Below are 110,703 nucleotides of genomic sequence, written 5' to 3' on the forward strand. Positions count from 1 at the left end.
AACCCCCTTTCCCCATCTTTCTCTGCTTCCTTTCTTCCCTATTTCTATATACCCCTCTCTTTCCTCCCACTGTCTCCCCTCATCCCTTTCTCCTTCCACATCTTCCCTTCTCTCTACCCCATGTCTCTCCTCCCTCCTTATCTCCTCTTTTATCCCTCCTATGTCTGTCTGTCCCCCTGTATCTCCTGATTTCACCCATCTCATTCTCTGTACCCTATGTTCTCCCCCAATGTCATTTTCTCCCTCTCTCTGTTTCTTTGCCCTACTGCCCCATCCTTTCTACCCCTGTTGGAGACCTGGCCCACATCTGCCACTGCAGGAAGTCGAGGGGCTGCTGAGTGAAAATGAGATGCTGCAGGCAAAGCTGCACAGCCAGGAGGAGGACTTCCGTTTGCAGAACAGCACGCTTATGGCCGAGTTCAGCAAGGTGCTGGTGCCCTGGATAGTTGAGGGGGGTCCAAGGGGTAGGGGCCACCTGGGCTGAAGCCGGAGGGCAGCTGAGGGTGGTTGGACAGAGGCTGGCCCTGGGTCACTGTCCATGGTGCTGAAACAGGGCCTCGATCTCTGCTGGGGGGCCGTGATTTGACAGATGGGACCGCCCACTGTGCTGGGATTAGAAGGCTGCAAGCCATGAGGTCAGCTGGTTCCTGACCAAGTCACTCCTTTCCTTTGAGCTTCAGGTCTCCTTGTGTATATTTTGGGGCTGATGCTGTGGAGCCCCAGGTTGTTGGGAGGTCTTAGGTAAAATTCTTATGCTTAGTATGGGATGGAAAGATGTTCGAGCTGCTTCCCTTTTCTAAGTTTTTCATGTGTTGTAAGGGAAAAAGTCTCACAGCAACAAAAAAGGTATTTCCAAGGCTCTACCTGAGAATGTAGGGCTCAAAACCTTAAAAAAGAAAACAAACCAAAAACACAACCTTTGTGTAGGTACAATACCAGAGGCAATTTAGTAAGTAGTAGTTAAGAGCCAGAGGCCTAGATTAAACTCTTGGCTCTGCCTTTTACTAACTGTAACCTTGAGCAAGTCACTTAAGCTTCCTGTTTCTTGGTTCCCAAATATTTAAAGTGGAAAAGATGATAATGACAGTACCTGCCTGGCAGGGCTTTTGTGAGGATTGAATGGGTTAATGTCTATAAACCACTTAGAACAGAGCCTTGCACATAGTATCAGCTATGTAGGTGTTAGCTACTGATAGTATCCTTTTATTAATTCATTTTCCCTCTAAAATATTTCTTGACTATTTAAAAGTTTTATATCCATCCTGTGACCTTGCCCTGCCTCAGTCCTTACCACCTCTATTCCCACAGTCTCCTCGCTGGTCTCCTCACTTCTAGCTTCTTTTACCAGACCAAGCCATAACGGTTGTCCTGACCCGCAGGTCTTACCACATTGCTTCTTTAGACAACACCTCCCAGTGGGTCCTCATCCCCGAAATTTCAGAACCCCTGGTGCTCACATAACAGCTGACCTCATCGCCTCACTTCTCACTGCTTCCTGCCTCTGGCCTCAGTGGTATCATGGTTCTTGCTGGGCGAGGCAGGGACAGTTATTCCTCTATAAACCCAGCTCGTGTTTCTCAGCACCTGCCCTGGGCTAGGCACTGAGCCAGGTATAAAACCTCCTTCGCACTACCCCTCCTCCTCCTGGAAGCTAGAAATGCTCACAGGGAGACCTGAGTTCCAGGCCCGCCTCCACCACTTATTTGCCAACATATTTCAGCTCAATTGTTCCTTCAACAAATAGTTATTGAGCCCGCACTATGTGCTCTGTGTTCTGGAAATAGTTGTGAGCAGTACAAAATAGTCCTCCCTCTTGGGTAGCTTCTATTCTGGGGGTGGGATGGGGAAAAAGATGATAACATAGTAAACAAATAATAATAATAGCACTGATAGCTGACAGTTACATAGTGTTTACTGTGTGCCAGGTCCTGTTTGATGTGCTTTACATTATTCACTTATTTAATTCTCACAGCAAACCGATGAGATATCATTACTATCCCTATTCGACAGATGGGGAAAACTGAGCCCCGTAGAGATGAAGTAATTTGTGCCAAGGTGAAATGGCAGAGTAGAAATTCACATCCAAGCAGTCTGGCTTATGACCTACGTTACAAAATAAAATTTAATTGTGAATCACAATTTATGATCCAAACATTTTCAGAGATTTAAAAAACTAAGAACATGTTAGGTAAATTTAATTGCAATTCGTGCTAGGTAAGAAAGAAGCAAACAGAATGCTGTGCTAGAGAGTATTGGAATTTCTGTGTTGGGGGATACTACTTGAAAGGTAACATTTGAGCAGAGCACTGAAGGATGCAAAAAAGTCAGTCATGTGAAGAACTGGATGAAAGGAATAGTGTTCTGGGTAGAAAATATCCCAGGCAATAAAATAAAAATTCTCTGTGGGCCTCAGTCTTCTCATCTGAAAATGGGGACAAAGGATCTTGTCAGGTCTGCCGTGTGAACTGTGTTTTTCTTCAGGAGTTGAGCAGGGGGCTGGCTTAGTTTTATTTGCGTTGTACTCCTCTCCACGGGCTCTCCAAGGGCTAACGAGAGGGAGCCATGGGCAGTGCTAACCCTGGAAATGCTCTGAAAGCTGTCTGTGGTGCCTCGGCTCCCAGACGCAGACCCCTCCACAGAAGAAGGCTGGCAGTGGGGCTATCCATGATGCTGACATCTTGGACCAGCAACTTCCAGAGGAGCCTGCGGTCTTGGATTGCAACTGTGAGGTTGAAAGCGGGCAAGCAGAAAATTGTTCTCAGTATTCTCCATCTTCCATGTCTCTGTCACTTAACAGGTGTTTGAGTTTGAGGTTGTTTAACATCTGTGCCTCAGTGTCCTTATCTGTGAAGTGGGGATAATGAGTAATGAGAGCCTCTACATCACAGGGGCATTATGGGAATTAAATGAATTGTAAAGTACATGGGCCAAATGCTATGTATATTTCAGCAAATGTTGTTCTGATTCTTTGCTCTTCTGCTACCTCACTTGTCCCCTGCTCAGCTCTGTAGCCAGATGGAACAGCTGGAGCGGGAGAACCAGCAACTGAAGGATGGGGCTGCCAGGGCAGGGGCTGCCCAAGCCGGGAGCCTTGTGGATGGGGAGCTGCTGAGACTGCAGGCAGAGAACACAGCCTTGCAGAAGAACGTGGCAGGTGCATGGAGACCCTCCTGGGGATGTGGGGACCTTGGGGCTTGAGTAAGGTGTTGTCTTCCCTGGGGGAAGAAAAAGGCTTCAGAATCAGGCTTGGCCCTGCCATGAACCAGTGTATGATTTTGGACAAGGCATTTCACCTCTCTGAGCCAAAGCTTTGTCATCTACGAAGTGCATGTAGTGATGTCTACCACCTGGAAAATTGTAGTAGAGATAAGAGGTGATATATTTCTGAGCTTAGTTCAGCACCTGGTACCTAGCAAATGTTACTGATAAGCAGATTGAACATCAGAAAGGAGGTGTTTGCTAAATGGAGAAAGTGAATGAAGGAGTGTTAGGAAGATTCTGAGCCCAAGTTGTCAGTGGGGTCTGGGATGAAAGCTGAAAGAAAGTTTGATAAAGTGTGGGAGTGAGTGTCATGATGTGTGGACTTGTGGAGAGCAGCTGGGCTTGTGGGATGGTGGGTGGTAGTTTGGTGATCAGGAAGGAGACTTCGTAGAATGTGGCTGGGGATTAGAGGTTATAGGAGGATTCAGCTGTAAATGGAGGATGGTGGGCATCACCTTGGAGGGCTGTGGGTGGGGCTTGGGGATGGGGGTGGGGCTTGGGAAATTATCTTGGGCTGATTTGATGGTAGACAGGATTTCCGTGGTTGGTGGGGCTTAAAAGATTTGTGAGAGGTGGGGGTGAACCTTTGTTTTGTAGGCTTATGGCCACTGAGGCAGGGTTTCTGCTACCTAAGGGGTTGAAGGCCAGTTCTCCTTCTATTTGAGGTGTGTCAGGGGTCTTCTGAGACAACCTCATCCATCATATGTCTCTGTTCTACCCACCAGCCCTGCAGGAGCGCTACGGGAAAGAGGCTGGGAGGTCCCCAGCTGCCAGTGAGGATCAAGGGGATCCCTTGGGGGGCCCAGCTTCCCCTGTCCTGGCCCCCATGCCATTGGCAGAAGTGGAGCTGAAATGGGAAATGGAGAAGGAGGAAAAGAGACTGCTCTGGGAGCAACTGCAAGGCTTGGAGGTGAATCTGGGTCTGTTGGGGCTGGGGTGCCAGGAGGCAGGCAGATGCCCTAGCTCTGCCTGTGGTCCCACGGAGATATCTGTGACATCACCATCTTGTGGGCTGATGGATTAGGAAGGCAGGAGGGCAGGGAAAGGCACAGGCCTTACCTCCCTGCTTGCTGATAACAACTCCCTCCCTCATCCTTCCCAGCAGACCTTGAAGCAGGCTGAAACATCCAGGCTGCAGGAAGAACTTGCTAAGGTGGGGCTGCCGAGCTTTCCCTGGACTTTGCCCCACCCACTCCCCACCTGCCATGCTTCCCCTGGTAGGGTAGAGGGGCAGAGTATCTCTTCAAAGCCTCAGTTTTGTCATCTGTGAAATGGAGAGACTCTCATTTATGTCTCAGATTTGCTTTCAATATGAAATGGGCTAATGTGGTCCTTCTATGTCTTGTGCATGGCAGGCCCCATCCCATCCTTCTGGGTCCTCCGATCTCTGCTTTTTCATTCATCTATCCATCCATCCATCCGTCCATCCATCCAAGCATTTATAGACTGCTGGCTCTTATCTTAGGAACTTGAGACCCAGTGGTGAGGCAGCCAATCATGATCCTGTTTTCCAGGCCTCCCAGCCTAGCTATTCTATGACATGGCCATCGGTCGATAGGTCGGAGGCATAAATGTTGGGCTTTGGAGCCTAAGGAGCTGGGTAGAGGTCATGTTTTTGCTGCTGACCAGCTGTGCAACCAAATTATTTAACCCTTCTGAGACTCAGTTTCTCATTTGTAAAGCCAGTGGTGCTCACTTCTCAGGACTGTTTTGAGGATTCCATGAGGTAACAAAAGTAAATTCCAGTTTCTATAAAGGACTTAGTAGGAAGTGTCTGTAAACATGAAGTAAATTTTTGTCTTTATTAATATTATTCTCATTCTTATCACTTGTCTGTACCCTCCTCCCCCACTCCAGCTTGCCGAGAAACTGAAAAAGAAACAAGAAAGGTAAATTTCTTTCTTCCAGAGCTGGGGGGAAGGGGTTTGCGGGGACTAAGGAGGGGATTGACTTGTGGAATGGACCCATATATGTCTGTCTTTCTGTGCCCAGTTTTTGCCGTCTGCAGACAGAAAAGGAGACGCTATTCAATGACAGCCGGTAACTACCAGGGTTGGGGATATTGGTGGACAATGGGGCAGTGCCCAGCAGGATTAACCGAAGATCACAGGGGCAGAGCTGGGAGACTGGGCCTCAGTCTGTGGTCACTGTGCCCCTCCCTCCCACCAATCACCCCCAGGAACAAGATTGAGGAGTTACAACAGCGGAAGGAAGCTGATCTCAAAGCCCAGTTGGCTCGAACTCAGAAGCTGCAGCAGGAACTTGAGGCTGCCAATCAGGTAAGGGGTTGGGTTCTGAGATCACTGGGATAGGGACAGGGCTGGGAGTCCGGGGAGCTCTGAGGTCTACGGAGGCTAGTTGGGGAGTCTGATATTTCCTGTGTTGGAAATATAGGGACTGGATGGGTCCTGGGCCCCCTAGGAGCTAGGAAAATGGGAACTAGGGAACCCCGAGAGCCCTAGGAGTTGGGCTAGGAATCTGCATGAATTAAAGATCTCAGCGGGGCTGAGGACTAGGGGCCTATGTGCCACAGGTTTGGATGAATCTGAAACTCCAGGGGATTAGAGACAGGAATCTGGAGAAACCTGTGGTCACTGGATTGGGACCAGGAGTTTGGAGTGAGTCTGAACTCCCTGGAGGTTGGGTAACTTTGAGACCTATGGGGGCTGTGTGGATATAAGACTTTCAAGAGTAAGACAGTTGGGCCTGGAGTCTGAGTGCATTTGAGACCCTCAGAGCTTGGGGGCTGGTTTGGGTCTTAAGACACCTAGGAAGTTGGATCATGTGAGTTGGTGGTCCCTGGGGGCTGTGAATAAAAAACTGGTGAGTCTGAGACATCAAGCGACTGGAGCAAAAGTCTAGGTAGGTCTGAGGCTCCTAAGGGTTGGCGGCTGGGTGACTTTAAAGCCTCCAGCCTTCCCCTTAGAGTGAGTGAGTCTCAGGTCCCTTGGATTGGGGGCTATGATGGCTTGTGGGTCTAACTAAAGCCCCTAGGAGCTGGGGACAGAAGTCTGGGTAAAGCCGGGTGTGAAGATCCCCAGAGACTGGGGACAGGAGTGGCAGGTGTGGTATCAGTCTGAGACCTCACCAGGAGCTGGAAACTACACACTTGTATCAGTTTGAAATCTATAGGATCTGGGGTGGTGAGTTTGGGTGGGTCTGAGACTCTTGGGAACTAGAGACATGGGGGTTGCCTGTGTCTAAAACCCCTGGGGGTTGGGGTCAGGAATCTGGGTGAAGCTGTAGTCCCTGGGGGTTGCGTGTGTCTGAGAATCCTGGGGCCTCTGAGCTGGAATCTGGCTGAGTGTGAGACCATCTTATGGATGGGGGCTGAGTGAATTTGAAATCCCCAGGAGCCTAGGTGGTTTCTGAGGTGCTTAGAACTGGGATACAGGGGTGTGTGAGGCCCCTGGGGATGATGACCAAGAGTCTGGGTGAGCCTGAGATCTCTGATGGCTGGGTAGTCCAAGGCCCTCAAGTACTTAGGCAGCATGCTGCCAGGTGGTCAGAGAGGGAGTCTGTGTGGTCATATGTAACCCAGGGGAGGCTGAGGTCTGGAATGGGCTCCCCTGACGTGGTCCCCACAGAGCTTGGCAGAGCTGAGAGATCAGCGGCAGGGGGAGCTCCTGGAGCATGCGGCAGCTCTGCGAGCCCTACAAGATCAGGTACATTGTACTGAGCGGGCTCAGGGAGGTGGGGGTGAGGGTGGGGGCAGCCTCAGTGGGTATTGTACAGGCAGGCAAGGCCCCAGGGTCCTGCTTCCCCTGGTCGTCGTTCTCGTGGGTGTGTGTATGTGTGTCCTTTCTTTCTTGGCTGCGGGTAGGTCCTGTCCTCCTGTTCTGGACCCACTCTCACTCGTTGTGGGGGTGGGGCCAGGTGTCCATCCAGAGTGCGGATGCGCAGGAACAAGTGAAAGGACTTTTGGCTGAGAACAATGCCTTGAGGACTAGCCTGGCTGCCCTGGAGCAGGTACAGGACACGTGGGAGCCTGTGCCGATCCCTCCGCAGCTCCCCATCTCCCTCTGCTTTTGATCCACATTGGGGCAACGTCGTCTGGACCTCATGCTGTTCTCCTGCCTCTGTTTCTGTTTCATTCTCAGCTTCTCCTTTCTGTTGGCTTCCACCCCTCTTCTCTCTGGACATCCATCCCTGCTTTTTTTTTGCATTCTAGTTTCTCTCCAGTAAACTGCAAGAAGTGTACTAATCTTAAGTGTACACTCAGTGAATTATCCCTGTCTGTATATTTATCTGTCTCCATGTAGCCACCACCCAGATGAAGATATAGAGCATTTTCAGCACCCCAGAAGGTCCCTTTTACCCCTTCTCAATCAATGCTTCCCCAGAAGTAACCACTCCTCTGACCTTTAGCAACATAGATTAGTTTTGCTTGCTTTTCAACTTCATGTAAATGGAATCAGACACCCAATCTATGTCTGGCTTCTTTCCTGAAGCGTTATATCTGTGAGGTTTATCCATATGTAGCACTGACCTGTTCTACTTTCTCTGTGTACTATTTCATTGTATGAATATACCACACTTACCAATCCCCTGTTGATCTCTTTCTCTCACTGCTTTTCTCTTTGAAATACTCTCTCTCTACTCCTGGCTCTCCTTCCACCTCTCTCCCTGTCTCCCTGGAACACCCCGTGACTGGCCCCTGGGGCCCCTTTCACTCCACTTTCCATCACCACCACTCTCTCCAGATCCAAACAGCAAAGACCCAAGAACTGAATACGCTCCGGGAACAGACTGCTGGGCTGACAGCTGAGTTGCAGCAGCGGCAGACTGAGTATGAGGACCTCATGGGACAGAAAGATGACCTCAACTCCCAGCTCCAGGTGACGCCTCTGGCTTTGACCTGTCTCCTCCTAGTTCCCTAGTCCTGGCTCAGTGGAGTTTCCCATGAGGTGCTGTGGGAAGACCATGGAGTCAGGTGGACCTGGGTTCCAGTGTGACTCCCGAACTTATTAGCACCTGTGTGTCCTAGACCAAGTCATTTCACTTGAGACTGAGCCTCTTCAGTTAGTTAGGATAGCCATTCAGATTCCACAATAGAAACCGGAATAATAGCAGGAGAATGAATGCTGGGGAGCAGCTAGCAGCCTCTGCCATGTTTCTCATCTAGAAATAGAACATCACCCACTTTACCAGGGTTAAGGGAGATGTTCTACCAGAAATGTCCTGGGTGCGCAGCACCTCCTGGGGGCTGTTTATCAAACTCACCCTTTTTGTCCCCACATTAGGAGTCATTGCGAGCCAATAGTCGGCTGCTGGAACAACTTCAGGAGCTCGGGCAGGAGAAGGAGCAATTGACCCAGGAACTACAGGAGGCTCGTAAGGTGGGCAACACCACAGGGGGAGGCCCAGTCTGCAGGGGGCCAGGTGATGTGGGCAAGCCCACGGGAATGGGAGGGCACAGAAAGTGACCAGTTCCATGAGGACGGGTGAGTGACTTAGCCGTTCAGTCGGGATGGGGAGGAGGTGGACTTCGGCTTGTTCCTTGGGCCTTGTTTGGTGTGGGGGGAGGAGGTTGACTGACCTCCTCCTGCCCCCCTCTCCTGGGTGCCAGAGTGCTGAGAAGCGGAAGGCCATGCTGGATGAGCTAGCCATGGAGACGCTGCAGGAGAAGTCCCAGCACAAGGAGGAGCTGGGAGCAGTCCGACTACGGCACGAGAAGGAGGTGCTGGGGGTGCGCGCCCGCTACGAGCGTGAGCTCCGTGAGCTACATGAAGACAAGAAGCGGCAGGAGGAGGAGCTGCGCGGGCAGATCCGCGAGGAGAAGGTGGGTGGGCAGATGATAATGCCTCTCTGTGTCTAAAACCTGGGGAGCGTAGCCTTGATGATGGGCCAGGGGATGGCGTGAGTGAGGCGCCCGCTCCTCCACCTGGCCCTTGCTGCTCTGCCCTCTTGCAGGCCCGAACGCGGGAGCTGGAGACTCTCCAGCAGACAGTGGAAGAACTTCAAGCTCAGGTACACTCCATGGATGGAGCCAAGGGCTGGTTTGAACGGCGCTTGAAGGAGGCTGAGGTGAGTTGGTGCAGAGGCTGGTTGGGGGGTATGCATGTCAAAGCAGGGGACTGGAAGTGGTCAGGCCCTGGAACTTTCTGAGGCTCTGGACTTGGGCATCCCCACAGCGCCCCCTGGCTCAACAGCAGCCCTCTGGAGGGGATCAGGCCATGGCCATCAATCAGTAGGGCAGAATGTCAGATGTGCAAATTTGAAAAGGCACCTCTTCCTTCTGAAATTGTACTTCTGTCGGAAGATTATTAGAATATAATAATTCTAATTTTGATGCAACCAGAACTTTTACTACCATTTTCTGGAAAACTCATGGTAATACATAAGAGGCAGTGTCACGTAGCAGTGAAGAGCACACATGCTGGAGCCAGTTGTTTGCCTGGGTTTGAATCCTGTCTGGGCTGCTTTCTAGCCCAGACAGGGCAAGTAAATAACTTGCCTTGGGCAAGTTATTTACTTCTCTGTGGCCCGTTTTCGACATCCGTAGAAAAAGGGATAACAATAATACCGGCTGTCTAGGTGTTACGGGAGGGTTATATAAACTGAGTTAATATATATAAAATCCCTACAACATTCCTGGTGTGCAGTAAGCGCTACGTTATGTTTTATTAAGTAAAGTAAGATGTAAATGCAGATGTTGGGCTTCGATGTGAATGGCGCAGCCCTCAACGTGACACTCTGTTTCTTCTCTGCATACGCAGGGGCCCTGCTGCAATCCTTCACACCGCTCACTGGGTGTGATGTCCTCTGGGGGGTGTGACGTCCTCTGGGGGGGCCGTGGCCAGACCTGGGACTTGTCTTGTAGGAATCTCTGCAGCAGCAGCAGCAGGAACAAGAGGAAGCCCTCAAGCAGTGTCGGGAGCAGCACGCCGGCGAGCTGAAGGTGCCCATTGCATGATGGCATTCCTCTCTGGTGGGAGGACTGAGGTTTCCCAAGCTGCGGCCTGAGCTGCCCTCTGCTTTGCAGAGCAAGGAAGAGGAGCTGCAGGGTGTGCAGGATCAGCTCCAACAGGCCCAGGAGGAGCGGGACTGCCACCTGAAGACCATCAGCAGCCTGAAGCAGGTCACCCACTGGTCTCTCCTAGTCCCTCGACACATCCTGGGCCTCAGCATGCAGTAATGGGGCAGGGAGGGAGCACGCTGCATGCAGCCATTCTGGCACCCACCAGCTGTGCTTTCTCTATCCCACAGGAGGTGAAGGACACGGTGGATGGGCAGCGAATCCTGGAGAAGAAGGGCAGTGCTGCGGTACGATGGGGAAAGGTGTCCAAGCATGGCCCACTCCTGCCCTGCGGCCACCCCCACCTGTGGGCCCACCGGGCCTCAGCCCCTATCTTTCCCCCGTTCCCCACAGCTCAAGGACCTCAAACGGCAGCTGCACCTGGAGCGGAAACGGGCGGATAAACTGCAGGAGCGGTTGCAGGACATCCTCACCAATAGCAAGAGCCGCTCAGGTGAGGGGCCTGGATGGCAGGGGAGGCTGAAGTGTGGGGAGGCAGAGCTTGGGTCTGAAGGCTGGGGCTGCTTCCTATACTTCACTCTGCAGGGCTCTCCTGTGTCTTCTGTCCCTCTTGCACTTTGTCTGTCTTTTACCCTTTCTCTGCATCTGTCCCACCTCTGTTTCTTTCTTTTTAATATATTTATTTATTTATTTATTTTTGGCTGTGTTGGGTCTTCGTTGCTGCACGTGGGCTTTCTCTAGTTGTGGCGAGCGGCGGCTACTCTTCGTTGCGGTCCACGGGCTTCTCATTGCAGTGGCTTCTCTTGTAGCGGAGCATGGGCTCTAGGCACACAGGCTTCAGTAGTTTTGGCATGTGGGCTCAGTAGTTGTGGTGCATGGGCTTAGTTGCCCCGCGGCCTGTGGGATCTTCCAGGACCAGGGCTCGAACTCGTGTCCCCTGCATTGGCAGGCGGATTCTTAACCACTGCGCCGCCAGGGAAGTCCCTCCTTCCTCTATCTCTCTCTGTGTTATCTCTCTGTGTGTCTCTCTCCCCTTTCTGCTGTGTCTCTTCTCTGTTTCTGTCTCTCTCTGCCTCCTCATGTCATCTCTGTATCTGCCTTCCTCTCCTGGCTTTCTCTTTCTAGTTCTCTCCTTTTCTCCTCCTGCCTTTTTCTTCTCCCTGTTCCTTTATCTCTGTCTCTCTTCTCTCTCGTCTGTGTCTCTGTTTGTCTCCCCACTATCCCTCATACACTCCCACACCTCACCCAGAGTCTCTAAGTCTCTTGTATCCATTCTCTCATTCTATAAATATGGACTGAGCCCTCTCGCTCACATCCAGGGTCCCTGGTAGGAGGCCCGCCCAAGTCTCAGTCCCCTAGGAGCTCCCTGTTGAGCTAGGGAGACAGACTTACAATCAGGCAGCAACACTACCGTGTGATCATTATGCAGCTAAAATCCATGTTATTTTTGCCACTTAAGGCAGAAGACACAACAGAAAAATTTGAGTTGCCTTGGACTTTTTTTTAGAAAGAAATGGCCTTTAAATATGTTTAAATAAATAAGATGCAATGATGGCTCTGGTGCATCTCCCATATCACAAACGAGAGAAAACGTGCTCCCTGTCCCTCCACAGCCATCCTGCTCTTGCTGGAGATCCTTGGCTTGTGGTGTCAGCCCCCCTCCCTGACACCCAGAAGCAGCTGCAAGAACAGAGACACAAGCTTAGTGGCTGTGTTTCAAGTGACATGGCAAAATCGGGTGTATCTCTTACCAAATCAATGTCTCGCTGAGGCACTCAGTCTCCTGAAGTTACCTCTCTTTATAAGGGAGGACTTTTATTTCTGTTCTGTTACAGATTGGTGTACAGATCAACAAACAGATTCAAATTGTGTGCCATACATTCTATCCGTCCATTAGGTGAAATTCAGATTTAGGTGCATGGCTACGAGTCTGCCGCCATCTTTTCTCTCTCTGTCTTTGCTCTGACTAGTGTCCTTAGCCAGGGTCTCTGTTTGCCTCTATCATCAGCTCTGGCTTGCTGTCTCTCTGGGGTCTTCTCTCTGCACATAGGGGTGCCCCTCTGCCCTCTTCAGCTGTCTTTACCCTGAGTCTGAGTGCATTCACCACTTTATGCCCATGTGTGTCCACATCACCATCTTTCTCCCCATCTTCACCTTTGTTTCACTTCTGGTGTGTGTTTGCATAGAGAGGCAGCTCCTTTTTCGGTTTCTGCCTTTCCCTACCCTACTGTCGGCTTCCACTGTTACCCATGCCTGAGTGTCTCTTTGCCTCTCTCCACCTCTGTCAAATCTATTTCTGCCTCTTCTTGCCAGTTGGTGCCCTGGGACACTGGGGGATTGGGGCTCAGATTTCTCTTCCCTCTCTGCCCAGGGCTCGAGGAGCTGGTTCTATCAGAGATGAATTCACCAAGCCGGACCCAGACTGGGGACAGCAGTAGCATCTCCTCCTTCAGCTACCGCGAGATCTTGCGGGAGAAGGAGAGCTCGACTGTTCCAGCCAGGGTAAGGGGCAGGGAAGAACCTACAGCCCCAGCTTCTACCCAAATTCTGGGCCCTCCTTTTTCCCTCCCCTGCAGCCATCTTCTACTCTGGGCCCAGCACACACATTTTCTTGTCAACTTTTCCTCAAGCTCACCAACTTGGATTCAGATTGCTAAATGGGGGATGGACAAATTATTCTCTCTGACCCTCTGTTTCATCATCTTTGGGCTAATTCCACCTTTCCTGGTGCTATAAAATATGTGGCTCATAGTAGGTGCATTATCCATGTGGGAGATCCTTTTTTCCAACTCATAATTATCACTTATTATTATTGTTGTCTGTGTCAGCTTCCTTGCCAGACACTTTTATTTGGAAATAACCTTTTTATCATTCTGTAAGTAGTATGTATACATTGTAGAAAAGTTTAAAAAACACAAGCAAAGATTTTTTTAAAAAATCCAAAGAAATCACATCTTCACCATACAGAGATCACCACTATAAATCCTTAGTTCATACTGTTCTAGACCTCTCTCTCTCTTTTTTTTAAACCTAAATAAGACTACAAGTAACCTGTTGATCTCTACCCTCCCAATTTGGTAAATTTTCATCTTTTTGAATACTTTGACCTTAGTCAGATTTCTCTAGTGCTTTATTGCTGGTTTTATGGAAACCAGCATTCAATTTCAGAGCACATTTGCTGCATCTGGTTGCTTTATGTGCCTTAAGTCTCTTGAATCTAGTGTGATCCATTTTTTTCATGACATCAACCTGTAGAAGAGACCAGCCCAGTTGACCTGAAGAAAATGTCCCACCTTTGGGATTTTCCTGCTGGCTTCCTAGTGGTATCATTCAGCTCATTTCTCTCTCCCCTAGTTTTCCTGTCAACTGGAAGTGAGAGCTCATTTGTTATAGGCTCTCTCTTCATGGTCTCAATAAGGCTATGGTGTGGTGGTTCCTGTCTCCCCCTTTAAAAGGCAAAGGGGGATCCAGAGTCTCTGAAGGTGCCGAGGCTTGTCTGCAGTTTGTCTGCAGCCCCAGTTGCAAAGCCCACCCCGGCTTGGTTCTCCTTCTCAGCCCCTGATCCTATCTGGGGTGTCGGCACTGAGCCTGGGCTGGCCTCTCTGCCTTCTTCCCCGCAGTCCTTATCCAGCAGCCCTCAGGCCCAGCCCCCGCGGCCAGCAGAGCTGTCAGATGAGGAAGTGGCTGAGCTCTTTCAGCGCCTGGCAGAGACGCAGCAGGAAAAGTGGATGCTGGAGGAGAAGGTGCTGTCTGCCTGCTCGTCCCCTCTTGGCCTGCCCTTGGGGAGGAGGCTGGGGTGGCAGGAGTGGGGGGTGGGGGTGGGGCAATATCTGGCCAGGCCCCTCCTCATGGGTGAACATGCACAGTTGAGGGCCTGAGGTGGGCTGGGCCACCCTGCAGGTGAAGCACCTGGAGGTGAGCAGTGCATCCATGGCAGAGGACCTCTGCCGGAAGAGCGCCATCATCGAGACCTATGTCATGGACAGCCGGATTGGTCAGTGCCCCTCCCCAGCCCTCACCCCTCGTCCAGCCCCTCACCTACCCCCTCCTTCCCCAGTGTCCAGAGCTGCGGCTTCTCTCCTCTCCTTACGGAACTCACCAAAGTTACTGCCGAGACCACAGGTGCTAGAGGGAAGAGCCAGGCAGGCCAGGACCTGTGTGTCTTGCTCTGTATTCCATCTCTTGTCTCGGCTCCTCCCTCCTGTCTGAGTCTCTGTCGTCTCTCCACTCTCCTTTCTCTAGTGTCTCTCCGTCATTCCCATTGTCCTTTCTCCTCCCTGTGTCTCTTCCTCTGCTTTCTCTCCCTTCTCTTCTTTCTGCCCCATCCCCCCTTCATCTTGTCTCACTGTTCCTACTGCCTGTCTAAATGGTTCCACCTCTGGAAATTTACATTCTCTGGATGCATATCCCTTTTAGGGTCCTTCTCTCCGCTCTTCCTCCCCTTTCCTCCTTTCTCCTCTTCCTTCCTCCATCCCCCATTTTTATTTCTTTTGTTCCCTTCTTTCAGATCTTCTCCTCTCCCTGTTTTTTCCTCATTAATCAGAATAATACCAGTTGACGCTTGCTGAGAGTTGACTGTGTGCTCTGTGCTTTGCATACAGATATGTGTTTTTCCAGCTCCATGAGTTAGTTCCTAACCCCATTTCTCAGGGCCGCACAGCTAGTAAGTGAAGCCAGGTCTCACATGGCAAAGCCTCTGCTTCCTCCATTAGATGGCTTCTCCCCCCATTTTTCTCCCCCACTCTCTGTTTCCCTCTTTCCTGCTCTGTCTCTGTCTCTCCTTCGGCTCGACCGAGGGGGTGATTCTCAGCCTGGGCCCTTGCAGATGTGTCTGTGGCAGCAGGCCACACAGACCGTAGTGGGCTGGGCAGCGTCCTGAGAGACCTAGTGAAGCCAGGCGACGAGAACCTTCGGGAGATGAACAAGAAGTTACAGAACATGCTGGAGGAACAGCTCACCAAGAATATGCACTTGCACAAGGCAAGTGTGGCCTACCAGTCTACCCCTTTGTCTCTCCAGCCACATAGCCCCTGGGTCATCTGTCAGTCCCCTCTCCACACACCCCATTCACCAAGCACTCCTTCCCCCTCATCTTCCCATCCTCCAGTCAACCTACTCACTATCAGTTTAGTCTTTCACTCTTCCCTCTGTCCTTGCACCCACCCACTCATCCATTCATACACACATTCAGCCACTCTCCCATCAACCCACCTACTATTTGTCCATCTGCCCTGCTACCCGTCTAATCATCTGCCCATGCCTTTGCACCCATCTCCTTTTTTTTTTTTTAAATATTTGGCTGCACCGGGTCTTTGTGGCACGTGGGATCTTTAGTTGCAGCATGCGGGATCTAGTTCCCTGACCAGGGATCGAACCCGGGCCCCATGCATTGGGAGCGTGGAGTCTTAACCACTGGACCACCAGGGAAGTCCCCTGCACCCATTTCCTGATGCATCACTCTCTCTTACCTACTCATCAGTCACCCCTTGTCTTACCTTTTACCCACCCACCCAGCGACCTGCTTGCCTACCTGTTGTCCTCCATCTGTCCTCTGAACAGTTCATTTTTCCACCTATTTGCCTACCATGGATCTCCCATGCATCCATCCACGTGTCCACTCACCCATCCTGCCACCCAAGTATTTCCCCATCTCTGGGGGAAGTCAGAAAGGATGCAAGTCCGGCCCCTGCCTCTGAGAAGCAAGCTCACCATTTAGAGACAAGAAGGTGACAGGGGTAGGGGTCATGTCCTCCAGCCTCACCACACAGAGCAGATGATCCACTTCCATGTCCATATCCCTAGCTCCGGGCACTCCTCACCCCCTCACACACACCACACACACCTTTTCCGAGCCCAGCCCACTGCTGGGAGCTCTGGGAGCTGCTCCAAATACCTTCCTGTCTCAGGCTAGACATAGCTGGGCATTGATGGGATGAGAAGGATGACACAAAGGCTTGATGAGGGTGCCATCGCCTGCCACCTTCTCTGACTCCTGATGGCTCATTTGTTTCTTAGGACATGGAAGTTCTGTCCCAGGAAATTGTGCGGCTCAGCAAGGAGTGCGTGGGGTCCCCCGACCCAGACCTAGAGCCGGGAGAAGCCAGCTAAAGACCTGCAGGCTGCACCCACTCCCTCCCTTCCCCACCCGCCATTCCCTTGGGCTGTGGTGGGAAAATGGGGGCCAGCGCCAAAATCAGATAGGTTGGGAGACTGGACATTAAAGGGGTTGGAGGCCTGGTGGCTGGCATTAGTGACCCTGTCTTAAGGCCGAGGCCCCTGGGGAGTGGGGAATCCTGAGGGGAGGGGCAGGGATTCTCCTCCTTCTTGGCCCTGGCTCCCAGGGGCCTTTGCCTTCATCTCTGCATGAGCTCTCCCTCCCAGAGACCAACTCTTTTTTAATTTTATTTTATTTTTTAATTTATGTCTGGAAGCCTGGCTACTCTGCATTTGGGATTGGGGATGCTGGGTGGGGCACGGTCCATGTTCAGCGTTCTAGCAACATGTGTGTGTGTGTGTAAAAGCTGTGCAGCCAAAATACCATCTGGCCAGACTGGCCCACCCACTGACTGTCTGCTCTGATTCTTTCCAACCATGAGGGATGTGCTGGGGGTGGGGAGGTTATACCACTGGAACTGGGAGGGTGGTCTCTGGCTGCAACTTTACTCTCCTTCCCCCACCCTCACCCAGCCTGTCTCCAGTCACTGTTGACCAGCCTCTCAAACTGAATGGAGCAGAAATATCTGCAGATATGTATGTGGGTGAATGTGTATGGGATGTGGGTGTGGATGAGTAGATGGATGGGAGGATGGATAAGTGGTTGGATGGACTGATTGATAAATAAGTAGAAGGTTGCATGGATTGGTGATGGATAGGTTGGGAAATAAATGGATGGATAGGTGACTGGATGAATAAATGGACAAATGGATTGCTAGGTAGATAGGTAGAGGATGGATAGGTGGGGGTATAAATGGATAGATGGATGGCTAGGGGAATGTGTGGATGGATGAGTGGGCAGATAGATGGATGAGCTAATGGGAAGAGTAAAGAGTAGGTGAATAAATGATAGAGCAATGGATAGATGGACAGATAGTTGGGTGGTGGGGGATCCATATGGGTAGGGGTAGATGGGGTGAATATACAAATGGATGAGTGAATAGGTAGGTGGATTAATGACTAAATGGACAGATGGGTGGCTAGAGGGAAGGACAGAGTAATTGGCTGTGTGAGGGGGAGAATAGATGGATAAGTGGGTGGTGGGTGGGAGGAGGGATGGGCAAATGGACAAATCAGGAGTGTGATGAGCAAATGGAGGATTACATGGATGGATAAGTCCATTGAAAGGCAAAAATTGGCCCTGCATTACTGCTCCCCCATCACCACACACCTTTAATTGTTAAAGGTAAGGCGTCCTCTGTGTGCCATGCCCCTTTCACATCACTCCATTTATTGCTCCCAAAGACACTATCAAGCTGGGGTAACTCTCCATCCGACAAAGAGAAAAACAATGCAAGTCACTTGCTCAAGGACATAAGTCAGTGGCACAGCTGGGGCTTGAACCCACCCATGCCTGAGGCACTTGGTACCCAGTGCTCTTGCTACCCAGGAGCAGAGCCCTCTAGCGGAGGAGGCATGATTTGAGGCTCCTGGATGTGGACAGATGATGGAGACTGCACCTCAGAGTGGGGCCTGCCTGGGGGAGAACGTGCTATGGAGGTGGGACCTGGCTTGTCCCCATCTGTACTCCCCTTACCGCCCCCCCCCCACGACGTTTCACATCCGCAAACAGGACAGTGCTCCAGTCCCACGGCAGCAATCTTGGTTAGAGCAGGACTCTAACCCCTCCAGCACCACTGGGGAGCAGCTTTGGGGGCCTGGCCTCTAGAAAAAAAAAACCCCACCAGTTTTCCCCCACCCCCCCTTCTTCAGCCTAGGGGGCAGGGAGGGGACACAGCGCTGCATCATTCCCCGTGGCACTCCCCGCTCTGGGGCCATTAACAGACGCCTCCCCATCGATCGGATCTGCTAAGTGCTGCTGATTCAGACGGGTGGGGGTGGGGGCCCCTGGGGGCAGAGGGGGTAGGATCTGGGCAGGAAGAGGGGGGAGTCCAGGAAGGAGGTGGGGAGAACTGGCAAAGCTCCCTGCCACCCCCATTTTCCAGATGACGCGACTGAGGCCCAACCAGCTTTGTAGGAGGCGGAGTCTCCCCAGGGTCCCTCTCAGGCAGTCCTAGGGGAGGGGGCTCTGGGAGCCACGAGGCCCCTCCCTGCCTCTCCATCTCCCGGCAAGCTCAGAGGGGCGGGGAGAGAGAGCCAGAGGAGGTGGAGAACTTGGGCAGCTCTGCAGAGTGGGGCAGGAGCTCCGGTGTTTGGTACCCCCAGCCCCACCGCTGTTGCTGCTGCTGCAGCGGGGACACAGGTGAGGACGGCCCAATGGGGAGGGGGAGGGGACCACCAACAGTGCTGTCCTTGTCCTTCCCTGGTCCAGCCCCCAGGCCCTAGCCCATCCTGGGACAGTCCTACTGGACCTTGTCCTTCCAAGCCTCCTTCCAGGGACCCAGCCCCCTCCTCCTGCCTGTGCTGCCTTCTCTCCCAGGCCTGGCTTCTCCTCTTCCTCCTCACGTCCTGCTGCCGCTGCTGCTTCTGCCGCTGCCCAGCACATACCACCAGCCCCTCGGGGTGTGGTTTCCCCAGACCAGCCCCCAACAGTGGGACGCAGCCTGATCCCGGCCTTCCTGAGCTCCTGTAAGGTCCAGGAGCCCCCCTCCCTGCAGACACACCCAACTCCCTTTCAACACCCCACCCTGCCCTCCAACCCATTCTGAGGGGGACCCCGTCTTCCTCTTATCTTAGTCTTTTTTGATTCTCTGGATGCTCTGGGGCTATGCCCAACTTCCTTCCAGTTGAGTCCCAGCCCTGAGGGGTTCTCCAGGTCCCTTCCCTACCCCCTGAACTCTTGAGAGGGTGGACCAGGCTTTCTCAGCCCCCCTGGATACCCTTCTCTACCAGACACCTCTCAGCCTCTGAAAAATAACCTGGCCCCATATCTAACCCTTTAGATACCCCACCCCCTTCTCCAGCCCCGCTAGGGGGCCCCACCTCTCCTTCCTTCCCCAGAACTCCTGTAGAGTGTGGACACCCCACCCCCAGGCTATTCTTGGCAGCTCTAGGCACTCCCAAGACACCTCTCAGCCTCTTTACAAACTCCTGGCTCTGTAGCCACCCCTTAGATGCACCACCCCCTTTCCTAGATCCACGAAGGGGCTCCAACCCCCTTATCTTCTCCCCAGAAGTCTTGAGAGTTTGGACAACCCTCCTCACCTCTCTCAGTTCCTTCAGAATCCCCCTCCAGACACTCTCAGCCTCTTGCAAACACCTCTGGTTCCATTTCTACCCCTCCGGATGCCCCGATCCCCTCTCCAACCCCACTAAGCGGTTCCAGTCCCTTCTTCCTTCCCTCAGAACTCTTGAGAGTGTGGACAACTCCCCAGTGTTTCTTGCTTCATTCTAGACACCCCCAGATACCTCTCAGGCAGTGCTGACCCCTCTAGAATCATCTCAGTCTCTAAACACTCCCTCGGATCCTTTTTGGCACCTCTAGACGCTCCTCTTCTGCTCCTCTCCATGTCCCCTAGCCCCTTCTCACTCCCTCAAGACATCGCCCTGGTCCCTCTTAGACCCTCTACATGTCCCCCAAGCCCTTGCCCATCTCTCTAGGTCCTCCTCCCGGTTCCTCTTGGCCTCTCTAGACACCCCCAGTTTCCTTGTGCGAGTGGCCCAGGGCCTCTCCAAGCCTCCACCATCCTGGAGACAGCCACATTCTCCTAAAGGCCAACCCCTCCCCCACAAGTCTCCGTGGGCCTGGGGCGCGGCAGGATGGCAGCAGGCGTGGCCACATGGCTGCCTTTTGCACGGGCGGCCGCGGTGGGCTGGCTGCCCCTGGCCCAGCAGCCCCTGCCCCCCGCGCCGGGGGTGAAGGCAACTCGAGGGGATGAGGTTCTGGTGGTGAACGTGAGCGGACGGCGCTTTGAGACCTGGAAGAACACGCTCGACCGCTACCCAGACACTCTGCTGGGCAGTTCAGAAAAGGAATTCTTCTATGACGCCGACTCAGGCGAGTACTTCTTTGATCGCGACCCAGACATGTTCCGGCACGTGCTCAACTTCTACCGCACGGGCCGACTGCACTGCCCACGGCAGGAGTGCATCCAGGCCTTTGACGAAGAGCTGGCCTTCTATGGCCTGGTGCCTGAGCTCGTGGGCGACTGCTGCCTCGAAGAGTACCGGGACCGCAAGAAGGAGAACGCCGAGCGCCTGGCGGAGGACGAGGAGGCCGAGCAGGCTGGGGACGGCCCATCCCTGCCGGCTGGCAGCTCCCTGCGGCAGCAGCTCTGGCGGGCCTTCGAGAACCCACACACGAGCACCGCAGCCCTCGTTTTCTACTACGTTACCGGCTTTTTCATCGCTGTGTCGGTTATCGCCAACGTGGTTGAGACCATTCCGTGCCGCGGCCCTGCACGGCGGCCCCCGAGGGAGCAGCCCTGTGGCGAGCGCTTCCCGCTGGCCTTTTTCTGCATGGACACGGCCTGTGTACTCATATTCACAGGTGAATACCTTCTGCGGCTGTTCGCGGCCCCTAGCCGTTGCCGCTTCCTGCGGAGTGTAATGAGCCTCATCGACGTGGTGGCCATCCTGCCCTACTACATCGGGCTCCTCGTGCCCAAGAACGAAGATGTCTCGGGCGCCTTTGTCACCCTGCGGGTGTTCCGGGTGTTCCGTATCTTCAAGTTCTCCAGGCACTCACAGGGCTTGCGGATTCTGGGCTACACACTCAAGAGCTGTGCCTCTGAGCTGGGCTTTCTCCTCTTTTCCCTTACCATGGCCATCATCATCTTCGCCACTGTTATGTTTTATGCCGAGAAGGGCACAAACAAGACCAACTTTACTAGCATACCCGCGGCCTTCTGGTATACCATTGTCACCATGACCACACTTGGGTGAGTGCAGACCCTGTGTGGGGAGCTGCCCGATCAGTCAATTACACTCACCTTTTCTGTAAAATTAAAAAGGTTAGATAAATGATCTCTCTCTCTCTCTCTATTTGAACTTCAATTTGGTCATCTTTAAAAAGTGAGGGAGTTGGATTAATCTCCAAATCCCTCCCAGCTCTGACAATGCCTTAATTTTCAGGTCAGGAGACTTGGGTTCAACGATGGTCTTAGCTGCACTCTTTCTGTTGACCTTGTTTTCTCTGGGCTAGTTTTCCCCTCTGCAAAATGAGAAATGATGATCACTTCAACATCCAGAGGGGATTCAGTGACATCATGGTTATGAAAGTTATCTGAATGTTTCTGGTGCAGGATAAATAGATATTCGCTTTCTATCACCCCTTTTTCCATCTTGAGGACCCATGTCTCCCAACCCTTTAGATTCATCTGCTGTGTGGGGCACTACCTCTGTGGCTCCGTGATTCCTTGATGTTTCCCCAAAACAAGATATTTTCGGCATCATTTTTTTTTTTTACTGCCAGTCCTTGAGAGGAAATGGGATAAACGCATCAAATGAAATCACCAAACTCATGTTGTTCTTAAAGACACTGTCTAGGGCAGATAACTGTGGTCCTTTTCTAAATTCCTATCACTGGGATTAGGTATGCACTTGCTGCTCAGTATCTGTTGAACGGATACATTGGGATTACTCAGGACCTTAGTAGTAGAACAGAAAAATTGATTTGAGGTTTCTAAGAAGTAGAAATTAACTCTGGTTGGAGTTTCAGGATTGTATTGACAAATACTGAGCACTGAGAACAGGTTGGAACTGGGTACTTTGATGTCCTTTTATCCTATTCAGTCCTCACAACAACCCAGGGAGGATGTCTCATAGTTGAGGACACAGTCAGAGATGATACATCACAGAGCCAGAAATGGCCAAGTTGGAGAGACTTTTAAATGAGTCAAAGTAAAGAAATAAGGAAGAGGCATCCTGGGGGAGGGGGTGGGGGCAAAGGCCTAGAAGCTGAAGACTGCAGAGGCTGCGTTTCTTTGGAGGGGATCTGATTGGTCCTGTGGTTAGAACAAGAGTATGCTGTGTGATTCTGAGCAAATCAGTTATGGAACCTTGCTGAGCTTCACTCCCCCCACCCCCAACCAAACAAGTTGGTAAGATTGGCTCTGCTCCATCTCCATGGGAGGGGGGGTGGTATGGAGGAAGGGAGGGAGGAGTTTCAAGGCTCCCCCCCTATTTTTTAATATGAGGACAGTTTCAAGGCTTCCCCTGGGGGAATAAGATGGGGTGCTACCTAGAGAAGGTAAGACAGACACAAGCAAAACCAACAGAGCACTGCTCCCAGGACTCAGAGCCCCTTAGCTGGTTTGTGGTGGTGGGACTCTCTCTCCGGGAGGCTATATTTACTGCCTCTGACTTCCTCCTTCCCCCCTATGCTTGGTATTAATAGATTTCCAGCTGACTCAGATGCCCGGTGCATGGCTTGGATGGGGGCAGCAGACAGTAGGGGCTGAGGGCCCATTTCTCATTTGACCCCCACTGGTGGCCAGAGAGGTCATTCCCCAATTTTTGCAGAGCAAGAAACTGAGACCAGAGAGTTTGAGTGCCTGGCCAGGGTCGCAGAGTGAGTCAAGTTGGATGGGATGCAGTGGGGGACTGAGGGGTGGGTGGGTATTTTTCTTGACCTTGGCTTACCTCCCCCGGCCCCAGCTACGGAGACATGGTGCCCAGCACCATTGCTGGCAAGATTTTCGGATCCATCTGTTCACTCAGTGGCGTCTTGGTCATTGCTCTGCCTGTGCCAGTCATTGTGTCCAACTTTAGCCGCATCTACCACCAGAACCAGCGTGCTGACAAGCGCCGAGCACAGCAGGTAACTGCACCTTCCATCTGAGTACCTCCTATTCCCCACACCCCAAGCCAGTCTACTCTTATGTTTGCCTACCTGACCTTCTATCTCCTCCTCTCTCTGTAGAAGGTGCGCTTGGCAAGGATCCGGTTGGCAAAGAGTGGTACCACCAACGCCTTCCTGCAGTACAAGCAGAACGGGGGTCTTGAGGTGGAGAGGGGCCTGGATTGGGGTGGGAGGTGAGCAGTGACGGGAGGAGGAAGGTGCTGACCTCATCCCTCTGCTCTATCCACTCCAGGACAGCAGCAGTGGGGAAGAACAGGCGCTGTGTGTCAGGAACCGTTCTGCTTTTGAGCAGCAACATCACCACTTGCTGCATTGTCTAGAGAAGACAACGGTGAGGCCTAATGAGAGGTGGTGTGGCAGAATGAAGGGGGTCCCTTTGCCAGCAAGCCAGCTCCCTCCTGGGATGGGAGGCTCACTACTAATTGTGGAAATCACACAGGGCTTCCCGGAAGAGGCCCCAGTAGAGCTGAGCCTTGAAGGATGGGCAAGGGAAGGGAAGAGAGAGCGACTTACAGAAAGGAAGGAATGGCCTAAGCAAAAGCCTGGGGGTGAGGTCAGCTTCCTTGTGGTGTCCTGTGACCATGCCTCCCTTCTGCCCACAGTGCCATGAGTTCACGGATGAGCTAACCTTCAGTGAGGCCCTGGGCGCTGTCTCGCTGGGTGGCCGCACCAGCCGCAGCACTTCCGTGTCCTCCCAGCCAGTGGGGCCTGGCAGCCTGCTATCCTCTTGCTGCCCCCGCAGAGCCAAGCGCCGTGCCATCCGCCTTGCCAACTCCACTGCCTCGGTCAGCCATGGCAGCATGCAGGAGCTGGACACGCTGGCAGGGCTGCAGAGGAGCCCTGCCCCTCGGAGGTAAGCATGCTGACCTGCTGTGCAACCCCTCTCCCGGGGAAGCTCAGAGCTTGGACCAAGGGGTCTGAGATTTCATGACTCCAGGCCTCCTAGCAAGTCAAGCTCAAACCCAAACTCCTCCATGCTGGAAGCTTGGGCTTATCTTGTCTGGAACTCCTCATTTTTCATTTGTACTTTCAATAAACATTTATTGAGCATCTCCTGTATGCTAGGCACAATTTGGGGCATTTTGGAATTCACTTTAGTTTAGGAGTTTAGTTCAGTTTTGGCAGTGAATAGAACAGACAGAAATCCTGACCTTATGGAACTTCTATTCTAGTGAGATGAGACAGTTAAAAAACAAATACACAGATGATGCAGTGTGTTAAGTGCCAAGGAGAAAAATAAATCAGGGATGGGGGATAGAGAGTGTAGAACAGGGTGTGATGCAGTTTTAACAGTGTGGTCGGGGAAGGTTTTGCTGAGGTGACATCTGAGCTGAGATCTGAAGAAGGAGAGGGAATGAGCCACGTGGATACCTAGAGGGAGAGCTTTCCAGGCAGAGCAAACAGCCTGTGCAGAGGCCCTGAGGCAGGAATGGGTCTGCATGTTAGAGACACAGCCAGGAAGCTTCTGTAAGTAGAGTGGAGTGAGTGAGGGGGAGAGTGGTAGGAGGTAAAATCAGAAAGGAACAGAAAGGACCAGATTGTGCAGATCTTACAGTAGACTGTTGTGAGGACTCTGGCACTGCAAGGAGTAAGCACAATAGATAACACTTTTATGTGTGTGCTCATTATGTTGCAGACACTACTCTGAGCATTTTGTATCATTTATTATCTTATTTAATCTCCACAACATCTCTGTGAGGTAGAAAACATTGTTATTCCCATGCTACAGATGAGAGAAGAGAGGTTTAGAGTGGTTGAGGTGGGATCAGGACTATTTGACTCCAGAGCCCTCACTCTGCACCACCATAATTAAGGGTGCAGGGGAAGCATTTAGCACAGTGCCAGGGACCTAGTAGGCACTCAGTAAATGTCATGATCGCCGTGGCAAGTATTAAAATAACTTTTTAAGAACCTTCCGTCTTCCCACCCTTATCCACAGCCGCTCAAGCCTCAATGCCAAGCCCCATGACAGCCTTGACTTGAACTGCGACAGCCGGGACTTCGTGGCTGCCATCATCAGTATCCCCACCCCTCCTGCCAACACCCCAGATGAGAGCCAACCTTCCTCCCCTGGCGGTGGTGGCAGTGGGGCCAGCAGCACCCTCAGGAACTCCAGCCTGGGTACCCCTTGCCTCCTTCCCGAGACTGTCAAGATCTCTTCCCTATGAGGGACGGGCCTGCCCATCCAGAGCGCTCTCCCAATTCCTGGGGGCTCCCTTCCAAAGCCATATTTTGGGGACGCAGAGAAGGGCAGCCTGGGGACCCCTTCTGCCCCCCACTGAGAACTATGCAATGGAGTTTCATGGAATGGCCCACCTGGTGGGGAAATAGCCAGGGAAAGGGAAACTTCCCCCACCCCAGACAGTTTTCCCTGTGGGAGGTGAAGCACTGGGCTTCCTCAGGCCCCCAGCCTCCTTGCCCCAGCACACTGGGACTGGCCCCTCTACCCAAGCGGGCCTCCTGCATGCTCCTCCCCTCAGGAGTTCTGGCCCAAGAAGAAGAGGTGAAACTTCCTCTTCTCTCTGGCTGAGCTGTGGAGGTTTGGGGGTTCATAGAAGAGAACTCTCACTTCTGATCTGGCCTCTAGAAGAAGTCCCCACCCTCCACCGGGCCCAACAACTCTCAAATTCCGAAGCTTGGAATGCAACCACAGGCTTTATGGGCTGTGGCCTCAGCAGTGACCTTGGTTCAGGGGTCAGGCTGCCTTTCCCAACACACACAGATAGCACAAACACCACCCCCCTTCCCTGGCTGCTGGAAATGGGTCCCCCGCAACCCCGTCCTCCACTGGGCCCCCAGCAAACTCTAGCAATAGCAGCTGCTGCTGTGACATTATGCAAAGCCTCTGCCCAGTTTGCTGCAATATTTACATCTGCCCTAATCATAGGGGCCACCTCTAACTACTCCTCCTTCTCTCTTCTCTGGCTTGCTTCCTTCCTGGGTTGGGCTGGAGTCTGGACTGGCTGAGATAAAAGCCTGGCAGCTGGCGAGAGCTGGGCTGTGTTTGGAGATCATGGGCTGATTCCATGTTCTTGGGCAGGAGTCCAGAAGTGGCAGGGGCTGAGGCCTGGGTTGTTCCTGAGCTCTGGGAGCTGGAGGAGGCAGGAGGAACTTCTTGATCTCCTCCTCCTCCCCCACAATGCCTTTTCACATATCCCTCTCTCTTCTCCCTCTTCGGTCACCTTCAGGAACTCTGTCTGCTCTCAGGCTGAAATCTGGCATCATCTCAGGTTCCCTGTCCCCAGCACTGTCCCTGTGGAGCTGGTGGCTGACAAAGATGTAGTTTCCATCAGTCAATAAAACCTGAGAGGAGAGACAAGGATGAGCACCTCCTGGCTCTGTGGGTTTGGGGGCTGGGTTGGGCTGGAGGGGTTGAAAATACTCCAATTTCAATTCCTTTTAACTAGTAGAAGGGCTGTTAGGGGAAAGGTATGGGAGGTGGATGGTTGCTGGTGTGTTCTGGAAGATGGGGATCTAGGAGAAATGAAAGAGGGTGGTCGAAGAGGTGAATCTGCAGCCAGTGACGTAGGCTAGGAGGTCCTGAGACATGCCCCATGGACATAATCTGCTCTAGCCCCCTCACTCACAGATGGGGAAACTGAGACCCAAAGCAGCACACGCTTGGTTAGAGGAGACTTGAACCCAGGCTTCCTGACAGCAAACAGCTCTGAACTGAACCCTGATGAAAAGCATCTCTCAGTTTGGCGAATTCCCCTTCCCTGTGGATGTCCCCTACCTGTATTCTCTCTTCTGGACTACTGGATATACTAGACTAGTGTAACTGAGCTCTGTGGAGCACAGAGAAGACAGACCTTGGATTCAGGTTGACCTGGATTCCAGTCCCTGGGTGAGAGAATCACTTATCTTCTCTTGCCTCAGGTTGCTAATCTGTGAAATAATCATTCATCCATTCACCAAATATTTATTAACTGCATATCATGTGCTAGCCCTAGGGGTACAAAAATGGGCAAAGTAGACATCATCTCTGATCTACAGAGGTGAGCATGGAAGGCAATTAAGCAATTACAATATAGTGTAGTAGAACCAAGATTAGTGGATTACAGAAGCATATAGATGGCAAGAGAACCTAACCTGGCCGAACAATGAGCTGAAGTTAGCCAGGCAAAAGACAAAAGAGTGAAAATGTTTTAGGCAGAGGGAACAGCATGTGCAATGGCCTGGAGGTTAGAGCGCCAGCTCAGGGCCTTGGGAAACTGAAGGGGTTCAGCACAGCTAGTGAGGAGAGTGTGAGACTGTGACGAGGGTGAGGATGTAGAAGTAGGCCAGATCACAAAAGGCCTTTGAAGCTATGATACAGATGTGGACTTCATCCTAAGGATAATGGGGACCTCTGAAGGCTTATAAACAGGAAAGTCATCGCTAGTTTTGTATTTCAGAAGGATTATTCTGGCTGTGGGGAGTGGGTTATAACCAGTCCTGGAGGGAGGAAGAACAGTGAGGAGGCTTTTGCAGTTGCCGAGTTGGCAGGTGATAGTGGCTTAGACGGGATAGTAGCAGTAAGAGTTGGAAAGTCAAGAGATTTCAGAGATAGGACTGGCAAGATTTAGGATTGACAGGTATGTGGGAGTTGAGGAAGAGGGAGCAGTCAGGGTTGACTCCCAGGTTTCTGCCTTGGGCAAAGGCTGGAGGGGGTGCCATTCATTCACTGTCAAAGGGAACATCAAAGCTGTTGAGCACACAGTAACAGGCACATAGTAAGTACTTGGTGAAGGTTAACTACAATTATTATCATAAGTTCAGTTTTAGATGTGTAGTGCTGGACAAATATTGAGTAGGGAGTGGGATACATGGATCAAGTGAGATGGTCCTGAGAAGATTCAATGTGATAATGTACACAGGCATTTGGCACAGTGTCCTAAACACAGTAAGCCCAGTAAACGTGAGTCTTCTCCTCCCATTAAATCTCAAGAGCAGAAAACACCACCATAGTCTGTTTATTACCAACACCCTTCAGGAAAGAACTTCAACTAGGGTTGGCATCTGAAGGGAGACGTTTAGGTGGCACTCAGAAGAGCTTTCTGATGGCCTGTATATGGCTTGGCTCTTAAGACTGGCAGGGAGCCCTCACCTCTCACAACAACTTCTCGGTTCATGAGCTCATCTCAACTCCATAACTACTCCCTGAGGTAGTCTGGGCAGGCATTATCATTCCCGTTTTACACATGGGTAACCTCAAATTTGAGACACAATGACCTCCTCAAGGTCATACAGTTGGTAATGGTCCACCGTGCCTGGGACTGAGGTCTTCCTGACTCCAAAGCCTGGGATTCTTTCCACTGCACTGCAGTGCAGACTAATTTATTGAGCACTTACTAGATGCCAGGCACAGCACCAGACGCTTTGCAAGCATTAACTTCTGATCCTTAAATTGGGATTATCATTGCCATTTTACAGAGAAGTAGAAATTGAGGATGGGGTGGGTGTTAAATGACTTGCCAGATATCACTCAGAAGGGGCACAGCTAGGATTAGCTTGTAGCTCTCCATCCGTTCAGTAGCAGGAATTTTACCAACCTTATTGCGAGACACCGGTTGCTGACAGAGCTGGTTTACAAACTTTGCTCGATTCAGGTAAACACCATTGGGGGGACTTGTGGGGGTGGGGAAAGGCTGTGCCGCGCCTGCGCGCTAGCCACAGGGGCGGGGAGGTCAACATGAGGGCAGCGGTGCGCCGGTGCCAGAGTGGGCGTGTCTGCTTCCCAAACACCCACTGTCCCAATGGTGCATGTCTGTCCCAAGGTTGGCCCGTTCGACTTGAGTGGTGGCATGTCTTAACCAATCACTGCAGAACCCGGCCTGTTGCCAGGGTGAAGCTGTGCCCGCCTCTCTACCGGAGGCGGATTTCTGGTGGGTGGAAACGGAAGTGATGCTTCAGGGGCTAGCTAACCTCTGGGAGTGTTGATATTTTCCAGTCAGTCCGGCTGACTGGGGCCAAGTTGGAAGCCCAGAAGGGAGGCGATTTAAAAACTCGTGCACGGGGCAGGCCACGCTGTCCTGTTGCAGTGCCCCCGCCTGCGAGTCAGAGCCTCGGGGAGACAAGAGCACGACGGGACGAAGAGGAAAGGCAAGGAACAAGGGTGCCGACTTTGACTGAAATCTGAGACAGAGGGCAGGGGAGGGCGATCGTTCGCTTCTGATTGGCTCGTGGGCATCATCGAGGACCCACGCAACCGCTTCGATTGGTTGGTGCCCTCAATTGTTGTGGCGGCGGCGAAGATTTTGCCCACGTACTTCCGAGCGAGAGGCGGGGCTGCGCCCCGGCGCGCCTGCGCAACGCCCCGGGCCCCACCCGGTAGTTCAAGAACCTGCGAGGGGGCGGGGCGAAGAGGTGCTTGTTTTGGTTCTGTTTCCTTTGAAGCCGAAGGCCGGAACGAGCATAGCAATAAACTTGCTGGGCTTGGAGAGAAGGCTACGACAAGCTCGCCGCGGTGCCTTCATCTTGGACTTCACATCCGGGTTCTCCGGCCGCGTGACCCGCGCGCCGCCGACGTTCGAAAACCGGTGCCTCGATCTCTTTATCCGGGGCCCGGCGATCCCGTCGTGCTTCGCGCACCACTGTAGCCCCCCCTCATCCGGGTCCTCTCCCGGCGTGCCCCGCGCCGAGTTTGGTGGGGGGTACTCGGCGGTGCCGCCATGACTATTCTCCCCAAAAAGAAACCACCGCCTCCCGACGCCGACCCCGCCAACGAGCCGCCGCCGCCCGGGCCGCTGCCCCCGGCGCCTCGCCGCGGCGGGGGTGTAGGCGTGGGCGGCGGCGGCACGGGTGTGGGTGGCAGCGATCGTGACCGTGACTCGGGAGTCGGCACCCGTCCTCGAGCCTCGCCACCGCCTCAGGGCCCGCTCCCGGGGCCACCGGGTGCCCTCCATCGCTGGGCGCTGGCCGTGCAGCCTGGCGCCGTGGCGGGACCCCGGCCACAGCAGGCCTCTCCTCCTCCTTGCGGGGGCCCCGGCGGTCCCGGCGGCGGTCCCGGTGACGCGTTGGGTGCTACAGCAACGGGCGTGGGCGCGGCGGGCGTGGTGGTGGGCGTGGGCAGTGCCGTGGGCGTGGGCGGCTGCTGCTCTGGGCCGGGTCACAGCAAGCGGCGGCGTCAAGCCCCTGGGGTTGGCGCGGTTGGCGGGGCCAGTCCTGAGCGGGAGGAGGTCGGCGCAGGTTACAACAGTGAGGATGAGTATGAAGCGGCTGCAGCGCGCATCGAGGCCATGGACCCCGCCACCGTCGAGCAGGTATGGGCGGGGGGTGACGGGTGACTGGGTGTGGTGGACGGGATGCCCAGACTGCGTAGGGACCCAAGGAAGGCTATTTGAGATCGCTCCAAGGGGCCTTTGTCTTCTCTCTGAGACTGGCACTCTTTTCTCTGGTAGTGGGGGTGTGAGAGACCCTATTTCCCCCGCCAAGGACTTGGGGTTAGAGGCCCCAGATAAGATGGAGGACTTAAAAGTGGGGTCTGTGATGTCTCCTAGGGCCGTAGTTGTCATTCTGGGCCCAGGGACCTCTTCGTGTAGGGCCAATAGGTAGGAACTCCCCAGGAGAGACAGGCAAGATGGAATGCCTCCTGAGAGGGGAGTTTCACGACTCTCCAGAGGACCTTGGTCTGTGTTCAGTGACTTGAGATTTCTTCTCCTCTGGGATAAGAGTTTAAGGCTTCTTCTCCAGGGAATACAAGTAAGGTGGAGATCTCAGAGATATGAGTGTCCCCAAGATACCAAAACCGTTTCAGGGGTCTGAGACACTCTATATGGGACAACCCTCTTCTCTTTCTCAGGGGGATACAGCACAGGACCATGCAGCAGTGGGGTCTGAGACTCCCTCTTCTAGAAGTCAAGGGCCTGACACACACACATACATACCCCCCTAAGATCCCCTTCCCTATGGGAACAAGGGTCAAAACCAACACCCTGGGACCAGAAAGTCTACTAGGGTACATGAGATTCATCCCCTTCTAAGTGACAAGGGTCTGTGCTTTCTCAAAGAGGTCTGAGACCTCTTTGGAGACAAGAGTCTGAATTTCTCTCTAGGAGCTTAAGCTATTTTTAAGGTCTAGACACTCGCCCCCCCAGCACCAGGCCTGAACCTTTCTTCAAGAAAATAGGACTCACTGTTTCGGATACTGGAACCTAGGATTGCCCCTGCTTATGGACTGGGGCTTTCAGAGACTGGGTCTGAAGCCTCTTCAGGAGACTGATACCCCTCCACAGAGGTCTTTAGGGGACTTTTCTCCTCAGGGAGTGGTCTGAGAATTTTCTTTGGGCATCTGAGACACTGTGCCAAGGACTCTTGAGCTTTCCCTCAAGGACAAGAGATGCATACATACCCCAGTGGCCAGTGTGTCTCTAGAGGTGAGGTCCAAGCTTCCCCCTCAAGGAACTTAAGGTACTCCTCAGGAGCAGGAGGTCTCCCCTGACCAGATTTGAGCCCTGAGACCCTTCCCTTGGGGCATGGGTAGAGTCCCTGGGGAATAGGGTTCCGCATCTCCCCTCATGAGTTTGAACTTTCTCTCAGCATACGTGTACCCCAGTTTTAGAGGCCTTTTGGGGGCATAAGATTTCATGCCTTGGGGACTTGAGCCTAAGCCCCCCTTCCACTTTGAACTAAGTCCTGCGGGCTGCTCATTACTCTTGGGGACATGGGTAAGGTGGGATTCTGGGGGAAAGAGTCTGAGCCTCCTCGCAGGGGCCTGAGCTTCCCCTCTGGGACAAGAGATCCTTCACCTTAGGGAGGGGCTTGAGCTCCCCCCTTGGGTATGAGGCTCCTCCTCCCCTCCCTTCTCCCCCAACCAGGCAATCCTTTCTCACCAGGGAGAGGGACGGGAAGTCCTCCCCAATGTGGCCTGAGGCCTCCCCCATTGGACAGAAGGACCTGGATGCTTTTCACAGTCATAAGAACTCCCTACCTGAGCCTGCTCAGGCTAGGAAGTTCTCCTTACTTTCTGTGAGAAAGGTGTCAGGTACTGGGGACATGAGGACTGAGGCCTACCCTCAAGAGCTAGGAGATGTGTTGAGTCTCTCCCTGACCCAGCTATGCTTCTAATTTCCTGGATCAGGGAAATACTCTGAGCTTTCTGAATTTCTTTCAATAAGCTTTTTTCTTCCCAGAGACAGGGAAGGGGTTTGGGACATCCCCACTGCAGGAAATTCTCCACCCACATTCCTCTCCCTCTTGGTTCAGGTAAATCTTTGTGTACTTCACGGGGGCCAGGGCCAGGGCCTGGTTTTGAGCTCCTGTTCTTGTTCCCTTTCCATGCATTACTACTTCTCCAGGCAGGATAAATCATCTGCCAGGGTGAGGACCAGGAGTTATTTCTTCTCACTGGTTGCAGTAAAGTATGCCTTTCCTTCTTCACAGAAACGAGGAGTCCCAGGAACAGAGAGAAAGTCATGTGCTGCCATGGTGACTAGAAAGACACCTCCTTACATCCCCTTTGCATCTCCTGGGCTAGGAGTCCCTCCCTTGTAATTGTTCCCATAAGAACATGGAAGTAAAGCTCTGTGGTTGCATGATACCTTCCCTTCCCAATGACGGAGGAGAGGCTTCATGTCCTCCCACTTCTTGGGACAAAGGGAGGAAGAAGATGCTTCTTTTTGCTTCACCTGGTTGAACTTGGGGATGAAAAGAGGGGAGATTCTTCCTGCAGCCCTAGGCTTAGTCCTGAACCGTCACTGGGGGCATTTGTAACCCGGAGGCCAATTAGATCCTTGGGAAAGAGGGGAGTTGTTGAGAGGGAGCCCAGATGGTGAATCTGGTCCTTGTGACTACTCAGACTTATTGTCTGTCCTGGTGCTGTTACTGTATCTACTGCCTTTAGGAGCCCTTTTGACACCCTGGGGGTCCCAGTGCTAGGAAGGTGGTGTTGTCAGGGGTTTCCTTTCCCAGGTATGGCTGCCTTGCCGAGAGTCTCCCCTCTGAAAAGAATGGCTTGAGAGCGTCCTGAGCTTGAGGACGCCACAGAGCATTTTGTGAAGGGGGCCCGTGTGCTGAAGTGGTGGGAGAGGGTGGACCTGACACTGAAGCCAGGATGCCTGGGTTCCCACCCTGGCTCTGATGGGGCTTTTCTGGATGAAGCAGAATAGTTCTGCCTGTGCTCTCTGGGCCACAGTTTTCTCTTTGGTCAGGTAAGGAGCTGGTGAGGTATTGTTTAGCTTTGGGATTTTAGGGAGCTCACACCAAAGCCCTTTGGGCCTGGAGGTGACAGGGAACAGTAGGTGTCTTTCGAGGCAGAACTGGGTTCCTCTCCTCTCTCCCCTGCCTCTGTGTTCCCTCTCAACCATCCAAGCTTGGTGGTCAGGACAAGTCGCCTGGTCAGTGTGAGGCTCAGGGTTGGCAGACAGTGATTTTTGTGGCCAGCTATGCTGTGGTGAATAAGCTCGGGGGTTGCCTGTTGGGAGACCTCTTGGATGGTTTGGAGGTAGGGTTATGTGTAGAAAAAGTTTAGGCTTTGGAGCTGGCAGGCCTGAGTTCAAATCCCAGGATCTCCTGCTTAGCTGCCAAAAGTCCACCCATGCCCAAGGTTATTGAGTGTCTGAATACCTGACCTGGCCCACCTTGGACCTTGGCTGATTCTTCTCTTGAAGTTTCCCCAGGATCATCTGGGTTCTTCCTAGGAGCCTTTGCAACAACTGATCTTTTTTGGCAAAAACCCTTCATTTGGCTTCTAGGAACCTGCTGATTCCTCTGGTGAGGAGGCAGAGTGGTATAGCAGGAAGTGGTCTCTGCCTGGGTGGTCTGGGTTTGAGTCCTGTATCTTTTGGTAGTTCCTTTTTCTGGGCCTCAGTTTCTCCATCCATAAAATGGGTAGTGGTGGGGAGGGAAGTTGTACTCATTGCTTTGAAGCTAGTTGTAATCTCTTTAATTCTCTGCTCTCTACTCCCCCCATCCATTGTGAAAGTTTTGAGTGGGACCCCTTGGCTTTGGGAGTATGCTATGAAGTTTCAAGCAGTTACCAGCTTCCCTCTCACCAGCCAGTGCTGTAGGCCTTTGTGTGTGTGTGTTTTGTTTTCTCTTGTTGTTGTTTTTATTTTTTGGCTTCACCACTCAGGATATGGGATCTTAGTTCCCTGACCAGGGATTGAACCTGCACCCCTTGCAGTGTAAGCATGGAGTCTTAACCGCTGGACCGCCAGGGAAGTCCCTATGTGTGTGTTTGTGGTTTTTTTGTTTGTTTGTTTTTTTAATTTATTTTTGGCTGTGTTGGGTCTTTGTTGCTGCGTGTGGGCTTTCTCTAGTTGCAGTGAGTGGGGGTACTCTTCGTTGCAGTGCACGGGCTTCTCATTGCAGTGGCTTCTCTTGTTGCGGAGCACAGGCTCTAGGCACGCAGGCTTCAGTAGTTGTGGCACACGGGCTCAGTAGTTGTGGCCGCACAGGCTTAGTTGCTCCGTGGCGTGTGGGATCTTCCTGGACCAGGGCTCGAACCCATGTTCCCTGCATTGGCAGGCGTATTCTTAACCACTGCGCCACCAGGGAAACCCCCTGTGTGTGTGTTTTTAACAGCTTTCTTGAGATATAATTCACACATCATGCATTTCACCAGTTCAAAGTGTACAATTCAGTGACTTTTAGTGTAGTCACAGAGTTGTACATCCATCACCACAGTCAATCAATTTTAGAACATTTTTTTCACCTCAGAAGGAAACCCTGCATCATCATCATCTCCCATCCCCTTATCCCCTCTCGGCCTCTGACAACCACTAATCTACTTTTTGTTTTGATTGATTTGTCTTTTCTGGATATTTCATATAAATGGAATCATACAACATGCAGTCCTTTGTGACTTCGTTCTTTCACTTAGCATAATGTTTTCAAGGTTCATCCATGTTGTAGCATGCATCAGGACTTTGTTTCTTTTTGTTGCAGAATAATAGAATCTTCATTTTTTAATCCCCCTCACCCCCCTACCCCAGTGGCCTGGCAGTAGGTTTGGGGCCTTTTGCTCTTTTCCGATTCCTCTGCCCTGGAGAGCTTGTGTTAGTCCTTAGCGGTGTGTCTGTCTTTTTCTCATTGGATGGGTTGCCTATGTTTAGCCCGTGGAGCAGAGCCAGTGTTCCTGGGTATTTTGGGGGAGAGAGGGGTGGTCTTGGCACCAGGCTTGCTGGGACAGAGCTGTGTAGCCCAGAATACTAAAAACCTCTTGGCCGTGGGTTCTGGGAAGACATCTGTCCATGAGCTGCCACTGCTGCTGCCATCTCCCCCTGCCTCCTCCCCGTTTCAGTGGCAACTCATTCATCAATAGACAGAGTCAGCAGCTTCCCAGGCTGGGAGGGGGGATTCCAGGCCCCTGCAGCCTTAATTCTAACCCTTTCCCTGGGGGGATGCAAACAGGGTGGATCTTGTGGGATGTGAGCATTGCCACGTTGCCTCACAGCTCACACAAGGGAGTGCTACAAGGAGGTTGTATTTGTTTCCTGTGGTTGCTGTGACAAATTACCACAAACTGGGTGGTTTAAAACAACAGAAATTTATTCTCTCACAGTTCCGGAGGCCAGAAGTCCGAAATCAGTTTCACTGGGCCCAAATCAAGGTGTTGGCAGGGCCACACTCACTCCACAGGCTCTATGGGAGAATCCAGTCCTCTTCCAGCTTCTGATGGCTACTCCCATTCCTTGGTTTTTGACCGCATCACTCTGACCTCTGCCTGCTTCTCCTCTGTGTATGGGTGGTCTTCTCCTCTGTCTGTATCAGGTCTTCCTCTGCTGTTCTAAGGACACTCGTGATTGCATTTAGATCCTACCCTGATACTCCAGGATAATCTCCCCATCGCAAGATTCTTAACCACATTTGCAAAGATCCTCTTCCTGTAGCATTTACAGGTTCCAGGGATTAGGGCCTGATGTCTTTGGGTGGTCATTATTCAGCCTTCTACAGGGGTGTTCTTGTTTCCCTTCCAGGGCGAGGAAGGGAACTCATTAAGTGCTCTCATACTGGGCAAAGTCCTATAATATTTGAGTCTTCCCAGTATCCCTATTATTGGGAGGCTTGTTATCCCATTTCACAGATTGGAAAACTGTGGCTCAGAGCAGTTCATCACATGGCTAATAATTAGTGGAGTTGGATTGAAACCTCAGTCAGTTGGGTCCCACAGCCTGCTTCAACTTCTGTTGTGCCTTTGGACCAGTAGGTTGCAGTCTTGTACCTTGGATCTCCTGGTGTCAGAGAGCTTTGCCCAACCCCTTTGTGGAGGCTCAGAGATGTGGAGGGAGTCAGCCACAGGTTCAGCAGTGGGCTTGGAAGATTCAGGGTCTGGACTTTTTGTATTTTTATTTTATTTTATTTATTTTTAATTTAATTTTTGGACTGCGCTGCACGGCATGTGGGATCTTAGTTCCCCAACCAGGGATCGAACCCTGCAGTGGAAGCACAAAATCTTAATCACTGGACCGCCAGGGAAGTCCCAGGGTCTGGATTTGACTTTCTTAGGCCTGGACATTGATGTAGCTTATGCCTGGGCCAGCTCCCACCTTTCACTTCCGCCAGACCTTCCTTCCTGGGCCATTTTCCTAAACGACTCTCAAGTTGGCACTTTCCTTGGAGGCTCCTATCCAGCTGGGGAAAGGAAAAGACTGTGCTCTGAGCTCTTGGGACTCTAAGCTCTTTTTGGAGCCCAGGACCATGACCTCCCTGTTTTCTCCCCGCAGAGGGAGAGAGAGAAGGGGTTTCAGCCAGAGCCTGCTTTAAAGGCTGCTGGTGCCAAAGGCAGTGGGTGGCTAGTGGTCTGGCCTCCAGTTCCAGGCCCAGATGCTAGTCTGGCTGCCCCAGTACCAAAGCCTTGCTTGTGCAAGGGGAATGCTCAGGCCTTCTTCGTTTTTAAGGACAAATCAGGATTTTCCCAAATGGGCTGCCAGGTACATCTCCATGCTGTGACTCATGAGGCTTCTCTTGTTGCCTTTACGCTAGGCTTTGCTGGTGCCCGAACCACAGTTCCTTTCTGCCTTTGTAAAATGAAGATAATGCTTCCTGCCACCTGAGCTGTGGTAAGGACAGTTAAATGAGGTCACCTTTTGCATCTGGCACCTGGCATGGGCAGGCATTCGGCTAATATGAATTCATCTTTTTTCTTGGCCCTGCCCTGCTTACTTGCCTAGTCCTATCCAGGACTTTAGCTCTGCTGAACTCATTGCTGGGCCTCTGGCATCCCTGGAGTGACAGAAGTGATCTCTTATCCAATTAACAAGCATTTCTGGAGGTCTTGGTGTTTTACTCCTTTACCCAGGTGGCACCTCCTCTCAAGTGCCAGCCTTAATGACTGGCCAGGTCCCTTCCTCTGTTTCACAGCACACCTGTGTTCACCTCTTTCAAAGCCCTTGCTCACACTTCAGTGTGGACATTGCCTGTTTCCCCACCCCTCTAGCAGTTCATGAATTTATCGAGGTTGAGACCAAATTTGATTCATTTTTCTGTCCTCATTGCCAGCCCAGGGTCTGACTTAGTAGCTGGTTGGTAAACCTTTGTTGGATGAGTAAGTAGGAGCCACTCTCGTCCTCTTTGATCCCCTGTCCCCTCTCGATCTCTTTTCCCCCCATCCTTGAGGGCAGGAGGTTGCTGTGTGCCCACCTTTTTTAGAACTACTTCTTCTGTCCAGTCTGGGGTTGTAGTCATAGTTGCAGCTTCCCTGCTGAAGACCCCTGGCTAGGGCAGGCGCCATGGTGCTGGGAGATGGCTGACCCTGCAGGTCAGGGATAGGGGAACTGGCTGGAGTAGGCCAGTCCAATGTGACAGCCTCAGGGCAGGAGGGACACCTGGACTGCTGGAATGTTGTACCCAAACAAGAGTTTGTGCTGTGGAAGCCCATTAAGAGCTTCCAGGTGCCTTTGTCATCTCTGGAAAGCCAGCCACACCTTCCTGGCGTGCGGGCCCTGATGATGGGGCTACTGGCTATTCCCTTGTCACCCTCTCTTCATCCCCTCCTGTCTAGCCACTCACCTGGGACTTTCTGAGGGCCTCTCAGTTGTATGTCATCTCTGTCTGTGCTGGTCTTGCCCCTTCTTCTGTTACTGATGACCACCTCACCAGTGCATGGTATGTTGTTTAGAAAGCCTTTTCAGGTCCTGAAGCCCCTCTGAACCTCTTGACAGCTGTCGGACAGATCACATATCCCCCGTTTGATAGGCTGAGGCTTGGAGAGTTCAGGTAGCTTACCTGAACTCATGCAACAAGTGAGTGACAGAGCTGGGGTTGGAACCCAGAGCTTTTTAGCCTCTAAACCCTGTGTTTCCTACTTTGCCAGGAATTTCTCTCACCTGAGCTGGCTAAAAATGGCCTGCAGAGAGGTGACCTCCTCTGTCTCATTGGCATTAGCCCAGATCCTGTAAATCCCTAGGCTGGGTCGTGTCCCCAAGGAGCAGCAGCCTTGGGATTTCTGGTCCCTAGACCTGATGCGGGCTCAGGCTGGCTTCTTCTGGTGGCCAGCAGATGGCGCGAGGAGGCTGGGAAAGATCTGCTGCTTCTGGTTCGTTTTGTTTTGAGATGGAAAACGTGTTTTAAGTGACACGGACATTATTTTTTAATAGATTTATTTTTTAGAGCAGTTTTAGGTTCACAGCAAAATTGAGCAGGAGGTACAGGGAGTTCCCATATACCCCCTGCCCCCCCACATTCAGAGCCACCCCCATAATCAGTGTCCCCCACCAAAGTGATACATTTGTTATAATCATTGGACCTACATGGACACATCATAATCACCCAAAGCCCATAGTTTACATTAGGGTTTGCTCTTAGTGTTCTACATTCTATGGGTTTGGATAAATGTATAATGATGTAACCACTGTTACAGTATGTAACAGTATGTAACAGTATGTTTCACTGCCCTAAACAGTATGTAACAGTATGTTTCACTGCCCTAAACATCCTATATGTTCCGCCTATTCATCTCTCCTTTATTTATTTATTTATTTATTTATTCATTCATTCATTCATTTATTTTTAGCCACGCCAGGCGGCATGCCGGATCTTAGTTCCCTGGCCAGGGATTGAACCCGTGCCCCCTGCAGTGGAAGCGTGGAATCTCAACCGCTGGATCACCAGGAAGTCCCTCTCCATTATTTTTTTTAAAAACATCTGAAAATACACACTTGTACAGATTCACTTAACCCCACACCTTTAGAGCCAGCTGTACTTTGGAATTCAGAAAAATTTCAGAATTTAGGAAAGTCACCTGGTATGTGTACTGTGTATTATGTAACACCTCCCGTCATAGTCAAACACCTGAATGTTTCTGCATAGAAATGTTTGAATATTCGCCTCTAGGTGGAATAAATGGGTTCTTGTCGACTCAGGTCGGATTGTGATGCTAAATGAGTTAGATAAAGACTTGATTTTAAAAGCTTTTAGAAGTTTGGAATTTTGGGTAAGGTATTGTATACCTCTTTTTACAAAGGAGGTGGTGAAGTAAAATCATCTGTAATACCAACATTTAGGGATAATATTTTGTTGTGTAAAGTCTTCCCAACTTTGTGTGCATGTGTGTTTGTATACATATGCATATATATATGTTAAATGTGTTCTATCACAAGTGACATCATACTTTGCATATGTTTTGCCTTATACAGTATATCTTGGAATTCCCTAGCTGTATGTGGAGCTCAGGAACTAGACTCTTGCCAGTCACTCCCTCCTAAACATCTCCCCTACCCTAAGTGACTAGAGGGGGTCCCCAGGTGAAACTTCTCGAGGTAGAGCCAGGTTTTCCCCCCCAGGCACTTGCTGGGTCTGGGCCTCTGGCTGCCTAGGGGAAGGCCCAACACTGGATTCTCAGCATGGTCAGCAGTGGTCAGAATACAGATGGGGCTTCTGCCCTTAGGGCAGCTGAGACCCCTCTGGGAGCAAGTCTGCTCACACAGTGACTGATTCCCTAAAAGAAAGGGTCTCCTCCTGCTTCACATGCACATAGAGTTGTCAAGCAGGGCAGAGAACTGGACCCTGCCCATTGTCCTCTCAGCCAATCATCTGGGCCCCTTGAGAGCTCAGGGGCAGGGCCCTGGGGCGAGGGTACAGGCCTTTCCTGTTGCTGACCCCCACCTCTTCCCTCCAGCAGGAGCACTGGTTTGAAAAGGCCCTGCGAGACAAGAAGGGCTTCATCATCAAGCAGATGAAGGAGGACGGCGCCTGTCTCTTCCGGGCTGTAGGTGAGTCTCTGCCTCAGCCTTCAAGGGCCTAGGGCTGCCCCTGAGCTGTGTCCCAGTTGTCAGGAGTAACCCGTGTGACAGGGTTGGGGGCAGAGTTAGCTGATCTTTTAGGGACTCCAGGCCCCAGCCTCAAGTTAGTGTCTGGCCTCTAGCCCTCAGTCATGAGGCAGTATGGTGGTATGAGAGTAATAACAGCAATAATAGTGATAAAGAAAGTAACATTACTTAGGGACAGATTTCTCTGTCAGACACTACAGGAAACCCTTTTAATTCTCCTCCAAGCTAGGTAAGTGTAGGACTATTGTTTCCAGTTGTTAGATGAGAAAAACATCTCAGAAATAGGGAATGACTTACCTAGGGTCAGAAATACATAGAACAGTCGGGAGTCGGAGTCTGGGTTAGGTTAGTCTGAGGCCTCTTAACTGCAGCACAAAGCTGTCGCCCTGGAATCATAGAACTTTTTTTAAACTTACACGAAAGAAGAATAGTGAACCCTCATGTACCCATCATTCATCTTCAAAATAATCGTTAACATATTGCCAGGCTTGTTTCATCACTACCCCACCCACTCTTTTTTACTCTTCTGAAATGAGTATTTTTAAAGCAAAACCCCATCATGGATCATCTCATTTGTAAATATTTCTGTATGTTTCTCTGACAGATAAGGGCCCTCTCTTTCTCTTTTAACATAACAAAAATGCCATTATCATACCTAACAAAATTAATAATTCCTTAATACCATCTACTATCCAGTCTGAGCTAGATCTTTGAAGCTTCTCTGGCTCTGAATCTCTGACTCAACAAGCAATTGTGAGGTCCTGTGCTGGTGTCCAAAGGAAGCTGGGAGTGTGATCTGATCCTCCCTTTGGAGCTCTGATATCTCCCAAGGAAAAGTGCCCTCCAATAGGAGCTTTGAGCTGGGAGTCAGAAGCCCTTTCTTCTAGTTCTTCCCCTGACTCATAACTTCCATTTTCCCATCTGTGAATGGTGTTGATTCTGAAGGGCTCATTGAATCCCTTCTGGGTCTGCTATTCTCTTAGTCTGTGCAGACCCATCATGTCTGTTGGTGGGCTGGACTGACTCAGGCTCCACTTCTGGCTCTACCACTGATTCTTGGTGTGCCCCTGGGCAAGCCCCTCTTTTTTCCCTGAGCCTGTTTTCTGTATCTCAGGTACCTGTGTACCATGAGGCTAAAAGATGTCGTGTTATAATGGTTAAATGAGATTACTTTAGTAAATCCCTTTAGTGCCTGACTTGGTAGACTCTCATGGAACAATAACATTGATAAAGCTTGAGTGCTATTATTAGTGGTGCCTCAGAGCCACAAATGTTTGAGTGGGTGAAAGTAAGTTAGGTGGGGTGACTGGTTGCCTCCCTATTCTACCAAGCAGAAGAGGTAATGGAATCTGCAATGGAATGGAATCAGGCAATGGAATCTGCTGGGCTGGGAAAACTCCAACCTTCCTATCCCTGTGGCTCAAGTCCATGTTCTCCCTGGGATGTTTCCTAGAGAAAGAGCTAGGTTTGGGGGCATCTTGGACCAAAGGAAGGCAAAAAAAGAAGACGTGGGGGCCCATGAGGTGTTAGGCCTGTGCCGAGACCTTAGGTTGAATGTGGGCTAAGCAAGGCTGCTGGTGGAGTGAGGGTCCGAGAATGCAGCTGGGCATCTGGATCTTGGGTGGTCTTTGAGGCAGACCTTGGGCCTGGTGAGGACCTGGCTTGGCAGTAACCCATGTCAAGAACAAAATTTAAGTGTGTGTCCATCTAGCTGTTCTCCCCAAACACCTTCTGACCCTTCCCCCTCATTGGGGCCTTCCAGTAAGGGGCCTAAGTTTACAGGAAGAGCTGACCATGACAGGTTGAAGGCCTTTCCCTATCAGCACTATGGCTACACATTTCCTCTGACTGGGCTGCCCTTGGGTTTTCTTCGTAAAACCTCAGAAGCCCCACAGTCTCTCCCTGAGAAGTACATGATCCCCGGGTCTCTAGGCCTCACCTTGAGGTTTCCCTGGGGCAGAGTGCACAGGACATGTGCCTGGGAAGGGGACTTTATCCTCAAGCTTTCTGCTGCCCCTTTGCTTCCAGCCTAGCTTGGGACAGGGACAGGTGGTAGTTACCCTAGGCTCTGGTGAGAAGGGCTACAGGCTGCCACATATTGAATAGTAGAAGGACCACGTAACTGAGGGCTGGAATTGGAGGGGGGACCAACATAGAGACCACTCTGTCGTTCCTTGACCCCGAGTGATTGCTAGGCATTCCTCAGGGTGCTTCAGGTTCACCTGCAAAATTGCGATCATTATCCAATGAGACAGGTGAGAAGATTGAGGCTCAGGAAAGGGAAGTGACATGCTCAGGGTCATTAGTGGCAGAACTGCATGGGAACCAAGAGGTGTCCAAAGGACACATTCTTTCTATGACCCTAGGGAAGCCCTAGCTTCTTAGCTTAGCTGTCAACTGGCTGGGTGACCTTGGCTTTATTCCTTGACCTCTCTGGGTCTTACTTCTTCCAGCTAGGAACCTGTGGTCCTCTACTCTTAGGAATCCTGAGGCAGGTGGGTTTCTACCCTCTGTTTTACCTCTGAGGTCTGGGTGTCCCCAGTGTGAACCAATATCCACTGCTTGTGCCCAGTTCTCTTTTCCACAACCACCTGTTGGGAACTCATGAGCATTGGCACAGGCTTGGGTGGAGTGGAATTGGGAGCCTGGGTCCCAGAGGTATCCTGTGGTCCACCCTGCCCCTGCTATGCTCAGATAACCTCCTCCTGGAAACGTGAGTCTGCATCTCTCTTCCCTCCCTCTCTCTATATGGCTTTGACTCAGCAAAAACCTCTGGCCCTGGCCCTGGCCCTGGTCTTGGCCTTGGCCTCAGCCTCTGTGGGCAGAGTGGCAGCCACATGTGCGTGTGTCTGCGTGGGCCTTGGGGATACAGCTGGGACTGTGCACGTTACAGTGATGGGGCCCAGAAACATTAGCGAGGCCCACTGCTCTGGACCTTTTAGTCTTGGAACATGGACTATCAGCATTGGAGGAATGGATCTTAGATCAATTTTGACTCTTCTATAAAAGGGAAATAGGCCTTAAGAGAAAGTCAGGGCCTTATTATCTAGGTCACACAGCCAGTATCAGAACATTGGTGTTTGAGGTTGAACCAGGCCAGAAGGAGAAGAATCCCATGGGCCACCATGTACACCAGCTTCTGTTGACCTCTCTCTGCCCTGCCTCCTTCAGTGTTCCCATCTTTGCAGTGGGCATTTTATTTATCTATCTATCTATCTATTTATTTATTTATGGCTGCATCGGGTCTTAGTTGCAGCGCACGGAATCTTTCGTTGTGGTGCGCAGGCTCTCTATTTGTGGCATGCAGGCTGCCCTGCGGCATGTGGGATCTTAGTTCCCCTACCAGGGATCAAACCCACGTCCCTTGCATTGGAAGGCAGATTCTTAACCACTGGACCACCAGGGAAGTCCTGCAATGGGCATTCTTGAGTAGAGGAGCAGGCATCTCAGAGACCAGGCTATTGAGAGGGCTGAGTTCTGCTGTCTCCCCCGCTGAGGGTGTGCCAGTTGGGGTAGCTGGGGCCACAGGCCAGGTATGCACCACAGCTGCTTGACAGGCAGGTGAGGCCTTATTTTTGGTTCATCTCCTCAGTGGGGCCAGGGTTCCCACTGGGCCAGGAGAGAAGCAGGGAATAGAGCAGGTCCTGTCTCCCCCTACTGCTTTGTACACACATTCGTGTGGTTTGTTTTTAGATTTCCCTGCACACACCAAGCTTCCTTTTCTGTCCTCAGTGGAACTCGCTGTGGCTCTTCCAGCAGGCAGGTAGGCAGGCAGGCAGGCAGCAGCCTGGTAGGGAGGTAATCCCCAGGTGCCTCTAAAACAAATTGTAGGGCCTTGTACTTAAACTCTTTATTTATTTTTTTAAAAAATTTATTACTATTATTTTTGGCTGCACCATGCAGTATGTGGGATCTTAGTTCCCCGACCAGGGATTGAACCCATGCCCCCTGCAGTGGCAGCATGGAGTCTTAATCACTGGACCTCTAATGAAGTTCCCCTTAAACTCTTTAGAGAGTCCAGGCTCTCCTGTCTTGCTCTTCCACATAATTCCTCAAAAAACAGTGACTACATTTTGGGGGACCTTCCCCCAGGCAGCAGGGGAGGGAGGTTGAGACAAGTCTGTTAGAGCTATTGGCTATTCCCCGCTTCCATCAGGCCCCGTGGCAAAGGCTAGGAAGGAGGTGTGGAGGGGTCCTCAGTTTGTACAGCCTCATATCTTGTCCAGCCTTCAGTCTTTCCTGGTTGGTGGCAAGGGCATCTACTTGTTGGATGCGATAGTTCTCTGCAGTTGTGAGGGTTGTTGTGTGGGTATTTGGCCTCAGGGAACATCTTTGGCAGGATCTGCTGGTTGTGTGCATGCACATACGCATTTCTATGCTGGTGTCTCTGTATGCTCAGAGAAAGGACAGAAGTAGGGTGTGGGGAGGGAAAGTTCATGCTGACCTCTGTGGCCCTAGTGAGGGGTACAGCCCCTGATATCTGTAATCTCTGCCCACTTTCAGGCCTTTCCTGCGTTCCAGCTGATTCCTGCTTGTGCTGGTGGGGAAACTGAGGCAGTCAGGATCAGACCTGGCCTAGAGAGTCAGGTGGCTAAGGTGATAGCTGGATTGGGAGTGGTGGTAATGTCACCTGGGGCATCAGTGCTTGAAGTTACCAGTTACACCTTGAAAGCTTGGCCTCTCCTTCAACCTCCCAAATGTGTGACCTTGGGCCAACTATGCCACATTTCTGTACCTCAGTATCTGTCCTGTGGAAAGTAGGGTTTTTTTGGGTAAGAATGGAATGAGTTAGAATGTGAAAAGGCCTTGGTGGAACCAACTGTAGTATGGTACTGAGGATTTCTGAGCCCTATTTGGGTTGGGGACAGAGGTGAGGTAGTGGGGACCCCCTTTCAGCTGGACTCCGGGAGGGGAGAGCAGGTGCAGATTGCCAAGTGCAGTGTCAGCAAGAGGAGGAGTTTCGGTTTCTATCAAAACAAGTGCTGTGAATTCCCCTACCTCTGCAGGACCATTGGGCCCTTTCCCTCCACCTTAGACTCCACAGGGAAATCCAGCTCAGCCCCTGGTTCCATGTGCCACCTTCTCGGGAGGAGGAGGGCTTTCTGGAGGACAGAGGTAGGGCTGGCAAAATCAGACAAGCATCTCCTGAGTGAGGATTTCTGTGTTCTTAGCCCTGCACTGGGTGTTTTTCCTGCCTTATGTCATTCAAAAGATCCTTCTACTCTCCCTCATTGGCAAGGTACTGTTGCTCTGTTTCCTTGGTTCAGAGATGCACATTTTCTTACATGTTGATGATCCCCAAACTAGGGTACATCTTATAACCAGTGAGGTGGGTTCCCCCCTCCCAAAAGCTGTGATTAAATACATGTACCGTAGAGAAGGTGGTATTTTACATTTTATAGATAAGTAGAGAAGGTCATACTTCGCCCACATGTAAGGAACCCATTTTGTGAGGCCTGTTTGGTTGCTGAAGATTTGAACTATAGGCACAGAATGTAGGCTTGTGGACCTTTGGATTCAGCAAAGGTAGAGAACCAGTTCTGCCTTCATGAGGAGGGACAACCTAGACTTTGAGTTTGGGGCTTTCCTCTGGCTGATGAAGTGCAACAGAAATGAGGAAGGGCTTAATAAGTGGTTCCGGTGACATTCTAGCTGACTTGTGGGTGGCTGGCTATCTGAAGGAGTCATCGTCCTCCTTATGACAAACAGGAGCCCTGTCTCTTAAACACCTAGTATGCTTTAGGTGTTCGGCAGACCATCCCCGTAGTCTTAACAACGCCCCATGAGAGGAAGAGGAGTTATCTCCCCCACTTTATGGATAAGGACATTGCAGCCCAGAGTGGTTAAAGGCCTTTTCCAGTGCCACATAGCTTGGTAAAAGGCCTTTTCCAGTGCCACATAGCTAGGAGGCAGAAGAGCCTTTCTGTCAGGCAAAGGAGTCAGTGACAGGGCAATGGGGGGACCCTCATGGGAAGGTTCTCCCCCAACTCCCTTCCCTGTCTACGGTCTCCCCTCTTTCCCCCAACTTCTTGCATCTGGCATCTAGGTCGGGTAGATCTACCTCCCAGGCCTGGAAATGCCTGTTGACCCTTCCCTAGGAACATCTCAGCCACCTCCCTGAGCCTGATAGACCAACCCCTATTTTTTAACCCCTTCACTCCTGTCTCAGTTCCTGTTTACTGCAGCTGCTGACAGCACTGCCTCTTTGGCACCCCAAGTTTATTCTACAGAAATAGCTCCTCGGGCAGCTCCGGCAGCCACAGCGGGTTCTGTGGTCCTGGCTTCTAAGAAAGGCAGCGACAGGGGGCCCCCAGCCTGTGCACAGGGCATGTGACTTGCTGGAAGTGCTGCTGGGGGGTGGGGCAGGGGAGAGTGTGGCCGCAGAACCCACATCCTTGTTTACATCGGTGAAGGGACTACCCCTTCGCGCCTTCACAGCCCCCACTCCCCATCCCTCTCAGGTCTCTGCACCTCCAGGAGGACGTGAGACAGGCATGGGCCCCGTTTTCTATCTCAGAGCGGCCTTTTTCTCCTTATCTCACATAACCCTCCAGGGAAGGAAGGGGAGGGCAGCGAAGGCGTTCTTCTAGCGATTCTTCACAGAGGTAGACTGGCTGTCATGGAAGAACTCTGCAGTGTTCCCTGCAGGACCTGCCCCTGCCCCTGCCCCAGTGCCCCAGGGAGAGCCCGTCAGAGCAACGGTCTGGGGAGACAAAGGGAAATTCCCTCTTCGTCTTAGCCAGTGGACATAAGGCGTGCCTCATCTTCAAGCCCACTTTAATTTCTCAGGGAGAAGGCTCCCTGGCTCCCGCAGCCTTCCCATCCACTCAGCAAACTGTTCCCAATTTCTTGCACTGCATCAGGCTCTGAGCTGGGAGTGGACTTGGATGTGAACTGCCCTCTGCCCTCAGTGGGAACCCAGTGTGATCAGGCAGATGAAGTCTGTACGCACCTTTGATAAATCTGGTGATAAGAGGTGCTCTGGAGGGTGGGGAACTGTTTTAAGAATACATTGATATTTGATAAGTAGGCAGACAAGGAGGATGGAAATAATGTCTTGAAAAGGGAACAGCATGTTTGAACATCCTTAAGTGAGGCAGAGGGAGCCTAGTTCTTATTGTGACCAAAACCCTATAATGCCTGGACCATTTGGGCCACAGGCTGCCTTTCCTGAATTAAGCTTAAGTTAGGTGCATATGTGTCTTATCTCTCTTATAGAATACATGCTTCTTGCAGATAGGGGCAGGATTTTACTCACCTCTATCACCTTCACAGTACTGCACGTTCAGGCCCCACTACAGGAAAGGGGGCTCTGAGTGACTGCTCTGTCCCAAACCCAGTGCTAGTCACTTCACACCTGTTATCTCATTAATCCCACGAGAGCCCTGCCAGGAAGTCATCCAGCTCCATCCCATGTTACACGTGAGGCATATGAAGGTCAGAACACTTGGGTCATTTGCCTCTGGTCATTTTGCTCACTAGTACCTAGCAGAATTGGGCTTAGAGCCCAGTTGTTTTTCTTTTCCTTTCCTTTCCTTTTTTTTTAACCTTTTAAAGGCCATACTGACTCCTGAGAGTCAGGAAACTGAATTATAGAATTGAATCTGTCACAGACTTGACTTCTGTGTGACCTTGGTCAAGCCACAAACTCCCCGAGCCTCAGTTTCCTCATGTGAAAAGTGAAGGGGGTGTATGTGGAATTGAAGGTGCTTAAGGCCACTTAGGGATTTAAAATGTTTGTTGACAAAGTCATCTGCTCAAGAGGCCTGTGGTTGTGTCCCTCTTACCTGTACTCTTGTTCTTAAAGACTGTCCCTGCCTGCCTCTATTTTCATGACCCTATTCCAGCCCACAAGGCCAAGAACTCTCCATGCCTTAGGGTAGGAAAGGGCATTTCCCTGGCCCCCAGCCCTCCACCCCCAAGGATGTTCTGTGACTCAGAACTCTTCTTTGGTGGCAGCTCTGACCCCAGCCTCTCCTTCTGTCCCCACAGCTGACCAGGTGTATGGAGACCAGGACATGCATGAGGTTGTGCGAAAGCACTGCATGGACTATCTGGTGAGACTTTGCAGAGACCTTGGGGCGGGGGCAGAGTGGGAGGCTCTCTTCTCCACATAGAGCTTGCTCCTCTGATCTATTCTGCAGATGAAGAATGCCGACTACTTCTCTAACTATGTCACAGAGGACTTTACCACCTACATCAACCGGAAGCGGAAAAACAACTGCCATGGCAACCACATTGAGATGCAGGCCATGGCAGAGATGTACAACCGGCCCGTGGAGGTGTACCAGTACAGCACAGGTACTTCTGTGGTGTTGGTGAGCGACTGATCACGCCTGGTCCGAGCCTGCCCCACCCAGCCCATTGTGGATGCTCCCTCCTTCTCTTTCTCTGCAGAACCCATCAACACATTCCATGGGATCCATCAAAATGAGGATGAACCCATCCGTGTCAGCTACCATCGGAATATCCACTACAATTCAGTGGTGAATCCTAACAAGGCCACCATTGGCGTGGGGCTGGGCCTGCCATCATTCAAACCGGGGGTAAGCAGGTCCCCATGCCCAGAATGGATGCTGGATATAGAGACCAGAAATCTCTGTTGGAGTTTCAGTTTTGCCCCTAGCCCACAAAAATATCCTGTCCCCTCTCTGAGTCGCCCGTAAGGTCTCACCTCTGTGAAGTTAGGAAGTTACCCAAGGTGATCTCTCAGGGCTCATTCTGTGGTCTTGGTTTGCCTGTCTGAGCTGGTTCACCCATCTTTTGTGCCTGTTAAGGGTTGGCATCTGGGGATATGGAGTCACACTTGGGAACTGTGAGCCAGGGCTTGGTCTGGGTGTCTTGGCACCCACATGGATCCTCCTCCGAACCTCAGCAGGTACAGACAACTGTGGTCACAGAGACTTGGAGTGTAGGCCTGGCCCCACAACTTACTGGCTTGGGACCTAAGGCAGATTGTACAAGTAATTTGACTTGGTAGCTTGGCCGATACAGAAAGTGCCTAACACTGGGCCTGGTGCCTAATAGGTGCTCAGAAAGTGGCAGTACATTTTCTCAGCACACAGTGACAGATTCTGATTCTCTGTCTCATAAACAGTTGTCTGCTGGGGATTTTGGTATCTTCTATTCAGGTTTCACTTCCTACAAACAGAAAGTGCTCCTGCCTCATTTTAGGAAACACACCCTAACACCAACACACCCTCTAGCATAAAGGTTTTTTGGTTTTGTTTTTTAAATTTTTAATCTCAGAACAGTTTTAGATTTATGTAATTATTGTGATTATAGAATTCCCATATACCCTCCTATGATTAACGTATTAGCATAGTGTATTTGTCATACTTAATGAACCAATATTGATATATTAACTAAAGACCATATTTCTGTGACAGTTTTTCTGAATTTCCTTGTTTTTGATCTGTTTACAGACTCTATAGTTTTGCCTTTTCTAGAATGTCATATAATTGGAATCATAACAGTATGTAGTTTTTCCAATGGCTTCTTTCAAGTAACACTGTACACTTAAGATTCATCCGTGACTTTCTGTGGTTTGATCATATGTATCTTTTCTTTTTCCTTTTGTTAAAAATGTGAGTGCCCTAAGTTTTTTTTTTAGTAGACTTGTTTAGAATAGCTTTAGATTTACAGAAAAATTGAGAAGATAGTAAAGAGTTCCCATATACCCTGCTCCCCCTTGCACACATTTTTGCTATTATTCACATATCAGATGACTGTGATACATTTGTTACAATATATGAACCAATATTGACACATCATTATTAACTAAAGTCATAATATCTCCTTAGGCTCCCCTGTCTGTGATGGCTTCTCACACTTTCATGTTTTTGGTGACATTGACAGTTTTGAGGAGTACTGGTCAGCTATATTGTAGGATGTTTCTCTTTCGGAATTTGTCTGATGTTTTTCTCATGATTAGACTGGGGCTGTGGGTTTCAGGGAGGAGGATCACAGTGGTAAAGTGCCATTCTCATCACATCATATCAACAGTGTATACTGTGAACGTGATTTATAACTGTTGATGTCGACCTTGATCATCTGGCGGAAGTAGCGTTTATCAAGTTTTCTCCACTGTAAAATTAGTCTTCCCCCACACCACCCCCTTTTCCATGCTGTACTGTTTGGAAGGAAGTCATTTACAGCCCACACTTAAGAAGTGGGGTTAGGGAATTCCCTGGCAGTCCAGTGGTTAGGACTCGTGCTTTAACTGCCGAGAGCCCGGCTTCAATCCCTGGTTGGGGAACTAAGATCCCACAAGCCGCACAACACAGCCAAAAAAAAAAAAGAGGATACACTCCATCTTCTTGAGAGCAGAGTATCTACATAAATTATTTGGAATTCTTCTGCAAGGGAGATTTGTCTCTTATCCTCCATTATTAATTTATTCAATCATTTGTATCATTGTGGACTGATGGGTATATCTTTAATACTTTTACACTTTGGGTTATAATCCAATAGTATTTTTATTTGATGCTCAAATTTTTCCAATTTTGGCTATTGGGAGCTCCTTTTGTTGGTTCCTGCATCTCTGACATACCCCCATCATTGTGGTGGTGTGTTTTGGGAGCGCGGGGTGTTTCTTGGTTTGTTCGTTTTTCTTTTATTTATTTATTTTAATTTATTTATTTATTTATTTATTTTTGGCTGTGTTGGGTCTTCGTTGCTGCACGCGGGCTTTCTCTAGTTGCGGCGAGCGGGGGCTCCTCTTCGTTACAGTGCACGGGCTTCTCACTGCAGTGGCTTCTCTTGTTGCGGAGCACGGGCTCTAGGCACACAGGCTTCAGTAGTTGTGGCACGCAAGCTCAGTAGTTGTGGTTCGCAGGCTCAGCAGCTGTGGCGCACGGGCTTAGTTGCCCCACGGCATGTGGGATCTTCCCAGAGCAGGGCTTGAACCCGTGTCTCCTGCATTGGCAGGCGATTCTTAACCACTGCGCCACCAGGGAAGTCCCTGTTTTATTTTGTTTTGAATACTTACTTTCTGGCACTGCACGGTGCTCCAGGCTCACCTTGTATATTTCCTGCCCCATTCCTAGAACCAGCCATTTCTCCAAGGAGTCCTAGTTCCTTTTATTGGAGAATGTTATTAGAAACCAGCATCTGAGTGCTGAGTTTGCTCCTTGCTATTGGGGTATCCTTGTTTCTAGGCCCTTTCAGCTGACAAAACAAGGAAGTATATGTGTATATACTAACCTGTGTGTATACACGTATCTAGAAATATTTCTATATGTAACCATCCATATCTACATGAAGCTATAGTTCTTACTGATATCTTTAACTGATGGGTACCTTGTTGTTATTTTTAATTTGCAGTTCCTAATGACAAATGGTGTTGAGCATCTTTTCATGGGCTTATTTGCCATCTGTATATCTTCTTTGAAGTTGTATGTTTAGATTTTTTCCCCATTTTTTAATTGGCTTATTCTAACAGAGTTTTACATTCTTTTTGGACTGTTATCCATGGGTAAAAAATTACATTTTACATCATTACTTAGTGCATGCACACATTGGTGTGTGGTGTGTATATGTGCATTAAAATAAGTTTCACTGAGCAATACTTCACATTTATTCCCTGGGATATGCACTGATACTTTTCATTATTCCGTTTTTAAAAATCTGTTATGTCTCACAGCCTGACAGAGAACACTCTCACACAGTGTTCCACAACTCATAGCACCTCACACCATGCTGACACTGTTCTCTTGTCCAGTTAAATGCCCCAATAGTCCCTCTACCCTGTGCACACAGAGCTCACTTCTCGGGTGATCTTTTCTCCTTGTCCCATCTGGGCATAGGTGAGGAAGGCCTCAACAACTGAGTCGTCACTGGGTGAGGCTTCTTTAAATTCTAGCCCTGGCTGGAGAACACCTGACTGCCCCAGACTTAGTACTTCAGTTGAGGTGTCTTGGGGTTGGGAGCAGAGCTTCTGAGTATAGGAGTTTGGAATGACACGTCCCACAACCCAAACCTGCCTTCCCCCAGCCCCTGATGAATAGGCAGCCTGCCCAGGGGGTTGCTTAGTAAGAGTACCTGCCTTTGTGCCTCCTCTCTTGCGGGCCTGTGGGCCCACCTCCCTGAGCCAGTTCTGGCTCTTGGCCAGAGTTCAGAGTGTCAGCCCACATCACTGTTCCTCCCCCACTCCTTGCAGTTTGCAGAGCAGTCCCTGATGAAGAATGCCATAAAAACATCGGAGGAGTCGTGGATTGAACAGCAGATGCTGGAAGACAAGAAGCGGGCCACAGACTGGGAGGCCACAAATGAGGCCATTGAGGAGCAGGTGGCTCGGGAGTCCTACCTGCAGTGGCTGAGGGATCAGGAGAAACAGGCTCGCCAAGTCCGTGGCCCCAGCCAGGTGGGTCCTGGGGTCTGTCACTAGCCTGGCTAAGAACCTGTTAATTCCCACGTTCTGCCCACAAACAGGCAGAAAAAAACTAAGCAGTTTTGGCATCTGGGAGAGAAGGAAGCTCCCAGCCCCGTCTGTACCTTATCTTGGCCTTAGTCTTGGCATTGTGCCTTAGAACTCTCAACGCTTGTGCAGAACTAGCTCTTTTAAGGAGTGAGGGAGGGCAGCCACTGATGGTGACATGCAGGGTTCATGGATAGTTTCAGAGGGACAGGCTCTTGCTGAATGTTCTTGTGTGGCAGGCTGTGTGCTGAGGATGTAAAATCAGGTCTGGCCCACTCCACCCTCAGTGATTCTGTCTGTTAAGGGAAACACATGCATCAGTGGGACCCTTGACCCTGGCTGGGAGACCAGTGAAGGTGAGGGCTCTGGTCAGTCTCCACACAGAAAGGTTGAATTTTTAGGGCAGGGAGTGGGGCATGACAGCCAGGCATTTGAGGAATCACAAGGAGTTTAGAGTGATTAATAGACATTGGCAAGAGCTGAGTAATTCGTTGAACAAATATTTATTGCAGGCACTGTTCTCAGTGTATAGGGGTACATTGGTGAGCCGGGCAGTCCCAGATCCCTGTACTTGTGGTACTTACATTTATGCAGAGTGGAACAAAATAAACATAATGAATAAATTAATTGAGAGGTGGTATGCATGAAAGATGTAGAGCAGGATAAAGGGGATGAGTAGGACTGAGTGGGGCTGGGAGTTCACAGTATTAAATAGCATGGTCAGGGTTGGCCTCAGAGCAGGTGAGATTTGAGCAAAAGCTTGCAGAGGTGAGGGGATTAAGTGCCTATGCCAGGGAAGGCAGAGGGCCAGCTAGAGCAAAGGCCCTGAAGTAAGTGCACACCAGGTGTGATTCAGAAGCAGCCTGGAGGCCATTGTGGCAGAAGAGAATGTAGTAGTAGATGGAGTCGGAAGGCGGTGGGGCCAGATTGGAAGGGGCTTGTGGGCTGTGGTGAGAACTTTGGCTTTTTTTCTGAATGAGGCAGAAGCCATGAGAGGGTTGTGAGCAGAGAAAGAGTGGGATCTGACTTAGGATTTAACAGGATCCTCCTGACTGCTGAGTGTAGAATGGAGTCTAGGGGGCAAGGGTGAAAGCAGGGGACCAAAAAGGAGAAGGCTACCATAGCAGTTCTGGTGACTGACGACAGTGCTGGCAAGGGAGGGGGTGAGAAGGGGATAGATTCTGGATCTATTTTGAAGGTGGAGGTAACAGGTTTCCTGTCAGATTGGCTGTAAGGGTGTGAGAGGGGCTTTAAAAGAGCTTACCTTCATCCTGTGGTCCATTGTGTGAACAGGAATGGTGGTGGCCTATGTAGAAGCTATATCATAGCCAGGATCCTGGGAGGGAGCGAGCCCTTTGGGAATGGGGCAGAGGAGGGTTGCGACTGGTGTTGGTCTTTACCTCCTCATCCTTGCTCACTGCAGCCCCGGAAAGCCAGCGCCACGTGCAGCTCTGCCACAGCAGCAGCCTCCAGTGGTCTGGAGGAGTGGACCAGCCGGTCCCCAAGGCAGCGGAGTTCAGCCTCGTCACCCGAGCACCCTGAGCTGCATGCCGAGCTGGGCATCAAGCCTCCTTCCCCAGGCACTGTCTTAGCTCTTGCCAAACCTCCTTCACCCTGTGCACCAGGTCAGTGACTTGCTGATAGGGAGCATGCAGGGGTCAGGAGGTCCTGCCTAGGTCCTGAGCCCTGCCTCTGACTGTCCATCTGCCCCAGGTACGAGCAGCCAGTTTTCGACAGGGGCCGACCGGGCTACTTCTCCCCTCGTGTCCCTCTACCCTACTCTGGAGTGCCGGGCCCTCATTCAGCAGATGTCCCCCTCTGCCTTTGGTAAGCCTCCTCTGTCTATGGTCCAGGGGCCAGCTGGGAGTTGGGGAGAGATGGCAGAACCAGCTTGTCCTGCAAAGGGGGCTTCTTGGGCCTCTGGCCATCTCCCCAGGAAAAGAGAATTTTTCAGGTCCAAGAGTCTGTCCCAGAGGCGGATCTGAGTGGGGTTTTGTAGGCCCAGAGGAGTCTTCTCCTTAGAGAAAAGAGTGATGGGGGCCTGAATGGGATCTCTCCAGAGCCAGGGATCAGCAAAGGGCAAGGAGAAGGCAGGCTTTAAAGTGCTCTGTCATCCTTTCTCCCTTCCTCTTGCCCAGCAGGCCTGAACGACTGGGATGATGATGAGATCCTAGCGTCGGTGCTGGCAGTGTCCCAACAGGAATACCTAGACAGTATGAAGAAAAACAAAGTGCACAGAGACCCACCCCCAGACAAGAGTTGATGGAGACCCAGAGACTGGAGACCATCTCCCAACCCCCACACTCCTGCCCTCTGGTGCCACCCCACCTTCTTTGGCTTTCTTCCCTCTTGCCTTCTTCCTTCTTCCCTCTCTCCCCTCCTTTCACTCCTCCCCACTTCCCTCCGGCTAGCCCACCCTGCGCGCCCTCTCATCGCTGCCACCACCATCATCACCTGTCTCTTCGCCAGCTGATGTGCCCTGTTGCCCCCTGCACAGCACCATCCCTGCATTCCACAGGGGACTCGGGCAAGGGTGCTGAAGGTAGGCGAGAGGCACACAGAGACAAACCAACTGGCAGCCAGGCAGCCCCTGAGGAGAGACATTCAGACAGAGGAAAGTCTCCTTGTCCCCGATTCCTTCCAAGATCAGAAACTTGTCACCCCACCACAAATGATGCCGGGGAGGTGGGAGGAAGAAGTGGGAAAATCCCCTTCCCAGTACCCCAAGAATGTCTGAGCCTTCAATGTTGAACTTTTTCTTTATTAAAACGTTACTTTTATCTTATAAAATCAACCAATCAAAAAGTGATGTAGACAACAGCACTGGCTCTATGAAAGTGGCATCTCTCTGGTTTGGGGGCAGGCAGGCCACGGGGCACGAAGATGTGATTGATGTCCCTGGCCTCCAGCTCTGTGGAGGCGGGCAGGGTCTAGTGTGAGCCAGGGTGGGGTGGGAGGGCAAGGGGGGGCAGGTGTCAAGTGGGCTTTGGACAATGAGACTCTGACCTTGCTGCATTCCTTATGCTTCCACCACCACCACCAGTCATTTTGGAATCTCGGGGTGGGGGGCACCTTTGAGGATCATGGCCACCGCCCAGGATTTGAGTGTGGGGGGTGGGAGCAGCCTTGGCAGATGGGGCACCCATGCCCTGCAGGTGTCAGCAAGATCCGCCATCTGTAATGTCCTTGGCACAATAAAACCAAATGTCAGTTTCCCCTGAGCGCCTCTGTTCTGTGTGGGACAGGGGGTGGGTGAGCCTCTGATCAGAGGTGGTGATGGCACAGACCTTGGCTTGACCTCTAAGGGCCGTATGCTCTCCCTTGGGGTCTCTCTGGGGGCCCAGAGTTTGTTCATATTTGATTCACTGGTTACTAAACCAGCTTTTGGACCTGTTACCACCAAGAAAGCTCTGTCTTTGCCCATCGTCCTTGCCTCACTATTGGCACAGGATGTAGCCTGCCCACTCTATTTCCTGGGGTGTGATGGGAGCAGAGAACTGTGAGCTTAAAGGCAGGGACTGAACTTCCAACTTCTCTGCCTGCCTCTCGCCCCAATATGTTTGCTCTTTCCTTGTGATTGTTTGATTAGGAAATGCTTTGGTCAGCCACAACGGTTGCTTCATAGCAACATGAGTTTAGTGGAAGCGACCAGAGGGGACCTCCCCACACTTGGTTTTAGAAACCGAGGAATAGCTAAACCTTTTTTTGTTCATGTTCCCCAGTTCTCTGGACACTTCTGTCCTTGCCCTTCCTAGACTAGGTGAAGCCAAGGCAGAGAAGGATGGCTGGCCCTCAGGTTTTGTCAGTTGTCTTTGATGTCCCTCAATAATGGGGTTCTTGTGGAAGGATGTGTGTCCAGTTCTGCAGGTGAGGGTATGGCTGTCTGCAGGGTGTCTCTGTGGAATCCACTGGTTAAGCACATGTGTGGAGAGTTGGTTTGAAACCTCGGCTTTTTCTAACTATGTGGCCGTGGTCAAATCACAGGCTCTCTGAGTTTCAAGTGTCCCATGTGTGGGACAGGGGTGATTAATGTCTACTACCTCATGCTCTCTCTGGTTGTGAGCATTGAGAGAGTGTATATGGTCAACATAATGTACGACGGCGCAGTGCCTGCCACGTTCTGAGAGCTCAAATGTTAGCAGGTATTATTTATTATCCTAATGTTGAAATTTCTGCACCATTTGGCCCCTGCCTACTTCATCTTGCCGCTCTGTCCAGTTTTCCTTGGCCTCTGCCTGGAATTTGCCTTTCCTCTGTCCCAAGCCTCCAACCTTGTCTTTCAAGATGGGTAGAGGGTCTCCTGAGAAGTCCTGTGTGACCCTGTCCACATTCTCACCTCTATCTACAAATATGTCTTTACTCCTTTCCCAGTAACTGTACTGTCAACTTCCTGGGCAAGGGCTATGATGCCTGACTTATCTGTGTATCTCTTAATATCTGCACCCCCTCTAGGGCCTTGCAGGCTTAAGTAGACCCCTAATAAATGTTGGATGAATAAGGGAGAGTACATGTGTGTATTTGCTTTTTGGGTGTTTGTGTGTGTGTGTGAGACTGTGGTGAGTCCAAGTCTCTGTGCATCTCACAGTGTCTTTCTCTAGTGTGTGTGACAAGGGCTTAGTTCCAGGTGTGTCAGATGGTGACTGAGTGTGGGACTCTATCTCTGACAGTTTGTGTCTGTTTCTGAGACAAGTGCATGTCTGTGTGGGTCTGTCTGTGACAGGGCATCTGTGGTTTCTTTCTGATAGGGTGGATGTCCGTTTGTATTCCTGTGACAGATTCTGGGTAGCTATTTCTGGACAGTTTCAGTGACAACACTGCATGTCTGCTGGTGTGTGTGTGTGTGTGTGTGTGTGTCTGTGACTGTGACTGGGTCAATCCATGTCTGTTTTTGTGACACTGCCTATCTGTGGCTCTATCACATAAGTATATGTCTGCCTTTGGAGCAGTGCATGTGTGTCTTGAGCATCTGTGTGTCTTCCTGTGACAGACTCTGGGTCTCATTTCTGGGACAGTACAAGTCTTTCTGTGACACTGTATGTCTGATGGTGCCAGTATCTTTGTGACAAGTTCTGGCGGTATGTCTGACAGGACATTTCTGTGTCTTTGTCACATGGCAGTGTAGGTCTATGTGAATCTATCTGGAGTGCCTTTCTGTAACAGTGCATCTCTGGTGTCATTCTGGGACATAATTTTCTGGCAGCATGCCTGCCTGACAGTAGATTTCAGCCTCTGTGTGACAGTACATATGTACATGTGTGTCTAGGACAAGTTCATGTGAATGTGTCTGGCCGTATGTGTTTGTGTATTTCTCACATGCTGCTTCTGTGTGTGTGTCTTTGGAGTGCATGTCTGTCCATTTGCAGCATGAGGCCTATTTTTCCCAAATTTGTGACTGAGGGTATTTTACTACCTCCCCGAGCCCTTGTAGCCCCTGTCTCTCTCATCCAGAAGCACACCCCAAGCCACCACTACTCTGGCTTGCTCCCAACCCCAAGAAACCCCCCCCCCGCCATTCCAGATTCTAGACCTGCTGACTGGGTTCATGGCTGGGTCTAGCCAGGTCTGTCTACGTTAAGGGTTCCACAAACACCCCACAGGCCGTGGCCTCCGGGCATGGGAACGGTGCCTTGGACCAGCGCTTCCCCTGAGGTGGTTGTCAGGGAGGTTAGCCCTCCCTGACGGCTGAACAGGTTCTTCCAGGATCCCCGGCTTCAGTTTCCGGGCGGAGGCCGCCGGGCGCCTAGAGGGCTCTGGTCCTGGTTTGAGGAGCACCCTTCCGGAGACAGGGTCCTGGATAACCACAGGCCGGGATTCTTAGAACCCTTAGAAGGCCTGGCGTTATCTCCGCGCTGATCTCGAGGCAGCGGCGGCCAACCAACTTCCTAGGAAAGGAGGCGGTGCAGGGTTTTTTTTAAGTTTATATATACACATACAGACACATATATAAAAACAACTCCGCGCAACAACCAAAACAAACGCGCTTGCTGCAAAAGGGATTCCCAAAACCAGTTTCCTCTTCGCACGCGCCCCCTCATTTGCATGCAGACCCCGCCCCCGCGGAAGATCCGGGCATGTATTTGCATAAGGGGGTACTTGAAACGTTAGGGTGGCATGCAAATAAGGGCTGGCTCCGATTGGCTGGGGTACAGCAGGTGCTGCGTCCGGATTGATCAAAGCCAAGTGGGCGGGGCCGTCGCCCGGGGCGACTCTCTCGGGAAGCTAGTGCCCTGTCTCAGTAGCGTCGGGGCTGGCGCGCGCGGCGAATCTTAAGGTTGCGCTGTTTGCCGGCTCTTCTGGGCCACCAGTTTCCTTACCTTCCATCCTGGCGCCCCCCAGTCCTGGTTCACCGGCCTCGCTGCCCCGGGCGTCCACGCCTTGCGGGCTCAGCGGGCTCAATCTGCGCAGCTCCTCCTCCATGTTGACTAAGCCTCTGCAGGGGCTCCCGGTGGCCCCCATGGCCCCCACGCCGCCGCCAGGTGAGAGAGGCTCCCCTACCGCGCGACCAGGCCGGGCGGGCTGAAGTGGTTGAGGGCGGCGCGGGGGGAGGGGGAGAGGGTCGCGGCCGGCCTCAGCACGCCGCCACCCTGACTTCCTCGCCTCCGCCTGCGTAGGAGGCAAGGATCGGGAAGCGTTCGAGGCCGAGTACCGACTCGGCCCCCTCCTGGGTAAGGGGGGCTTTGGCACCGTCTTCGCAGGACATCGCGTCACAGACCGACTCCAGGTATCCACCACGAGGGTCTTGGGAGGGCCAGGTGTGTGTGGCAGCGGCGGGAGCCCCGGGGCTGGGATGCTAATTGAGCAGGGAATGAGCCTACAGTGTGCGAGTGGTAGGGTCATGAGGGCCGGGATCCGGGTTGCTGAGGGTGTCTTGAGTGCGCGCCTGTGTGTGTGTGTGTGTGTGTGTGTGTGTGTGTGTGTGCGCGCGCCTGTGTGTGTGTGTGTGTGTGTGTGTGGCGGTCCAGGTGGGTATGTGTGGGAAGGGGGTGTTTCAGGGCAAGGATTCTGGAAGTCCAGGGAGTGAGACTGGAGAGTGGCGGGTCGTGAGGACTCTAGACCTTGCGATCCAGGAGAGGTGTATATATGTGGGAAGGTGGGGACCTAGAGTTGAGATTTTGGGGATTTTGGAGGCAGGTGTCCAGGGTGGAGCCGTGAGGACCAGGACCCCCCCTACAGGGTTGGGGTGTCCTGGGGCTGGATGGGAAGATCGAGGGCTTGGGGTGTTAGGAAATTCAGAACTCGTCACGTGGAGTGAGGGGTCCTGAAGCCTTGAGAAGGAAGAGCCCAGGGCCAAAGATGGTGGGAGAGGTGTACTTGGTTTTGGAGACTTGGAGGCAGGGGAGAAGCACCAGCTCATTTGGGGTTGTGGTGTGGAGTGGTTGGTTGGGACCAGAAAGACTAGGGTGAGGGTCCAGACCGGGAGAGGTCTGAGGGTCATGTGCTGGCTCCCTCACCTCAGCCCGCTTCTTCAGGTGGCCATCAAAGTGATCCCCCGGAATCGCGTGCTGGGCTGGTCCCCCTGGGTGAGTATCTTTGCAGTCCTTTTTGACCTGGCGACGCCATCTCTGACGATGGATTTCGCCTTTCTATGGTTTGTATAACTCCTTGGGCCCTGTAACGGTGAGAACACTCCTACCAGCCCATGTTTACTCCCCTGTGGTGATATCCACACCTCCATACAGTTCTGACTCACCCCAGTTCCCCTAGAGCCCTGGATTCTCCCCTCCCACCCTCCTTTCTCAGCCTCTAAACATTGCCTCAGGGGCTGCCCGCAGGGCATGCTGGTGAGGAAAGAGGGGCAGAGGTCATTGGTTGCCATGGTGACGGTGGCTGCTTCTCTTCTGCCTTTAGAGCGCTAATGGACAACAGGGCGGGTCTGGGCAAGTTGTAGGGGCGGGAGCGCCCCCTGGCGGGCTCTGGGGAAACTGTGCCTGAGCAGGCTGTGGGACCCAGAGGGAGAAGGTGCCCCTGCGCAGTAGCGGAATTTTCATCACCGTGAGAAAACCTGTCTGCGGCTGTGCAAGTCAGTGCACTGGCCGGCAGAGGGCCCCAGCTCAGGCAGGAAGGCTGCTTCTGGCAGTCCGTGTGCCCGCGCAGGGCTTCGAGAGTGGGGCGGGTTTTGTGACCAGTAACATGTATGCCTTTTATTGAGTACCGACTGTATGCCTCAGACTTTGCTTCGTCATAAAAGCTTACTGTGTTCCAATTTCCACTAAGTATTTTCATTCAACACGGTTCTAGATGCTTGGTGACAGTGACAAAATACCACATAATGACACTATTGAGTTCTTACTTTGTGCCAGTTCCTTTGCAGTTAATCACTTTTAGCTATTTAACAACTGTATATTAGCACCTAGAACGTGCCAGGTACAATTCTAGGCACTTGGCAAAATATTACATTTATTGAGAGCTCTTTTTGTGCTAGTCCTTTTCTACTAATTGCTTTCACCTATTTAACAACTATGTATTGAGCTCTGCCCTGTTACCAAGCATTGTTCTAGTGTTTGAGCTATGGCAATGAACAAAGCAGACAAACCATCACACAATAATAGTATTTATTGAGTGCTAACTGCGTCAGATTCTACGCTATAAAGTGCTTTTATCTATTTAAAACATTTTTAACATTTATCAAGCAACATTGTGTGTAAGGTACTATTCTAGTCTCTTTACAGATGTCAGTGGACAAAACAGATAAATTACTACATAATAGTGTTTATCACTTGCTTCTGCTGAAGGCCTTTTGTTAAGAACCACCTTCATTTATTCCTCAAACATTTCCTGAGGGAATTCCCTGGTGGTCCACTCGTTGAGATTCGGCATTTTCACTGCTGTGGCCCAGGTTCAGTCCCTGGTTGGGGAACTAGGATCCTGCAAGTGGCACAGCCAAAAACAAAAACAAAAATGAACTGAGCTCCTATTACATGCCAGATGTGCAAAGGCTTTGGCTTTTTTAAAATTAAATTTTATTGGAATATAGTTGATTCACAATATTGTGTTAGTTTCTGCTGTACAGCAAAGTGAATCAGTTATAAATATACATATATCCACTTTTACTTTTTTTAGATTCTTTCCCAATATAGGTCATTACAGAGTATTGAGTAGAGTTCCCTGTGCTACACAGTAGGTCCGTATTAGTTATCTATTTTACATATAGTAGTGCTAACATGTCAATCCCAATCTCCCAATTTATCCCTCCCCACCCCATAGCCTTAAGCTTGAATCACCTTCCCAATGGCTATGTGAGTTTAAGCCCTTAAGATGAGAGAACTGAGGCCCAGGGAAGGAAGCAGGTTGCTCAAGGCCACACAGTCAGGAGGCTGAGGAGCTATGATTTAAGTTCAGGCGAGAAGTCAGCCTCAAAGCTGCTAGCCTGATGTCTGTATTCTCTTTTCTCTCCCTGCTTCCCCCCCCCAGTCAGACTCAGTCACATGCCCACTGGAAGTGGCACTGCTATGGAAGGTGGGTGCAGGTGGTGGACACCCTGGTGTGATCCGCCTGCTTGACTGGTTCGAGACACCAGAGGGCTTCATGCTGGTCCTTGAGCGGCCTCTGCCTGCCCAGGATCTCTTTGACTACATCACAGAGCAGGGCCCGTTGGGTGAAGGCCGAAGCCGCTGTCTCTTTGCCCAGGTAGTGGCAGCTGTTCGGCACTGCCATGCCCGTGGAGTTGTCCATCGTGACATCAAGGATGAGAACATCCTGATGGACCTCCGCCGGGGCTGTGCCAAACTCATTGATTTTGGTTCTGGCGCCCTGCTTCATGATGAACCCTACACTGACTTTGATGGTAAGGCTTCCCTAAATCTCTGTGGGGGGAGTTTTCACCTTTTATCTTTTTGGCCTCTTGACATTTGACCTCCAGTGCTGGGGTATCCTGTAACCCTTGATCTATAGTACACCTTTATAAGGTTCTTGAGTTTTAATTTTAGGGGCTTTCAAGCCTTGCTCTCTAATAAGTCCATCTTCTGACAGTGCCCTGATCTTGTTCTGGGCTCTTATTCTGATGATGGGATCCTGTTATTATCCTGAGTCTTCTTTTTCTGGTAAGGAGGTCCTACTGTACCTTTTAAGTGCTTTTATTCCATTGAGCTTCTATTCTGGTGAGGGGACCCTGCTCATACAGTGAGTTCTCTTAATTCTAGTGAAGCAACCATACTTCCTGGGGAGGGTGGGATGGGAGAAGGGCATTATCAGAGAATGGTCTAACCTGTGGCTTATGTGCAGGGACAAGGGTGTACAGCCCCCCGGAGTGGATCTCTCGTCATCAGTACCACGCACTCCCAGCCACTGTCTGGTCACTGGGTATCCTCCTCTATGACATGGTATGTGGGGACATTCCCTTTGAGAGAGACCAGGAGATTCTGGAGGCTGAGCTCCACTTCCCTGCCCACGTCTCCCCAGGTGAGGCCCCACCCACCCTAGCCCACCAGACTTCATCCCTCCCAGGGATTGGTGCCCCCAACTCACTGCTAATCTCCTGTGTGCTTCTGATCTGCAGACTGTTGTGCCCTAATCCGCCGGTGCCTGGCCCCCAAACCCTCTGCCCGACCCACACTGGAGGAGATCCTGCTGGACCCCTGGATGCAGACACCAGCTGAGGATGCATCCCTCAACACTCCCAAAGGGAGTTCCACCCCTTTGGCCTGGTCCCTACTGCCCTAGTCCTGGCCAGGGCCCCCATTAGTTGGAATAGCCATCCCATGGCCACGCCACAGGGATAGATGGACATCTGTTGATCTGGTTTTACAGGTCATTAAAAATCCAGTGTTACTAGGGTCAGAGATTGGGGATCAGGTGTCAGAAGACATAAGCCAAGTTTACCTAGTCCCTATCCCAATCCTGCTAAGGAGCCTTCCTCCCAAGAACGTATGCTCTGTTATTCTGGAGGGGGTCCTTCTTTGCTTCTTGTTTTGCTAAGGGTGTTTATTTGGTTGAAATTACATTCTGAGCCTGCAGGGCTCTTATTCTGATGAGCAGTAACCCCTACACTGGCACCTCCTGCTACCACCACACAAACTTAGTTTAAATGCTCTGACTTGGGCAAGGGTGCTTTCCTTCCAATACCCCAGCGGCTCTTATTTTAGCAAAGGGACACTTTCCCCTAGCCTAGGGTCCCATATTCAGTCAAGCTGCTTGCCTACCTCAGCCCAGGGTTGTTTATTCTGGGGGAGGTAAGCCCTATTGTTGTCCCAGGGCTTTTGTGTGTGTGAGGGGACCCTACTCTGTTATCCCAAGTGCTCTTATTCTGGTGAGGAGAAACCCCACTTTCATGATTTGGGAGGGGATGGGAGATGGACACTACTAGAGTCCACTAGGATGGGGTGGATGGTTTTTGGGGGGATGGGGTGAGGGAAATGTCTTGTTGTTTGTTCTCCTAGGGCCCCACCCTCCACCTTTTTTTGATTCTTGCTGCCTCCTTCTGAGCCAGGGTTGTCCAGTTGCTGAAATGTAAATACTTATGTATTGGGGAAGGAGAGCTCCAACTGTATCTTCCTCTTCCTTCTCCCCCGCCTGGATTATTTAAAAAGCCATGTGTGGAAACCCACTATTTAATAAATGTAATAGAATCAGAAGCGACTGGCCATTTGTAGATGTGGTGAGGCATTCGTGGAGCATCTACTGAATGCTGAGCCAAGAGGGAGATGGATTGGACCTCTCTGCCCACGGGAAGCCTCAGTCTTGTGGTGCCATCCTGAAGATCTTTTATGGGTTCATTTAAGGTGAACGAAAAACTTGATTTTCCCCTCAGCTCTTATGTAGCACCCCGTATGTGCAGAAGGGCTGCTTTGGAGATACCATAGACATTGAAGATGTCTGGGACACACTCCCAAATCAAAGATGGTCAGCTCAGAGGCAGAAAAAACTCCTTTCCCCCAACCCCAGGGGAGGAAATACCTTCCCCATGGGAGAAGAAAAGCCCTTTCTGGGGCTTGGTGAGGGCAGGGTGGGGGTTGAGCGCTGACAGGAATCTTTCTAGCCCTTCCTTGTTTTCTAATAACGTCCAAGGTGGAGTCACCTGTTTTGCCTCTACCTTTTTCACCTCTTCCTTGTCTTCTTACCTGTTCATCCCGCTCACTTCAACTTCCTCAACTCTTGACTTACCTGCCCTGCCCTATTTTATCATAGTTGCACTTGTCCCGACCTCAGTTGTACCTTCTCTTGCCCTTTCTTCAACAGCTAACCTAGGGAATTTCCTGGCGGTCCAGTGGTTAGGACTAGGTGCTAGTCCTAACTGCGGTGGCCCAGGTTCAATCCCTGGTCGAGGAACTAAGATCATGCAAGCCAGGCAGCGTGGCAAAAAACAACTAACCTGTAAACCTCTCACCTACTGGCTTACCTACCCACTTCTCACTTTTCCATTCTTAATGGTGACTCACTTGTCCTCCCTTCTCAGTCTGAACTCTCCTGTGCCATTTCACTAGTATATCCTTAACTGCCCTGCCTTTATCTGCTCGCTTACCTGCCTGACCCTCACCTGCCCTGTTCCCTCAAAGTCTCACTTCCCTCCCAGATGCCCGCTGTCTCTCCAGGGGGCGGGGGTTGGCCTCGCCGGCAGAAGGGAAAAGAACTTCAGTCCAACCCGGAAGGACCCAGGAGTTTTGATGCAGAAAGGGCGGTGCCATCAGAAGGTGGCAATAAAGAGCCGAGACAGGAGACAGACACCGGAACCAAAGAGACGAGACAGAATGGGCGGGCGATATGGAAAGCGGGGTCAAAGAAGATGAGGGCGGGTTTAGTAACGGGAGTGGGCTAAAGAGGCTCTGTAAAGACGGTGGGAGACTGAGCCGGCTGCGTGCCCTGCCTCCGGATCTCAACGGAATTTGGAAATCCTGAGACCGCTCTTAAACTAGCGTTCAGGAGCGAACGAGGAGAGCCACCGCTCTGGGAAGCTTCTCGCTCGCCCCATCCCCACCCCGGGGTCCCGGAAGCGGAAGTAACGGACACGGAAGTGGCTTACTGTTGCCGAGGGGACGGGCCAGGCAGATGCCAACATGGCAGCGGTGGGGTCCGGCGGTTCCCCCGCGGCGGCCGGGCCAGGGGTGGTCTCTGCAGGGATGTTGGAGCCTGGGACCACGACTGCGGGTGAGACAGGCTGTGGCTGAGCAGTCGGCGGCGGGCCGGGGGGTGGGATCGCGGGGGGGTCAGAAAGGTTCCTCACTGAGGCGAGAGGGAGCATCCCGTACGGACCAACCTATGTGTGGGGAGTGGGAGGGTGGGAGGAGGACGTGTGTTTTGGGGGCGCGGAAGAGACCATTCTGAGGGTGATGGGGAGGTCCCTTCTGCAAATGGGGAGTAGAGACCATTCTGAGTTGGAGGCGGGTGTTTCCTTTTGGGGAGGCTAAGACCACTAAGACCATTCTGAGTGTGTGTGGGGGTCCGTCCTTATACAAGGGAGAGACCATTCTGAGAGCAGGAGAGTTCTTCCTTACAGAAGGGAGGAGCTGTTCTGAGGGAGGTGGTTTCTTCCTTGTAAAGGGACAGGGGTATTGTGAGTTAGGGTGGGGCAGGTTCTTCCTTATATGACTTAGAATGTTTTGAGGATAGGGATGTCCATTATATGGGGAGAAGACCATTCTAGGGGTCCCTTCCTGAGGGAGATAGTACATTGTAAGTTGCAGTGGGAGGGGCCTTCCTTATATGGCGGAGAAAGGACGTTCTGAGGGTGCCAGGCCATTCCTTATAACAGGGAGAGTTCATTGTGAGTGTGAGCAGGACAAGGGATAATTCCTTGGGTGGGGGTATGCGGTGGTGGGAGGATGATTGGTGTATAGGGAAATATTTCCTTATATCGTTAAGGGACCCAGACCATTCTTAGTGGAGTAACCATTTACTACATGGGGTTCAATCCTTTGGACAGTGAGGGAATCATTTCTTATATTTGTTAGACCATTCTGGGGCAGGGAGGAATCAGTCATCATAGGCGGGAGGGGTTGGAGAGACCATTCTGAGTGTAAGGGAATGGAATAATTTAGATGAGAGAACGTTCCTTAAGGGATGGACATGCCTTATATACAGTGGTCTCATTCCTTGTATTAGGGTATCGTTTTTCACATGAGACAATCATTCACTAAATAGAACCATCATTTCATATAAATATTTGGTTGTTCATCCATAAAATGGGAACACTGATAGTTCATTCAGAGATCAGAGCCATGTAGGGGTCTGTTGAGGTGATCCATATAAATCCCTTATCCCAATGATAGGCACGCAGTAAGCACTCAATAAATGTCGAGGATGCAGTTGGTATTCTGCCCAGGGCAGGGTTGCTTCTCACTCAGGGGAGGGAGAGAGAGGGCTGAGGTGGGTGTCCAGGACCTGCCCCACCCATTTCCTGACACCTCAGCAAGGATTCCAGGTATGGGCTGGACAGGGAGAGGCCCACTTCTCCCTTTCTGGCTCTTCCTGCCTGTGGCTGAGGCAGTGGAAGCTGGCAGGGATGAGACTCACGTTGGGTCAGGATAGGCAGGCAGAAGGAGGAAGTAGCGGTGGCTAGGAGGATCCTGGTTGAGAAAGGAGAGGGGAGGGTGGTAGTGTGGTTATGCCACAGCAGCTTTTGACCCCGTCTTCCCCCTTACTCCTTCCATTCCCCACAGCTCACCGGCGCCTCAAATACATATCCCTAGCTGTGCTGGTGGTCCAGAATGCCTCCCTCATCCTCAGCATCCGCTATGCCCGCACATTGCCTGGGGACCGCTTCTTTGCCACCACTGCTGTGGTCATGGCTGAAGTGCTCAAAGGTCTCACTTGCCTGCTGCTGCTCTTCGCACAGAAGAGGGGTATGAGCCAGGGAGAGGGGCTGCAGGGAGGGGGGCTGCATTGGAGTCGGTGGGTGGCAGTGTGTGTATGTGTGTGTGTGTGTGTGTGTGTGTGTGTGTGTGTGTGTGTGTGTGTGTGTACCCGCTCCCACGTGGAGGGTTTGGTTGGGGGATTATCTCTGTGTCTATGAAAATGCCTGGGGACTGTGTAAGTGTGGCTTGGCTGCCTTGTACCTCCAGCTATGAGTAGCTGCATCCACATGTTTATACCCCTAACTCCCCAGGAGCTGGCCAGTAAACACTGAAGGAATGAGACAGTCTGTGCCCATAAGGTAGCAGGTGACCCTTACATGATGATTTATTGATTTCTCTCTAACTTTTCATTATGGAGAATTTCAAACACAAAATCAGAGAAAATAATAAAATGGTAAAATATCCATGTCCCATCACCGAGATTCAACAATGATCAACTCGTGGCCACTCTGCCATTAAACAGCATCAGTGATTATCCACTCACTACCAATCTATGTGTCTGTTTACCTACTCCTGCACCTTGATATATACATTTTTTTAATTTTTTTTTTTTGCGGTACGCAGGCCTCTCACTGTTGTGGCCTCTCCCGTTGCGGAGCACAGCCTCCGGACGCGCAGGCTCAGCGGCCATTGCTCACGGGTCCAGCCGCTCCGCGGCATGTGGGATCTTCCCGGACCGGGGCACGAACCCGTGTCCCCTGCATCGGCAGGCGGACTCTCAACCACTACACCACCGGGGAAGCCCCACCTTGTTATATTGAAGTATGTCCCACATGAAGTATTATTTTGAAGTAAATTCCCTCTTATTATCTTGAGTAAATATTTCGGTACATTTAAAATAATGACTTCAATCAGTCATGACTGCTAGAAATCATACATCAAAAAATTAACAATAATGTTTTAAGTTAATCAAATAATCAAATATCCAGTCAGTGTTCAAATTCGTAATGATTTCTCAAATGTCATAAAAGTTTTAAAAATTTTGTTTGAATCAGGTTTATATAAAGTCAGTGCTTTGTAATTGGTTGGTGTCTTCTAGGTCGGCTAGCCTCTAGTTTCCCCTCCAACTGTTTTTTTTTCTCTCTGCAGTTAATTTCTCGAAGACATAAGGTTGTTTGTCTTGTAGACTTCGGGTAGCCTGGATTTTGCTGAGTGCCTCCCACTGGTCTCATTTAACATGTTCTTCTGTCCTCTATATTTCCTATAAGTTGAATTTATTTACTAACTTAAACACCTCCCCAAAGGCCTTCTTTAAAATGTTGCCCAGTCATTTCTCTGTAAAGGCCTCGCATGCAGCTCTGCCCTAGGTATTTACACTGAAGAAAGCATTCTCACCCACTCATTAGCTCCAGGGCCCTGGGAGGCAGCAGTTTAGGAACTCATCTGCTCTGTTCTAGATTGAGTCTGAGACGGTTCGAGTGAACACTGTGTGGCAGGCCATGTTCTGGCTGTGGAGGTGGACATGTTAGCGATGCAGACGTGCATCTTGCCCTCAGGGGGCTGATATTTTAGATGGGGAGAAACAAATAGCTACAGGTTAATCACAGCTTTCATCTCTTATCTACAATTTCAGCAACCCCCCCCGTTTTATTTTTTTAGTTTTCTCATTTGGTGTGAATGTGTCCACGGGTCACTGCAGAAATATGAATGTGCTTGATTACGGTGTGCAGCGCCATATACGTTGTGTGTGTTATGTGAAATGTATAGCATATATGCCGTGTTACCTTTCTAACACCTGGACATTCTTGAACACCCAAACCCCTGGGCCCAGGGAATTTGGGTAAAGGGTTAGAGGTTGATAGTTACTCACTCCTGGGATTAATGCCATGAAGGGAAAGGGCAGGGTTTTGTGAATGAGCATCAGCAGGAGTTCCTGCAGTAACCTTGTGCAGTGGTTGTGGGGTTTTCCCTGAGGAGGGACACTCAGATGAGTCTTAAAAGATGAACTGCAAAAAAGTGGGGTGAGATTTGCAAAGGTCTTATTATATAGGAAATTATTCTCATTTATTGATTGGAGCAGGTCCCAACCAGACTTTCTGCTTTAGAGTCAAGCCTGCATTCTTCCATGTGACAGGGGCAAATGCTTGGTGTGTGTGGGGCTGACAGAAGGAGGCGGCCAAGTGGAAGATGGCCCCTGCCCTCAGGCAGCTCTCAGGCTAGGAAGGAACTAGGAAAAGTCTAAAAGTTGAGTCTAAGGAACTTCCCTGGCAGTCCAGTAGTTAAGGCTTCGCCTTCCAATGCAGGGGATGTGGGTTCGTTCGATCCCTGGTCAGGGAGCTAAGATCACACATGGCTCGCGGCCAAAAAACCAAAATGTAAAACAGAAGCAATATTGTACAAATTCAATGAAGACTTTAAAAATGGTCCACATCAAAAAAATCTTTAAAAAAAATAAAAGCTGAGTCTAAAACTTTCCCTCTGCTTGGTAAATAGCTTTCCACCCACACTCCTAGAGCTTCTACTTCACAAGCTCCTAGTTAGTGCTGATTATTTCATTGCACAAACTGTACTGAGTGCTTGCCCTGGGACTTTGTGCCAGGGAGGTGGGCTCTAAGATGAGTGAAATATGGTCTGTGATTCTCAGACTGAGTATCCGAAAGGCTTGCTGGAGACATGTTTGTACTCTAGAGAAACCGAGAGTGCAGACCTCATTCTAGCCCTCAGGGAGTCGGAGTGTGGTGGGGAGACACAGGACCAGGCCCAGTCCTGTCCTTTAGAGGATCCCCATCTTTGGAAGTCAGCGCTAAACAGGGCTCTCCTCCCTCCACCTAGGTAACGTGAAGCACCTGGTTCTTTTCCTCCACGAGGCTGTCCTGGTGCAGTATGTGGACACACTCAAGCTCGCAGTGCCCTCTCTCATCTACACCTTGCAGAATAACCTCCAGTATGTTGCCATCTCCAACCTGCCAGCTGCCACTTTCCAGGTGAGCCCCAAGCCCAGGAACTGGCTGGGGTGGGGGATATAGGATGTTGGGGAGGGAGGGCTGCAGAGAGCGGGGGCTGTGTTTCCTCCAGAATGTCCTTGGATCTTCCTCAACCTCGGTTTCCTCATCTGTGAGAACTGGGAATGGAAATGGTAATAGTAGCTACTCACTGAGATGACTAAAAGAAGTAATATCTGGGAAGAGCCCTTGGTTGGTGATGGATAAGCTTTAGGCTATTTACAAGCAACCTTTAAGATGGTTAAAGAGCCTGGATTCTGGGGCCAGGCTGCCTGGGTTCAAATCCCAGCTCTGCTACTTTCCAGCTGTGTGATATTGGGCAAGTCACGTAACCTCTCCATCTCATCTTTAAATTGGACATTACAATAACACACTTCATATGTGAGGATTAAACGAATTCATGTGAAGTGCTTAGACCCACACCTGGCACATAGTAAGCTCTATGTAAATGTTTACTGACGTCCTTTCATGGCTGATTCATTTGTATCAACACATCCTTATCAAGACCTCCCTCATCAGGATGTTTACCATTCATTCATTACCTGCTGTGTGAGGTGCTTCACATACATCAGTTGTATTTACAGATGGTATGTCAGGGCTCAGACAGGGCAAGTGCTTTGTCCCTCGTCACACAGCTAGGACATGGGGTTGGGATGTGGACTTGGGTGTGGCCCAGGACGTCCTTGCACAGCCATCCTCCTGTGTGCTTTCTGGGAGGCGCCTCAGAGCTATTTAGCCGCATCTCAGTCAGTGGCCAGTGGCTGGATATTTTTGCTGTTTTTATGGTTATCTACCCCACCCTGTCCCTCCATTGTGCCTGGGGGCCCACAGTGGGTGCCGTCCCCCACATGTACATGTTGGGGGTCGGAAGCTGCCCTCAGTGTCTTCCACATGCCACTCGCAGGTCACGTACCAGCTGAAGATCCTGACCACGGCACTGTTCTCCGTGCTTATGCTGAACCGCAGCCTTTCCCGGCTGCAGTGGGCCTCCCTGCTGCTCCTCTTCACCGGAGTCGCCATTGTCCAGGCACAGCAAGCCGGCGGTGGGAGCCCGCGGCCTCTGGATCAGAACCCTGGGGCGGGCCTAGCAGCTGTCGTGGCGTCCTGTCTGTCCTCGGGATTTGCAGGTGTCTACTTTGAGAAGATCCTCAAAGGCAGCTCAGGCTCCGTGTGGCTGCGCAACCTGCAGCTGGGCCTCTTCGGCACAGCCCTGGGCCTGGTGGGGCTCTGGTGGGCCGAGGGCACCGCTGTAGCCCACCGCGGCTTCTTTTTCGGGTACACGCCTGCTGTCTGGGGCGTGGTGCTCAACCAGGCCTTCGGCGGGCTACTGGTGGCTGTTGTCGTCAAGTATGCCGACAATATCCTCAAGGGCTTTGCCACCTCCTTGTCCATTGTGCTGTCCACTGTTGCCTCCATCCGCCTCTTTGGCTTCCACGTGGACCCTTTGTTTGCCCTTGGTGCAGGGCTGGTCATCGGTGCCGTCTACCTCTACAGCCTGCCCCGAGGTGCAGCCAAAGCCATAGCTTCCGCGTCTGCCTCCACCTCTGGGCCCTGCACTCACCAGCAGCCTCCGGGGCAGCCACCGCCACCGCAGCTGTCTTCCCACCGTGGAGACGTCAGCACGGAGCCCTTTCTGCCAAAGTCAGTGCTGGTGAAGTGAGGGCTGGCGGTGGCGGTGGGGGGAGACAGGGAGGGACACTGGGTGGAGGGTGTTGGGCATCTGCAGGACCCAAGTTGCCACCGGGGCCTGGCTCCCATGGGGTTGGAAGGGTCTTTTCTTCCAGGTTCTCGAGAATTCTGGAAGCCTGTGGGACTAGGGCAGGGCATCACGTGAACCCTTCCTTGTAGCCAGGGGTTTTTAGAGCTGCCTCCTCTGTCTCAGTCTAACCTCTTTGGGGACCGGGTTGGGGGTGTTGTTATTCAAGGCTTTTTTTGTCTGCCCCCCTCAGCCAGAGGCGTCCTGTGTCTCATGCCTGGGAGAGTCCCTCCCAGCAATCCCTCCACCTTTGTAGGGACAAATTGGACAAAAATCCTACAACTCCTTAGTAATGACTGATGCCTATGTGTGGGGTTCCGATTCTGATAGCTTGAGGCCTTCTCTCCTCCCGGACAACCACACTGGATCATATTAGTAGCTCTTTTTGTGGCCTTGGGGCAGCTTCCCTAACACAGGGACTTGAAAATGGGCCTCTTGTGAGCACCCAGAGAGAGAGGAAGGGGGGCGACAGCTGAGATTTTTGCATCAGCCCATTCAAGGGGAGGGTGCAGTAGGGGCCATTTGTTTGCGATTTGGGGGTTTGTGTTGTAATCAGATGAATGATCCAGGGTGTGGGAAAAATGGAGAAGGGAGGTCCTTGAAGTGGCCTAATCTCATGGAATCTAAGACACTGTCAGTTGCTGGATGCAGGGTTATTTTCTAAGATACCCTGAGAGGAAAAATAAAGCTGCCAGCCACACTCATGATACCCCACTGGCTATACGAGGCACCCTTCATGGGGAGGGGTGTCTTTAAATTGCTGAAATGTGGAACCTGCCCCCTGCACTCCCCAAAGCTTATTGACCCCTTAACTGTCTCCCAGGGTGTATATGGGGTGTGTGTGTGTGTGTGTGTGTGTGTGTGTGTGTGTGTGTGTGTGTGTGTGTGTGTGTGTGTGTGTGTGTGTGTGTGCGCGTGCATGCACAATGCCTGGGCTGTCTTTGCTATATGTACATAGGGCCGTTGGATCTTTATTTTTGATTAATTTGTTCTGATTTTTTGGTTTGTTTTTTTAAGGAACTGTAATGAACAAATGTCAGGATACCCAATGCCAAATAAAGATATTGTATTTATTTAGTCCATGTGTAGCTTTCTGACCCAGGGTACCCGCTCTCTCCACATGGGCTCTGTTACTAACCCTGGGGACGTCCACCTGCCAGCCCACCCCAGCTTTCTGTGTTTTTCTTTCCTCCCCGTTCCCACCACAGGTTGCTCACCAAGGTGAAGGGTTCCTAGCCGCTGGGATTGAAGACGCTGGCCTGGCCTCACTCTCCCTTCTTGCCCTGGTCCAGCCAGGACCAAACGCTCTGATCAGTACTGGTGGGGGGGGGTAGACGCCGAACCCCCTGTCCCCACACCCCCTCTCCCACGCAGGGCTGACATGACTAAACTCTGGCCCAGACAGGACCCAACCACCCCCATGCCCCTGCTACCCCTACACTATTTCTTAGGTGAGTTTTTGTAAATAAAATGTGTTTTGCATCTTGCTGGCTTGGGTTGGGAAGTCTCAAAAGTGTGAGAGAAGGAAGCACTCAGGTCTCGTGGGCATGATCCACCGAAAAGCTTTTATTAAGAACCCCAGGGTGGGCCGGGCTGGGGAAGGTTCAGTCCTGCTGCTTGGTTCGGGAGGCCTCGGCATTGGCCCGGAGCACAGCCCCCGGGGATGGGTAAGGGCGCTGCTGGAAGAGGGGCCCGGCTGCTGTCGTGTCTGCACCCGTCTTGGCCTCATTCCGCTTGGGGAGTCCTGTTGACCACGTGCCCCTGGGGGTGACAAGGGGCGGGGGCGGGAATGTATAATATGTGTACTGTGGCAGGCACCTCCCACCCACCCACAACTGACAAAGGGGGAAAGGAGACAGGAAGAAAGGAACAGTCAGCGGTGCAGTGAGTCAAGGGGAAAAAGGAAGGGCTCTCGAGGGGTGGTCAATTACCGGGGTGCATCTGAGTACGAACTGGGGTCCATGGGGTCTAATTCTTCATCCTTCCGGCTTGCCACTGCGGAAGTAGGTGGCAGAGTGGGGTCTTCGACGGGGGCACAAGGAGTCCCCGATCACCGAGCTCTCCCATCCCCAGAAGAAATGGAGCCTGAGGCTGCCAGGCCCCAGGCTCAGGCACTCGTGTGAAGCCAAGCGAGGGCTTCCTTACACTGTGCCCCCCTGGTGCCCCCGTTGCCTCACCCCAGCTTACCCTTCTTGCTCTTGGGGTAGGGAGCCAGCTCCTCCCGGCGATGGTGGCGCCGTTCTTTGCCCTCATCCCGGTCCACCTTGTCATACCCGCGGTCCCGGTCCCGATCCCTGTCCCGCTCTCTGTCTCTGTCCACCTTGTCATAACCACGCTCCCGGTCTCTGTCAGACTTCTCATGGCTCCGTTCTGACTTCTCATGGCCGCGTTCCGACTTCTCGTGACCTCGGTCTGATTTCTCGTGGCCCCGGTCCGATTTCTCATGGCTCCGATCCAACTTCTCCTCAGCATCTGGGGACACGAAAGCCTTGTGACCTTCCTCCTCCCACCTCAGGACCCAGCAGCCTCTGCCTTCAACAGCCTCCTTTGCCTGGGGCTGGGTCTGCCTGGTCTTACCCGCCCTGGTCTTTTACCTGACCCCTCCTGGAGAACTGCAAGAACACTCGAGGCACCCTTGTATCTGCCAACTCACCTGCATTACTGCTCCTGAGCTTCTTGGCAGATTTGGAAACAACGGAGTTGGGATCATGTGGGGACAGCCAGGACACAAGGTCTGTGTCCACATTCCAGTAGTAAGGGAGCCCGCTGCAGGGCAGTGGAGGGAGGGAGGGAGAGAAGGAATGTCAGCACAGATATCCTCTCCTTGTAGCCTCAACTCTCGTCTCCCCGATCTCTGCCTGTACCTGCCCCATGCCAGGACCCTACAGGGAGGGACCCCCAGATGTCTTCCTTTGTGGCCCCCATTTGCCCCCAGCCCACCCCGCTGCATCCCCAGACTCACCAGGAAGGGTCAAACACCTTGTACCAGCTTGGTGGCAGGCCCTCCAACCGGGTAGCCTCATAGTCCACAGGATCATCATCATAGTCCTCGGCAATGATCTCTTCCTCCGGTTCTGGCAGGACAAGGAGGAAAGGAGGACAGCAGTAAGGACCAGAGGGATCCCCATCCTGCAGTCAGGGCCTGGGGAGACACACTCACATTCACATGGACCACGTGTGTGTGCCAGGTCTCAAGTACCCTAAAAAATATTGCTCACATTCCAAATCCAAGTATCTGAATATTAGGATTTACCAAAAAATTTACCCAAATCTGTTCTGTTTCTGGGTTCAGATATGACATAATGTTACCTGAACTTATCTGGCTTGGCGAATATGAGGTTTCTGACTCTGGTATATTGACTAGCAAGTTTGGATAGCAAGGGATTTATCCAAACGCTTCTCTGAATCTATTCAGTTCCTGAGGCCTACAACTGTTGTCAGTTACTATCAACAGAATGAAAAAGGTGTATGAGTACCTGGACCTCCATAGGTCTATCATAGATTTCACCTATAGCTAACAATGAAATGTATATGTCAGCAACAGCAGAGTGCCTGTCACACAACAGGCCCAAAATAGATGTCAGCTATAATCATCGGTATTGTTAGTAAGATATATACAATCAGCACAGGGCCTGGTACCAACAGCCTTAAAGTAAATGTCATATCAATGATCATTATCAGTATTATTAACCAAAGATCTATGCTTGGCACACAACAGGCTTGTAATAGATGTCACTTATCAATAAAGTGAAAATAAGATGAGTTTTCCAGTACCTGGAACACCCTAGCCCAAACTAGATGCCAGCTTTTGCTATTACTTACAATAAGGTAGAAATACTAGCAACAGCAGCACAGTAGGCTGAAATGATAGATCCTATCATTATTTTATATACTGTTCACCATAATGTGTATGACACTTCAAGTAGACCCAAAATACATGTCAGCTATTGATACGGTGAACAATAAGGTATATATCACCAGCACAGTGCCTGGCTCCACAGTAGGTCTAAAATAATGTTATCTATTAGTATGGTAAAGAGCAAAGTATTAGCATCCTGCCACTGTGCTTGGCCCACAGGAGGCTGCGGTAGATGTCAGCTTCTGTCAACTGTTACTATCCTTACTATTAGATAATTTGTAACCACTTCCAGGGATTGATGGATGGATTAAACTTGGGATATAGAAGACCCAAAAATACACGTCAACTGTCAGTATTTTTAAGGATGAAATGTCTATTCCCCGTCCCCACCTGCCTCCTCATACGGTAGGAATGGGTGTCAGGAATACGCATTGTTAACAATGAAATGCCTGCCACCCCACTGCTTGGTGCGAAGTAGGTCCATGCTAGGTATCAAGTGGCAGTATCAACAACAAAGTGCCTGTCAAGCCTGCCACATTGGTAGGCCTATCTGCTCTTAGCTCTCTCACCGGGCTCCAGATGTTTGAGAATGCCTCTCTTGGCCAAGCGGGTCTGCAGCGCAACGGGCAGCGGCATAGCGGATAGCAGACAGACCTAGGGAAGAACAGACAGACCAAAAAACAGCTCAGATGAGGACTGAATCTGATCTTGTAACCAAGCGCCTCCCCTCAGCAAGTACTCATCTGGACCCCCACCTACACTAGGAGCTGGGCGACAGACCCTACGCTAAAAGGTGCAAGGGATAAATGGCAATATCACCAAAACTCTCACCAACCCTCCTCTCCCGGGCCGGGTGCTCCAGGACCGGGTTCCTCTCCCAGGCCCAGGCTCCGCCCACTGCCACAGGGGCCAAACGCGGCTGCCCCTCGCCCCAGAAATGGGCTCACCCAACTTCCCCCGAAGACTACCGGGTGGAAGGAACCAAGGTGCTGGGATGGGGGAGCAGAGTGCAACACCTCCAGCTCCAAAAAATGCGCCCACCCCGACATTACCAACAGTCACGCGGGTAGTGGAAAGCTGACAGACTGGCCGTCTCTCTCTCGTCGCTTCTATGAGTGCCAGGACTACACGACTCTCTTCTCCTAAACCCCAGAACGAGGTCCTCTCCCTCCGAGCCTGGAGGAAACTGGGCTAAGCTCAGGCTGCGGCGAAAGGATGACACAAACTTGGCTGGCCAATGAGAGTGCCCCTTGGTCTGACTTCTTCTGGTGAAACGACCCAATCATTGCCCTGGAATAGGTGGAAAGCTCGAACGCCTGTGTGCATTTACGGTGGGGGCGTGGCCCGCCCGCGGTTTAGTCAGACTGCGCGGCCGGACGCCGGCGCCATGGAGGAGTACGCTCGGGAGCCTTGGTACGGCGAGGGGCGCAGGCCTCGGGACTGTTGCTGGGGCGCCACGGCCAGCGGTGGGAGGCGGGCGGGGGAGGCATCGGCCACACAGCGCCACGTCCCAGACTCGGGAGACTCTTAGACGTTTGTTGTCTCCTTCTGCTCCCCTCCCCTTCCTCCTACTCGGGCTCCGTTAAGAGGGGCCACAACTGTGTGCCTAAAGGAGAAGGTACGGTGCAAGGACGAACCACTCCACGTTTCCCTTGCCTTCGTACCTCCCAGTCTCTCTTTGTTAACGAAAAGACACGCTGGTCGAATCCATTCCAGCCGAGGGGGTGGTGCGGTATTGAGCGGTGCTGGATCATCCCCCCGGTCTGCGATTGGTTTTTCCCAGTTGTACGGGTTTAAAAAAAAAAAAGAGGGCGTGGCTTGGTTGGACGTGCTCATTGTGGGAAAGGGGGGTGCGAGCCCGTTCTGCTTTAGTAACAGTGCTAGCTTAACACGTCTGTAGCGCTTATTTAAACTTGCCAACTCTTTGCTTGTTATCAATTCATTTAATCATTGATAGTAGTAAAGCCGTTGATTTCTTGGTTGGCTGCGAAGGGGAGGGGCGGACAGGGCAAAGACTAATATTTTCCCTCCTTCGCACTATTTCTTGCTTAAATGAGGGGGAGAATAATCTATTATCTGAAATTCTGCTTCCCATTTGGGTGACTTAGTCTCTCCCAGTTGGAAAGAGTCATTGTGACATGGCAAGAGGGAGGGCTCACATTAACCCCATCCTCCCCTTCCCGCTTGCAGCCCATGGCGAATTGTGGATGATTGCGGTGGCGCCTTCACTATGGGTGTTATCGGCGGTGGAGTCTTCCAGGCCATTAAGGGCTTCCGCAATGCCCCTGTCGTGAGTCCTGGCCTTCCCTGGGTGGCGCGGGGGTCCTGCCCTGCCCACATGGGATACTGTTCTGAAAACTGCTTGGAGCTGCCAGTCACATGCACTTATTCATTCTGGTGCCTGCTCACCTACTATATGCCAGGCCTGGCTCCAGGATCTGGAAGTTTGGAGGAACTGCAAACATGACCTCTGCCCCTCACCCCCCACCCAACTGGAGCTCCTCTGTGGAAATGCTGTGATGTCAAAAGGGTCATCACCAAAACCTAAATGTGTGTGTGCAAAGCCAGTCAGATTTTACCTAGAGGCAGATTCTGGGTTGGAAGCCTGGATAGAGGGAAGTGACAGGAGTTTAATTGGCAGGAGGAGGACAGCCTTAAAGCTGAGAAAATGCTTTTAATTTAACGTAATCTATTCCCTCTCTCTCTCACTCTCTATCTCTGACAACCCCCCTCCCCTTCCTGGGAGACCTCATCAAATGTCATGACTTTAAATGCCATGCATTTGTCAAGGTCTCTGTAATTTCTCTGTCTAGCCCTGTCCCTCCCCTCATCTCCTGGAGCTCTCTTTCCTGGATCTTTGTCCAGGTTTCTCCCTCTTATCCTCAAGGTCTCAGCATAAATGCCCCCCTCCTTAAAGAGGTCTTTCCTGACCCTTCAGCCACTGTCATAGCTCTTTTTCCTATTTCCTCTAGCGTTCTTATTGCTGTCTGAAGCTGTCTTATCTGTACCCTTATTTAGGATCTGTCTCCCCCACTATAATGTGAGCTCTGAGAGCGTAGGGGCCAGGTCTACCTTGTTTACTGCTGTATCCCTGCACACAGCATGATGCCTGGCACATAGGTGCTAAGTAATGAATGAATGAATGATTTCTCATCCCAGCTCTTAGAGCACCTATATTGGGGTGCTCCCCAGCCCCCTAGTTCTTGGCCCCTTCCCCACATCTCTACCCCTGATACCCCTCCAGGTTTCCTGCCCCCATCCCTCTCTTAAAAGCTAGAAACCTTGTCTGCCAGTGGCCTCAACCGGGCTCTGATTCCCTTCCTCCTCACTTTCCTCCAGGGAATTCGGCACCGAATGAGAGGCAGTGTCAACGCTGTGAGGATCCGAGCCCCTCAGATTGGAGGTGAGAGGTTTGGGGAGACAGATGTGATAACAGAGTTGAGCTGGTTGCTCCTTTGAGTCTAGACTGCAAGTTGGGGGTCCAGATTCTAGTCCCACCTCTGCCTGGGACTTCCTGGGGGAGTGACGTTTCCCAGCAATTTCATATGGGTGAGTTCTGGAGTTTAAATCCAGGCCCTGGCTCTTCCCTGCTGTGTGATCTTGGGCTAGTGGCTTAACCTCTCTGAACCTCATCTGCAACATGGGGATGACAAAACAATAAGTTCTGTAATTTATGTAACTTAGGTAGTACTTACTAAGTGCTGGTTGCTCTGTTAAGCGCTTTGATAGTATTAACTAATATAAATTTTCAGAAGTCAAGTAACATGCAGTGTGTAGATCAGGTCCTGGCACACAGTAAGACTTGAGTAAACATTTTAACTATTGTATTGTTAACTGGCTTTGCCAACCCCTTTCCTTCTCCCTGAAACCAAGGTCAGAATTCCAGTTCTGTGTGGTAGTTACAAAGATCAAAGTTGCTCTGTTAAAAGCCATATAGAAGGGAGTTCCCTGGTGGCCTGGTGGTTAGGATTCCGGGCTTTCATTGCCGTCACCCAGGTTCAATCCCTGGTCAGAGAACTGAGAGGAATGAGTGCATGGCGGGGCCAAGAAAAAAGCCATATAGAAGCAGATAAATCTGCCCGTAAAATACTTGTCAGCCCCCTGTGAAGGTGAAAGGAGTGCCGATGGCAATTACAGACAGATTGAAGGAGCTACCACAGAGACAGATGGGGGCTCTCCCCTAGGAGTTTGCCATCTGCCTTTGCCTCTGGGTTTTTCCCCCCGTTCTTTGCCAGAGCATTCAAGCCTTGGGAGTCCCTGGACCCTGAGCCGTATATTCTGGGGATTCCCCACAAACACTAATTAGGCTGTGGTCCCTCAACAGGTAGCTTCGCAGTGTGGGGGGGCCTGTTCTCCACCATCGACTGCGGTCTGGTGCGGCTGCGGGGCAAGGAAGATCCCTGGAACTCCATCACCAGTGGAGCATTGACCGGGGCTGTGCTGGCTGCCCGCAGTGAGTGCCCCATCCCCAGGCCCCAGCCCCTTCCACCCTGTTCTGCCTGCTCTCACCTGTCTCCCTGTGCCTCCTCATTCCTCCAGGTGGCCCATTGGCCATGGTGGGCTCAGCAATGATGGGAGGCATTCTGTTGGCCCTCATCGAGGGTGTTGGCATCCTCCTCACTCGCTACACTGCCCAGCAGTTCCGCAATGGTGAGTTCCTGGTGAAGCTGGCCAGGGAGAGGTGGGAAATGCTCTGCCTTGCCTCCTCCACTCATCTTTATCCAATTCTCCCTGCTCCAGCACCCCCATTCCTGGAGGACCCCAGCCAGCTGCCCCCTAAGGAGGGTACCCCAGCCCCAGGCTACCCCAGCTATCAGCAATACCACTGAGGAAGTGACCGCCTGTCATCGCCACCGTGGGAGCTCCTCCTTGGTTCCCTCCGCGATGATCTACCTCGAAGGGAGGGCTGGCTCCCGGTTGGCCCTGGGACCCTCCAGAGAGGGCCTCTACTCTGTTCCCTTATCCCAGGTTGGGGGTGGGGCACCCCAGCTGCCCTGATGGGTGGGTCCCTTCTCTCTCAGGCACCCCAGCCCCCACTCATATGTAACAAGCTCTCACCCCAGTCCCTTTGCATGGCGCCCTGATCAGTATTTAAAGCCAGTTTTGAAATGCCTATGTATGTACTCCTTGAGCCACCCATTGGAGCTGCTCACTAGGACAAGGGGTAGAGCCCTCTTCAGGGACTTGGGAGCCCTAGGATTTGGAGTCCCACAGAGAGTGGGCTCTAGTAAAGGTTTGTGGGATGAATGTGTAGGAGGGGGAATGAATCCAGATGTGAATAGTACATGAATAAGGGGGCCAAGTGTTGAATCACAAGCAGACGGAAGAGGAACAGGCTTGGGAAAGAAATGAGTGAACACAGGATTGCTGGGGTAGAGGGGTGGTTCAGCATGCGGCACCTCTGACCCCTCTCCCCCATGTCCCCATTGCAAAGACTGGGAAATCTGACCTCACAGTGAACTCTGTCTTTCTGAATACCAGTCACCCCGTTTGTGAAGATAATTCCCCCTCCATGTGGCCTCACCAGGGACCTGGGATGGAAGTAGGGGTCGGGGAGACCCAGCTTCCTTGAAGACGGTACCCTTAATCTTCTCTTCTGCACTACAGAGAGATTTCTGCTCTGCGATGCTCAGGGTTGTCAGTATTTAAGGGTACCGGATGAGGTTTCGTTTTGGGGGTGGAGTGGGGGTTATGGGAGAGAGATTTTCTCGGATGGACATCGGCTCCAAACACTGTCTCTTGCATGCAAACACCTACATGTGTGGGGCAGACGCCTCCACGGGGGTGCAGGTGGCCTCATGGGAGACACACCAACTGTCCCTTTTATGCAAGCCATTGCAAAGAGGTGGAAATGCCCTCTCATACAAACTCGCTCCCTGGGGGTGCAAATGCGGAGTTCTCAGGCCTCCGAAGGCCCCAACGAGGTCCTAGTGGTCCTCGGAGGTAGTAGAACTGCAACGCTGCTTGATGGACTCAGTGCCAGGCGCACGTAGCAGGCCCCGTGCACACAGCTCTCTCAGTGCCCCAGCAGGGCCCTGGCCTCGAACTTGCCGACTCCATGGCCACGCCAGCAGCAGCAACACACTTGCCTGGGTAGGACCGGGATGCCAGTCAGACCCTGGGTATCCCAGGCTGCAACCCTTGTATTTCCAGGCCACTTCCTTTGGTCCCGCCCATTCGGTACACCTAGGCCGCGCCCTTCCTCACCTCCAGGCCCCATCCCCGCTGCGTTTCCAGGCCCCACCCTGCTCCTATCAAACATAGGCCCGCTAGCTCTCCTGAGCCTTTTCCTTCCTTGAGCCCTCAGGTTCTGCCCACCTCAGGCTGCTGTGCTGTTCACAGACCCTTTGTCTCCAGGCCCCGCCCCCAGGTCCACCCCCTCCCTATCTTTCAGCCCTGCCCTCTAAGCCTCCTGCAGGCCCAGGTTTCCCGCCCTCAGAAGCCTCTAGACCCTACCTCTTCCCGTCTTCAGACCCCGCCCTCTCCTGCTCCTTAAGGTCCCACCGCTTCGGGAACCTCAAATGCTCGGGCGCCCCGCCCTCCTCCCACTTTTGGGACCCCGCTCGAGGTCTCCGGGTCTGGAAGGCTGTTGGAGCCGTGGGGCCGTGGAACGGTTCATGGTGAAGTTCAGGGCCTTGTGCTCTGGCTCCTGGGGCTGCTGGCTGGGCCGGGCGGGACCAGTACTGGGTTTAGTAGCGGAGGACTGGGCTTCGGCTGAGAGTTGTAGAGCGGCATCGAGTGGTGGTGGGGCTTCGTGGGAGCCTAGCTGCCGCGGCGTCACCCGGCTCCTAGGTGGGGCTGGGGCGTCCGGTGTTGTGCAGGTCTCCGGAGTTGCGGGGGGAGTTGGGTCCAGGGCGAGTCCTCAGGCCCCGCCCCCTGACCTGACCGCGGGCCTGCTGCTCTTCCCAGAAGAAGGGAATGTGGGGTCAGACCCCGGATGGTTTCCACCGGGGGTGGGGAGGATTGCAGAGACCCAGAAAAGGCAGGAGACGGAGAAGGCAAGAGTGAAACAAACAGATGGCGAGAGAAATAGGAATTGAGGGACATACACAGGGACATAGAGACACTAATGGACACATAGAAAGAGAGGCAGAGAGACATACAAGAAATAAAGGAAAAGAGACAGAGACGAGGAGAAAGGACAGAGACAGGAAGAGGAGCAAGAAGGAGCTGTTTGAGGGTCAGAAATGCAGGTGGGAAGACCCTCAGCGTCAAAGTGGAGGCCAAGGCGGGAGAGAAGGCGAGGTGGCGGTGTAGAGTTCTGAGCTGGTTTGAGGGGCTGAACCGACAAGGGTTGTCAGGCCAGGCCTCCTCAGGCTGCCTGCCCACTTACCCTCCAGCTCACTGGCCTCAGAGAGGCAGAGAGATGCCCAAACTGCATTCTCTCTCTTTCTCTCTCATAAGGATTTCAGTGGCTCTCCCTCAGGTTCTTCCTTCCGGTCTCCCTCCTCGCCTGAGCCCCTACTCTGCCTCTATGTCTTGATCTGTCTCTCAGCTCTTCTTCCTCATCTCTCTGCTTTGATTTCTCTGGCTGGTGACTCTCACCCTCCCTGAGTCCTGGAGTTTGCCATCCACCTGTCTGCACGCGGTGGGGAAGGGAAGATATTTGGTGGATGAGGAGGGTTAGAGAGGTGGACAGGATCAGAGAAGAGCAAGAGGTTCCAGCCCTGACAGTGGAGTGGGGAAATCCCTTTGTCCACTTCCTCAGGCAGAGACCCTGAGAGGCTGGGGAGAGAGACAAGGGGAAATCAAAGACAGAGAAAAAAGATAGGGAAAGAGACAGATAGCCAGTTTACAGAGACATCAAAGGAGAAATGGAGATGCAGAGAAACAGATACCAAGAGAAAAAGCAGTACACATTAAAAAAAAGACAGGGAAAAGAGGGAATGAAAGTGAGGAGATAGAGACATATTGGGAGAGACAGAGATAGCAAAGAAAAAAGAGAGAAGCTGAGGGGCAGAGAAAGAAAAAGAGAAGTGGGAGAGAGAGAGAAAGTAAGACAGAAGAGTTGGGTGCATACCTTACTCTGAGTTGCTGGTCTGAGTGTTCTCATTTCCCCTATTCTCTTAGTGGCAGTTGGATAACAGGACCTGGCTGGGCAGGACAGCCCTGATAGCTCCACCCCTACCATCCCACGTCCTCCAGGGGGGTGGGAGGGCTGCCTTCCCCAGGGATACACCTTTAGAGATCTACGCTCCGATGTTGGGACCTGGCAACCATCTCAAGGAGCCCATTTAGGGCCAACCTCTGGAACTGACCCGATCGGGGCCATCTCCAGGGGATCTGCAGTGTCATCAGATTACCTGCAAGCCTGTGATCACTTCGGATATGCCAGTGATCACTTCGGAGGTGACAGAGGAACCTTCCTTTCCTTACGCTCATTATACATATGAGGAAACTGAAAGCACAAAAAGGTAAAGCAACTTGCCCATGGTTATACTGCCTGAAAATGGCAAAGCTGGGATTTATAGTCTTATTTACGGTGTATAGAGTTTCAGAGGTCACTTGCAACATGATTTCCGGGACAACACATTATCCATCCTAATTATGGGTGTTACTTGAAGGTTTTCATGGATGGTGTGAACTATTTTTTTATAAATTTATTTATTTTTATTTATGTATTTTTGGCTGTGTTGGGTCTTTGTTGCTGTGTGCAGGCTTTCTCTATTTGCGGCGAGCGGGGTCTACTTTTTGTTGCAGTGCGTGGGCTTCTCATTGCGGTGGCTTCTCTTGTTGTGGAGCATGGGCTCTAGGTGCACGGGCTTCAGTAGTTGTGGCTTGCAGGCTCTGGAGTGCAGGCTCAGTAGTTGTGGCGCACGGGCTTAGTTGCTCCTCGACATGTGAGATCTTCCCGGACCAGGGCTCGAACCTGTGTCCCCTGCATTGGAAGGCGGATTCTTAACCATTGCACCACCAAGGAAGTCCTCTAGAGTGGATTTCTTGAGTGGAGTTAAACAGTAGCAGCAAAACAGGCTAGAGGTGTTTGAAGAGAACAAACTGCCCCAACTGTTAGCTCCCATTCCTGATGGGCTGGGTCTTGCTGATAGGGTTGCAGTGACTTCAGCAGAAGCATTCTCTGAGGCCAACAGCCACTTTTACAAGATCGAGGTTTGGGATTATGTTTTTAAGGGAAATGTGAGAGGACCTGTAGAAAGAAAGCTACCTTCTGAGGTATTTAAAAGAAGAGCTATTGCATTTTTGTCAGTTTGAGGTAGGCGTGTGAGTCTGCATGAGAGAGAGAGTGAGAGAGAGAGATCGAGATCCAGCAATCAAATTCATAGTAGCTGTAGTCTGAGAAAACACACAAGATAGTTTCTTTTTTCCCGTAAGTGACAGAGGGAATCCATAGCGGGTCAAAAGTAACAGGGTGAGAGATATTTTACTTGGTTACTAGAAGGTGTCAAGGTACAGTAATAGTCAAGATTAATAGTGAAGTAAAAAGAAAAAAAGGTGCTGAAGAATCAGAAAATTAATCTTGTTCTGTCACCTTGAGCAGAAGCCATCCAAGTCTGCAGTCATCAGCTTCTGGAGAATTCCTAAGAATCCTCAGTTTGAAGCCTATTAATAAGGTCTTTTCCGCTGAGGCTCAAGGGCAGCTTTCCCTTTGATCATGCAGACTTTTTTGGAAATGCAGCTTGAACCTGTTATGGGGACATCTGGAGGCATCACACGAGTCTCTAGTAGTATGAAGTCATATTGGCCTGTAAGAGGGTAGAATCTAGGATTTGAGGTGCAATTACAAAACACTTAGGGTAGTCTGTTATTAACTCAGAAGTAGCTAACTATAGGTGGTCCCCAGAGGGGTTAGAGCTTATTGCCATCAAGGCTAATGGCAATACTTTAGTCCCTGGAAGTTTGAGGGTTGGGGTTAGAAGTTTGTTGATTTTACTTTCCAAATTCCATTAGGTCTCTCCACTTTTTCTGAAGATTATAGGTGATAATGGCTGTAGAGTTTCTGAGGAAGTTAAAACTTTACAGAGTTTTTAAATAACAGAGTTCTTTAAATAAGTGCAATGCCTGTCCCTGCTACTGGAGAGGTAAGTTGAGTCGGGAATACAAAGGCAAGCAGTTTCCCTACCTTTACAGTGATAACTCTCTGACCAGTAGGAAAAACTCAGTTCACCTGGAAAATAAACCACAGCCAGAACTTGCTCATAGCCCTTTGGAGGTGTTCAAAAGGGCCTCGAGCTATTGGTTTCTATCCACACCCTACCTTTTCAGTCTTTGTCATGATTGTTATGGGGTGTGACATGCAAGGGAACCATCTCAGCAAGACCCTTAAAGTTACCCCATCAATGTTGGTTCAGTGTCAAGGCCAATTTTTCTCTGCTATTGTGGCTATTATCATGAAGCATTTTTGTTAACCTCCACTCTTCTTATAGTGATCTCAAGTGTCAATTGGAGAAAAAACACACAACATAAGAGCTGTCAGTTGAGTTTTATTCAGTGTTTCCGAGAACTGGGAACTGCTTCAAAGAGGTAGGGGAGGGACTAGTAAATGTATAATTTTTTTGGCTGGGAAATACATGTACTCAAGCATGCATCTTGGCAAAAGATTACTGCTAATCACACACACACACACACACACACACACACACACACCCATCTCTCTCTCTCTCTCTCTCTCTCACACACACACACACACACACACACACACACACACACACACACACACACACATATACCCCATATCTCAGTTAAGGATTTTAGTGCTTATCTATATATGGGAAGATGCAAGAATCTGGGGTCATTGAAATTCTTCTTTAGATATGCATCTTAACTACCTAGGGGCCCATATATCCAAAACATAGAATGTTTCCCCCTGAATTCCTTTCAGGGTATACTCGTAGGTGAGTGATTGCAACGGCTAATGACTTAATCCTCGTAGAACTGGAATGGTAGGCAGCATTCTTTGTTTACACAAGTAATGGAAAGCTATATAGAAATTCCTTCATTTGTTGTCCATTTTGATAAGGGTTTTGTAGTGGCTTCAGATGAATATGAAATTATCACTGTAAAAGGCTAGTTACATTTCCCTATGAAAGGAGAAGGGAAGAATTTTGGCTGCAGGAAAATGCGATTTGACATAAACATACTCAAAAGAGAGTTATTACAGCTGATTTAAACAATAATTCAGGCCCTTGACAGTTTTATCAAGGCATACTATTAAAAAATCAGCACTTCTTAATCTCCAAATACAGAAATGAAGAGGAGGGTGTCTCCTATGTTAAACAAAATGATCTCTCTCCTTGAGACAGATAAAACAAGCAAGCTCGGGACTCCTCTGGTGGACCAGCGGTTAAGACTCAGGGCTCTCAATGCAGGGGGCTGGGGTTCCATCCCTGGTCAGGGAACTAGATCCCACATGCCGCAACTAAAGATCCTGCAGGCCTCAACAAAGATCCTGAGTACCGCAACTAAGACCTGGTGCAGCCAAATAAATAAATAAATAAATATTAAAAAAAAATAAAACAAGCTCTTCGTGTGGTTTTTCTGCCCTTTTTGTTGTAAGGAATCTCTCAAATGGACAATCTTGTTCATGGCAAAAGTTTCTCAAAGTGGTTATTTCAATTCCAAAATTTCCCTGGTGAAAATTGCCACTTAGAGAGATAATGTGTTGACATTACAGTGAGAAAACATGAAGGAAGCAAGTGCTTGGCCTACAAGGGGCACGGTTTCAGACTGAGAAGTCCTCCTGAGAACTGCAGTGTTTCAGAAGGGTGGTGCTTGTGTGACTTGGTGTCTCCAGATTTTGGCCAAAGGCCAGTCATCACTGCTATTGGGCCAGGAATAAAAACCCTCCTGGGGCTTCCCTGGTGGCGCAGTGGTTGAGAGTCCGCCTGCCGATGCAGGGGACACGGGTTCGTGCCCCGGTCCGGGAAGATCCCACATACCGCGGAGCGGCTGGGCCCGTGAGCCATGGCCGCTGAGCCTGCGCGTCCGGAGCCTGTGCACTGCACTGGGAGACCCCACAACAGTGAGAGGCCCGCATACCCCCCCCCAAAAAAAAAACCCTCCTGATTCTGGGCAGATGAAACTAAACAAAGCAATTCTCAGGGACACAAAGACCAGACTGAGGTACACATAACGTTAAGTTTACCTCAACCCTTTTTTTTTTTTTTTTTTTGCGGTTCGCAGGCCTCTCACTGCTCTGGCCTCTCCCATTGCGGAGCACAGGCTCCAGACGCGCAGGCTCAGTGGCCATGGCTCATGGGCCCAGCCGCTCCGCGGCATGTGGGATCTTCCCGGACCAGGACACGAACCCATGTCCCCTGCATCAGTAGGTGGACTCTCAACAACTGCGCCACCAGGGAAGCCCTCTTGTGGATTCTTTAAGATTATCCATGTACAAGATCATGTCATTTGCGAACAGAAGTGATTTCACTTCTGCCTTTCCAATATGAATCCCTTTTATCTCCCTTTCTTGCCTAATTGCCCTGGCTACCACCTTCAGCACAATGTTAAATAGAAGTGGTAAAGCGAACATCTTTGTCTTAATCCTGATCCTTGGGGGAAAAGCTTTCAGTCTTTCACCATTAAGTATGACGTTAGGTTCTTTGGAGCATTCTCTGCTGGGTCTTGGGGTATGTGGATGGATTGGCTGTCTGATGGGATTGGTAACCCCTTTTCCATCCAGGATGGGTGGCTCCAACCACCTTCAGGAAAGGCGTTCTAGTTATCTTTCCTTTTCTTCTTTCTTTTTTTAAGAAACTATTTAATTTTAAAAATATTTTTGGTTGATTTTTGCACAATGAAGTTTCAGCTTCTCAACCTTTTCCCCTGCCCAGGGCTGCGGACCCAGACTGGCCTGGATCTGCAGTCCTTCTCATTCCCACGTCCCTCCCCCCACTTCCTCCAGGGTCTGTCCACTTGTCACTGTGTTGTGCTGGGGATTGGCACCGAGGTGGCATGAGATTCCACTTGTGTAGAACTTTGTTGAGTAAAGATCAGTTTCTTGTGACAAAAAAAAAGAAGTGTGATATTAGCTGTGGGATTTTTGTCCTTTATCATGTCGAGGAAGTTTTCTTCTACTCCTAGGTTGTTGATGATATGTTGATTCACGATAAAAACATATGAAGGGGTGTTGAATTTTGTCAGATGCTTTTCCTGCTTCTGTTGAGTTGATCGTGTGGTTCTTGTACTTTATTCTATTGTTATGGCCTACTACATTAATTGATTTCAGATATTAAGCAACCTTACATTCCCAGGATAAATCCCACTTGGTCATGGTGTATAATCCTTTTTATATGTTGTTGGCTTTAGTTTGCTAGAATGTTTTTCTTGAATTTAATTTTATTTATTTTTTTATACAGCAGGTTCTTATTAGTCATCCATTTTATACACATCAGTGTATACATGTCAATCCCAATCTCGCAATTCATCACACCACCACCCCTAGTTTGCTAGAATTTTGAAGAGGAGTTTTGAGTTTACATTCATAAGAGATATTGGTCTGTACTTTTGTAGGGTTGCCTTTGTCTGGTTTTGCTTTTGGCCTCATAGAATGACTTGAAAAATGTTCTCTCCTCTTCAATTTTGGGGAAGAGTTTGTGAAAATTTGCTGTTAATTCTTCTTTAAATGCTTGGTAGAATTCGCCAGTGAAGTCATCTTGATCTGGGCATCTCTGTGGGAAGTTTTCAAATTATTGAGTAATTAATAATTAATTTAAATTATTATTCATTAATTTCAATAACATACAGAGACTTTGCTCCAATATAGCTCTGTTCCTTTTCTCCTCCTTTGCCCTATTATCATTAGGTAAATTACATCTTTATACATTATAAGTCCATCAACAGTTTTATAATTATTGCTCTATGTATTTGTCATCTAAATCAGATAACAGAAGAAAAGAGTTAAAAAATACATATTTATACTGTCTTTTATATTTACCTCTGTAGTTACCTTTAGCAGTGTTCTTTGTTTTTTCTTCATGCAGATTCGAGTGACTACCTGGTGTCCTTTCTTTTTTTTTTTGCCGCGCCAGTGCCTGCAGGATCTTAGTTCCCCAACCAGGGATTGAACCGTGTCCCCTGCAGTGGAAGGGCAGAGTCCTAACCACTGGACCACCAGGGAAGTCCCCTGGTGTCCTTTCAATTCAGCTTGAAGGACTCTCTTTAGTATTTCTTATGGGTCTGTTTAGTGATGTTTTTGTTTACTAAACAAAATGTTGTCACTTTCTCCCTCATTTAAAATTTTTTTTAAAAATTGGGACTTCCCTGGTGGCGCAGTGGTTAAGAATCTGCCTGCCAATGCAGGGAACATGGGTTCGAGCCCTGGTCCGGGAAGATGCAACATGCCGCGGAGCAACTAAGCCCATGCGTCACAACTACTGAGCCTGTGCTCTAGAGCCCAAAAGCCACAACTACTGAGCCTGCGTGCCACAACTGCTGAAGCCCGTGTGCCTAGAGCCCGCGCTCTGCAACAAAAGAAGCCACCGCAATAAGAAGCCTGTGCACCGCAACGAAGAGTAGCCCCCGCTCGCCACAACTAGAGAAAGCCCGCGCCCAGCAATGAAAACCCAACGCAGCCAAAATAAATAAATAAATAAATTTATTTAAAAAATTTTTAACTTGTGGTAAAATACATATAACATAAATCTACTCCTTTATTTTTAAAGGATATCTTTTCTGGATATAGAATTCGTGGTTGACAGTCATTCCAAGGATTGGACCCGGGGCCTTGCCAGTGAAAGCACAGAGTCCTAACCACTGGATCACCAGGGAATTCCCTCTTTAAGCACTTTGAATATGTCACCTCCCTGCCTCCTGGTCTCTATGGTTTCTGTTGAGAAGTCAGATGTTAATCTTCTTGTGATACACTTGTACATGATGAGTCATTTTTCTCATGTTGCTTTCAAGATTTTCTCTGTCTTTAGCTTTCAACAGTTTGACTACTATGCGTATAGATATGGATCTCCTTTAGTTTATCCTACTTGGTGTTTGTTGAGCTCTTAGATGTATAGATTCCTGTTTTTCACCAAATTGGGAAGTTTCTTGTCATTGTTTGTTTTTTTTTCTTTCAGTTCACGCTTTTGCAATTCTTTCAGAGATGGTTTGTACATAATAATCAAAATTGTAGATACCCTAAAAGATCTTTATTTTGCCCTCATACTTGAATACTAGGTTGACTGAGTAAAGAGATTTAGCTTAAAAATTGCCTCTCATAGCTTTTAAGATATTGCACCATTGTGTTAAAGTACTATGCTGACTGAGAAAACTCCGATACTCCTGTAATATTTTATGTGACCTATTTTACATCTTTTGAAGCTTCTTCTTTACCTTTGGAGTTCTAAATTTCTCCAGGATCAATCAATCAATTAATTAATCAGATACAACATGCATACTTTATGTTGGACATAGTGACAGGGGGATGCAGCCATGACCATTACAGATGGCATACCTGCTATTTATTTATTTATTTATTTATTATTTATGGCTGAGCTGCATGGCTTTTGGGATCTTATTTCCCTAACCAGGGGTTGAACCCGGGCCACAGCAGTGAGAGAGCTGAGTCCTAACCACTGGACTACCAGGGAATTCCCCCTGCTTTTATTTATAGAACTTTCATTCTAATGGGGGAAGGAGGTAGACAACCCACAAATATATAAATACAGGTTGCACTAAATGCAATAAAGGGAATGAACAGGGTGTAATGTTAGAGAGTAATGTCTGGAGGACAAGGCTGATATTTATACAAGGTGCTCAAGGGAGCAGCTGATTCTAAATAAGTATAGCATTTGCAAATGCACTGAGGAAAGGAGGATGCATGTTGAATTTTCAGCATCAATATTTCATAGCCCTTAACTTCCCTTTTCCATTGTCTATCTCTTGGTCTTTTTGGATCCTCATACTTGAAAGACTTTTTCAAAATTATTTTTCGAATTACTAATTCTGTTTTCAGTTATGGCCATTCTATTTATTCAGCCCTGTGTCTGCCGATTGCTCTTTTCATAGCAGCCTCTTTTTTTCTTTTTAAAGACTATACTTTTGGGAATTCCCTGGTGGTCCAGTGATTGGGACTCGGCTCTTTCACTGCCAGGGCCCAGGTTCAAACCCTGGTCGGGAAATTAAAATCCCGCAAGCCCTGTGGTGCAGCATAGAAAAAAAAAAGACTATACTTTTAAAATTTTTAATATTTATTTATTTATTTGGCTGTGCCGGGTCTTAGTTGTGGCACGGATCTTGGTTGCTGTGTGCGGGATCTTCCTTGCAGCATGCAAACTCTTAGTTGCGGCATGTGGGATCTAGTTCCCTGACCAGAGATTGAACCTAGGCCCCCTACATTGGGAGCGCAAAGTCTTAGCCACTGGACCACCAGGGAAGTCCCAAGACTATACTTTTTTTTTTTTTTTGCTGCGTTGGGTCTTCGTTGCTGCACGCGGGCTTTGCTGTAGTTGCGGCGAGTGGGGGCCACTCTTCGTTGCGGTGCGTGGGCTTCTCATTGCAGTGGCTTCTCTTGTCGCGGAGCACGGGCTCTAGGCGCGCGGGCTTCAGTAGTTGTGGCACGCAGGCTCAGTAGTTGTGGCTCGCGGGCTGTAGAGCGCAGGCTCCGTAGTTGTGGTGCACGGGCTTAGTTGCTCCGCAGCATGTGGGATCTTCCTGGACCAGGGCTGGAACCCGTGTCCCCTGCGTTGTCAGGAGGATTCTTTTTTAAAAAATAAATTTATTTATTTATTTTTGGCTGTGTTGGGTCTTCGTTTCTGTGCAAGGGCTTTCTCTAGTTGCGGCGAGTGGTGGCCACTCTTCATCGCAGTGCGCGGGCCTCTCACTGTCGCGGCCTCTCTTGTTGTGGAGCACAGGCTCCAGACGCGCAGGGTCAGTAGTTGTGGCTCACGGGCCTAGTTGCTCCGCGTCATGTGGGATCTTCCCAGACCAGGGCTCGAACCCGTGTCCTGGCAGGAGGATTCTTAACCACTATGCCACCAGGGAAGTCCAAGACTACTTTTTTAGAGCAGCTTTAGGTTCACAGACAAATTGAGAGAAAGATACAAAGATTTTCCAATGCTCCTTGCCCCCTCACATGGTCCATTCTTATTTTGCGAGTGTAGTATCATCAATATTTAAGAAGATTCCATACTCCTTTGATTACTTTTGTTTCCTCTCATTCTTTTCCTGTTCCATTTGTTCTTAGTCCTTACGTTTTGTATTATTGGTTATTCTTAAATTAACTCAATGCTTTAAACATACTTATTGAATTCTTACTATATTCCAGGTGTGGGGATGCAATGGTGAAGAGATTGAAGACTCTATCCCCATGAAACTTGCACTGTAGTTGGGGAGACAGTATATATAAAGCATTATAGAGGTAATATGATGAAGGGAAGTGTTAAGTGCTACAGTGTGAAATAAAGCAGACTCTAGAGACAGAAAACTTGAGGTAGAAATATCAAGGAAGGCCTCTCTGAAGGGACGATATCTAAACAGACCAGGATGAAATGAGGGAACAAGGCACATGCAAAGAGAATAGCAAATAGTGAAGAGCCTGAAGTTGTGAGCACACTCAGCATGTATGAAGAGCAGAAAGGAGAGCAGTGCAGGTGCAGAGAGAGTGAGGGGGACAGTGGTAGGATGGGAGGTCAGAGAGGTAACAAGGACTAGATCTCACAGGGCCTTGTGGACCATAGGCTTTATGTGGGACCGTGGACTTTAGCTTTTATTCTGATGGGAGCCAGGAGGGAATTCTGAGTACATAAGAGAAATTACTTGAGTTAGAGTAGGATACCTCTGGCTGCTATGAGGAAAAGAAACCGTAAGGAGGCAAGGAAAGAAGCAGGGAGACTAGTGAGGGAGCTACTGCAAGGGTCCAAATGACTGATGACAGTGCTGGCAGTGGAGGGAATGAGAAGTGATTGGATTATGGATCTATTTTGAAGGTGGAGCCAAAAGGACTTCCTCAGAGACTAGATGTGGGGGTGAGAAAAAGAGGCATCAAGGATGCTTTATGGTTTTTAAAAGAATGAAATAATGCCATTTGCAGCGACATGGATGGACCTAGAGATTATCATACTAAGTGAAGTAAGTCAAAGACAAATATCATATGATATCACTTTTTAAAAAATATTTATTTATTTATTTATTTTTGGCTGCGTTGGGTCTTCATTGCTGCGCACGGGCTTTCTCTAGTTGTGGCGAGCGGGGGCTACTCTTCACTGCGGTGCGCGGGCTTCTCATTGCGGTGGCTTCTCTTGTTGCGGAGCATGGGCTCTAGGCACGTGGGCTTCAGTAGTTGTGGCTCACAGGCTCAGTAGTTGTGGCGCACGGGCTTAGTTGCTCCATGGCATGTGGGATCTTCCCAGACCAGGGCTCGAACCCATGTTCCCTGCATTGGCAGGTGGATTCTTAACCACTGCACCACCAGGGAAGCCCCTGATATCACTTTTATGTGGAATCTAATTTAAAAATGATACAAATGAACGTTTTACAAAACAGAAACCGACTCACAGATCTCAAAATCAAACTTACGGTTACCAAAGGGGAAACATGGGGGGAGGTGATAAATTAGGAGATTGGGATTAACATATACACATTACTATATATAAAATATATATATATATACTGATTCACTTTGCTGTACACTTGAAACTAACACAACACTGTAAATCAACTATACTCCAATAAAAGTGTAAAAAAGAAGGATGCTTTATGGTTTTTGACCTGAGAAGCTGGGTGAATGAGGGACCATTTACAGAGATAGGGGAGACTGAGAGAGGAATAGAGTTTTTGTTTGTTTTGTTTTTGTCGTGGAAGGGCAGGCCTTGGAGGCAGTGACTCAATAGTTCGATTTTGGGGAAGTTAGCATTGAGATGCCTATGAAACACCAAAGTGGAAATGTTGAGGAGGCAGTTGGATTTTGAATCTGGAGAGGCCCAGGCTAGAGATGTGAATTTGGGACTTACAGTGAATACAGGCTATTTAAAGGAATTAGAGGGACTTCCCTGGTGGTCCAGTGGGTAAGACTCCATGCTTCCAATGCAGGGGCCCTGGGTTTGATCCCTGGTCAGGGAACTACGTCCTGCATGCATGCTGCAACTAAGACCCGGCACAGCCTAAATAAATAAATATACATATTTTTTAAATAAAGGAATTAGAATGACAGAGCTCTGGAGGAGCTCATACTGGCAATTAAGTGCTCCAGCCTGAAGCCACACAGTCTGCTTCCACTCAGGGTGGACTTCTGCAAAAGTCCATCCTTGCCCCTTGTATTTAGATTGTGGTTCCCTTAGCTCTCTTTTCCATATGGCTTGACTCCATCTGTAGTCTCCTAGAGAATATTCGGTCCCCTGATGGCTCCCTTGAAAAGCACCACTGGCAACATGGATGGACCTGGAGATTATTATACAAGTGAAGTAAGTCAGACAGAGAAAGACAAATATCATATGATATCGCTTATATGTGGAATCTAAAAAAAAATGTTACAAATGAACTTATTTACAAAACAGAAATAGACTCACAGACTTAGAAAACAAACTTATGGTTACCAAAGGGGAAAGGTTAGGGGGAGGAGGGATAAATTGGGAGTTTGGGATTGACATATACACACTACTATATTTTAAATAGGTAATCGACAAGAACCTACTGTATAGCACAGGGAACTCTGCTCAATATTCTGTAATAACCTAAATGGGAAAAGAATTGGAAAAAGAATATATATATATATATATACACACATACATACATATATATATATATATATATGACTGAATCACTTTGCTGTACACCAGAAACTAAAACAGCATTGTAAATCAACTATAGTTCAATATAAACTAAAAATTAAAGAAAGAATGAATGAAACAGAGAAAGAAGGAAAGAAAGAAAGGCACCACTGAAGATTTTCTTTTCAGGGTATTTTTGGGGTTGCTTTGGGAGAATTTGGGGAAGGAAGGGAGGTATCAACAGATGTGTGTGCTCATTAGACCAATTTGCTACACTCTCCCAGAAGGCTTCAAAATACAGCAAATCAGAACATGTCCCTGCTGTGCTTCAGGCTCACTGGCCTTACTTTATGTGCCATGAATGTGCCATGCTGCTTCTCACCTTAGATCCTTTTCTTGCGCAGTTCCCTCTGCCTGAAATGCTTTTCCCTTATACCCAACTTCCTGGGTAACTCCTCCTGGACCTTTAGTTCTCAGCATAGATACCCTTTCTCAGGGGGAATTTTCCCAGCCCCCCTTCACTATGGGTGGTAGACCCTCTTGGGTACTTGACAGCTCTGGTGTAGAGGCTAAATTTGGTTGAGTGCTGCCAGACAACTGTCCAGAGTGGCTGCTCAAGCCCAGACTCTCACCAACAGTACGTGAAGGTTCTTGTATCCCCACATGACTGCCAGCACTTCGTGTGACTCGGTTTTCTAATTTTTGCAAATATGATGGGTGTAAAGTAATATTTCACTGTTTTTTCTAAAATTTGCACTTCTCTAATCATTAGTAAAATTGAGCATGTCTTCATATGCCTGATAACCCCATGGGTTTCCTCTTTTGTGATCTGTCTGTTCCTATCCTTTGTCCATTTTTCTTTGGGGTTCCTGTCTTTTTCTTGATGATTTCCCAAAGCACCTTTATATTCCAGATGTTTAACCTCTGGTAATTTCAGCCATAGCAAGTAGATATTTGCTGTTATGTCTGTTAACTTTGTGTATAGGATCTTTCATTAAACAGAAATTGTAAATTTTTTTTGGCCGTGCCGTGTGGCTTGTGGGATCTTAGTTCACCGACCAGGGATTGAACTCATGCCCCCTGCAGTGGAAGCAGGGAGTCCTAACCACTGGACCACCAGGAAATTCCCCAGAAATTGTAAATTTTGATGTGTATACTGTCATTAACATTCTTCCTTGTGGTTTGTGCTTTTGAAGTTTTGTTCAGGAAGTCCCTCCCCATATCAAGGTCACATAGACTATTTTTTTCTATTAATTTATAGTGTTTTCTTTTACATGAAGGTCTTTAACCCGTCTGGAGTTACTGTTTGTATATGGTGTGAGGTGGGGTTCCAGCTTATTTTCTTCCAGTTTTCCAAGCACCATCTACCTTTCTGGCCTTAGAACACATCCTAATACCTGGTAAGTAAAGTCTACCTTCTTTACTTCTCTTTTTCAGAATTAATTTAGCTCTTCACAGACCTTTATTCTTTTATATAGGTACTTATTTATTGACATATAATTCACATACCATAAAGTTCATCATTTGAAAGTGTACAATTCAATATATTCTCTCAGAGCATTAATGTCTTCATCTGTAAAGAGAACAATTCCATCTCAAGAAATTGTCGTTGGGACTAAATGGTATTTTAAAGGTACTTTTGAATAAAAGGACATTGTTAATTGTTAGATAAAGATATCTTTACTTGAAATGAAGATAAGTCATATATTGCCCTAAAAAAAATAAAAGTGTACAATTCCATGGTTTTTAGTATATTCAGCCATCACCACTATTTAACACCAAAACATTTTCATCACCTCAAAAAGACACGCTGTACTTATTTGCAGTAACTGCCCCCTGCACCCACTGCCATTCCGTTCTCTTCTCCCCTCAACCCCTGGCAACCATGAATTAACTTTCTATCTCCATGGATTTGCCTATTCTGGGCACTTCACATAAACGGAATCATGCAATATGTGGCTTTTTGTGTCTGGCTTTTTTCACTTGGCATATTTTCAAGTTTCATCCATATTGTAGCACGTATCAGTACTTCATTTCTTTTTATGGACAAGTAATATTCCATTGTATGGATGTACCTCATTTTGTCTGTCCATTCATCAGTTGGTAGACATTTGAGTTGTTTCTATTTGGGGGCTATTGTGAAAAATGCTGCTTTGAACATTCATGTATAAGCTTTGTGTGGACTCTTTATATACATTTTGAAATGTTTTATTGATTTTCTTTAAAATATTCAGCTGGGATTTAAATTAAGATTATATTGAAATTATATATTAATTTGGATATAATTGAAATATTTATAATATGAAATAGTCTCATCCAAGAGCATGAAATGTGTCTTCATGTGTCTTCATTTATTCAGATCATCTTTTATAACTATTAGTGAAGTTTAACATTTTCTCTATAGAAGTCTTTTTTTTTTTTGGCCACATTGCACAGCATGTGGAATCTTAGTTCCCCAACCAGGGATCGAACCCGTGCTCCCTGCATTGGAAGCATGGAGTCTTAACCACTGGACCGCCAGGGAAGTCCCTCTATAGAAGTCTTATTATCCCATTTATACTAGTTTTCTATTGCTGTGTAACAATATTACCATAAGCTTCTTAACTTGAAAAAACATTAACTCACAGTTTCTGTGGGTCAGGAGTCAGGGTGTGGCTTAACTTGTTTCTCTGCTTAGGGTCTCACAAGATTGAAATGAAGGTGTTTACCAGGGCTGCAATCTCATCTGATGCTCGACTGGGGAAGGATCTGTTTCCAAGCTCACTCAGGTTGTTGGCAGAATTCAATTCCTTGAAGTCATAGGACTGAAGGCTTCAATTTCTTGCTGGCAGTCAGCTGGAGGCCACCCTAGGCTCCTAAAGGCCACCCTCTGTTTCTTGCTATGTGAGGTTCCCCAAAGTGGCCACTTGTTTCATTAAAGCCAGCAAGGGAGTGGGAGTTGCCTCACAAGTTGATCATTTCAACCTCATTTTTAACATAATTATCTACATGTAATCATGTACATCTGGTCACCTTTGGACACACACACACACACACACACACACTCAAAGGGAGGGGATTACCCAAGGATGTGAACATCAGAAGGCAAGGATCATGGGAGTCATCTTAATTGCATGTCCAATACATCATCCCTGGGTATATACTCTTCAGGTCCAAAGGGGATGTGTATAAGGATTTTCACTGTAAAGTTGTTTGTAATACTGAGGAGATAGAGGCAGTTAGAATAAATGGATTAGATATATTCACAACATAAATGGATCTTTCTTTTCCTCACTTTTGATTTATGTCATGTTACCATACTTTAATTCCAACCAAAATGAAAATATCTTTATTTTTATCTGATTATAATAGTAATACCTATTCATTGAATCTTTTTTTCCCAGACAACTGAGAAAAGTGTAAAGGAGAACGTGACAAACCATCAGTTATCTCTCCCTGCCCCCAGTGACATGCCCTTCCATACCACTGACATGCCCTTCCTAACATTTTTCCCCCTATGGATACACAAATTTTACCAAAGTTTTGTTTCCTTTGATGAAGGAATGCAAAGAAATACTTCGAATCCTTTTGATGCTTGAAATCCTTTTGGAACAATATATGAGTAAAATCTATCAATGTATCTATCTATATATCTACGGAAAAGCAAGTAGATACAACAAAATAAAGACAGACGGGAGGAGTGTTGTGGAGATGAAGGGAGAGAAAGAATAAGAGGCAGGGAGAGACAGATGGGAGGGGAAGACAGAGAGAGCTATGGACACATAGGGTCAGAAAGAGAAACACAAAGCCATGGAGAGATGAAGATACTGGCAAACAGACAAGGAGAGGATAGAAAGGAACTTTTATTGAGCTCCTGCTGAATGTCATTAAACCTTCAAAGCCACTCTGGGAAGCAGCTACCAGTAACCCCTTTATGCAGGTAAGGGGCTGCACATTAGAATGGTGAACTGACCTATGTATGGTCACATCACCTGGAATGAACTCATCACCCTGTAAAGGCCCTGGTCCATAGGGCATCCGTAACTGTTTATCCAATGAACAAAGTCATATATCTTCTCCCCAAGGAGGGAGAGGCGAACACCAGACCCTCATTCCCCTCCACTGCGTCATTTTTTCCTGCCTGTCTGCTGAGGCGACAGCAAGGTCTGTTGCCCTGGCAACTGCCCTCCGACCGCCATGGTAACCGCCATCGCAGTCTCCAGCTCGCCACCTTGCCCCTTGGGCATCTCCATGGCAACGGGCGGGATGGAGGGGCTGTGGGAGCTCCTAGGCTGCGCCTGCGTAGGGTGGCGGGAGGGGGTGGGCAGGGTTCCCCGGCGTGCGCAGCCGCAGAGCACCGCATCCGTGTCCCGCTAGCCCAGGCGCTGCGCACTTGCCAGCCAGTCCGCCCGTCCGGAGCCCGGCTCGCTGGGGCAGCATGGCGGGGTCGCCGCTGCTCCGCGGGCCGCGGGCCGGGGGCGTCGGCCTTTTGGTGCTGCTGCTTTGGGGCTTACTCGAGCCGCCCCCCGCGCTCTGCGCAAGGCCGGTAAAGGTGCGACGCGGGTCGGGCGCGGGGTGGCGGTGGGGTGGAGGATGCTACCAGCGAGGGTCGGTGCCCGGCCTCTGGCTCCTCTTCTCGCTGGTCCTGCTCCCGGGACGTGCGGAGAGATCGGCCCGGGTGGCCGGGGGTCCAGACGCCAGTCTGTACCCAGGTCATGCCGGGGTTGGTCTCTTGGGTGTGCGGGTGGCAGTGTGCGGGGCTAGTCGGGCCACCGCACTCTGCTGGTCCGCCCGGGCTCGGCCCGCCCGCCGCCTGTGGCGCTGTCCATGGGACTAGCGCGATTTAAGGCAGGGGCATCGGTTTGTGTGCGCATGGTTTGTGTGCGCATGATGTGATGATAGGGACGTGAGGGTGTGCTCTCCCTGTGTGCGTCTTTTCATGTAAGGGCTTCCAAGCGTCCATACAAAGGTGCCAGTGTGGGTCTGGGTGTGCAGTGTGTGATGCTTCTGCGTGTGACTTTTCTCAGTGACACTCTGTGCTTGTGAATTCTATGGTAATGGCGTGACTTATGGGCGTGTCTTTCTGTGTGTCTGTGTGATCTTGTTTTTGTTTGGGAGAGAGTGGTCTTTGCACCCCTGAGTGCATATCCCATTTTGGTTCTGTTGAACTGAGTGACTAGGATTTTGTATGTGTGTTCACGAGGCTGTTCCTCCCTGCTTCTTTGTGGAGCTGTGTCATTGTGGGGAGAGGAGCCATGATGTCTCTTTCTGTGCTGCGTTATGTCTTTAAGGGTGGTGCTTGTTCTTGCATCTGGATGGCTTGGCGATTGTAACCGCATGAGCATCAGTGTGCATGAACATGTGCAGTTCCTTGCGTGTGGATGTGGCAGTGTTGAGTTGCATATGTGACATCTCAAGGCCTGTCAGTCCAAATGAGTGTGTGTGAGGCCATGACTGTGTGTGATTCCCCGGGGTGTCTGAGGGGTGGTGGGCATCAAGGGCACTTGGAGTACATCCTCTTCATGAAGAGTTCAAGGCTGTCTGTGTCAAGGATGGTGTTTTTCTTAATTAAATATTTTTATATATGACATAATACATTTAAACATATGTATATACAATGTGAGAAATAATGATAACCCTCTTGTGTACCCATTACTCAGCTTAAGAAATCGAGCATGACCAATCGTTAGAAGCCCCTGGGTGCCTCTCCCTAAGGCAGCCCCTCTCCTCCATAATTATCCTGTATTTTCTGTTAATTGATCCCTTACTTTTGTTTGCAGCTTATCACATATGTATGTATCGCTAAACAATATCTTGTCTAGTTTTTCCTCACAGAAATGGAATCATACTGGGTGTGTGGCTCCTGGTAGTCACTAGAGGTCACTAGGAAGTCATCAGGGTGTCTAGTAGTCGCAGGCAGTCTGCAGTGGAATTCTGTAACTTGCTTTTTTTTTTTTTTCCTCTACATTGGTTGTGAGATTCATCGCATTGAAGTATGTGGCTATAATTCATTTATTTTTATTGCTGCATTTTTTTTTTTTTGCGGTACGCAGGCCTCTCACTGTTGTGGCCTCTCCCATTGCGGAGCACAGGCTCCGGACGCGCAGGCTCAGCGGCCATGGCTCACGGGTCCAGCCGCTCTGCGGCATGTGGGATCTTCCCGGACCAGGGCACGAACCCGTGTCCCCTGCATCGGCAGGCGGACTCTCAACCGCTGCGCCACCAGGGAAGCCCATGCTGCATAATATTTTATCCCATGAGTATATCATGGTTTATAGATACATTCTCAATACGTCAGCAACAACATTTGGGTTGTTTCCAGCTTTTCTTTCTTTTTTTCCCTCCCTTCACTTTTATGTTATTACAAACAGTGCTGCTATAGTTCTTCATACACTTGTGTCCAGCAGTATATGTGCAAAAGCTAGTCTGAGGTGTAACACCCAGGAGTGGGGCGTAGGATATGTGCATCTTTTAAGACATTGCCAAATTGTTCCTCAAAGTTATCTTAACCATTGAGTTCCCAGCAGCAATGTATAAGAGCTTCCATTTTTTCTATATCCATGTCAACATTTGACATTATCAGACTTTAATTTTGGCAATCTTTTGGACGTATTCTGCATAGTGTATCTCACTGGTGTTTTAATTTGCATTTTTCCTGATTACTAATGAGGTTCACTATTTTTCATTTGTTTAGTAACTTTTTTGTTTTTTTTTCTTTAAAATTTATTTATTTATTTATTTATTTTTGGCTGTGTTGGGTCTTCGTTTCTGTGCGAGGGCTTTCGCTATTTGCGGTGAGCAGGGGCCACTCTTCATCGCGGTGCGTGGGCCTCTCACTATCGCGGCCTCTCTTGTTGCGGAGCACAGGCTCCAGACACGCAGGCTCAGTAGTTGTGGCTCACAGGCCCAGTTGCTCCGCGGCATGTGGGATCCTCCCAGACCAAGGCTCGAACCCGTGTCCCCTGCATTGGCAGGCAGATTCTCAACCACTGCGTCACCAGGGAAGCCCTAGTAACTGTTTTTGGTTCCTCTTTTGTGAAATACTTGATCATCAATTTTGCCTATTTTTATATTAGTTTGCTTTTCTCCTACTGCTTTTTAGGCATTCTCTGTTTATTGGACATTAATCCTTTATTGACTGTGCTACAAGCATCTTCTCCCACTCTGGTTTTACTTTTCGTTCTTTTTAGGATGTCTTGGGATAAAAAGAAATCCTTAATTTGAATGTAGTTAAGTTTATTTGTCTTTTCCTTTCCATTGTTCCCAAATTTGGATCACTTGTTCTTCCTGCACAGTTTATTGAAGGAGTTGGTCCTGTACCCACTGCTCTGCAGTGTCTCCTCTGTCGTAGCAAGTGTCAGTGTGTGTGGATCTGTTTCCAAGCTCTGTTCAATCCTATTCCTTCCGCTGCAATCGAATCTGCGGTTTAACTTGCCCATTTAATTTTTGATTTCATTAAAAGTGTTTTTCTAGATGTTCTAGATGTTTCTTTTTCAAATCTTCATGGTTATTTTAATGGTCATTAGTTCCTCTCTCATACTTTTTTTTTTTTTTTTTTTTTTTTTGCGGTACGCGGGCCTCTCACTGTTGTGGCCTCTCCCGTTGTGGAGCACAGGCTCCGGACGCGCATGCTCAGCGGCCATGGCTCACGGGCCCAGCCGCTCCGCCGCATGTGGGATCTTCCCGGACCAGGGCACGAACCCGTGTCCCCTGCATTGGCAGGCGGACTCTCAACCACTGCACCACCAGGGAAGCCCTCTCTCTCATACTTTTGATAGTCTTTTATTTCTTTAAACTTATTGAAATTGTTTCAAAACTGCCTGAACTGAAAATTAGTCACTGGGTAATTTATTTTACAGATAGACTTGCACACATGCCAAATGATATATGGACACGGTTATTCATCCCAACATTATTTATGAGAATAGCAAAAGATTGGAAACACCCTAAATGTTCATCAATTGGGGTGGTTAAATAAACTATTATACATCCATACAAAAGAGAATCAATACAGAAGAAAGGAAGGAAGAGAGAAAGGATGCTCTTAAGGTACTGATCTAAATATAGATTCCAAAAAGCAAGGTGCAGAACAGTCTGCTACCTTTTGGGTAAAACAAGTGGACAATAGGAATCTATAAAATGCAAATACAGGTTCCTGTTGTCCACAGCATTGATATAGAAAAATCCATAGCTGTCATATCTACCATCGCTACTCCTATGAAACAAACAAACAAACAAAAAAACCCTGGTCTTGGGCTTCCCTGGTGGCGCAGCGGTTGAGCGTCCGCCTGCCGATGCAGGGGACACGGGCTCGTGCCCCGGTCCGGGAAGATCCCACATGCCGCGGAGCGGCTGGGCCCGTGAGCCATGGCCGCTGAGCCTGCGCGTCCGGAGCCTGTGCTCCGCAACGGGAGAGGCCACAACAGTGAGAGGCCCGCGTACCGGAAAAAAAAAAAAAAAAAAAACCCTGGTCTTCAACAGCCCTGGGGCAAGTTCTGAGTCACTAGGAAATCGTTAGGGGTGGTGAATCTAGGGGTCTTTGGTGGTCCTAAGAGTGTCCAGAGATATTTGGGGGTCTCCATTGACCTTAGGGGTGTCTACTCATATTTGAGGGGCCACAGCGCCTTTGCTGTGGCAAAGATGCTGTTGGCATCTACGGATATTTGAGATCCACGGAGTCCCCCGGGTTGGGGGTCCCTGGCCTGACGGGCGCTGACGACCTCTCGCTCCCCACCTGTCTTCCCGCAGGAGCCCCGCAGCCTGGGCGCAGCCTCTCCGCCCAAGGCTGAGGCCAGCGCTCCCCGCCGCTTCCGGCGGGCAGCGACTCGAGGAGAGGCGGCGGGGGCTGTGCAGGAGCTGGCGCGGGCGCTGGCGCACCTGCTGGAGGCCGAACGGCAGGAGCGGGCGCGGGCTGAGGCGCAAGAGGCTGAGGATCAGCAAGCGCGCGCCCTGGCGCAGCTGCTGCGCGTCTGGGGCGCACCCCGCACCAACGACCCGGCGCTGGGCCTGGAGGACGACCCCGACGCGCCGGCCGCGCAGCTCGCCCGAGCCCTGCTCCGCGCCCGCCTGGACCCCGCCGCCCTCGCAGCCCAGCTTGTTCCCGCCCCTGCCCCCGCCCCGGCACTCAGACCCCGGCCCCCAGTCTACGACGACGGCCCCACGGGCCCAGACGCTGAGGACGCCGGCGACGAGACGCCGGACCTGGATCCGGAGCTGCTGAGGTCCCCCCCACAAGGGGTGGTCGGGGCGGGGGAGGGCGCCTATATCCCGGGAGGAGGAGGGCGAGGAGCGGCGGGGGCCTGCTTCACGGGGTGGAGGTGCGAACACCTAGGTCCTGGAAGCCTGGGAGGGAATTTTCTAGTCCTGGACCTAGGGTGTGGAGGCAGAGATGCCTGGCCGGCTTCCTTCGTCCGAATGGGAGGGGGGGAAACTATAGTTTCAGGGATGGAAGGCGGAGACATCTGTCTCCAGGAAGCAGTGGGATGCCTGGGTGGGAGGAGGCTGCCAGGTCCCCAGGCGGTCCGGGGTAGCGGCGCTGTCCAGGTCCGAGGGCCGGGGCGTTGACGCACGGACACGTCCTCACTGCATTCCGCTCTGCTCCCCTGCAGGTATTTGTTGGGGCGGATCCTCGCGGGAAGCGCAGACCCCGAAGCTGTGGCTGCCCCGCGTCGCCTCCGCCGAGCCGCTGACCAGGACCTGGGCCCTGAGGTCCCCCCTGAGGGCGTGCTGGGGGCCCTGCTGCGCGTAAAGCGTCTGGAGACCCCCGCACCCCAGGCCCCAGCGCGCCGCCTCCTGCCCTGAGCACCGCCTGGATCCTGCGCGTACTCCGGCGGCCCAGGACCGCCCCGCCCCTGACACCCCGACAGCCACTGTTGCTGCCCTGGAACCCCAAGATCCCCACCCCTGACCCCACAATAAATATGATCTGAAGCAACTATGTGCTTGTTTGAGTGGCAGTGTCTAGGGGGACGGTGGACTGGGTGGAGATTGCTGCCCTCAGACGAGGGAAAAGGGGCCCCTGCCCTCCATCCTGCACTTTTGAGACAACCCCTGCCTCAGTCTTCGCTTCTCCTCACTGGGGAGATATCCATATGGACAATGGCAGTGCCCACCCAGATTCTGTGCCGTTTCTAGGCCTCGCTTGGGAATGGGGAGCCCAGAAGGCTTTGAAGCCACTTTCAGCGGCATCTTCTGGGGGTCCATCCTCCTGGGGACCAAGTGGTGGCTGTTTGTGCGGCATGTGAGTAGAGCTTGGGCGGTGCTGGCACGGCCACTTGCACACATGAGCCCCTGCCTCCTGATATGGGGAGGGGCTACCAGCAGGAAGAGAACCAGAGTGGGCTGCCACTCCCGGCCAGGGGTCAGCCCTCCCAACACCATCACCTCCTGGCATGGAACTCTCTGGGCCTTGAGAAAGTGTATTAGTCAAGGTAGGAGGATAGGATGTATTTTGTTAGTTTGATATGTAATGTTTAGTTATATAGTATAGAAGCCACTCTCTCTGTACTCTTACCCCAGCCCTGAAGGTATTGGGAGTTGGCGTGGTAACTGGTTTGTGGTCATGGCCTGTGCACTGGCTATTCCCTCTGTCCCTAGTTATCCACAAGTTTTTGCCCAAATGTCACCTACTCAGTAAGGCTTTCCTTGACCTCCCTGTCACTCTATTCCTTTGCCCGCCTTTAATACATAGCCTTATGTTATATCTACAAGTGCAGGGATTTTTAGTGTCTTGCTTGCCTCTATATCTTTTGTACCCAAAGCAGGGCCTGGTACACAGGGGTCTCCCCCACATTTCTTGAATGAAATAATTCTCACAATTCAAGTAACATTCTCCCCAGTCTCATTCCCACCCACATAACACTTGGCATGGAGGCAGGTTTGAAACCTAAGAACACTATTTAATTTTGCACAAAATCAACTTGACATAATATATAACCAACGCTACGGCCCCACATTGCCAAAAAGCCCATCACCAAAAGAAAACCTCCCCAGGAGAAGGGTCCATCTATCCCCAGTACACCGACAGTGTCCCACACAGCTAGTTGCTGGGGTCGGGGAGCGGGGTGGGGGGGGCGGGCGGGGGGGCGGGTCTCAAGTGAAGGAACCACCACCCTGGTCTGGGGGAGGGTCCACTTTTCTAGACCAAGAACTTCAGGCCACGGAGCAGCCACAGCGGCACATGGCCTTCTGGTGCCGGCCTTTATCCCCACCTGGCCCTGCCATGGCCTCCTTTGCCATGGCCTCCCGGACTCTTTGGATCTCATGGATGAGCAGGGAAAAGGCCTCCTCCACACCTTGGCGTGTCTTGGCTGAGGTCTCCACAAAAGGGGCCCCCCAGCTCTTTGCAAGGGCTGCAGCAGCAGCACGAGCATCTCCGGTGGTGGTCACAAGGTCACACTTGTTGCCCACAAGGACGAGGGGCTGGGTGTGGTGCGGGCCCCAGGTGGCCCGCATCTGCTGCAGCTGGGCTAGAGACGAGGGGTCATCGAGGGCGAAGACACCCAGCACACCATCCCCAATCGCCACACACTGGTCACGCAGGGCCCGATGAGTGGCCTGCCCCGCCGTGTCCAGCACATTCAGAATGCAGCCTCCGTGGTCCAGGGCCATCTCCTTCCAGTAGGAATCCTGGATGGTAGGGTCGTGGTCTTCCACGAAGCACTGGTGGTTCAGCTGGATGGTCAGCGCGCTCTTTCCCACGCCACTCGCGCCCACTACCACGGCCTTGTACTCAGGCAGCTGCTTGCCAACACCCCTGGAGGGTGCCCGAGCCCTGTGGCTCTGCTCCTGGGAGCTAGGGCTCCAGGTGCCCAGGCCCAGATCAATCATGCTAGGCTTTGTTGGCAGCGCCATGGCCCCAAGTGGGCAGCTCAGGGAAGAGATGTGGACAGCAGGCCCTGCAGGTGGAAAGAGAAGAAAGACAATGGGGGTGGGGGGTTTGGAGGTTAGGTGAGACCATTTAGGGGCAAGGGGACAGCTGGGTGTCATCGAATCAACATTTATTGAGTGCCTAGTGTGTGCTAATCACCTAATATACTATAATACATTATTTATGTTGTTTATTCTCTCTCACTCCCTTTTACAACATAAACGCTGTGAGATTTTAAAAACAGCTTAATTAATTTATATACCGTAAAGTTAACCTAGCTAAAGTGTACAATTCAATGTTTTTTAGTACATTCACAGAGTTGTGTGACCATCGCCATAGTCTAATTTTAGAACATTTCCAGTCACCCGGAAAAGACACCCCCTGCCCATTAGCAGTCCCTCCCCATTCCGGAGGGAGGGCAGGGATTTCGTCGGTTTTGGTTTCGGATTGTGTCACCATTGGACCCCAACCTGGCACACTGCTAGTCATAGTTTGTGCCGAGCAACATTCCTGCCCCCAGGAGTTTACGTTTTAAAAGATGGAGACAATAAACCAAATAGGTAAGCAAATGATGAGGTCTGTTAGCCATTGTCATTGGAATTTAGTCTTTATTACTTATTCAACATACAGCTGTTGAGAACCTACTGTGGGGCAAGGACAAAGAGGTGGGGAAAAAACAGATTAAGAAACCCCTGGCCCTCATGAACGTGACATTCTAGTCAGGAAGACAGACAACAACAAAGATAAATCAGTAAAAAATGTTTCAGCAATAGGTGATAAGCAGGCAGAAGGTGCTTGGTTAATGTTAGGTATTTCTATTATAACTTAATTTTCATTCATTAATTCGAGGACATTCCTGCGTGCCAGGCATTGTGATGGGTGCGGGGATGGGGGGTGGGGTGGGGGGCGGGGATATGGCTGAGAACAAAATAAAGTCCCTGCCCTTGGGAGGGTTAGATTCTGAAAGCGAGAAAGAGACAATAAACAAGATAAGCAAGTAAATTACCATGTAGTTAGAAGAGGATGGGCACACAGCAGGTACTCAATTAGCGTTCACTATTAATACTAAGTCACCATTAACCCATTCAATACACATCCTGGTCTTGGTTCGGTGTGTGGCCTCAGGAAATGCATCATAATGGCTGCGGCCCCAAGTATCCCAGGAAGCCCTGGGACAGTGGCTGCTGGGGGGCAGGTGGTGGGTTTGAGGGATCCACAGGGGGTAGGGGTGGAGGGGGAGTTCTGTGGAGTTTGGGATCCGGGGGTCAGGGCTGGGGGGCTAGGTCCCAGGTGGGGATGTAGCTGTGGGGCCCTCAGCCCAGAGAGGATCCCTGAAAAGAGTTGTGGAATGTGCTCGCCCAGGAAGAAGGGGGCCATGATGAGGAGATGTAAGCAGAGGACAGAGCTGAGGGGAGGGGGGCAGCAAGGAGGCCAGGGCAGTAGTGCGGGCCAGCAGTGGGGGATCTGGACAAGCCGGGCGGGATTCAGAGATGTTCCGAAGGCAGGCCTGACAAGATTTGCTGAGGGACTGGGAAGAAGGGGAGGGAGTCCAGGCGACTGGAGAGGTGGGTGCCGTCACCCGAGGCAGGGCCTGGTGAGGGGGCCCTCGCTCTGGGCGGGGGGTCGCTGGGGCTGACACCGAGAGCACCGGACACTGGCAGCGGAGCGCCGGCCGACCTCCCGACACCTGGCGGGGCGCTAGGCCGACGGTGCCATGGCCGCTTCGTCAACAAGGAGCCGTGAGGCTCGGGGAAGTGAGCCGCGGTGACTGGCCCGAGGTCACACAGCCCATGGCAGGGCGACACGGGAATACGGAAGCACCGCAGTGCCAAGTGCCAGTGGAGTACTGTCGGGGGCCTCTCCCCCACACCCGTACCCCTTCCTTTGTGTCACCTCCCTGACCTGAGGGGAGCAGGGGGCGCCCCCCCAAGCGCAGTCCCACCTCCTTCCAGGCTGGCCCGGGCCCCATACACGTATCCCCTAAGCCCGGGTGGCTGGCCAGCGTGGGGCTGGGAGAGGGGACCCCCAGTTTCACCCCAAAGCCGTGACCCCGTGCTCGGCCTGGACCTCCCCGCTCAGCTCCCGGCTCCCCGCTCGGCGCCCACACCCTCACCCAGGCCCGTCCTTACAAAGGCGGTCCAGGGTTGCTGGCCCCTGAGGATGGGAGGAGACAGGGGAGGGTCCCCAACACCCGACCTCGGCCATACCCCCACAGCCCTAAGTGGAAGGACCTCTCAGGTCGGTGCTGGGGGGCCTGGGCGGCCCGGCTCACCTGTGTCCCGGGAAGGCCGGTGGCGCTGGGACCCGAACCCTCTGCTGCTCTGACAGGACTGACAGGGAATGAGACGTTGGTCCCAGCTGGGGGTATGGGGCGAGGTGGGGATGGGCGGGGAGGGAGTGCGCATGCGCAGCCAGCCGCCCTTGGACCCCTCCGCCGGCTCACCCCTGTCCCCCGCCCCGGGGTGAGTGCTGGGTCACTGCCCGCCAGGCAAGTGTGCGCAAAGGAGGTCTTCTTGGGGTGCGCTGTGAGCGCTGACCCCCGCTGTGTGCCCCGTGCATCCTGCTGCACCTCTTCCTTACCTCATCCCCACCTGGGACGTGATTTTGTGTTTTTACTGCGTGGGGGGTGTGTCAGATTTTTGACCTGAATGTCCAGACTTTGCCAAATGTTTTGTGAGGGCCTAAGGCCCTGGAGCTTGTGCTGCCTCAAGTGGGCTTTTTGGTAGCGTGGGAGAGAGTTGCGTCCGGTCCTGGAGGGAGAGAGTTGCAGAGGAGGGGTTATTTTGTAAAGGCAGAAAGAACCTGATTTGAGATGGACGTGTTCCAAGCTACACCATTTTGTAGACTCCCTTGCAGCTATGGCAGTCATGTGACACAATTCTGACCAATAAAATGTAAGCAGGAGTTGTGAGGGCAGGGGCAACCACAATGCTCCTTCAAAATGGATGACTGAGCTGACCCTTCCCCGTCCCATTCTCCTCTTCTTGATTGGGTGGGGCTCTGGTGGTCATCTTGGGGTCAGAGGGTGGCCATGAAGAAAAGTCCAGGAAACCTCAGCCCAGACTCCTTTGAGTTGCCGAAGCAATTCTCATTATGT

At 50.6% G+C, this 110,703-nt stretch overlaps 9 protein-coding genes and 1 non-coding gene across 20 annotated transcripts in view; 7 read left to right on the top strand and 3 right to left on the bottom strand.

Annotated features, from left to right (window-relative positions):
* The window catches only part of GRIPAP1 (GRIP1 associated protein 1), a 20,745-nt gene extending 3,942 nt beyond the window's left edge, over positions 1–16,803 (top strand). The window contains exons 5-26 of one of the 5 annotated variants that reach the window (XM_060137135.1): positions 320–427; positions 3,004–3,154; positions 3,987–4,171; positions 4,364–4,414; positions 5,119–5,150; positions 5,254–5,301; positions 5,441–5,540; positions 6,849–6,926; positions 7,138–7,230; positions 7,965–8,099; positions 8,505–8,600; positions 8,831–9,043; positions 9,175–9,288; positions 10,085–10,162; positions 10,247–10,342; positions 10,471–10,527; positions 10,634–10,733; positions 12,612–12,742; positions 13,861–13,983; positions 14,141–14,234; positions 15,066–15,220; positions 16,256–16,803. In XM_060137135.1, coding sequence (XP_059993118.1) covers positions 320–427; positions 3,004–3,154; positions 3,987–4,171; positions 4,364–4,414; positions 5,119–5,150; positions 5,254–5,301; positions 5,441–5,540; positions 6,849–6,926; positions 7,138–7,230; positions 7,965–8,099; positions 8,505–8,600; positions 8,831–9,043; positions 9,175–9,288; positions 10,085–10,162; positions 10,247–10,342; positions 10,471–10,527; positions 10,634–10,733; positions 12,612–12,742; positions 13,861–13,983; positions 14,141–14,234; positions 15,066–15,220; positions 16,256–16,348 — 2,331 coding nt within the window. In that variant the 3' untranslated portion in view covers positions 16,349–16,803. Of the gene's footprint in view, positions 1–319; positions 428–464; positions 2,725–3,003; positions 3,155–3,986; positions 4,172–4,363; positions 4,415–5,118; positions 5,151–5,253; positions 5,302–5,440; positions 5,541–6,848; positions 6,927–7,137; positions 7,231–7,964; positions 8,100–8,504; positions 8,601–8,830; positions 9,044–9,174; positions 9,289–10,084; positions 10,163–10,246; positions 10,343–10,470; positions 10,528–10,633; positions 10,734–12,611; positions 12,743–13,860; positions 13,984–14,140; positions 14,235–15,065; positions 15,221–16,255 lie in introns of those variants that run through there. The other 4 variants (XM_060137136.1, XM_060137140.1, XM_060137138.1 and 1 more) reach the window with 4 other exon arrangements.
* A 3,169-nt stretch (positions 16,804–19,972) lies between these two features.
* Positions 19,973–26,443, top strand: KCND1 (potassium voltage-gated channel subfamily D member 1). The gene is made up of 6 exons (XM_060137215.1): positions 19,973–21,234; positions 22,952–23,114; positions 23,217–23,300; positions 23,389–23,487; positions 23,759–24,009; positions 25,096–26,443. Exons 1-6 carry the CDS (start codon positions 20,114–20,116, stop codon positions 25,322–25,324), a joined length of 1,947 nt encoding a protein of 648 aa, XP_059993198.1. The 5' UTR covers positions 19,973–20,113; the 3' UTR covers positions 25,325–26,443.
* A 2,598-nt stretch (positions 26,444–29,041) lies between these two features.
* Positions 29,042–57,267, top strand: OTUD5 (OTU deubiquitinase 5). Of its 3 annotated transcripts, none has more exons than XM_060137218.1 (9): positions 29,042–30,400; positions 40,198–40,288; positions 48,338–48,402; positions 48,490–48,646; positions 48,743–48,891; positions 52,506–52,709; positions 54,187–54,388; positions 54,477–54,590; positions 54,902–57,267. In XM_060137218.1, exons 1-9 carry the CDS (start codon positions 29,810–29,812, stop codon positions 55,024–55,026), a joined length of 1,698 nt encoding a protein of 565 aa, XP_059993201.1. In that variant the 5' UTR covers positions 29,042–29,809; the 3' UTR covers positions 55,027–57,267. The 3 variants fall into 3 exon arrangements, with proteins under 3 accessions (XP_059993201.1, XP_059993199.1, XP_059993200.1); XM_060137216.1 differs by having other exon boundaries at positions 29,043–30,400; positions 40,195–40,288; XM_060137217.1 differs by having other exon boundaries at positions 29,043–30,400; positions 40,195–40,288; positions 54,905–57,267.
* A 1,722-nt stretch (positions 57,268–58,989) lies between these two features.
* Positions 58,990–64,333, top strand: PIM2 (Pim-2 proto-oncogene, serine/threonine kinase). Its single transcript, XM_060138041.1, has 6 exons — positions 58,990–59,239; positions 59,375–59,484; positions 60,233–60,283; positions 62,175–62,547; positions 62,985–63,161; positions 63,259–64,333. The coding sequence occupies exons 1-6, from the start codon at positions 59,179–59,181 to the stop codon at positions 63,420–63,422; spliced, it is 936 nt and encodes a 311-aa protein (XP_059994024.1). The 5' UTR covers positions 58,990–59,178; the 3' UTR covers positions 63,423–64,333.
* Positions 64,334–64,466: 133 nt separating this feature from the next.
* SLC35A2 (solute carrier family 35 member A2) lies at positions 64,467–73,734 on the top strand. 4 transcript variants are annotated; one of them, XM_060138039.1, is made up of 6 exons: positions 64,467–65,843; positions 66,058–66,082; positions 67,049–67,116; positions 67,355–67,537; positions 70,322–70,473; positions 71,396–73,250. In XM_060138039.1, exons 1-6 carry the CDS (start codon positions 65,753–65,755, stop codon positions 72,149–72,151), a joined length of 1,275 nt encoding a protein of 424 aa, XP_059994022.1. In that variant the 5' UTR covers positions 64,467–65,752; the 3' UTR covers positions 72,152–73,250. The 4 variants fall into 4 exon arrangements, with proteins under 4 accessions (XP_059994022.1, XP_059994020.1, XP_059994023.1 ...); XM_060138037.1 differs by lacking the exons at positions 66,058–66,082; positions 67,049–67,116 and adding an exon at positions 73,456–73,734 and having other exon boundaries at positions 71,396–72,132; XM_060138040.1 differs by lacking the exons at positions 66,058–66,082; positions 67,049–67,116 and adding an exon at positions 73,456–73,734 and having other exon boundaries at positions 71,986–72,132.
* Positions 73,735–73,793: 59 nt separating this feature from the next.
* On the bottom strand, positions 73,794–76,760 carry PQBP1 (polyglutamine binding protein 1). The gene is made up of 6 exons (XM_060138159.1): positions 76,676–76,760; positions 75,210–75,321; positions 74,901–75,013; positions 74,435–74,719; positions 74,179–74,242; positions 73,794–74,008 (listed from the first exon to the last, which is right to left on the bottom strand). Exons 1-6 carry the CDS (start codon positions 76,740–76,742, stop codon positions 73,852–73,854), a joined length of 798 nt encoding a protein of 265 aa, XP_059994142.1. The 5' UTR covers positions 76,743–76,760; the 3' UTR covers positions 73,794–73,851.
* Positions 76,761–77,394: 634 nt separating this feature from the next.
* Positions 77,395–81,554, top strand: TIMM17B (translocase of inner mitochondrial membrane 17B). Its single transcript, XM_060138160.1, has 6 exons — positions 77,395–77,519; positions 78,297–78,396; positions 79,446–79,509; positions 80,431–80,559; positions 80,646–80,756; positions 80,847–81,554. The coding sequence occupies exons 1-6, from the start codon at positions 77,494–77,496 to the stop codon at positions 80,933–80,935; spliced, it is 519 nt and encodes a 172-aa protein (XP_059994143.1). The 5' UTR covers positions 77,395–77,493; the 3' UTR covers positions 80,936–81,554.
* A 10,016-nt stretch (positions 81,555–91,570) lies between these two features.
* TRNAE-CUC (transfer RNA glutamic acid (anticodon CUC)) lies at positions 91,571–91,642 on the bottom strand. The gene has a single exon. It is a non-coding gene; the product is annotated as a tRNA-Glu (tRNA).
* Positions 91,643–100,092: 8,450 nt separating this feature from the next.
* PCSK1N (proprotein convertase subtilisin/kexin type 1 inhibitor) lies at positions 100,093–105,672 on the top strand. 2 transcript variants are annotated; one of them, XM_060137427.1, is made up of 3 exons: positions 100,093–100,283; positions 104,486–104,958; positions 105,346–105,672. In XM_060137427.1, the coding sequence occupies exons 1-3, from the start codon at positions 100,176–100,178 to the stop codon at positions 105,536–105,538; spliced, it is 774 nt and encodes a 257-aa protein (XP_059993410.1). In that variant the 5' UTR covers positions 100,093–100,175; the 3' UTR covers positions 105,539–105,672. The 2 variants fall into 2 exon arrangements, with proteins under 2 accessions (XP_059993410.1, XP_059993409.1); XM_060137426.1 differs by having other exon boundaries at positions 100,094–100,289.
* Positions 105,673–106,888: 1,216 nt separating this feature from the next.
* ERAS (ES cell expressed Ras) lies at positions 106,889–107,590 on the bottom strand. The gene has a single exon (XM_060137429.1). It carries the CDS (start codon positions 107,588–107,590, stop codon positions 106,889–106,891), a length of 702 nt encoding a protein of 233 aa, XP_059993412.1.
* Between the last annotated feature and the right edge of the window lie 3,113 nt (positions 107,591–110,703).

The sequence above is a fragment of the Lagenorhynchus albirostris genome, chromosome X (assembly GCF_949774975.1).
Source record: "Lagenorhynchus albirostris chromosome X, mLagAlb1.1, whole genome shotgun sequence".
In the NCBI taxonomy this organism is placed as follows: Eukaryota; Metazoa; Chordata; class Mammalia; order Artiodactyla; family Delphinidae; genus Lagenorhynchus; species Lagenorhynchus albirostris.

What these genes read in the sequence shown, in the direction of transcription:
- KCND1 (XM_060137215.1), top strand. Translation starts at nt 20,114, where the DNA reads ATGGCAGCAGGCGTGGCCACATGGCTGCCTTTTGCACGGGCGGCCGCG. An exon ending in AGCAGAACGGGGGTCTTGAG is followed by an intron (nt 23,301 to 23,388) that starts GTGGAGAGGGGC and finishes TATCCACTCCAG; the next exon opens with GACAGCAGCAGTGGGGAAGA. An exon ending in AGGAGCCCTGCCCCTCGGAG is followed by an intron (nt 24,010 to 25,095) that starts GTAAGCATGCTG and finishes CCTTATCCACAG; the next exon opens with CCGCTCAAGCCTCAATGCCA.
- OTUD5 (XM_060137216.1), top strand. Translation starts at nt 29,810, where the DNA reads ATGACTATTCTCCCCAAAAAGAAACCACCGCCTCCCGACGCCGACCCC. An exon ending in TGCCATCATTCAAACCGGGG is followed by an intron (nt 48,892 to 52,505) that starts GTAAGCAGGTCC and finishes CACTCCTTGCAG; the next exon opens with TTTGCAGAGCAGTCCCTGAT. An exon ending in GATGTCCCCCTCTGCCTTTG is followed by an intron (nt 54,591 to 54,901) that starts GTAAGCCTCCTC and finishes CCTCTTGCCCAG; the next exon opens with CAGGCCTGAACGACTGGGAT.
- PIM2 (XM_060138041.1), top strand. Translation starts at nt 59,179, where the DNA reads ATGTTGACTAAGCCTCTGCAGGGGCTCCCGGTGGCCCCCATGGCCCCC. An exon ending in TGCTGGGCTGGTCCCCCTGG is followed by an intron (nt 60,284 to 62,174) that starts GTGAGTATCTTT and finishes TCCCCCCCCCAG; the next exon opens with TCAGACTCAGTCACATGCCC. An exon ending in CCCTGCCCACGTCTCCCCAG is followed by an intron (nt 63,162 to 63,258) that starts GTGAGGCCCCAC and finishes TCTGATCTGCAG; the next exon opens with ACTGTTGTGCCCTAATCCGC.
- SLC35A2 (XM_060138039.1), top strand. Translation starts at nt 65,753, where the DNA reads ATGGCAGCGGTGGGGTCCGGCGGTTCCCCCGCGGCGGCCGGGCCAGGG. An exon ending in GCCTGGGACCACGACTGCGG is followed by an intron (nt 65,844 to 66,057) that starts GTGAGACAGGCT and finishes AATGGGGAGTAG; the next exon opens with AGACCATTCTGAGTTGGAGG. An exon ending in CACCTCAGCAAGGATTCCAG is followed by an intron (nt 67,117 to 67,354) that starts GTATGGGCTGGA and finishes CATTCCCCACAG; the next exon opens with CTCACCGGCGCCTCAAATAC.
- PQBP1 (XM_060138159.1), bottom strand. Translation starts at nt 76,742, where the DNA reads ATGCCGCTGCCCGTTGCGCTGCAGACCCGCTTGGCCAAGAGAGGCATT. An exon ending in AAGGTGTTTGACCCTTCCTG is followed by an intron (nt 75,014 to 75,209) that starts GTGAGTCTGGGG and finishes ACTGCCCTGCAG; the next exon opens with CGGGCTCCCTTACTACTGGA. An exon ending in GCTCAGGAGCAGTAATGCAG is followed by an intron (nt 74,720 to 74,900) that starts GTGAGTTGGCAG and finishes TCGTGTCCCCAG; the next exon opens with ATGCTGAGGAGAAGTTGGAT.
- TIMM17B (XM_060138160.1), top strand. Translation starts at nt 77,494, where the DNA reads ATGGAGGAGTACGCTCGGGAGCCTTG. An exon ending in GAGTACGCTCGGGAGCCTTG is followed by an intron (nt 77,520 to 78,296) that starts GTACGGCGAGGG and finishes TCCCGCTTGCAG; the next exon opens with CCCATGGCGAATTGTGGATG. An exon ending in TGCCCAGCAGTTCCGCAATG is followed by an intron (nt 80,757 to 80,846) that starts GTGAGTTCCTGG and finishes TCCCTGCTCCAG; the next exon opens with CACCCCCATTCCTGGAGGAC.
- PCSK1N (XM_060137426.1), top strand. Translation starts at nt 100,176, where the DNA reads ATGGCGGGGTCGCCGCTGCTCCGCGGGCCGCGGGCCGGGGGCGTCGGC. An exon ending in TCTGCGCAAGGCCGGTAAAG is followed by an intron (nt 100,290 to 104,485) that starts GTGCGACGCGGG and finishes GTCTTCCCGCAG; the next exon opens with GAGCCCCGCAGCCTGGGCGC. An exon ending in CTGGATCCGGAGCTGCTGAG is followed by an intron (nt 104,959 to 105,345) that starts GTCCCCCCCACA and finishes GCTCCCCTGCAG; the next exon opens with GTATTTGTTGGGGCGGATCC.
- ERAS (XM_060137429.1), bottom strand. Translation starts at nt 107,590, where the DNA reads ATGGCGCTGCCAACAAAGCCTAGCATGATTGATCTGGGCCTGGGCACC.